At 36.9% G+C, this 144,179-nt stretch overlaps 6 protein-coding genes across 7 annotated transcripts; 5 read left to right on the forward strand and 1 right to left on the reverse strand.

The window, feature by feature from the left end:
- Positions 1-2,439: 2,439 nt before the first annotated feature.
- Positions 2,440-25,437, forward strand: LOC121413126 (calcium-activated chloride channel regulator family member 3-like). The gene is made up of 5 exons (XM_041605889.1): positions 2,440-2,553; positions 4,598-4,886; positions 6,887-7,212; positions 20,879-21,121; positions 25,141-25,437. Exons 1-5 carry the CDS (start codon positions 2,440-2,442, stop codon positions 25,435-25,437), a joined length of 1,269 nt encoding a protein of 422 aa, XP_041461823.1.
- A 6,208-nt stretch (positions 25,438-31,645) lies between these two features.
- On the forward strand, positions 31,646-63,776 carry LOC121413127 (calcium-activated chloride channel regulator 4A-like). The gene is made up of 6 exons (XM_041605890.1): positions 31,646-32,155; positions 36,404-36,529; positions 59,084-59,231; positions 60,513-60,653; positions 62,016-62,246; positions 62,749-63,776. The coding sequence occupies exons 1-6, from the start codon at positions 31,646-31,648 to the stop codon at positions 63,372-63,374; spliced, it is 1,782 nt and encodes a 593-aa protein (XP_041461824.1). The 3' UTR covers positions 63,375-63,776.
- A 12,453-nt stretch (positions 63,777-76,229) lies between these two features.
- On the forward strand, positions 76,230-92,207 carry LOC121413128 (calcium-activated chloride channel regulator family member 3-like). The gene is made up of 6 exons (XM_041605891.1): positions 76,230-76,382; positions 80,229-80,514; positions 83,673-83,968; positions 84,411-84,647; positions 90,156-90,380; positions 91,908-92,207. The coding sequence occupies exons 1-6, from the start codon at positions 76,230-76,232 to the stop codon at positions 92,205-92,207; spliced, it is 1,497 nt and encodes a 498-aa protein (XP_041461825.1).
- A 905-nt stretch (positions 92,208-93,112) lies between these two features.
- LOC121413129 (calcium-activated chloride channel regulator 1-like) lies at positions 93,113-99,096 on the forward strand. Its single transcript, XM_041605892.1, has 6 exons — positions 93,113-93,347; positions 94,272-94,397; positions 95,386-95,530; positions 96,555-96,686; positions 97,690-97,914; positions 98,594-99,096. Exons 1-6 carry the CDS (start codon positions 93,234-93,236, stop codon positions 99,085-99,087), a joined length of 1,236 nt encoding a protein of 411 aa, XP_041461826.1. The 5' UTR covers positions 93,113-93,233; the 3' UTR covers positions 99,088-99,096.
- A 6,937-nt stretch (positions 99,097-106,033) lies between these two features.
- Positions 106,034-124,908, forward strand: LOC121413131 (calcium-activated chloride channel regulator 1-like). Its single transcript, XM_041605894.1, has 12 exons — positions 106,034-106,103; positions 108,935-109,220; positions 109,867-110,153; positions 110,606-110,842; positions 111,421-111,645; positions 113,196-113,486; positions 114,126-114,359; positions 114,911-115,036; positions 121,227-121,371; positions 121,761-121,892; positions 123,063-123,287; positions 123,936-124,908. The coding sequence occupies exons 2-12, from the start codon at positions 108,938-108,940 to the stop codon at positions 124,418-124,420; spliced, it is 2,670 nt and encodes an 889-aa protein (XP_041461828.1). The 5' UTR covers positions 106,034-106,103; positions 108,935-108,937; the 3' UTR covers positions 124,421-124,908.
- Positions 124,909-137,041: 12,133 nt separating this feature from the next.
- LOC121412775 (uncharacterized S-adenosylmethionine-dependent methyltransferase Rv2258c-like) lies at positions 137,042-143,483 on the reverse strand. Of its 2 annotated transcripts, none has more exons than XM_041605545.1 (4): positions 143,188-143,483; positions 139,607-139,818; positions 138,745-138,867; positions 137,042-137,731 (listed from the first exon to the last, which is right to left on the reverse strand). In XM_041605545.1, exons 1-4 carry the CDS (start codon positions 143,376-143,378, stop codon positions 137,169-137,171), a joined length of 1,089 nt encoding a protein of 362 aa, XP_041461479.1. In that variant the 5' UTR covers positions 143,379-143,483; the 3' UTR covers positions 137,042-137,168. The 2 variants fall into 2 exon arrangements, with proteins under 2 accessions (XP_041461479.1, XP_041461480.1); XM_041605546.1 differs by lacking the exon at positions 143,188-143,483 and adding an exon at positions 142,190-142,439.
- Between the last annotated feature and the right edge of the window lie 696 nt (positions 143,484-144,179).

Consider the following 144,179-nt stretch of genomic DNA (forward strand, 5'->3'; position numbering starts at 1 on the left):
TTTAATATTGAAATATGAATATAAGTATTTCATATACGTAAGATAAAATGCTTACTTATATTTATAGATAATTCAGACGTCATTATGAAATAGCCCTTTACATTGTATCTTTTTAAAGGAACAGACGCCGTTCCATTACTCGATGCTGATCTTTATTAGGGAGTTTTTTTAAATTGCATTCTTACTGGTTCACTTCTACCTATTAAAGTTTTGATGGTTTCTTTGTTTTTTTGCTTATGACAAACAAAATCGATGGAGTATGGCATGGATTATCTCCTAACATTTTCATTTTTCTTTTTATTTATTTTTTCTTGATTTATTTGTTCTTAATTTCATTGTTTATTGTTCGTTTATTTATTCTTGATCTATTCATATGTGAGAAATTATACATATACAACAGCCTTGGCAACTGTTGTATTTAAACTTGTTAAATATATGAAAGAAATGAATGAAGAGGGTCGCGTGGTCCATTGGTTAGAGCATTGGACTCATAATCGCAAGGTTGTGAGTTCGAATCCCAACTCTGCCATTGTCTCCACTTCGATAAAAAAGGGTGGTATCTGTCATCTATAACGTCAGCCACTATGACTGATTAACTTAGACGTAAAATGTTTCATAGGTAATTGCTTATATACCAGCTTGGCGTTTACCCATCAAAATGCTGTCCTGCCGATTTCCTACGGGAGTTACCACAAACAGAAACAAACAGAAGAGAAGAATGGTAGGCGTAGCTTAAATCAAGGTTTCTCAGAGCTACCTGCCCTTTTGAAAAAAATTGGTGATGCCGAAAAATGTCTCTGCAGGGAATCGAACCCGGGCCCACAGCTTGGAACGCCGCGGCGCGCTGGTGCCTTAAACACTAGACAACAAAGACGGGTTAGTGGCTAGGGCGACCCCGAATCGACTGACCGTCAGATAAACAGATTTTCGACACTATTTCAATTCTTAATTTCCTTTGTCGGGTGGGGGCCCCAAGCTTGGGGCCCGGGTTCGATTCCCGGCAGAGACATTTTTTTCGGTATCACCAATTTTTCCAATAGGGAAGGTAGCTCTGGGGAACCTTGATTTAAGCTACGCCTACCATTGTCCTCTTCATTCCTTTCTTTCACATATTTAAATACAAAAGTTGCCAAGGCTGTTGTTCATGTATAATTTTTCACATTTGTATATGAATTGTACTTCATCTAAGCAATAACTTTGATCCAGCTGGGGGCATGGCGGTTTGCCATTGTTTAAAACCCACCTACACCCGTCAAAGGAAATTTAAAATTGGTATCTATTATCAGTCGAATAGGGGTCGCCCTTGCCACTAGCTAACCCGTCTTTGTGGTCTAGTGTTTAAGGCAGCACCGTTCCAAGCTTGGGCCCTGGTTGAAATCCCGGCAGAGACAATTTTCGTCATCACCAATTTTTCCAAGAGGGCAGGCAGCTCTGTGGAACCTTGATTTGTTCTCTTCACTCAATTATATACTTATATATATATCAAGTTAAATAGGGCAGAAAATAAATATTTGGTAAGAAGACAAAGACATTTAGAATAAAGATTATCTTTTTAATACGTTTGATAAAAGTGCAACTTAATCTCATGTATGATTTAGTTACATAATCAAGTACATAGGCGGCGGACGGGGAGGGGGGGGGGGCGTCCCCCTAGATTTCAGGTGGGGGACAGTACGCCCCCCCCCTAAAAAGAAAGAGGAAGAAAGAAAAAGGAAGGAAGAAAATAAGGAATAAAGAAAGAAAAGAACGGAAGGAAATGAAGTAAGAAAGGAAGGAAGAAAGAAATAAAGAAGAAAGAAAGGAATAAAGAAAGAAGAAAGAAAAAGAAAAGAGGAAAGTAAAAAGATAAACGATAAGTGTAGGCCTATACTGAAGAGCTGAAACAAGAAAAAAATGAAACCAATATAGTTGCTTCCTCCATTGTAACTTCTATAAATGTACTACTGTTTTTTACCTTTGGAAATAAATGTTGAATTGGATTGAATTAATTTCCTCATGAAATTGCATATTGTATGAGTTTCTATTGGCATGAGAAATTGAATTGAATAGGTTCCCGTTGCGAATGCTTGCGCATTGCGACACATACTGTGTGGATTGTTGACTTTGCATACAACATACTCAAGGACCCATCCGCATTATTTGCACAGCACCCTGAATTAAAAAACAACCCAAAATTTACTTTGCGTTATTGTTTAGACTTGTATGAATGTTTATGAGATGAATTTCAATAGGTTCATTAACAGCAAACATTATCACCGTTCGCCCCCGCTGGATGGACCAAAGAAACCGTAAAATGTAAATGAGGAAGCAACTGCATTTTAATAGAACTTACGAATCCAGTACTTAATCTGCATTGCGGGGTGAAAGCTGTAAAAGATCAGGATGGGGTTGATAAAGTTAGTTTTCTTGGTTTCGATGCTCCAGATATTTATTCTTGGAATGGCTTCCGGTCAGAAGAATGTTATCACCCTGAATGATGGAGGATATTCGAATGTGCTCATCGCAATCGACAGAAAAGTGCCAGAGAATCTGACCATCATCGAAAATCTTAAAGTGAGTAAGATTCGTAGATCACGTTTTTAATATGCATTTCACAATTTTCATGAGAATATAAACGAACCTGAAAAAGAACGAGATTTTTTTGCGACGTGGCAAAGTCATCTGAGAAAATTAATGTTGTCGGTATTGCTAATTATATGCTACATGCATCTTTTCTATGTATATATTGATATTTAATGTTTTGACAAATGTGTTTGTTCATTGTATTGAAGAAGTGCAATATATGATTACTATGATGATAAAATCATCATCAATGAAATGAAGATTTTTAGCACTATTATTGCCATTATAGTCACCATTATCTCAACATCTTAATCATCGACAACACCATGCACAATAATCTTCATTATCTCACTGTCATCATAATCATTACTATTGTGGTCATCATTACCATTATAACATTGTTATATTCATTATAACGTTGTTATAAGAATAATGATCATGTTCTACATCGTTATCATCATCGCCATCACCACCGCCATCGTAATAACCATTATGTCGTCATACATCGTCATCATCACTACTCATCTTTATCGTCATAATGATTATCATCACCATTATCATTATCATCATCACCAGCACCACCTTTATAATAACATTATCTCGTACTGCATCACCATTATTACCATCATCAGACATCATCAATATTGACATCATATACATCATCACCATCGTCATCATCACCACCACCACCACCAACAACAGCAACAAAACCAACATTATATCACCGTCACCACCATCATCACCAGCATTATCATCAGCACAATTATCTCTTCATCATCATCATAATCAAATCATTATCATCATAGATCAGCACCACCACCGCCATTATAACCGCCACCATAATGACCACTATCTCATCATCATCATCACCATTATCTCATCATCATAACCATCGTCATAACCATTATCATCATCACCATCATCATGATCCTTGCCATCATCGATTACCACCATCACAATTACCATAGGAGCGGACCCAGGATTTTCCAAGGGGGGGGGGGGCAAATTTTTAGGAGGAAAATTCTCAGAAGCCAAACCAAAAAAAAATTCAACCACAAATTAAACATATTTCGTACCCGAAAAAATGACATGCAAAAAAAAAGGTTTTCAACCAATAATTAAGGATTTTTCGTACCAGAAAATAATTGACAAGCACAAAGAAAAAAAAGAGGGGCACACCTCTGTTTTAATGGCATCTGTACAGTACAAATTTAATTTTACTTTTCAAAGGGGGTGGGGGGGGGGAGGCACAGGGGGCCTGATTACCATTACCTCTTCATCATTATAAGCATAATGACAGTTATCGTCATCATTATCATCACCATCATAATTATCACCCCACCAACACACTAACCATTATCTCGTCATTATAACCCTCATCATCGCAAAAAAAAACGTTTTCTCAACAACATCATGTTTGCCATTTCCATGTACCATGATCATCATATCAAGATCAATATCATTTCCAGAATTATCTCACCATCATAATCATTGCCATCACCACTATCACCATCTCCATCATCATGATCCTTATCATCATCGATCACTACCACCATTATCCCGGACATGCCCCTAAATTTTTGTGGAGGTGCCGCGGCCGGGGATCGAACCCCGGATTTTATATGAATAGCCAGGCGCCTTAGACCACTCGGCCACGGCACCTCCATGGCCGAATGGTCTAAGGCGCCTGGCTATACATATAAAATCCGGGGTTCGATCCCCGGCCGCGGCACCTATGCCCGTGAGCAAAGTATTTAATGCTCTTTTATCCTGCCTTCAAATAAATTGAAATGCTATATGCTTTACTGGTAACTTGGTGTCCACTTGTTTAAAAAAAAAAAAAAAAAAATTATCATAATCATCATTATTGCTACCTCATTATCTTTATCATTTTCATGATCGTCACCATTATCTCATCATCATCATCATTATGATCACCACCACCATCATTATTATGCACCATTATCATTATCAATATTATTACTTAAATGTTTTATTCAAATTTTAACTCTTACTAAACTTACCGCTTGTACAGAGTATGTTTACATCAGCATCCCTGCGCCTCTACGATGCCAGCAAGAAGCACGTCTACTGGAAACACATCAAGATCCTTGTTCCAAACACCTGGTCCATCCAGAACCAGTACAGTGTTGCTACTACCGAATCGTCAAGATCTGCTAATATCATCGTCCACGACTTCCCAGATGACGAACCGTACGTCGACAACCCAGAAGGTTGCGGAAAGGGAGCTCTGAACCTGATGCACCTGACGCCAAAGTATATTCTTAACGAGCAGTATAGACACGCCAAGTTTGGAAATACAAGTATGTACATTACATGAACATATTCATCGTCCTTTTTTGTGATGGTGGGAGATAGAGGGCCAGAGGGGTACACGAACTCGCCCAGGACCAAAATCCAATTGAAACCAGTTGGATTTCCAACTGGTTTCAGCTGGTTTCAATTGGTATTAACTGGAATATAACAATTTCCAGTTGAAACCAGTTGGGCAACTGGAAATCCTAACTGGAACCAGTTGGGTAACTGGAAATGATTTCTAACTGGAACCAGTTGGGTAACTAGAAATCCTAACTGGAACCAGTAGGGTAACTGGAGATGACTTCTAACTAGAAGGTGATTAACTGGAAATTAATTCTAATTGGAACCCGTTGGGTAACTGGAAGTCCTAATTGGATCCAGTTTGGTAACTGGAAATAATTTGCGTATTATCTGCCAGTGTGCACAGAATAATTTTTTATGTGATTCATCATCATTTAAATGTATCTATTTAATTCTTTTTTATTTCAAGTACCATACTTGTTTCAGATAAGTGTTTAGAATGCTTATCAGTGAAAACCATGTTCATAAATGTTATAGATTATAATTAAAACAGATTGTAAGATAATTAGTACACCACTAACTGTTACTAAATTACATCAAATACAAATACATATATTTGAAGATCTTTCATATAAATATATATATTATGAAAGTCTATTTTATCAATGCCTCTTACATTGGTATAACTAAACATATAGCACTGCTTCTTTGTTGGCATGAGCAATAGTTAGTGCAAATTCTAATTAATTTGTAACTAATTAAGACATTCCAACTGGAAGTTCCAATTGGATCCAGTTGGAAACCAATTAGTTTCATCTGGTTCCAGTTGAAACCAGTTGCCTCCAATTGGTTTCAACTGGAACCAATTGGTTTCAACTGGAACCAACTGAAACCAGTTGCCTCCAATTGGATTCAACTGGTTTTTAAAGGGAAATTGGAACAGCTCGAACCAATTGAAACCAGTTGCCAGCTGGTTGCTTAATTGGTTTCAACTGGAACCAATTGAAACCAGTTGCCAGCTGGTTGCTTAGTTGGTTTTAACTGGAACCAATTGAAAGCAATTGCCAACTGGTTCCAGTTGCCCGATTGGTTTTAACTGGAGACAGTTGGCAACTGGTTTCAATTGGTTCCAGTTGTTCCAATTTTCCTATTGAAACCAGTTTGCCAACTGGTTTCAATTGGTTTTGCTCCAATTGGTTTCGATTGGATTTTGGTCCTGGGCGTGTGCTCAAAGTAGTTTTTAATGTTACATCTTAGCATAAAATTAATTCCTTTCCAGCGCTTTTGGGAAAAGTGCAGTATACTACTACTACTACTACTACTACTACTACGACTACTACTACTGTACTACTACTACTACTACTCCTACGTAACTACTATTACTACTACGACGTCTACTACTACTTCTACTACTACTACTACTACTACGACGACTACTACTACTACTACTCTTACGTAATTACTACTCCTACTACTTCTACTACTACTTCTACTACTGCTACTACCACTACTACTACTACTACTACTGCTACTACTACTACTACTACTACTACCACTACTACTACTTCTACTACTACTTCTTCTACTTTTACTTCTAATACTAGGGGAGAAGAAGGGGGTTGGTTATTGTATGATGATTTGACATTGCTCATATATTTAGATCTTATTTAGGATATACATCCCTATTGAGAAACATTTGAATGGGTTCCGATAAAAAAGTATAACTATAGATATTTCCTTATGTGTGTGTGTGTGTGTGTATGTGTGTGAGGTGTGATGCGCAGAAAGAAGTCATTCACTCTATTATGTGTATTGTATACAGAAGTTAGAATTGGAAATAATAAAGACAAAATCATGATAAGATTTTTGGCTGCAAGCCACGTACCTCCAACTGAACGATATACCCTCCAATAGGCTCATCTCTTGATTTTTTGCGTTGGTATACATATTGAAAGAATATTTTTCTTCATCTCCTTGGTGATAGGTAACGTCCTAGTACGAAGCTGGGGGTACCTCCGCTGGGGATTGTTCCCGGAGAACTATGTGGGCAAAGGAGTCGATTATCCTTTGTACAACACGTCAAGTAATCATGGTAATAGCGTTATCCCAGATGAAAATAGGACCCAGGGGACCCGGTGCTCTCTCGAAGTCAAAGGAGAAATACTGTTTCCAAATAAAAGTAATTGCAGTAAAAATAACCTGGGTTTTTATCATGGAGATTGCCTCTTTTTCCCTTATGGTGATGAACGTCAGTCTGAGTCAGCGACAGCTTCCCTTTTGTTTGCGACCAGAGATGTCCATATAAATTCGGTAAAGTGTTCTTCAGTTCATTCGTATGATTATTATCTTAAATTCATGCACTATCCTATCGTGTCTAATACCGTCTTCACACTGGTTTTCATATTTATCCCGGTGCTGCCGCGGGACGGCGACACGGCTATAAATGCATTTCACAGTAGAAAAGTTATCCCGGCACAGTCCCGTGGTAAATTTCATGTATCCATTCACAAAGCAGCAGGTGGTTTTTATGACCTCCCTAACAAAACACGTTTAGGCTTAATACTTGAGGGCGGAGAATCGAACCCTCGTCCTTCAGATTGAAAGACGAAAGTCATAACCACAAGACCACGACGCCCCCACATACAGTACACATATCACAAATGGTTTATTCCGGCGGTTGTAGCGTGTGTCTTCCCACTGAAGGAACACCGCGACAGTCGCGGGGCTGTCCCGCTGCTATTACTATTAGTCCGGGGCTGGGAGAGTTTATTCAGCTCAGGTTTGATGGTCCCATCATGTTGGCATGATATCAGTGTAGTATCCCGTAATTAGTAACCATCTGGAACAAAATTACTGGAAATTGTTTTTTGACTGATTTGAGTAGGTATGTGTGTCAATATTTTCACACAAAAAATTAGGAGGAATACGCCGTTGGAGAAAGTGCCTTTTTTAAGGTCAAAGTTCAATGACCTTTTTTAATATACTGTATCACGGTATCTCCCAGATAAAATATTACAGGTTGGTGATCATGGTGTCAAAATGGACTGATTCTTACAGGAAGATCAAACAAATTGAAATTAAGTACCCAGAATGCATATCAAACAATAACATTTAAGGTAAAAGCCTTTGAAAGATCATTGACCTTTTATTTTTACAGTATCTCTGAGCTGAAACGGCACAGGTTGGTGATCGTTGTGTCAAAATGCACAGATTCTTACATTCTTCAAATAAGATAAAGTTAATCAACTAGAATGCATATTAATCCATAAAGTTCAAGGTCAGAGGTCAGTGACCTTTTTACATAGGCTATATTTCGTATAATGGTATCTTTGAGATAAAACGCTGCATGTTGGGGGTTTTGGTGTCAAAAAGCATTTTTCGCAAGAAGATAAAAAGGCACAAAATAATCATAAAGAATAATACTTCACCTTTGATATCCAAAGTCAAAGGTCAAAAGTTAATAAATATGTATATATCCATGCATGATTCCCCAAAAAGAAATTAATCCATTATATTCAAATTTTATTTGTGAATAATAGAAAGAAAGATAGCTATTTGTAAGGAAAACTTGGATCTTTAGTAAATTCAATCAGAAATAAGGATAGAAAATGGCCATGAAAAATATATTTAGAGGTTAGAGGTCAATCAACTTTGTCTATAACGTCAGGGAATTTTAGTTAATAGGTCAATATAATATGATTGTGGCATGTAGGTATAGTGATTCTGATGGAAAAACGACTGACCTGCGTGGAAAATGAACTCAAATTTAATAGTTTAATCCATGACCAATGGTGATGTCAAAATACAAGTTCGAGGTGAAATTGAGATCAAAAGCAATATACATGTATATTGTAGTAATACATTGCCAAGAGTGTAAAAAAAATCTTGTATGATACAATTTGAAATGGTGAAATTGTCTTAAATGAGTAGCAGCATCTAAATAGGCATTTTATAAATTTAAATCAAGGTACTAATTTCTCTTTAGCAATAGGTCACTAACCTCAAGTAATCAATAATCAATACTATAAAACTGTAATCTGTACATGGAAAGGATATGCCTAACTCTTATGGCAAGCATCATCCCAGAACATTTTTATGTGGCCAGGGACAGTGATGAAGAATTAAAATAAGGCAATCATTAGAGTTGCAGCTTTTTCCTAGTAAATGAAGTTAAGTGTCTCAACTTCAGCAAAGAGTAATAAACTCTTGAAAACCTTCTGACTTTTTTAGGGCTTTGATGTGGCCCATTCAATGAAAGCCTAACATTCTGTCAAGGGATATCAGACCAGGATCTATACTATTATTAATATGTTGGACAGCTTGACTCAAGAACTAGAAGTGGTGCTGTAGGAGTTTTGTTAGGTCGATGGATGTGTAATTCTGAGCCATTATCTTCTTTTGAATTTTATCATTATATGCCTAATTTGTGCATGATAACAATAAATTGTTCTGGACCAAGCACATGATCCTTGTACAAACTGATACCTAGTAGAAATAGCATCATTGGTGACGTACGGCAGAGAGCAGATATGAAGTTTTGTACTGCAGCATTAACATCTCAAGAGATTCCGGCAGCTCGCAATAAAAGGTAATTAATAATAATACGGGAATGTATATTTGTTGAAATTGATATACATGCCATTTACTACATGTATGACCAAAGCTGCAGCTATAATGATGACCTTCATTTCATCTTCGTCATCGTCCTTTGTTTTTCGGAAATGCTCTCAGATGATGCTAGCTGTGACATGAGAGATAGACCTATCCATTTTCAGAAGATTAAGCTTATAGTCTATAGTATTTACTATACATGTAGTAATGAGGTGAGTGGCCTATCGCTGGATTATGATGCATTAAATGCTGCTACTTAACATAAAAATCATTTCAAATTATATACTTGATTTCATTTTTTTATTGCTTTTGGCAATGCATCGCAGTATATGAAGAAGTGTTACTTGGTTATCAACTTTTTAAAACTTAATTTCTGATATTTTGGAAAGGGTTCATTGACCTCTGACCCCTAAATACATTCTCCATGACCTTCATTATTTCAGACTGAAATTATGGAACCTCCATATTTTCATTACAAATTAGCCATCTTTATTACATTATTCACAAATAAAATATGAACACGAAGGATGATTTTTTGGTTATTTTATGTCAAACAGATTATATATATATATATATATATATATATATATATATATATATATATATATTGTAAAGAAATGGATGAAGAGAACAATGGTAGGCGTAGCTTAAATCAAGGTTCCCCAGAGCTATCTACCCTTTGGAAAAATTGGTGATGCCGAAAAAATGTCTCTGATTCCCGGCAGAGACATTTTTTCGGCATCACCAATTTTTCCAAAGGGTAGATAGCTCTGGGGAACCTTGATTTAAGCTACGCCTACCATTGTTCTCTTCATCCATTTCTTTACAATATTTAAACAAAAAAAGAGTTGCCAACAGCTGTTGTACATGTTACATATATGATAATTGTATGAAAATTGTACACATAAAGGGAAAGAATAATGTAATTGCTGATGCTCTATCAAGAGTATAAAAAGTGAAATTATTCATGATTTTGACCAAGTGTGTCATTGGAAGAAAACATTTTTGATGTTCATTTATTTTAACATGTTCATTAAGTACTATATCTTTGTACATGATAACTGTAAACAATTTATCAAGATGAGTTTGAACAGTTAAAAGAAAAAGTAATCTTAAAGAAACCTTTACTACGGTAAAGCTTTCTTTTCCCTGGTGGGGGAGGTGTTACATATATGAATAATTGTAAAAGAATTTTAAAAGGCAATTACATTTATCTATTAGTTATTTCCCTTTAAGGATAGCCAAGAATTGTAAAGAACATTCCAGGATGTCTTTTTATTATGCAGGCCTTGCCTATTTAAAGGCCAAGGAGTTTTATTGTTGAATAAGGAAAAGCCAAACAATAGAATTGTATTGGTAGTGGAAATGAATAGGCTTAGGTATTTTGTTTACACTGTTGATTTCAATGAGGTCATTCAAGAGTGTTCTGGATTTTGACTGCTCCTGAAAGGAGAAAGTTCTTTTGGAAGACAATTCTAGAAGCTTGTAGATTAGTCGAAATTTGAGAATGATCTAGAACACTTGTAATTAGTATAAAAGCTGCAGATTTTTCAAGATGATCATCACATCATATTAGATCACACCATCACATCATATGAGAGCAGGAGATCACATCACATCATATGAGATCACTTCACCAGATCAGATCAGAGCAGTTTATGCATCAATGAACTGTTTGCAGTTATTTTGAGAAATTATCAGTTCTCATCGAGATCATCAACATCATCAACCTGTTCAATGAACACGCTTCAACCCATGGATTGCTGAAATTGACTGTTAATCATCATCAACATCGTCTTCACGGACATTTCAACTCGTTGCAGTGACTCTTATTATTCATCGGACTTCAACATCAGTTTCATCATCGCCATCATTGTGAATTTTCGCCAGTCAACTGGAATTTTATCATTTGGATTATTACTTGGATATAGTATCATCACTTCGGGATTTTACATTGGACTATAACAGTGAACTATAACCCTGGATTGTACATCAGACACTTCAAGAGATTTATGTAAGATCATTATTTGTTTTATTTATGTATAATTATTTCCTGTAATAAAAAAAGAGAAAATTAAAAATCAAATTTAATTGTTATTTGTTGCAGTATCGTAACAGACGAAAATGTAAAGCTTTACATGTTTGTATTTCTTCTCCCATACGTGTACTGTATCAAAGCAATAGCTTCGCTCCAGCTGAGGCATGGCGGCTTGTAATTGTTCAAAACTCACCTTCACCCGACAAAGGAAAATGTAATTGGTATAGTGTCGAAAATCTGTCTATCTGACGGTCAATCGGATCTGGCTCGCCCTAACCATTAACCCGTCTCTGTGGTCTAGTGGTTAAGGCACCGGCGTTCAAAGCTGGGGGCCCGGGTTCGATTCCCGGCAGAGACATTTTTTCGGCATCACCAATTTTTCCAAAGGGTAGATAGCTCTGGGGAACCTTGATTTAAGCTACGCCTACCATTGTTCTCTTCATCCATTTCTTTACAATATTTAAACAAAAAAAGAGTTGCCAAAAGCTGTTGTACATGTAAAGCTTTACACACACACACACATATATATATATATATATATATTATCCTATGATCTTGGATTTCAAGGGTGAAAGTTTATACTTTATACGCAGTTTGGCGTTGTTTAATCTTCTTGTACAAAATTCTTTGCATTTTTGGCACCAAGATCACCAATCTGCGGTGCTTTAACTCAGACACTCTTTGGTGTTATGATTAATCTCTAGGGTGTAGTTTCAACACCTTAGGGTGTGGTCCTCTATTAACACCAACTGGTGTCAGTTTTAACAACACGGTTTTTGCAGTGTGCCTTTTCATCTCGAAGATACCATTACACAATACGGTATATAATGTAAAGATGTCATTGACTTTTGAAAAGCTTTCACCTTGAAATTTATTGGTGAATGTCCATTCTAGGTACGTAAATTTATTTTATTTGATCTTGTAAGAATCTGTACGTTTTGACACCATTATCACCAGCTTGTACCTTATCATCTCAGATATACCATTATACGGTAAAAAAAGGTCACTGACCTTTGAAAGGCTTTGACCTTGAATTTTATCGGTGAATGTGCATTCTGGGTAATTAATCTTATTTCACCTGATATTCTTGTAAAAATTTCTAAATTTTTAAAACCATTATCACCAACCTGAGCCTTTCCATCTCAGAGATAACATTATACATTTTTATATATGAAAAGTTCATTGACCTGTGACCTTGAAAAGAGCACCCCCAACCCGTATTTCTCCTAACTTTTGTTTGGTAAATGTTGAAACCCATACCTACTCAAATCAGTTGACAAATCATTTCCAATAATTTTATTCCAGATTGGCTATTTTGGGGTCTAATTCAGGGATACTAGTCCTATTCCCTCAGGGGTCTGACGAAGTCACCAACCCCTTTTTGTATTTTGCCCTTTTTTGAAAATTCGCCATTTTAACCTTATTGAGGCAAAAGGCGTTTCCTCTTTGCAGTAAACCACTTTTATTGTTTTGTAAGCACTAGGGGATGAAAAAATAGATTTTCCTATAACAGCTAAATATAAAGAAATGCTGGCACAGCAAAGCCTATCCCCTCAGGGGTTTGCCAAAGTCACTCATCCCTTTTCCATATTTGCCAATTTATGGAAAAATCTTCCAATTCGGAGCCCTAATGGTTGCAGAAATGATTTCTGATATATATATAGTAAGCCACTTTCAATGTCTTAAAACCACTTGGAGACGAAAGTGTAGCCTTTCCTCTATCTGATTCATAATTATAAAGGAGTGCTGGCAAATTTAATCTTACCCCCTTAGAGGGCTGCTGAATTCACCCACTCCTTTTCCCTATTTTGCCAATTTATGGGAAAATCTGCCAATTTGGAGCATCCCCCGCCCCATTGAGCCAAAACGGTGTTTCTGCTCTTTAGCAAACCACTTCCATTGTTTCGTAACCACTTGGGGGTAGAAAAGCAGATTTTCCTCTATCAGCTACATAAAGAAGTGCTGGTTCAGCAAAGCCTATATCCCTTAGGTTGCCGAAATCTCCAAATCGTTTTGCCTATTTTCCCTCTCCCTATTCAGGCAAAAAGACATTCATGCTATATGGTAAAGTCACTTTTATTATTTGGAACCACTTAAAGATGAAACAATTTGTTTCGTCTTTCAGCTACATGTAAAAAATGCTGGCACATCGACGCTATTAATTCAGGGGCTGCCGTGTAGTCACCCAATGTTTTTGCCGATTTTGCCTAATTGATAGAAAATTAGTCAATTTTAGCCCACCATTGAGGCATAAGATGTTTCTGCTATAGAGTAAAGTCACTTTAATTTTTGAAACCACTTGGAGATGAAAGAGAAGACTTTTTTTTCTATCAGCTACATATAACAAATTGTTAGCACATCGACGCTTTCCCTCTTAATAGGGGCTCCAAATTGACAGATTTCCCCATAAATTGGCAAAACACGGAAAAGTGGTGGGTGACTTCGGTATTGTAATTTTAGTATAGTGCGATGTGGCAGGTCAAATGGCTTCATTTTATTTTCATCTTGAACTTTAAGATCGAGCAGGCAGAAAGTGTCATTATTTTGGGGTACAACAACACGTGACTAGCATGTGATAGTTTTCGTACCTAGACCCTTTCATTTTAAACGATGAATAAAGTCCAAACAGAATCGAATCTACGCATTTAATGTTAATAGTAACAATGTTCTTGTAGTATAAATCTTTGTTTACTGATATTTATGATATAGCTTTAGTTTTAGAAAGCCAATATGTATAGGAGTCCGTAATTGGTTTGATTTGCAATCGGGTCTGAGCACATAGTATACACTATCGTCGTCTGCTACGTAAACTAAATGAGCGAATAAGACCAAAACTAACCATTATGTTTATGCAAATTAGAACACTTTCTCCTCTTTTTAGATTTTTTTTGCCTTTAGTATGGTCTTCTATGGACCTCAAATAACGTTCTGAATTGGAATAAATTCTGTTGCAATTTGTTCCAAGTGAAAAGTTAAAATGACTGGACTGCATGTCGGAAGCAATTACGTTCGGGCACCTTAAAGCATAGCCCCGCAAAAGAATGTCGAAGGTACTCCACCCCTATCCGTAGCTTGACTATTAAAATACCATGCTTTTGGAGCCCTCAATGTGACAAAATGAGGCTTCGGTTAGGTATAAAAACAACTTATTTTCTTGATGCTACATGCTACACCTTCTATATACTACATGTAAAGAATCGCTGGCACATACACTGTAAAAACTGTGATGTTAAAACCGACACCAGTTGGTGTTAATAGAGGACCACACCCTGAGGTGTTGAAACCACATCCTAGAGATTGAACTTAACACCAAAGGGTGTAAATGTAACAACAAGAAGGTGTTGTAATAACACCTATAGGTGTTAAACTAACATTGTCAATTTAACACCGGTGTAAAATAACCAGAGTGGTCCTCTATGTACACCGAAACACACCACAGTTTTTGCTGTGTAGAAGCCTACCCCATCAGGGGGTTCCCGAAGTCACCCTTCCCTTTTCCGTATTTGCAAATCTGTTGAAAAAAATCTGCAAATTTGGAGCCCCCACTTTGGAGCCCCGCAAAAAAAAGTTTTTTTGCTACGTGATAAAGGCACTATAATTTCTTTAAAGCCACTTGGCTATCAGCAACATGTAAAGAAGTTCTGACACATTGAGGCCTACCAACCTCAGGGGGCTGCTGAAGTCACCGACCGCCTTTTCGTATTGTGCTAATTTATTGGAAATTCTGCTAATTTGGAGCCACTGAAGAGGGTATGCGTTGATGTGCCAGCACCTTTTTTATATGTAGCTGATAGAAAATAGCCTTCTTTTTCATTCCAGGTGGTTCAAAAATAAAAGTGACTATGTAATAGAACCATCCTTTGCCTCAATGGTGACTCTAATAATTAGGCAAAGTCGGCAAACAGGACTTAGTATTCTGCAGTCCCTGAAGAGGATAGGCGTCGATGTGCCAGCACTTCTTTATATAAAAAGCTTCCTCTTTCATCCCCATGCCAAGGAGAGTTCAAAAATAAAAATGTTTTTACTTCATAGCAGAAATATCTGTTTGCGTCAATGGGGGCTATAAAACACTGCGAATTTTCCAGGAAAGAGGGAAAATAGGCAAAAAGGTGGGGTGACTTTAGCAGCCCCTGAATTGAGTAGCGTCGATGTGCCAGCAGTTTTTTGCATGTAGCTGATAGAAGCGATAGTTTGGTTCGGAGTTATAGCGAGGCGAGGTTATCCGGGGAAATTTAATGCGGGTCCGAGAATTCACACTGAACATGCTGAAGGCAACACCGGTACGGCCTTGGACAGTCAAGTTGCTGTAGCGGTGTCTGTGGCCAGTGTGAAGACGGTATATATTGGAAAACAAAAGCAACGAAATTGTCTTTGCATTACAGTGAAGTTTTATCTGATCATTAAAAACTTTTATCTGATGATTCTGATAACTTTTATCTGATAATTTTACGGGTTATTCCCTTAATGAATTATACATTCCATCATCTTAAGCAAGGCGCATTTATTTATATGGAATTTCTTCGAAGAATATAATTTTAAATTTCTCATAATATTCCAATAATGAATTCAGAACTTTGCTTCACTGCAATCATTTTGTAAAGAGAAAGGTTCAAATCGACTTCAAGTTGCAGTCGATGATGACGTCAAAATGATTGAAATCGAATATGCTTTCATTACTACGGAGAGGCTGGAAAAAGTGTGGAATTTCATTTTTAGTAACCATTCGGAACTTTTATTGTTAAGATTTTTATATGTTGGAATGTTCATATAAGATATTTTTACTGTGCTATTCTTTAAGCATCGAATGGCAACGAATCGTGAAGAGTGTATTGGGCTTAAGTTTTCACGGGTCGTGTGGTTCAGTGGTTAGAGCATTGGACTCATAATCGCAAGGTTGTGAGTTCGAATCCCAACTCTGCCATTGTTTCCACTTTGATAAAAAGGCTCGAGAGTGATATCTGTCGTCTATATAACGTCAGCCACTATGACTGATCAATCTAGACGTAAAATGTTTCATAGGTAATTGGTTATATACCAGCTTGGCGTTTACCAGCAAAATGCTGCCTGTCGAGTTCCTACCGGAGTTACCACAAACAGAAACAGAAACAATATATACAACTCCAACTCCCCATGCTTTACTATCTGATAATAGCATAACATTGTTTATTTAAATACATGAACATTTCATATTGACTGGATATCGTAATTGCACATGAAAACAAACACTCTTGATTGTTATTAAGTTCTTTGTTTTAATAAGTAATGCATCTAAACATAATTATATTGCCATTTTATACCAATTTTTTTTTTGTATAGGCCTATTTGTAAACCCCGGCTAGTGAGGAGAGCTTCATAACAGAAACTATATTTTTTCTTTTAGTTATCCTCAGCCACGGGTCGGTGGTAGTTTCTTCCTCTTGTACATATTCTTGTTGTCTTTTGCAGGGAAATAAATTATATAAATAAATAAGTTAGATTTTAAACATGCTTTAACAATATTTTCTGATCAAGGTAGCATTCCTTTGTACTTGATAAATAGGTAAATTGCCAATCCGTGTATTGCCATTCCGTCCACTCACCACATCACCTACCTTCATTTTATCTGATGGCATTTCGTCCATCAACATTTCGTCTACCATCCATTTCGTCCAGTCACCATTTTGTCCAATAGCCATTTCGTCTAATCATCAGTTAGTCTATAACCATTTCGTCTACCACCCAGTTTAGTCTAATTCCATTTAGGCTAATGCCAACTCGTCCATTAATCAATTCCTGTAATGTTCATTTAATCCAATAGCCATGTCGGTTGTATCAGTTGGTCCAATCTCCAAATCGTCTACTTATCAACTCGTCCACTCAGTGGCGTAGCCCAGGGGGGGGGGGGGGGCCTGGGGGGGCACGTGCCCCCCCCTGAGATTTGGTGTGCCCCCCAGGTGCCCCCCCAGAAAAATTGGCAGAGCAAAAAAAAAGGGAGAAAGAAGAAAGAAAAAGGAAAAGAAGAAGAAAGACAGAAGAAAAAAGAAGAGGAAAATAAGAGGAGGAAGACGAGTGAATGACATAATAAGAGGACTTGCAATTAAAAAAAAAATCTTTTCATGTTACTATATAAAATTTTTGCTGGCGCTTCGCGCCATAATTTCCTGTTCGATGGTATTCATATCTTGCTCAATAGGCTGATGTGGAGCAAGTTTTGAAGTCAATATGCAAAACATATGTTAGCTCGGACATCGAGCTTTCATTATTTTTTTTTCATTTACAAATTTAAGTGCTCTGTAAAATGTTCGTTTTATGGTCTACATATCAGCATTTTAAGTTCACGCTGCGTGGTCACATTGTTTAATTTGCCAAGTTCATATTGTCTACGTGTATTCCATAATGTTCAATTAAACAAATGTATTCAGAATGCCCAGATTCTAAATCTAAAACATGCGCGATAGCCTGCATGTTCTTTATTCAAAATGTACTTAATCCAGTTTTACATCAGAATATCATGCTTCACGATCGCATTATTTATGATACCCAATTGACTATATCCTATTTATGACTTACAAAATATGAATAGAGTGTCCCACTTTTAGGTCTAAAATCTCAATTTTCTTCCTCTCGCACTTCGCGCTCGCATCAATTGTTTAGTTACATACCTATCCCATTAATTAATACAAAAAGTGCTTAGAATGACCATTTTTTAGGTCGGAATTTCAAAAAATTTGCTCGCGCTTCGCGCTCGCATTATTGAAATATATACCGTCTTCGTGGGTAACTGTAAGCAGTCCTTAACAGGTCCCTTTTCGATAATGCTAGAACAGTTGATAAAAATTTCTGTTCGCGCTTGGGGGTACATACGAATCTTGTTCAGGATCACACATAAGGCTTATGAGATTATTTTATGTTTATGTTGTTTTATAAGAATAAAACTAAGAAGTGACTGATATAGGTGAAGATAATTTCGGGCCCCGTCCCCTATTGGCGAAAGTCGGATCCGCCCTTGTGGACACATACACACACACCGGAAAAATGGCCGGTGCCCCCCCCCCTGAAAAAGCAAGGACCCCCCAGTGCCCCCGGGAAAAAAATCCTAGCTACGCCACTGCGTCCACTTGCCATTTCGTCTAATTATTTCGTCCACCACCCATTAGGTCCAATAATCACTTCGTCTACATGATCAAATCGTCTAATAACTTTTTCGTCCAATCTAATAACCATTTCGTCCAATTCCCAAATTGTCCGCTAGTCATTTTGTCTAATAGCCAATTGTTCCAATAGCCATTTTGTCTAAACACAAATACGTTGCGTTATCTGAGCGGGGTGGCGAAATGACTTCTTAATTATACCTTGAAATAATTTAAGATAAAATAAATGATGATAACTATGCCTACCGTCAGGAATGGAATGATGCGCTACGGTCCCTAACCCCGGTCTCTCTCTCTCTCTATCATGGACTGGTTAAACATGATAACATTCATACCGGATCCTTTGATTTGGAATTTAACTTCCTCATTTTTTTTTCTTTTTTTAAAGTGCACACCTAAATTGATAATCATTATTGATAATAATAGTAAAAATAGTAATCAAAAATGATAGTACTAATAGTAATAAATAAGAATGGTAATAATGATAACAATAACAGCTGCACAAAAAATGAAGGGGAAAAAGAGAGAAAAGTGGGAAAGGAGGGGGAGAAAATTGGATAGGTAAAATAAGAAGAGTAAGAAAAGGGAATAAAACGTGAGGGTAAGACCTGGAAAATATAAATTCTTCCATTAAACTTTTCGCTAGATCGTTCTCCGCGCTGGCATTGCATGTTCGATGGGATACATTATCTTGAGTGAGAATATTGTTATAATGGAGCTTAAATTACTGCATAATTATATAAAAGATTAACAAAACAAATTGTATAAATTAATAAAAAATTCACAAGAGCGACAGGAGTCGAGTCAGCAATACACAGGCGCCGAACAGGGCTGCTAGGAGTAGACTATTCATGATTGTAGACGAAATGATGATAGGCCGAGATTACATTTGGACCTATAGGTGATTAGACCAAAATGCAATTAAAACAAATGATTGTTAAAGAAATGGGTTTAGACTTAGTGAAAGTGGACCAACTGCAGTTAGAGCAAATGAACATAGACGAAACGAAAGTAGACTAAGTGGTCATTATACCATTTGTCTTTAGACCAGTTGGCTATTGGAATAAATTATATGAAAATGGACAAAGTGGCTATTGGACCAATTGATACACGATGCAGTTAGATAAAAATAGACGAAATGGCTATTAGACCAACTGGCTATTTGACAAAATGGTAATTGGACGATGTAGATAGTGGACCAACTGATGGTAGACGAAATGACATTAGACCATGTGGTGAGTGGACAAAATGGCAGTAGACGGAATGGCAATAAACCGGTGAATGAAGGAATAACTAACACATCAGATGACTTTTAATTCAAGATTTGGACCCTGTTATTTGATAGTCCACCCTAATCTCGAATCCATGACCGATCAATAGTACTAGTGATAAGCCAGTTCGTAGTTCCTTTCTGCGCATGATCAAAAGATTCTACGCATGATCAGAAGAAGGTCATTTGTACTAAAGTGACATGGTGCTTCAAAATCTAATGAGATAAGCACCAACTTTGATGTCTTGATGATTCATATATTCTTTTGAATTGTCGTTTTCATCTACATCCACAAAAAACAACAATGCTTCCACGAACGACTGGTATTCCACAGTTTGTCAAGTACATTGTGCAACATGCTAAGATATGCATTCAAAGTAGGAATGCAACAAATACCTTCATAAGTGTTCATTGGTTTGCTATTCTAGTCACCTGGTCTATTCAATTCTTCAATCTGCTATGTAAGGCAACCTTACGTAAGATCTTGCTTTGAAATCTGCCTATAATGATGAAAGAAATGAAAGGTAATTTGACCAAAATTGCCCATGAAGTAACTACGAACTGGTCTATTAAGAAATTTGCCTGTTATTAACTAAATAATACTTTGGTTCCCACTCTAACGATTTTCACCACGATTAAACCGGCGTACTAAATCATGAAGCAATCGTAGTGACCTTATAAGATCGTATCAGATCATATCAGATCAGTCGTGGCAATCGTACTAACCGTAGAGAAGTTTTGAATAGTTCAAAAATTTTCTCTATCATTACGAAGGGCCAATCGTGGCTTTCGCGTAAGGAATCGCACGACTAGTTGACACGAGGTATTAATCAAAGTAAATGACTAGTCACGTGAAGCATTTCAGCCAACAATAACTGATAAGAATAAGCATATATCACCATTCATATATCATGTGGCATGTTTTAGGTAGAAGGATTCTGCGAGGATGATGATAATCAGTCGGAGGGGAACCGACACAATACCGAGGCTAAAAACCTAATGAATCACATGTGTGAAGGCAATAGTTCATGGAAGGTCATGCGAGACAAAACAAACGACTTTCCAGATTATGTCCCAACAGTTTCTAACACCACACCGGATTTTGAGGTCCTCCAAGTCTCTCAGGTCAGAAGTGTCGTCCTTGTGCTTGACATCAGTGGTAGCATGGCAGTAAGTCTCTCTCTGTTACCTAACCCTGCTTAATTAACATGTGACTGAACTGGCATCTCTAATCCTCATCCCATTATATAAATCAACTTAAAATAAAGCCCGCTATAAACACAGACACTGACCACTATACCATTTTACATTGGGAACGCACTTATCTTTGGTAATACAGTGCTATCATTAAGAACGTTACATTTTGGAAAAGCTATCAAAAGTATTTTGTTATTGGGAGAAGCTTTATATCTTCTCAATTTTCTGGGATGCACGAGGAACGCATCCTACATTACTCTCATATACACGCACACCCATAAAAATTTACACACACACCCACCCAAGTACACGCACACACATAGCATTTAACCCAATTTCAAACAATAAAATGTTCAAATATCCTCAAAATATCTATGTACGTGTTCAACTCTAATGTACAGATCAGTGGATGTATGCGTGCGTGTACTGTCTGTGACTTATAGCAGTGTATTCTTTTATGCAGGGGAATCGATTTAACCGAATGATCCAGGCGTGTACCGATTACATCTTTAATGTAATTCCCGTAGACAGCAAACTCGGAATTGTAGTTTTCGGGGCCTCATCTCAAATAAACAAACACCTTATGGATATAACTTATAGAGCTTCACGCCAAAGTCTAGTAGAGGCATTACCAACACGTGCCCCAGGGGCATCGACGTGTATTGGATGTGGAATCTTATCAGGCATTGAGGTAAACCATGTAATATCTGGGGGTGCTATACAAGGATTTAAGTATTACTTAGAGCATGGACCCCCGGGGGCCACTTCCATTTACGAGTGGATACCATGCGCGACCATGGGGTCTCGAAAAGCACCCTAAACACGTACTTTCCATATTCTGAAAATCAGGCGCGTACGCAGGATTTTTGAAAGGGGGGGGGGGGGGGTTCGAGCTGATTTTTTTTTAATCTCCCGCCCAGTCTCTAAAAAGTGATGAGCGGGGGGGGGGGGGGGAGGTGATTTTTTTTTTCTTTTTTTTTCAGCGCTGCAAATAAGACAATAACATTTAAGTGGGGATGGGGTATGTAACAGTGCGGTCATGACCCGCGAGCGAGCAGAAATGTTCTCGTTTTTGCGTTGAAAACATAACCTTTTTGTCAATAGTTTGTTGGTATCATAGTCGATGCTACATGTCCTTCGGATCGTAGCACTCATGATATGGCCTTGATCAGAACACTAGAAACTTGAGAAATGTCATGAATAATTACGAGCGAGCGGAGCGAGCGAGCTGAAATGTTTGCGTTTTTCCGTCAAAACATACAATTCTTCTCAATAGCTTGTTGGTAATGATTACATATTAGTTGATGATACATGTCCTTCTGCTCGTAAGTCTCATGATATGGCCTTGATCAAGAGACTAGAAACTTAAGAAATTTCATAAATGATTACGAGCGAGCGGAGTGAGCGAGCCGAAATTTTCGCGTTTTCCCGTCAAAACATACATTTCTTGTCAATAGTTTGTTAGTAAATCAAGTATTAGTCGATGCTACATGTCCTTCTATTCGTAACACTCATAATACGGCCTTGAACAGGAGACTAGATACTTATGGAATTTCATAAATTATTACGAGCGAGCGGAGCGAGCTAACCGACATTTTAGCGTTTTCCGTCATTTTGGTTTTCATATTGGTAAAACATATTTTGTAAGAAAGCGTATGTCTTTGTCTTGGTTCACTTGTATTCATAAGTATACATCATGATAATCATGTATGGCCTTGTTAATGGCGATACCGTGATCATGTCGGCGACATGCGGAAATAAAAGATATAATAAAATGGAGCGAGCGAAGCGAGCGGAAATTTTTTCTGTGTTTTTTTGTCGGAAACATGAGATTCTGTTCATTATTGCTGTCATATACATTATTGGGTAGGGGAACTGTCCGTAACCAGACCAAGGAGTTATCAGGCGCTTGCCCGATAACTCCTTGACCAGACCGACCTCTGGGGAGACAAGCAAAAAAAAAAAAAAAAAAAGGGGGGGGGGTTTGAACCAACTTAACCCCCCTTGCGTACGCGCCTGCTGAAAATGCACCCCTTAAAGGTCAAGTCCACCTCAGAGAAATGTTGATTTGAATTAATAGAGAAAAATCAGACAAGCACAATGTTGAAAATTTCATCAAAATCGGATGTAAAATAAGAAAGTTATGACATTTCAAAGTTTCGCTTATTTTTATAAAATAGTTTTATGAACGAGCCAGTTATATCCAAATGACAGAGTCGATGATGTCACTCACTATTTCTTTTGTTTTTTATTGTTTGAATTATACAATATTTCAATTTTTATGAATTTGACGATTAGGACCTCCTTGCCTGAAGCACAAAATGTTAAAATAATGGAATTCCACGTGTTCAGGGAGGAATGAAACTTCATTTCACATGACAATGACGAGAAAATAAAAATATTTCATATTTCATATAATAAAATACAAAAGAAATAGTGAGTGAGTGATGTCATCAGTTCCCTCAATTGCATACCGACCGAGATGTGCATATAATTGTTTTGTGAAATGAAGCGAAACTTTAAAATGTCATAACTTATTTTTCATCCGATTTTGATGAAATTTTCAGTGTTATGCTTTTTGAATTTTTCTCTTTTTATTCAAATCAAGTTTTTGTTGTGCGGACTTGTCCTTTAACAAGTATTGGCGTGTGAAACCCTACTCTTAACAGGTATTGGAAACAAAACGATATGTATTGGCAAGTATTCCCTAAATTGTACCCCTAAACAAGTACAGCGACAAGTCAATGTTATTGAACGGACGTCGGTCGTCGGTTTTACCTTTACCTACATCATAGGGTTTAGTATATGTAATACAGCCCCAGCTCCCATACCTCGCGCAAATCGTACTCTAAACACGTAGTGTTGACTCTTGGGGCAAAAAGTACATCCTTTATAAAACAATTTAGTCTTAAATTTTTTTTACCCTCGCAAATTTAACCCTAAGCACGTAGCTGACCTAGCGAAAATAGATACCCCTTTTTCATTATTTTAGTGTTTTTGACACCCTTATTACGTTACGTACGTACGTACGTAACGTGCCCTATCTTGAAAAAGACATACATTTTACGTTTTTTTTTTTGGTCGCGCATGGTATCCACTCGTCAATGTAAGTGGCCCCTGGGCATGGACCTTACAGTCACACTTAAGTTTCCAGTTGCGCGCTGTATGAAAGTCATCACCGCTTTGGTTTAATCATGCTACGAGGAGGCGCGTTTCATAGTGAGTATTATCATGATTATAGTAAATAAAATCTATGTGAAATACCTCTCAGTTGTTTTTCACTTTTCTCAGTTTCAAATACGCTAGTACACGAAGAACAAGTCTTTACCGTTTACCAACTTTAGAGATTTCACAATGCGACCAATCAATTACATAAATTAAACTTGTTTGATCTGCTCCCTGAAACGCTCGTACTTTCAGTAGACTGCAACATAAAGGTGATCGTAAAGTTTCGAATGACTTTTAAGAAGGACTGGAACATGTTCTTGTGCAAGAAAATCAAAATTTTCCCAGTTATTTTGATAAATTGCGACTGAATTCTTTTATTTACTATTAGCGAATTTTGGCCAAGGAGCGACAATGAGAATTTCAAACAACAGAGCTCATATTTCATTTTAGCTGATATGAAACCGAAAGCTTGATTTTACAATGAAGTAAACACAGGACAAAACATTCACATTCAATGGCATTTCGAAGTAAAAAGTGATTTTCACTAAAGTCAAATATCTTATTATTGTTTTCATCGCACCCATGTTCATTCCCCATTTCTTTTGTGGGGAATCATCAAATCTAATTATAATGACAGTTTTCTAAAGAGTGCATAGATAAAACCTTGAAATAGAAGGTAAATAGTAACTGCATAATTTAAAATTATTAAGACAAAAATATTGTCAACAAAGAAAACTAATTCAATTTGGATCACCCATTCTTGTAGGAAATTTGTTATATCTATTGATAGGTCTCTGAAGTATATTCCTTTTATGGTGTTTCAGGTACTCGGCTCATATTCAAAAGGTGGATACATCTTACTTTTAAGTGATGGCGGTGAAAATGCATCTCCATACATCATAGAAACAATCGATGAAATTGAGAGCGCGGGTGTCATCATTGATACGGTAACCATAAGTAACTCGGCTGATCAGCAGATGGAGGACTTGTCCAGGAACACTGCTGGCAGGTCCAGTTTCTGTCTTGATACCGGGACCGGAAACTGTTTAATCCAACAGTTCCAGGATACAGTATCGACCAGACCGGATGTGGGCGTCGGAAAACATCTCATTCAGGTTTGACAAAGAAAATCCAATATAAAACAAATAATCCACAGCATCGACAGGATCGAGGGGATTAAATTACACGCATTTGTTAACTTTTAACTAATTTGGACTTTTTGAAAGGAAACTAGTGCGGATAATTATTCTAATGCCCAAGAAAGATGGCAGTCAGTCGGCAAGCCCTGAAAATTTAGCTTCTTTTATTCAAGTGATATTGATGACTAGAGGGTTTTTGCATTGTTAATGAGCTATGCGGACGAAATCACCTCTTTTTATTCGGCCATTGCTGCTCTAAATATCAATCACATGTCATGTTTTTGGTATCTTCATAAAGAAGAAAATTCGTTCTTTCAGGTCATGTGCCTGGATTTTTAAAAAGATTTTTGTAACATAGGTGAAACTTTTGATCTAAAACATGAAACAAATTCATTTTTTTCATGCAACAAAACTTGTTGTATTTACACTTAATTTCTGGTTGGACTCAAATAATTTTTTAACTATGATAAAGCTGAAGATCTAAGCGTTGATATGATATATTTTTTTAAAGAAGAGGTATCTTAGATGGGTCAGCAGCCAGCTTTTCATAGGCCAAGTACATTTAGCAGTTTAAAAATAAGAATACTGCGCTCTGATTGGTCATATAGACCACACACCCACGCAAATTCCAATGGTCCCAACCTGGGCCTCTGCAATGTCACACACACCATGTGGTAATCTCTTCAAATAACCCGCGCTTGTTGCTTTGAAAACACTATCCAACCAATCAGAACTCTGGATTTTATGCTACTCAGCAATTTCAGAAATCCCGTCTTGCATATTTGTGGAAAAAGCTGACTGCTGACCCATCGTCAAGAAGGACATTGTAAGAAGGTATAGAGTTTGCGCTTTCTGATGATGTTAATAATGTTTGTGCCTAAAATACACAAATTTGCACAATTTGCAAGAGAAAAAAGAGAAATAAAATTCCGTTTGAGACATCTTGTTATGCCTAGAATTCACTTATTTATCAAAACATTTTATTCAAAAGCAATAATCAGTATCAAAGAGTAACGTTTACTCTTTCATAAGGTACAAAAATAATCAATTTTACTCAAGGAGCAAGTGGCTAATTTCTTAGTGAAACAAAGTCTCACAATTCACAAAATTTTGCAGGGACATGGATTCAGCCACGAGAGGACTTGGACAAACCTTGCTCATTAACACAGGGGCTTGCAGACTGACTGATGGTGCATTCGTACAATATGTTTGATAAGATAGTGATATGGACCTTAAAAGATTGGTCACGTGGTAGATTTTAGCCAATCATGTAATCACCATTTTTTTATTCAGTCTATCACACATTTACTTTTGGTTGCGATATTGAAATCTCAATACCTTTTTCATATTTTATGCGTCATTGGTTTTCTTTGTACAATTTGCGAAATTAATGTTGACATTGCGTAAATATTTTGAATCTGGCTTCAGAAATTCCCGATCATTAAATTAAGGATTTCTCAGCTAAATTAAAAACCACAGTACCCAACAAGACTTTTAGCCATTCGTGATATGTTGATGTATTTCATGTCGTCATGTAGATACACTATTTGGAAAATATAATCACTTTTACGTGAAATAACTGAACTACAATAGAAATCGATCGCAATTATTCTTCATATACTCATGAATATTTATAGCCAGGATAAAGTGATTAATCATTAATCATTCGTTGTAGACAAAAATAGAACGTAAACAGGTAAATGAATTCTACAATGATAGCAAAGCACTGACAGTTTTGGTTAGTGTCCGTTTTAACAGAATGACGAAATGTTGAATAAAATATTTCCTTTTCGATTCAGATTTACAATTCCGAGGTCAAGATAGAGCCCGATCCTGGCTTTCATGTGATTTATCCGGTAGTCATCGACGACGCTCTGGGAGATGAAACGGTCATCACAGTGGCATGGACAGAGTATAATTCAATACAAGTCCTGCTCACTGGGCCAGACGACACCTATGTTGACCATACCGATCCTCGCTATCACATTGATACACTTACAAAAATTGTGTCAATCAATTTACCCAAGGCGCAGGTAAACTGTCATTTAATATAGCTACTTTTTAACAATTTGAGCTCGTCGTGATCTAGTGATTCTGACTCTTGCCTTTCAAACAAAGGGTCGTGGGTTCGAATCCTAGCCATGGCGTATTTTCCTTCAGCAAGAAATGTATTCACATTGTGCTGTACTCGACCCAGATGGGGTACCCGGAATGATTTATTCCTTGCATGCACTGAGCGCCGGTGATCCTGGTGATGGTAGGTCGAGCTATAAAGCCGGGCAGTAATAGCAAGCGCTTTGTATCCTCAGGCAAAAAGTGCAATTTAGCACTAATACCGCTTTAAGTAACTCATGATTTTTGGGTCCGTACCAGGCCGCGCTAAAATAGTCCGCACCAAGCGATAAAAAAATGCTTTCAGTAATTACAGCAGAGCCGCGCCACTTTTACGATCACCCATTCAAAAACTCGGGCACGTAAGGGCAAACTGTCATGGTAACTGAACACGCCATATACAGAGCGAAAGTGCTCCGTATTCGCTGAATATTCGCGCGGTGAATTTGATGTACACGCGATGCGGAGGCACGGGCAGAATTGTGTGACCTTTGACCGTGCGAGGAATTTTGGCCGGCGGGGCCTAGCTGGTGCTGCTCTCCGTTCATAAACTCTTTGGTCGGCGCCTGGTGCGGGCCTGGCGCTGGCCTGGCGCTGATAAAAGCAGCACCAAAATAGCCCGGGCATGGCGCGGGCAAAAATAGCCCACGCCATTCATAAACTCAAAATTTTACGACTTAGCCCGGGCCTGGCCCGGGCGCGCGTTTCCGTTTTACACCCTGGCGAAGGCATTTTCCGGAAAAGTAGCCAAAAAGCGACTAGTGAAGAGTCTACGTCTACGTTTGTTTACATTATCAGCTGGGCGCGCGATCCAAAGTCCGCACCGAAGTTACTTGCAAATGCTGCTGAGCTTTATACTTTCCAGGTACAATACGAATGTTTGCCTTGATCATTTGCCTTGCCGATTAGCTGATGTCTGTCTTTCTCTCTATCTGTCTATACATCTATCTCTCAAATTCTATCTCTAACTGCAGTATCTATCTATCTATCTATCTAATAATCTCCTCTGTCTCTCCCATTCTATATCTAACATCTATCTCAAATTGAAATTCTCTCTCTCTCTCTATCCATCCATCTGTCTGTCTTTCTCTATTTCTCTCTCTCTACCTACATATGTAACTACAGTATCTATCTGTTAATTTGTCGCTCTTTTCTCTCATTCTTGATCTGTCTGACATCTATCTATCTCTCAAATTCTCTATCTATCTCTCTATCCATCTGTCTGTCTTGATCTATTTCTCTCTATCTATTTATCTATTTTTTTAACTAGAGTATCTATCTATCTGTTAATTTGTTGTTAATCTTCTCTGTCTCTCTCATTCTTTAATTATCTATTTAATATCTCTATCTATCTATCTATCTATTCATCCACCAGTCTGTCTTTCTCTTATTCTCTCTATCTATTTTTTTTAACTTATCTATCTGTTAATTTGTTAATATTCTTTGTCTGTCTCCCTCTTTATCTATCTAACATCTATCTCTCATCTATCTATCTCTATCTATCTATCCATCTGTCTGTCTGTCTCTCTCTCTCTCATATCTATCTATCCTTCTCTCTCTCTTAATTTCTCTCTCTCCCCGGCCTCTCCCTCTATATATCGACCTCTCTGTCTCTCCCCCTCAGTAGTATGGTGGTACGTATAGCGTCATAACTAATCCCTATTGTTCTAAACAATAGAAATATGAATTATAATCCGATTATAAATATGAAATATGAAATATGAAAATATGGAAATATGAAAATATGAAATATGAAATATGGATTATAAATTATGGAAATATGAATTATGGATTATAAATTATGGAAATATGGATTAAAATTAGAACAATAGGATTATAAATTATGGATTATAAAATATGAAAATGTGGATTATAAATTAAAACAATAGGATTAAAAATAGATGGGCGGTCAAGTGACGTCACGAAGGTGTGACGTCATAGAGTGACGAAACCTGAAAAACAAATGACGTCATAGTGGATTGCACAACATCGATGACGTCATGCGCATACTCAAAAACAAGAAGAAAGTAAATGGTGACGTCATAGTGGATTGCACAACATCGATGACGTCATGTCCATACTCAAAAACAAGAAGAAAGTAAAGAAACAATAGACAAGTGTCGGACATGCCCAAGGGTGACGTCAAGCAATAAAATGACTTAACCTTGAATAAAAAAAAGGAAAGTAAAATATTGAAAAACATGTCTTGGACATGTCCAAGTGATGTAGCAAGGTTGGGTCAAACACACAGAGAGAGAGAGAGAGAGAGAGAGAGAGAGAGAGAGAGGCTGAGAAAGAAAGAGTATGGGTAAATGATGAGAGAGGATGGGCAAATGATGACCACATATACTAACGTTCACTAATTTTGTTATGGGTGTGAAACAATATAATTTTTAAATGGAGGGTAAATGTTTTTTACGATGCTGGGACCGTCAAGTCCACCCTCACATGTTGACCGTTCCTCTCAGCACGATCCCATTTGGATCTATTCATGGTAGGTTCTAGTTTACCGATAGAGTCGATGGAATCATTCTTTCTTTTGTCATCGGTATGAAACAATAGAATTTAAAATGGAGAGTAAACCATGGCGTCATGCATCTTGCGAAGAAACAGCACGCATATTACGTAATAGCTCTTTATTCCTATTTGAACTGTCATACATGTGAACGTGACTACCATCATATCACACTGATCAATCAACCAAGTCGGTGGTATATTTCAACTACTAGTAATCATCACCGTTTATTATCATGCTCGTTTAACGTCATTTTTTGTTGTATTACGTTGTTCAAAATTCTTAGAATTATCCCTATTTTTACTTTCCGCTCTTTGATGCCTATTTTGTCACCCCTAAATTTTATATTCTTCATATTTTTCATCTTAACTTTCTTTAATTACTTTCATTCGTTAAGTTTATTCCATTTCTTCCATTTTTCCCCATTTTCTTCAATTTTTGTACAATTTCTTTCTTTTCTCCATTTTGTTCATATCCTCCAATATCTTCCTATTCTCCATATTCTTCATATTCTCCCATTTCTTTATTTTCCTCTATCATTTTCTTCATTTCCTCCAGTTTGTTCATTTTCTTTATTTTGTTCATTCCGTCATATCACCACTCCCGTCATACCGCCATGTCACCAACCCGTCATCCCATAATTTATCCCATTTTTTCATTTTCCTCGATCATTTTGTTCATTTCCTCCAGTTTATTCATTTTCTTTATATTGTTTATTCCGTCATAACACCATTCCCGCCATACCGCCATTTCACCAACCCGTCATTATCCCGTTTCTTCATTTTCCTCGATCATTTTGTTAATTTTCTTTATTTTGTTCATACCGTCATACCGTCATATCACCACTCCAGTCATATCACCATTCATACCATCATTTCACCTACCCTCATTCCATAATTTCTTCCATTTTTCCCCATTTTCTTCAATTTTTGTACAATTTCTTTCTTTTCTCCATTTTGTTCATATCCTCCAATATCTTCCTATTCTCCATATTCTTCATATTCTCCCATTTCTTTATTTTCCTCTATCATTTTCTTCATTTCCTCCAGTTTGTTCATTTTCTTTATTTTGTTCATTCCGTCATATCACCACTCCCGTCATACCGCCATGTCACCAACCCGTCATCCCATAATTTATCCCATTTTTTCATTTTCCTCGATCATTTTGTTCATTTCCTCCAGTTTATTCATTTTCTTTATATTGTTTATTCCGTCATAACACCATTCCCGCCATACCGCCATTTGACAGTTTATAAAATGCATCGACTATTAATAGTAGTATTACCATAATCATTATTACACAACAATTTTATTGGTCTTATACTTACTAGTCATGATATAGCATTTCAATTTCGTTCTTAATGTTGACTCCTTTGATAAAATATGATTACGATTGTGTTTGGTTGATGATTATTTTGAGCAAATGAATGGGAAGAATAAAGTTTGACGTACGTCAACACGTGGCGTTCGATATAAAAATTGACATTTGCAAGTTGAAACGCAATAAAAGGCAAAAGTTCTGTTTCCAGCTCATCATTTGCAAGTCTGAATTCGCTGAGCCAACATGAATACTCGCGATACAGTAAAGCGATACGGTTGTTCAATGTGCGATAGGTCGTATAGTCGAAACTACGACTTGAAGAGGCATCAAAGAGATGTACACCCTGAAATGCAAGATCATGGAGATGTTACTGAAAATGATTGCAATGAAGATTCTAGCATTGTTGGAGAAAGCTATGATGAAAACACTGACACGAGTGATTCTGATACAGAGGAAGAAGAGGAATCTACAAATACAGAGATTCCTGACGAAGACGAACCAGCAGACAACCTGGCGTATCAAGAATGGTATGAGGAGGCGATGGCAGCTACCGAACAACTGAGGGACGAAAAGTACGATAAATATATATCCAAGGGAATGGGTGATGAAGAAGCTAAAGAAAAGGCTCACGTGAAAGTACTGTGGGCTATTAAACGCATCTTTTTTGACCGCTACTCCAGTTTCTTAAGGCACAACTTATTTCTTGAAGAAGACCAAACCAATCAGGAAATCATATCCGATGTCAACGAAAGAGTAGAGAAAGGTATGAATATCCGGAAAGCAATTTAAAGAGTCTTCGCCAGACATGGGACAAAATTCGATGGACTGTTCCAGTATCAACCTGAAGAGAATGATGATGGTGACGAAGATATGGGACTGAAGCAAGCGATAACTGAGACCATGACATAGAGACAGTCGAATAACGTGTTACTGTATACGATCTACTTATAAATCATATATCCTTGTGATAAATGCAATTTGTTTTAATTATATTTCAAAATACACAACAGTTTACAGTATTTCCGACACATGAGCTAAAGAATAATATAATGAAAAAGTAAAACCCTTTACATATGTATTTCGCAGACATAACATATTGGTTTGGACTATTAAAATATTTGATATATTGAAATCACAATGCATCAACCATGGTGCTCGTTTTATTGTATTCTACCAGTGTATATCATATTTCTAACTACAATCCCTGGAAGGGAGTTCGTTTATCATAATAATAAGAATAATCCACAATTATAAAGCGCTTAACAGATATGTTATTACCCCGGTCATCGGATTCAATCTGTCACTCCCTCTCACAAAGTGTGCACATTATCCACTCCCTGTGGAGTATTCCAGTAAGTTGTGGGTGAGATACACACAGTACTGTACAAGCTTCGATGACTTTCACATCCTACCAGTACCTATTTAGCACCTGGGTCGAGAGTGGTAAAGTGTGGATTAACGCCAGATCGTGGTACACGACTCTCTGTTTACAAGGCGAAAGTCAGAACCACTACACCACGGCCCCTCGATCCCCTGTGTAATGAAAAAAATCTCACCCAAAATACATTGATGGAATGTTGAAATGACGGTATGACGAGATGAAGGCATGATGAGATGACGGACGATGGAATGAGAAAATGGTGGTATGACGGTATGACGGGAATGGTGATGTGAATGGTTGACGATAATGAACAAAATGAAGAAAATGAACAAACCGAAGAAAATGAACAGAATGATCGAGGAAAATGAAGAAACGGAAGAAATTATGGGATGACGGAATGACGTTATGGTCGATGTGTTGGTATGACGAAATGGCGGTATGACGGGAATGGTGGTATGACGGGAATGGTGATATGAATGGTTGACGAAAATGAAGAAAATGAACAAACCGAAGGAAATGAACAGAATGATCGAGGAAAATGAAGAAACGGAAGAAATTATGGGATGACGGAATGATGGAATGACGTTATGGTCGATGTGTTGGTATGACGAAATGGCGGTATGACGGGAATGGTGGTATGACGGTATGAACAGAATAGAGAAAATGAACAAACTGGAGGAAATGAACAAAATGATCGAGGAAGATGAAAAAATGGGAGAAATTATGGAATGAGGGGTAGGTGAAATGATGGTATGAATGGTGATATGACTGGAGTGGTGATATGACGGTATGACGGAATGAACAAAATAAAGAAAATTAACAAAATGATCGAGGAAAATGAAGAAACGGGATAATGACGGGTTGGTGAAATGGCGGTATGGCGGGAATGGTGTTATGACGGAATAAACAATATAAAGAAAATGAATAAACTGGAGGAAATGAACAAAATGATCGAGGAAAATGAAAAAATGGGATAAATTATGGGATGACGGGTTGGTGACATGGCGGTATGACGGGAGTGGTGATATGACGGAATGAACAAAATAAAGAAAATGAACAAACTGGAGGAAATGAAGAAAATGATAGAGGAAAATAAAGAAATGGGAGAATATGAAGAATATGGAGAATAGGAAGATATTGGAGGATATGAACAAAATGGAGAAAAGAAAGAAATTGTACAAAAATTGAAGAAATGGGGAAAAATGGAAGAAATGGAATAAACTTAACGAATGAAAGTAATTAAAGAAAGTTAAGATGAAAAATATGAAGAATATAAAATTTAGGGGGTGACAAAATAGGCATCAAAGAGCGGAAAGTAAAAATAGGGATAATTCTAAGAATTTTGAACAACGTAATACAACAAAAAATGACGTTAAACGAGCATGATAATAAACGGTGATGATTACTAGTAGTTGAAATATACCACCGACTTGGTTGATTGATCAGTGTGATATGATGGTAGTCACGTTCACATGTATGACAGTTCAAATAGGAATAAAGAGCTATTACGTAATATGCGTGCTGTTTCTTCGCAAGATGCATGACGCCATGGTTTACTCTCCATTTTAAATTCTATTGTTTCATACCGATGACAAAAGAAAGAATGATTCCATCGACTCTATCGGTAAACTAGAACCTACCATGAATAGATCCAAATGGGATCGTGCTGAGAGGAACGGTCAACATGTGAGGGTGGACTTGACGGTCCCAGCATCGTAAAAAACATTTACCCTCCATTTAAAAATTATATTGTTTCACACCCATAACAAAATTAGTGAACGTTAGTATATGTGGTCATCATTTGCCCATCCTCTCTCATCATTTACCCATACTCTTTCTTTCTCAGCCTCTCTCTCTCTCTCTCTCTCTCTCTCTCTGTGTGTTTGACCCAACCTTGCTACATCACTTGGACATGTCCAAGACATGTTTTTCAATATTTTACTTTCCTTTTTTTTATTCAAGGTTAAGTCATTTGATTGCTTGACGTCACCCTTGGGCATGTCCGACACTTGTCTATTGTTTCTTTACTTTCTTCTTGTTTTTGAGTATGGACATGACGTCATCGATGTTGTGCAATCCACTATGACGTCACCATTTACTTTCTTCTTGTTTTTGAGTATGGACATGACGTCATCGATGTTGTGCAATCCACTATGACGTCATTTGTTTTTCAGGTTTCGCCACTCTATGACGTCACACCTTCGTGACGTCACTTGACAGCCCATCTTTTTTTAATCCTATTGTTTTAATTTATAATCCACATTTTCATATTTTATAATCCATAATTTATAATCCTATTGTTCTAATTTTAATCCATATTTCCATAATTTATAATCCATAATTCATATTTCCATAATTTATAATCCATATTTCATATTTCATATTTTCATATTTCCATATTTTCATATTTCATATTTCATATTTATAATCGGATTAATTTTTTATAATCGGATTATAATTCATATTTCTATTGTTTAGAACAATAGGGATTAGTTATGACGCTATACGTACCACCATACTACTCCCCTCTCTCTATTTATCTATCTATCCATCCATCTCTCCCTCTCTCTGTACATGAAGTGCCGGGAACTCTGTGCTCTGATCAGTAACTGTGCAAATTGCATGGCCGGTGGTGGACTCGCCTGTGTCGCACGCTGCATGCAACCAGTGACGTGTGTAGACTCTTCACTAGTCGCTTTTTGGCTACTTTTCCGGAAAATGCCTTCGCCAGGGTGTAAAACGGAAACGCGCGGCCCGCGCCAGCGAGTTACTGAAAGAGGTATAATTAGTCCTTCAGATATGAACTAGACTGTAAATCCAGCTTACATTAATATTATTATATCATATATGACGTTGATAATAATGGCGGTGATTTTATAAAGCTGTTCTTGCAATTACACATGTCTTTACGTATGACTGGAGCACATTCTTATAACACAAAGGAAGGTCACAAGTAAAGTCGTGCATACATATCACGGAGCTATACTGTAAGTAGCTCCACGTTCGTAGTTACGAACAGCTTGATGAGATGACCAGCTGGTCCGCCATGGTTCTCACGAAATAGGAAAAGTGGAGATTTTGGGATTTTTTTATCGGGGGTGCCACCTATATTATTTTCCATGGGCAGCACCCTCAGATATTCTGGAAAGCGTGAAACAATGAAGAATGGAGCACAAACGACTTACATTTTTCACAGAAATCCTTTTTTTTTGCTTGTAAAATAATACTAAACATATGAATTACCTTTATTTTGTAGTGAAACCTTTTAGTTTTCTTTATTGTTAAATTGACATCAGCACCCCCAGTAATAAATCGTTCCCAGGGCATTACATATAGTTATATTTTTACACGAACTAACTTGTTTCCAGGGTATCATTCTCTAATCTTCTTTGATGAGTTCCAGCCCTTAGTAGAGAAGCATTTTTTTTTTCTTTTTTATTATAATAATGCAATTTCATTCAATGTAGAAGGTAAAAATGAGGAGGTATACAGAAAATTCCTGCAACATCCCTGTGTCACAAACTGTATTGTCTAGTTGAAGTTCTGTTGAGCTTTTTGAGCTACTAGAACAATTTTAACCATTGTGATTCATCGTATTTTATCATTTCATTACTAAAAAGGCTGGGCAATGGCAGATCAATGTCAGCGGAGTAGAGATTGTGGACCATGTCAGTGTCTCAGTTACATCTAAACCTTCTAGTGATGACCTTACGCCAGTCACGGTGAATGTTCTGTTAAAATCATATGTAAGTATAATATGTATATTATCATATAGCAAAGAATTGGACGATTAGCTTCTTCAGTATTCGCTAGCTATATATAACATAAAACAAATAATACAAAATATAAATAGGGTATAGACGGTATATGGTGGCAGTGCCGTGGGGATGTGAGCTTGTGTGGAATGTGACGAGCAGTGGAGAAGCCGTGGTTGACGGGTCTGCATGAGGGCCCTTTCATACTTGAATCATTGTAATGATGATTGCTATTGTGATCGTGACTGTGATTAGCGTTCGTGATTCTAATTCTAGTTTGGTTTCACACGTGCTAAATATTCGTCATTAGCGTTATTTTTTCACTGGAATCATTCAAATTACGATTTTTGTAACGTGTGAAAGAGCGGTAAGGCGCTTGACTAGACTCACGAATAGACGGGCGATTTCATGCGGCTGGACATTACTCCTCAGCAAGACATATTATGTAAAAGATCCCAATGGCGAAGCAAGAAAAATATAAGGAGAAAGAAGAGAAGAGGGAGGGAAGGAAGAAGTTAAGAGAAAAGAAGAAGAGAAAAGGGAAGGATGACAAATGCAAAAAAATTTAAAAGGGTGGAAAGAACTACCAATAAACAGCAACAATGACAAATGAAAATTCCGCTCGCGCTTCGGCCTTTCATCAATATCTGCATCCTATTCATAAAGACACAGATTTTTTTTTGTTTCTATATCAATACGGAACTGAAAGTTATTACACCCCACCAGAAAATATATTTCAAGTGTTCACGTTCAACCATGTTTTAGATATGTAACTATGAACAGTTACGGATCTGGTGGGGAGGGGGGGGGGGGGGGTAGGGGTATAAACCTTAATTAATAGAGTGTTGGATCAAACTCCAAAAACCCATCCCTGTTTACGAAAGTCATGTAAGCAGAAGAGTAGCAGATCTATGGGGGATATACATGTAGGACGATTACGTCGCAGCTCATCGTTATGGTTATAGGGTCAAACCATAGCTCTATGGTCAACCCCCCATAGCAAAAATCTTACATTCAATAAAGTTTGTTTATCCGTGCACGCTGAATATTGTAGTGTGCATGTATTCCACACTCAGCATGAAATACAATATATTTTGCGGTGGAGTTCACGAACTTTGGAGCACATAAAATGACCTATTTATAGGTCTAACTTACCTTACACTAGTGTGATGAGGGGCCCCATGTCTGCGCACCTAACAATTTAACTTAAGAAGATTAATCATGATTTTTTTTATTTCACCAAAAACAACTTTATATATATATATATATAATGTGTGTATATGTATATATTGTGAAAGAAATCTATCTGCACTTTGGAAGTTCTGGGGACCCTTGATTTAAGGTACGCCTACCATTGCTCTCTTCATTCATTTCTTTCACAAAATATTTCCATAAAAGAGATGCCAAAGCTGTTGTACATGTGTGATTTCTCAAACACACACAGACACACCCCCACTTTTTTCAACATGTTTTTATTAAGGATTTCATTCAAATGAAATATAAAAACTGCAGATAAATACAAAAATACAAATCTTCATTTCATATCAAGAAGGATATGCAAAAAAGTACATATATATTTACCAAGATCTGAAGCAAATAAGGACAAAATGAAATTCCAAAAATTATACTTTTATATCTGAAAAAGAAAGTCCCTAACCCTCTATGTAATTTGATAATAATTAATATTAAATGGCTATGGCTATATAAATGATTTGCAGGAAAACAGAAATCAACCTAAATGTATTATCATTGCATCCCATTTTAAATCAAGCTTCAACATAACTTTACATAATTATACACACATACACACTCCCACACAAACACCCATACACCCTGAACGTTTAATATTTTGGCGCACTAGGATACAGAAAAAAACCCTGCAAATCATATTGATACAAGAGGGGGGAAATTGAAAAGAACTAGTAAAAAGAAAAAAAAAGAAAATCATCAACATTCACACCAGGATTCACACTCGCACCACACTAAACACATCCCACCTGTTCACATTCAAATCCCTTTTCACCTTCAGTTCATCCCATTTCTGTAAATGTAAACTAAGCTTGCCTGACTTCGTTGCCAGACGTCTTTCTTCTTCTATACAACCCGTAATATATTTGTGTATTTTAATAAATGACGGTACCCGGCCTTCAGTTCTGGAATTGAAAATTGCATATTTAATGAAAAGAATAACATAATTGACTTATTTGATCACAAGAATTTCCAGTTAATCCTAAGAATATTTCCCTCCAATTTTTAAGTTCTTAATTCAGCTAAACAAAAATGATCAATGCAAAATTGCCAAAGAGGTTTAACTTTTATGCAATTCATGAGTATATGAAAGTATGATTTAGTTTTTGTGCAACAAAACGAACAATAATTATCTCCCACGAAAACAAAGCTCATCAAATGTTGTTTTGTATATATTGCTCCATGTAAAAGCATAAAATGAAATTCCCTCTGTTTTCTTATAAGAGTTGTACTCCTGATATATTCTACATCAGTAAAATCAAAATCACTGTGACCATCATTGAGTGTTAATTTGTATACCTCTTGTAGCTTAGTAATAAACGAGTTATAAATTGTTTCTGATTTAGTTCAAAACCCGTTTCCTGTTTTCCTTTATTCATACTTAACCCAAAGTCTACGAAATCATTTTTTTTTACTTTATTGAACTATTAAAAATTTTCCAGCTTGCTGGTATAACGTGCACAATATCTATTATTTGGAGAAGTTGATTTGCGGTAATACCGAGATTTTGAAAAATAGTCACAGGAAGTGGCCATTATCAATGATTTGATCAACGTTAAATATCCCTTTATTGAAAAGATCATTGTCGAAAATAATAATAATATTCCGCATTTATGTAGCGCTTAATACATCGGAACGACGTCTCTAAGCGCTTTACAGACATATTATTACCCCGGTCATCGAATCCTTGCATGCCCGCATACAATGTATGCACCTTCTCCACTCCCTGGGGAGCATTCCAACAAGAGTTCCAAGACTCAATTGCTAGGCATACTACATATAGGCTTTTACATCCTACCGGGTACCCATTTAACACCTGGGTCGAGAGTGGCAAAGTGTGGATTAACGCCTTGCCAAAGGACGCTAGGCCATGGTGGGATTCGAACACATGACCCTCTGATTACAAGGCGAGAGTCAGAACCGCTACACCACGGCGCTTCCACTAAATTGTTTTACCTTTAATCAAATAATATTTGTACATATTATGTTGATTATTGAATTTAATAGGGTTAACCTCCTCTTCAGAATAACGAAATTTCCTTAATATTGCCAAGCCTTCATCATTTCTGAATAAAATGGGGGCATTTTTATATTTAATTTTGAAGTGTCAAAGTCACATAGAAACAGAAATCTCCCCCAACTTATCGAAAAGAAAAATCAAAATACAACTTCCATCCTGCATCCCGTTCTCCGTAAAGTAATCGTTTAAGCCCTATTAAACGTCATGAACGTTGAGACTTTACAAACAACCTAAAATTCATAACTTTAAACCCCCTTGTGAGTAATCCTGGTACATTATAATTCTTTTTATCCGATCTTTTCCTGACCATAGAAAATCAAATGTGATGTTTTCAACCTCAGCATACAACCACTGAGGAACCACTATTAGTGACGAAACAAAGTTTAGCCTTGACAATGCCTATGTTTATAACAAGTGAATTCTCCCCATAAGTGTGAGATCCCTTTGTTTCTACCATACCAACAGTCTTTTTATTATACTAAGTATTTCTTTGTAATTCATGCCTTCTAAAACATTAAGAATAAAGTAAACCCCTAACATTTTAATATGCTGAACAAAATTTCCAAACAACTGTGTCTGAGGTCTGTCATCCGACCCATCCACAAAATATTAGTTTTTCCTTTGTTTATTTTTAGACCACTAATTTTCTCGAATTCTTCAAAAAGGTATTGAAAACGATCTAAAGTGTGTGTATTTTTAACAAACAATGATATATCATCAGCATACAAAATTTGCTTTATTTCATGGTTCTGAAATTGAGTTCCTTCAACCTGTCTGCATTATTGCCAGAGCAAGTATTTCAATACAAATCGCCCACAAATGTAATAACGTCCACAAATGCAATAACACTTTACCCACAAATGTAATAACGCCCACAAATGTAATAACACTTTGCCCACAAATGTAATAATTTCACCCACAAATGTAATAATGCACTTTACCCACAAATGTAATAATTTTTGATCGCCCACAAATGTAATAATGACTTTACCCACTTTGGACGAAACCATTTGACAGTGGGGGGGGGGTTAGCAATTTTTTTTTCATGAGCATTTCTTTTACAAATTGCTGCCGATTGCTGCGCTGTAAATACCATGACGGTCTTTGTTATGGTTCATGCTTTACACTGATATCAAATTTAGCTGCATATACGCGCATTTTCTTATTATTTTTTTATTTTCTTCTTATTATTTATTCGGCAAATAATATTCAAAAATACATTTCAGTGTAAACAATACAAAATAAGAAATACCAACCATTGGAACGCCAGGGACAGACAAAGTTAACTTAATTACTGTGGCATAAAGCCTCCTGTCCCAATTCCAATGGTTGATTTACAATATATAATATATTAATAACTTAACAATAATAAAATACTCATAATTGTAAAGGGGTGCGGCATGCGATTAATGAAATATATAAATAAATTTAGTTACTGAAAATGAGTGGAAATGACGGGAAAGGGGAATTAAGCTGAGTGTAGGTGACCAAAAGAAAGGAAAGGAGAGAGTGGGAGAGAGAGAGAAGGGGGGGGGGGTTACATCAAGGATACGTAACCAATGGTTTGTGATATTTAGCACTTGGGTGACGCACGATTTACCTTTAACAAAGCCATGTTGGTTTGGGTTTAGTAAACAATTTTCTGATATGGGTTGTTGGATTTCATTCGTTATTACTTTCTCAATGACTTTACACACTGCGGATGTCAATGCAATCGGTCTATAAAGGTAAGGAGGTATTTCCAGATTTGTGTATTGGGGAAATTGCTTCAAAGAATTTGGTAATTGACCAAGAGACAAAGAATGGTTAAATAACTTGCACAGAACAGGGGATATCGAATTCGAGCACATTTCGGAGTAATATTATCCGGACGGGTGATTTATCATTATGAAGGGTTTGTATCACTTTGGAAACATCGCATGTAGAAATGTTGACATTCTGTAAATATGGTAAAAAAGCATCGACATCTGATCTTGGTTCAGGAATATCATTTCAAGTATATTACCTGGGGTGAACAATGTACTGAAATAATTAGCAAACACCTCAGTGTGCTATCTTGCTTGGTTCATGCTCAGGTATTCCATTGTTATCTATTGAAAATAGGGAGCACGATTTTTTCTCTCACTACGCACAAATGCAAAAAAATCTTTTCCTGCTGTCATCTTTGTCTGATAGCAATTCATTTAAATATGAGTAGTATGACTTGTTTATCAAAACTTTCACTTCATTACGTAAGTCCCTATACGCGTGCCAACTGTCGTTGGTACGCATCCCTTTGGCTTTCTTAAACAATATTTTTCTTACTGATCATTTTCTTAATGTTAGGCGTTATCCAAGGACTTAAATGGTTATTACGGCTTCTTTTTCGGGGGATGCAATCACGAATCGCCGCATCAAAAATATCCATAAAGCCGTCCAAAGAATCGTCAATATTATCAGCATCCATAAATAAGTCCCAAGGGGCATAATGTAAAATGTTATTTAAATGATCTGTATCAGCCTTCTTATACTGTAGATAGTCACGCAAAATCTGTTTGGGTGGAGGCAACTTTTTCAACTTGACCTTAAAACAGATTGCATGATGATCGCTGGTTACTGCATTGGTTTGCTTGAGTACACACATCCAATACTAAGTGTGGACGATTAGTAAATAGAAGATCTATTATTGTTCCTATGCGGGGGTTTTCGGGTGATCGCCGGGTGACGTCATCGATCATCTGATACAGGTCCATCGATGACGTAATGCGTTCCAGATGTTGAACGGTTGGAAGATGCGGATTGGCCCTATTGACGTTGAAGTCTCCGGTTAAGATGACGCCATGGTAGTCTGCTGAGTATGGAAGCTTAAAAGTGCCACCGAGTATTGAGATAATTATCTCGGGAAGTCGACATCTTGATAGCAAAAGATAAGATGACGAGATCCCGGATCTCATCATGTCGACATCTTTAAGAAGAGATGATGAGATGACAAGATCCCGAATCTCATCATGTCAACATCTTTTAGAAGAGATGATGAGATGACAAGATCCCGGATCTCATCATGTCAACATCTTTTAGAAGAGATGATGAGATGACAAGATCCCGGATCTCATTATGTTGACATCTTGTAGAAGAGATGATGAGATGACAAGATCCCGGATCTCATCATGTTGACATATTGTAGAAGAGATGATGAGATGACAAGATCTTGGATCTCGTCATGTCTACATCCAGTGGAAGAGATGATCAGATGTCATGATCTCGTAACTCGTCATGTCTACATCTTTAAGAAGAGATGATTAGATAACATGATCATGGATCGAAGATCTTGTCATCTGACAATTTCTTCTAAAAGATGTCGACATGACGAGATCCGGGATCTTGTCATCTGATCATCTCTTCTAAAAGATGTTAACATGAGATCCAGGGCCCGCATTCCATAAACGAGATAAGCATGCTTAAGTAAAAAATCTAAGCATTTTGTCTTATTTTTCTGTCTAAGATAAAACTCTTAGTCAAAACGCGTATTCCATAAAGAATTGGCTAAGAATTTTGTCTTAGAATTTGGCTAAGAGGTTTTGCGCAACTAAGACAGATATAGGATGAATGGCTCAGTAACTTTTCTTAAACTGCTGATTCTGTACTTCATAAATACAACATGGCTAAGAATTTAGCCCTAACTTTAAAACAGCTGTGAGTTGTCTTAATTGTATTAGTTTCAAGGTAATTCAGCCAACGAAATTTTACAAATTATACCTATATTGCATTTCGAGCTCCTACCTCATTTTTTAAACCGATTTTCATGAAATTTTGAACACACATTGGTCTTAAGGTAAGGAGGTGGAAGATGTTTTTCTTTTTCAGAAATTGTGTTGCCATGGTAACAATATATTATGGCCAAAATTTTTCCGTTTAAAATACTTCATTAATTTTCTACCAATTCTCAAAATTTTTCCGTTTAAAATACTTCATTAATTTTCTACCAATTCTCATCAAAGTTGGCTCACACATTGGATTTGAGGAAAGATGTGCAAGACACATTAATGCATGTGTCAGAAAATGTGTTGCCATGGTAACGGTATATAAAGGCAAAAATTATGTATAAATCTTGCTGTTCCAACTACTTCCTCAGTTTTTAACCAATTTTCCTGAAATGTGGCACAAACATTAGTCTTGATGTGAAAATGTGCAAAACATATTTTATGCCTATATATAAAATTGTGTTGCCATGGTAACAAAAAATACCAAAAATAAATGAAAAATCTTGTGATTGAATTACTTTATCAGTTTTCAACTGGTCTATTCTCCTAAATACTTGGCATACACATTAGTCTTGAGTTGAAGATGTCTAAGACATATTTTTGCCTGTATCAAAAATCGTGTTGCCATGGTAACAACATATTATTTAACGAAAATCTTGTAGTTCGAACTCCTTCATCTTTTTCAACCAATGCTCATGAAATTTGGCACACACATCAGTCTTGAGTTAAAAATGTGCAAGAATATTTTTGGTCTGTATCAGAAATTGTGTTGCCAAGGTAACAACATGTTATATAATGAAATTAGGTGAAAATCTTGTGGTTTGAAACCCTTTTTAGTTTTCAACCAATTCTTATAAAAGTTGGCTCACACATTGATTTTGAGGTATAGATCTGCAAGACATAATCTATATTGGAAAATTTGTTGCATGAACCAATTTTTCTGTGGCCGGTCGAGACAAGTATTTCCTAATAAAACCAATATTTTGCAATTGGTAGTGAACTGATCTACAAATAAAAGAAATGTGATTAGACATGTGAGAATCAAAATCTATACCGAGATTGCGACAAGAACTTGACAGATTTACAGTGAGGCCAGAAAATGAGATTGAGTCGATGTGGATTTTACTAAGATGTACCGGTACTTTGGAGCCAAAAAGAAGAAATTCACATTTGACTGGATACAACTTAATGCCAGATCCCTAGCCTGCTTTCCTTTTCAGGCCTACTGTTAGATGAATAGATCTAGACTAGCCTACATTTACTATTTTTTAGAACTAGAATCTATATTTTGATAGAGTCTACAAGTCTCTACTTTAGATCTCGACCTATAACTATTAACACCTAGATTGTTATAGTTCTACTTCTACTAGATCTAGATAGGGTCTAGCTTTTAGTCTTATTTTTCCTCTAGATCTAGGCCTACGTTAGAGATTCTAGATCAAACAGTAGACTAGTCTGACTAGATCAGCCAGTCCTAACGTTAGGGCTACTGGCTAGGCTAATAATAGAATCTAGAACGAATAGAAGAAATTATAGCCATAATAGGCTAGGCCGCCTAGACCTGAAGTAAATTTTTATGTAAATCTAGGTCCCAGTCTAGACTGAGCTGTTGGTCTACTTGTACTAGGCTTTACTTTAGGCATGTTTTCTAGAAACCTAGATCTAAACAAACTCCCCAAATGTATAAATCAAGAACTCCTCCAAACAAACATATGGACCTAAAACAGAAGTAGACCTAGGCCTAGATCTACTTAGAATCTACATACATGTAGATGTCTAGGTCAGGACTAGATCTAGGCCTAGATCTAAGTTTAGGCGTAGTTGGCAAGCAATGCATAACGAATGCGATAGGCCTAGCAGTAGCACTGTAGACAGGAATAACCGTCGTTTCTGGGAATTTATTCAAAAGTTTCTGACATTTACTGTCATATCACATTGGTGAGATTAGGATCTAGGCCAATGTAACGTTGTTAGACTGTCGAGTGTCGTACTCGTAGTTTAGCAGAAAAACCAAAATCCAGTCGGAGACAGAAGCTTTTGGTCTAGGGCTAGGCCTAACTCTAAGTCAGATCTATTCTAGTCCTACATGTGAATCTATCCATGTCCTAAGTAGGCCTAAGGCTAAGCCAGGCTAAGTCCTGAATGTTGTTCTAGGCCTAGACCAATACTAATATATATATGTCCCGGTGGGGTCACTCAATATGACTTGGGGACCGCATGACCGTTACCAAAATCGCGGGAAAAGGGGTCAATTTCACGGAACGTCCGCGGACAGAACTCTCCTCGAAGTAGTGAAAATAGGGGTGCTCACCATCCTCGATCTGATGGAAATAGGGGTCAGGAAAAAGGGGAGAACGATTACGGGAAGTAAAATCCGTCGCCGAGTCACCAGCCGCAGAGGGTGCGCGCATCATGCTCTATCTTTATATGGACAACTCTCCATTTATTTTTACAAAGAATTCTACTTTTCTTATTTTTCAAGAAAAATAAAGTTCTTTTGGATTATTGTATCAGTATGACTTGGCTCTTGGTCATCTTTAAGGACTGAGCACTCTGACGCCTGTGTTGCAATTTCCTCTAGTGAGGAAAGGGTGTTAAATGCCCTGTCCTTGAAATACGGTAAATAGGGGTAAATTTGCGAAATGGGCAAAAGTGTCCTTACAATCTTATAATTAGGGGTGTTTCAAGGTACCATTTTACCGCAATTTTGTCCTTGTTTTGCGTGAAAATAGGGGGTAAATTTCACAAAATGTCCTTGAAATTGACTGCAATAGGGGGTCACTTGCATTTGTGGTAACGGTCATACGTGTCCCCCTCTGCGGCTGAGTGACCCCACCGGGATATATGTGTACGTGATGTATTATCATACTATTATATAATACAGTCTCGGTTGCTCCACTATGGCATGCAACTACTAGACTGACAAAGTTACGTTTGCAGCCTTCATGAAACTAGTAAAAAAAAGTAAAAAACAAACAGACGGATATTATAGATCTAGGGCCTAGGCTAGATCTAGGCCTAATGTTAGACCCAAGACTAGTCTCAAAAGTTACAAAAGTTTTCCCTTAGGGGGCCTAGGTCTACTTAAACTGAAGTTAGAGTAAAGATGTCGAGAGGAATATATTCAATTTATGTTTTGACAAACAATACAAGAAAAGTAATATATGGGACTGATACACAAAAAAACTGTGCAAGTCACTCGGTTTGGGATTGAAATGTTTTGGTAATTAACAAAAATATAGATAAGTTGAATTAGAAATTCTTACCATATATGTGTGATGAATGCTCTTCTCTTACTACAATAGTTGTAATTAGTTTTAATAAAATCCAAATTTTTAAGAAAAAACAACTTTAGTCGCATTTTTGCAAGTTTGTTGCAGTGACCTCTGCAGCAATTTATCATTAAGAAGGTCACTGAAGGTCATAGCATTTGAGACTTTGGCTTAGCCATATCGCCTGACTTGAGACAAATGTCTTAAATTTTATAGAATATCGTTACGGAACATTTCTTAGGCAAGCAAAATGCTAAGACAAATTGCTAATACTTAAGCAAAAAGCTCATCTTGTTTATGGAATACGGGCCCTGGATCTTGTCATCTGATCATCTATTCTACAAGATGTTGACATGATGAGATCCGGGATCTTGTCATCTCATCATCTCTTCTAAAAGATGACGACATGACGAGATCCGGGATCTTGTCATCTCATCATCTCTTCTAAAAGATGTTGACATGATGAGATCCGGGATCTTGTCATCTCATCATCTCTTCTAAAAGATGTTGACATGATGAGATCCGGGATCTTGTCATCTCATCATCTCTTCTAAAAGATGTTGACATGATGAGATCCAGGATCTCGTCATCTGATCTTTTGCTATGAAGATGTCGACTTCCCAAGATAATTATTTCAACATCTCGGTGGCACTCTTAAGCTTCCATAGCTGAGGCAACTTGTAAATCATCAACGGCTGTCTGGAGATGATCCCAAAACTATGATGGGGCATTAGGAGGGTGATAAACAACACATAAGAGCCATTTAACATGAAAACGTGATGTAATATCAGCACACGACATCTCGATGTTATCCTTTTCTAGATCCGATTTTCTCCTCGGATAGAGATCTGGTATAATGGCAGCCAAAACTCCCCCACCCCTTCCACTGGGTCGATCGCGTCGAAAGATTTGGTATGCATCAAATCCTGTCATTACGGTGTCGTGTTCTGTTAGCCGTGTTTCGGTGATGTTTATTATATCATATGATCTTGATTGGAGGAAGGGTTCTATTTCGCCCATCTTATTTCGAAGACTTCTTGCATATGTGATACCAGAAACTTGTTTCAATGTTTGTGTATTGTGTGTTTCATGATTTGGGGGACCTGGGTTGGGTTGAATGTCGCCATGAGATAAAATATGAATGTTAAAGTTTGCGGTAGATTTGCTATAGTAACGGATGGGACAATGTACGTAACGTTTCTGGTGACGATTATGACATACTGAATGTCGTGAGACCGAGTTAGATAGTAAAGTTCCTGCAACAGAGACGAGTAGTTAACAGTATAGCGGCGCCATGGTGACCAACATATTACGTAGCTGTGCCGTTTATTATTATGCAAATGTAAAAAATGTGAAGAATGTAAGGTAACGTTCGTTGGTACATGGAGATCTATACACTGTAATAGGCTATGTAGACGAAAATCAACAGTGATTGCACATTAAAACGTTTTAAAAGTTTATTAAAAACTCACATGTATTTCAAAAATGAAACCAATCCAGGTACCACATAAAATCATGAAAATAGTAGGAGCTCTCTCTCTCTCTCCAACTGCTACCACACGACCCCCCCCCCACCAAAAAAGAAATAAAAATAAAAAAAAAATGAAATAATTTTCCAACCACATGTTCGCCGTATTTATCACAAAAATCGTTCCAAGTTAGTGTCTCATGCTCGTGCCGAACGTTGCGGGTGACTCCCTATCCCCTGCTGGGAGAGAGAGAGAGAGAGGGGGGGGGGGGTGTCTGGCTCAAGACAGTGTAAGGCTCTTGTGACTAGTATCTGCCTAAAATACTTTTGTTAAAAGACAAGCTTTCATTTCCACTTCCACTAACTATATGATAATACGTGTAACACAACTTCATTTTGATGTCAAACTGTTTCATCCCGTGTTCCATGTCTGATATGCTGTCATCCTAAGAAGATTAATTCTTAAGGTAAGATTCCCGGATAAGATTATTAATTTGTTTTGTTGTTAATAGGCCAAGTAGGGGCTATTGTATATCGCTATAACACACATGACTAGGGATGTGGTAGGTCTCACGCAGTTTTCTGACAAAATATGAAAATGTGTATAGGACAGAGATGGGATATACGTGGGCTCTATACATGTATAAGTTGCATTATCATCATAAGTATTTATCCCCCCAAGGGTTTGTAACTTCACATACACGTATGAATTCGTTTATCTCTTGGCTCATTCTAAATTTAGTATAAGTTGTTGTTAGTGTCGATCAAGAAGGAAGTGTGTATTATCATTGCAAGGATTGTTTGGTTTGTGACTCTCATTGACTTTATATGTATTCCAAAGACTAATAGTAACAGGTGACATTGTGATTAGTAGCAAGTTTTTAAGAGTACAAAAATCACAGCCTCCTCCCCTGATGTTCAAAGTATGCTAAACGATCCTCTCACCAAAGACATACTAGTTGGTGAGATAGCAGAGAGAGAGAGACTCTGATTCAGAATAAATTTGTATACGGCGTTCTTGGTGAAATAGGTAAGCCTTGCAGGTCCTTGTACTGATTAACCTGCAGAGGACCCGGCTTCTATTATTTATCATTGGAATAATTGTTTTCAAGATTTCACTGGCCACTTCTGGTATCAATTCATTTTAATTCATGGAGGTGTGGTTAATCCTTGTACCCAGGTATGAAAATACTCCTTTGCATTTTTTTTTACAATTTCACTTTGAATTTCACAATTCCGGATTTATGGTAAGGCGCCCTCTTCAAGCGATACTCAAGTCACCAATTGAATTGTTTGTATATCCCGAGCACAGACTTTTCTTGTTTGTTTGCCTGTTTGTGTGTTTGATGTTTGCTAATGTGCCTAATTCTTTCTGAAATTTCTCTAAAACTAGTTTCTAAACATTTGAAACTTATTGTAGAATTAGAAACACGTCATTTCTTCTCAAATGATAACAGCCAATCCGAAAACAGTATTTTAACGACGTCATCAATATTTGAAAATACTTTTATTGAATTCTACAGGTGAAATTACCGAATTTAATCGTGCAAATGTGTGAATAATGGGTTTTGGCGCACTTTGGGTTCATTCTGGCCCACTGTGCGACGGTGCAAACCCATTTCAGAGAAAATCGACTTCAAAGTTTACTCATTCAGTGCTAGAAAAATACATGGTTGGAAAGACCAAAACAATTGCTTGACAATGGTATCCTCATTTTCACACAAAAGCAAGGATCAGAGAAAATATCGCAAAAAGAGCTACATGCTTTTAATTTCGGTTTGAGCGGTTTACATTTGCCCCGTTCAAAAACGCCATAGGGAATTCAACAACCCTGACCGCGATTTCAATGCGCGCGGTCAGACAAAACGTCGTATCGCTTTTCACGTGCAAAGTCAGTGCAGTGCAGATGGCCGATACGACAGTTTGGCTGACCGCGCGCATTGAAATCGCGGTCAGTCAAAACGTCGTATCGCTCTGTTACGGTTAATGTTTCCAACGGGATTTTCGCATTTTATAAAAAAAAATGTATGGCATCGCCGTGCAAATCCCTTCATATCTCAGAAAATTAAATAAATTGCTGCCTGGAAATTTAGTTATGAATAGAGTACGACTTGTACTTTAATTTTCTGCAAAAATCTCAAAATTGATTTTTTTTTTGCTAAAATTGACTGATACGACGGTTCGGATGACCGCCGACGATATGTTTCATCTAAAACATCTACCGAAAGTCCCCTAATAAATTCCAAAAAGTATAATAAAACTCTTCCGTAAAACCATCGTTACCAGGGACTTATTATATTTCATTTCTTTTAAAACATTTAAACATTCATGAATACTTATTCTACCTTCACATATATTACAACTTTCTTAACTTAATTGAGGAATATCCTTAAAGGACAAGTCCACCCCAACAAAAACTTGATTTGAATAAAAAGAGAAAAGATCAACAAGCATAACACTGACAATTTCATCAAAATCGGATGTAAGATAAGAAAGTTATGGCATTTTAAAGTTTCGCTCATTTTCAACAAAATTGTTATATGAACGAGTCAGTTACATTTAAATGAGAGAGTTGATGACATCAATCACTCACTATTTCTTTTGTAATTTATTATATGAAATATGAAATATTTTCTCGTCATTGTCATGTAAAATGAAGTTTCATTCCTCACTGAACACATGGAATTCCATTATTTTAACATTTTGTGCTTCAGGCAAGGAGGTCCTAATCGTCAAATTCGTAAAAATTGAAATATTGTATAATTCAAACAATAAAAAACAAAAGAAATAGTGAGTGAGTGACATCATCGACTCTCTCATTTAGATGTAACTGGCTCTTTCATATAACTATTTTGTTGAAAATAAGCGAAACTTTAAAATGCCACAACTTTCTTGTTTTACATCCGATTTTGATGAAATTTTCAGCATTGTGCTTGTCTGATTTTTCTCTATTGATTCAAATCAACATTTTTCTGAGGTGGACTTGACCTTTAAGGAACAAAGAATTTTCATTAACAATAGCTTCACTCAATGAGTATAAGTTGTCATAATACGTTCCAATCTTCTTCAATATTTCCTTTCTATCCTTAATGATGTGATTATCGTCATTATATAATTCTTTTATCACACTTTTTCGTTTATTAGACTTCAATAACTGTTCATATTATTGTGATTTTTGTTCTCCTTCCTCAAACCAGACTGCCCTTGAACGAATTTTTAAACCTTGTCGACTATAATCATATAATTTGTTCAAATTAGATTTTTTCTCATCAATGTCATCAATTATATTTCTTAATGGCTGAGACAAAAGTTTATTTTCTAATTCTTCTATTTCTTTCTCTATTTTTTTAATTTCATTTTTTCTGACTTTTGCCTTTTCTTTTGTATAAGTATTAATAAACTGTCTCATTTTCATTCTAAAAAAATGATTATATATATATATATATATAATATATATATATATATATATATATATATATATATATACATACATATACATACATATATAGTGAGTTTTGTATTCTTGATGAAGACGCGAGGTGCAAATATTTTTTTTTCTTCTTTTAAGTCATATTAATCATAAAATATAGAAAAATTAAGTGAAATTCTGAATGTTATATATACATCTGTATCAGTAAAATATTTATGTGTACATACGCCATAATGACTTATTACAATACAATATTATACAATATTAAATAATTAACACTTGTGTCCCCTCCTTCGCCTGCCACCCCCTCTCCCGCTAACTAGGATTTTAATTCCTCTGTTTTCCCCTTTCTTGAATTATGTTTTTTTTTTCCTGTTGTCCGGTAATCAGGGGATAGACCTCGATAGGCCATATTGGCTTTCTGTCTTTCCCCCACATCCGCCGTACAGCGGAAATCATTGTTTTTATTTACTGTGTTTTACTATCTGTTTATGACTTTATACTTGTCAATATCTGTTCTGTTGTATAGGAATTTTATTTGTATTTACGTATTTATGTATTTTTGTATTTTAAAGAGGTGTGAAATAAATGAATCTGAATCTGAGGTTTGCGTCGAAAAATTGGAGAATACTTGGTTGGAACTGCAATGCATTACCTCTTTCTCTCTTTTGTCTCATCCGTATCCAACATGCGGAATGTAATATCGTTATATATACCGTGTGAGTAAAAAAAATCAACAAGTTAGGGTATAAATATTATATAAGGCTGGAAATAGCATTTTCTCCAAAATATGATGATAACCATATTTTATGTTATATGTCTTCAAGCTTGGATAATCATTAGATATTAATTGCAGTGATGTAAATTTTGATTTACGCCAAGGTAAGGCATGATTGTAAAAAATCATTCCAGTTGCAAATAATATCATAATCCTCATGACTTAGTGAACATTTTTGCAAATCCCTTTTCAACAAAATTAACTTTAGAATTGATACTAAAATGTGTCTATTAAACAATTATAATGTAAATTATTGAAAAGGTGTTTAAAATGGATTTTAATGTCACCCTTGTAATATTATGACATAATTGGCATCTGGATCATTCATTGCTGTCATACCTTACTTTGGCGCAAAACAAAGTTTACATCACTGCAAAGAATACCTCATCCAATCGTTAACACATGCTACATGAATATGGTATCAAACTGGGAGAGCGTACCCTTTGCCATATATAATAATTATGTGTTAATGATACACTTTAGCCTTATATTGGAGAATTATGAGGTGTCATTTTTTTTACTCACACTTTATATATATTCATATATATATATATATATATATATATATATATATATATATATATATATATATATATTATTTTATATTATATATATATTATATATATATATATATATATATATATATATATATATATATACATATACATATATATATACACAACAAAAAAAGTAAGTCCCCTTGAACAAACATCAATAATTTCCGAACCAATGCGAGTTTTTGATATATATTTACATGAGCGTGTTTAGGTAATTTTATAAGCTACCTTCTGAGTAAATGTTATTGACGTATTTTACGTCATGCTTCAGTGAGCACGGTCAGAAGGCAAAAATGTCACTTTTCTTAAGTCACAATCAAAATATCATTACTTTGATTCCATTTTATTGGAATTGATTCCATATTCCCATCATGTAAAATAGTCAGAAGGCTTGTAAAAGGTACTTTCTAAAAGACGATGCAACTTTTTTGGCTAAATTTCACGGTTGAATAAACACAAGTCCACATTTGTTATGAGTGGATTTTTACACATTTTTATCAATACAAATGATAGAATATGGTGGCAGTTATTTTTGAGAAGAGTATTTTCAACAATATTCATCGTTTCACGGTTCAATGAACACTTATTAAAAAACAAAAAATACGATTTTCAAATATCATAGGCAAGTATTGTTTCATTTTGGTAACTGAAACTGATCTTTTATCAGCTTTTTCGTTATGTTCATGACCAATTAACATGTTTCAATGATTCAAATGCGTATGCGCGCCGATATTGCAATTTTGCACATTTGTAAAATTTAATTCAACAATCCTAATAATTAGATTTCTCCCCTACCTTCAAATTGGATAAGCTAATGAAAGGCAATAGTTCTTGCATTACATCATCATAATGATAATAATGAGTATCAATGGTGCAATATTGAAATCTTGAATTAAAGAAGATTACATGTCAACAATTGTCATTATTAATTGTCAAAATTAATTCAGCATGCAAAGAGTTAAACATTCACGCTTGGATGAACATGTGGAATGTGATTAGTTCTTTTTTACGTTATTGGAAAAGATGCAATTTGTAACTATGAATATCTGTTACAAATCTCCTTGCATGGTTCATTTGATTTGATTTTTATGAAAATCCCGAAGTTTAATGCATCAGTGAGCACACAATTTTTGAAAATTATGCAAATGAGAAGAAAGTTCAAAGCTTTGGCCCCACTCTGTGCCGTATAGAATTGTTATTTTGGTGTGCGCGCCTTTCGGATAGTGTTACTCTGAAGCCATGTGCGAAGTTTCATGAAATAACTGTCGGTAGAAGCAACAGATACCGTCCAATGAACAAACCCTCGTGTCATATTTGTTAAATGTTGATCCTCTCTCATAGGCTTGCGTACATTATGGGTGCATATGTTTAAGAATAAGTAATCCCTTATTCAATATGGTGGAACTTTTTTTCGAGGCTGTCTTTAGCAATGTCATTTGGCAGTAATGTTTATCAACCTATGGGCAGAATTCTGTGCAAAAATGAAATCGATTTGTTTATTTATGGATGAGTGAGCACGCATCAAAGAGGAAAATGAGTATTTTCAATGTCACAGACTCATTTTAAAGGGTAATAAGGTGAATATTTGGGGCAATTTCGGTTTCAAATGTGACTTTAATTGCTGTTGTTTTTATCATCCATCATTTCTATCACCACACACTTTCCGAACTTTTAACATTTTCATGGTTGAGCGAGCACATTCGAAAACTTAGAATGAATACTCTTTATACTGCATAAATGTATTCTTTTCCTAACTCTTATGATCAGTTTTACTTATTGACAAATCAGTGAAGGATCCAAAATTTAAATAACCTTTTAATATGACCTAACAAGCTGTAGATGATACTACCAAAAATCCCCATGATGAGACGTCACAATACAGGGGCCGCGGAACGGTTTTCAAAATGTGGGGGAGGGACTGAGCCAAAAGTGGGGGGGGGGGAGGGGATGACCATACAAATAATCACAATCGTATGGTCATTTTAATTTTTTGTACATGCTTTTGGAAAAAAGTGGGCGCCTCCCGACCCCCGCTTCTGTGGCCCCTTCAATATTGTGCTCACTCAACCATGAACAAACGATATCAAAATTGTGTGTAAAGTGGCTAATCGATGGCGCATACATTCGTAATTCCGAAGCTTCGTAATTCCGAAGGTTCGGTTATTCCGAAGGTTCGTATTTCCGAAGGTTCGTAAATCCGAAGGTTCGTAATTCCGAAGGTTCGTCAATCCGAAAACGAAATAAGGTTCGTAATTCCGAAGGTTCGTTAATCCGAAAACGAAATAAGGTTCGTAATTCCGAAGGTTCGTTAATCCGAAAACGAAATAAGGTTCGTAATTCCGAAGGTTCGTTAATCCGAAAACGAAATAAGGTTCGTAATTCCGAAGGTTCGTTAATCCGAAAACGAAATAAGGTTCGTATTTCCGAAAATGAAAATTATTCATTTTGGTAACAAAAATGATGTTGTCATTACAAGATTACACGATATTATGCAATGATAGTAATAACGATCGATGATACATGTGTGTGTTGTGGCCAAAAGCATGTATTTCATTAAGAATATAGGCGCCCTGATCAAGCATAGGCTAATTTCGATTTTATCTGAGCAATTGCTGCCTAAGCAAATGGTTTAAAGATGCAGGGGGTCAAGTGTGTTGGTCGCGTGCGAGTAACCTCTAGATGATAGGATTTGTATTGGAGGGGATGTCATTTTTAATAACAGCTTCTGCTGGTAATAAAATAAAAAATAATACTAATAATGATCCTTGTGAGATGTTGAAAGCGCGAATTGCAAGCTCAAACTAGTAGACATTTCATGTAACAAGACGTAAAGTGAGTATTCGGAGCATTTTTTGTAATCGTGAGAAAGATGTGTATCTTCCTAAAGAACTAATGCGAGGGCAAGCTGTAATATGTTTATATACTGACCTGGGGCCCGTTGCATAAAACTTTTTACCTGAGAAAACTCAGGTTGTTTTTACAGGAGTTTTTGCCCTGTGCTAAAGTCATGCAGTGGCGGAAATCAGACTAACCTTAGTTTTCAGTTTTTACCAGAGTTTTCTCAGGTAAAAAGTTTTATGCAACAGGCTTCAGAAAGTAATTTTTTAAGGACTGCATTTAGTGACTCATGAATAGAATATATATCTCACGAACTAAATAATGAGAGCGCGAACCGCAAGCTTAAAATTTGTGATATTCCAACCTGAAAACTGGACATTTTAAGCATTCTTGTAAAAATGATAATAATAATGGCTGGGAGAACAGTTTTCAGAACTGAAGTGGCTTCCCTGGGTAAATGATATCTATATCAATATTATCATTCTAGGAATACATGAAATTTCCAAAAGTTTGAGCACGTGATTCGCTCGCAACATCTCACAAGGATGCCCTTTTAACAGTAATTACTCAAAAAGGCGAATTTTACATCTTCAGATTTGATTTTTTCCCCAAACCGCTTGCTCGCTACGCTCGCAGAAATGAAACGTAAATATATAACTTTAGTGATCACTTAAAAAATTTTGCTCAATTTAATTACTACAAAACACATAACCTGTTTACACAGGTGATAATCTCATGGTGAAAATATCCGTTTGCACCAAATTGCCCCTATTGGCCCCTTTTTTTTGCTTTGCCCCCCCCAAAGAAAAAAAATAGGAAAATACGTTCCGCCGCCATTGGTTGAAACACGCATCGTCTTCATAGCTAACTGCAAAAAGTTCTTAAAATGTCCCCTTTAGATCAGGTCTGTGGTTATATATTTTAAATTCTGTTCGCACTTCTTGCTCGCAGTTAGTATCTAAATTTAGTTACATAGGCATCTCGTTTTAAAGATCACTAACATATCGCCCATCATATTAAAAAACTATATAGCTCGCATTATTTAAAAAGGGTTTATCATGTTATTACATATTTACTTTACTTTATAAGTATAAAGCTAATTATTGACTGTTAGGACTACCCTTTCAAAGAAACAAACAAAAATCAACTTTAAGCTGCCGATCGAGGAAAATATGGCTGAAAAAAAATTGCCCCCCCCTCCTATTTGACGAAAGCTGGATCCGCCGGGAGGGAGGCAGGGGGCACTTGCACCCCAAAAATGAAATAAAAAACAGGGAAATTAATATTTTCCAAAATGGGAAAGTTCCTTTTTCAAAAATAAATATGCCGTTTTTCATGTTTTTTTCGAAATGAAATACTCTTTTTAAAGTATACAAGTTAAGTTTTCAGGCTGGAATATTGCAAATTTTCAGCTTGCGCTTCGCACTCTCATTCGATTGGTGAAATATGCACCCTAAAGAGGTCACTAAATGCTTTCTTTAACAGGTTCCTTTTCTGGTCAGTATGTTTAAGCTCGCGTTTTGCGCTCGTGTTCATTCTTTAGTTAGATGCACATCTTTTTAATGACAGCAGAAATCTGCTCGGATTTTTAAAAACTTATTTTCATTTTTATTGAAATACCCTAAAGTTTTAGCTTGTGATTCACGCTCGCAACACCTCGCAATATTGCCATTTTAAGAATAATTGACCCCCAAAACGTTTTACAACTTCACCTTTGAATTTGTTTTACCAAGCCGCTCGCTCATTATACTCTCTCCCGAAAAATAAAGCCTAAACATATATTTTGCCATAATAAGAAGTCACTTCAACATAGTTTTTCTCTACTTAATCACTATCAAACACACGACTTCAAGCAGATGATAATCTTAAGGTAAAAATATCACCAAAGTGCCCATTTTGACGTATGAGTTTCATTTTTTGGCTTTACCTCCCAACGAAAATTCTTTCGGCCGCCCTTGCCTTTCCATCCTCATAATAATTGAACGGCAACAGTGTCCCCCGCCCCCCTCCCCTTGCCTCTGCTTTCCCGCTTTTCATTTTTCGTATTAACGAACCTTATTTCTAATTGCTGATGTGGTTTACGGTACACCATGTGGAGTGTTATAGAAGCAGTGGATAGAAGAGAAGGAAGTGGATAGGCGAGAAAGTGGAGATTTGAGAATAGAGTATTCTTTCTTGAGAATAGTCCTGAAAAGGACTGTAAACCAGAAGGAATGTTGAGTGAGAACAGCTTGAGTAGTAGAGCTGATGAGGAGATGCTGGCTTGCGTCATCTCTACTCGCCGACGCAAGCCAGCATCTCCTCATCAGCTCTACTACTCAAGCTGTTCTCACTCAACATTCCTTCTGGTTTACAGTCCTTTTCAGGACTATTCTCAAGAAAGAATACTCTATTCTCAAATCTCCACTTTCTCGCCTATCCACTTCCTTCTCTTCTTCTATCCACTGCTTCTATAACACTCCACATGGTGTACCGTAAACCACATCAGCAATTGTACATGCCACCATGCAAACCTTCAAACAACATCGAACCTTATTTCGTTTTCGGATCAACGAACCTTATTTCGCTTTCGGATCAACGAACCTTCGGAAAAACGAACCTTATTTCGTTTTCGGATCAACGAACCTTATTTCGTTTTCGGATTTTCGAACCTTCGGAATAACGAACCGTCGGAATTACGCCACAAATGTTCGGATTAACGAACCCTTTTCCGTTTTCGGATTAACGAACATCGAGGTATAGGCAATTTCCGTGTTTCGGAATTACGAACCTTCGGAATTACGAAGTGTAACCAATGATGGATAGTAAAACAGCATTAACACCATAAAATTCACCTAAAAAACTTTTGCCCAACTTTGTATTTGCACAATCTGAAAACGACTCTCAAAAATGGTCATTTTTAATTCAATCTTTAATCACTCATGCGTGACTCAACCGATCAATTCCATTTTCCCCAGCAGTTGCTTAATGAGTGTAGAAAACCACCTATCAAATATCATATCTCAAAATGATTCCGTTCAAAAGTTACAGAAATTTGATTTAGCGGGGACTTACTTTTTTGTTGTGTATATTTGTGTGTGTACATGTTGTGAACAATGTATTTGCGTACAGTTTTCGCAGATTTACTCATCGTTTTCATTTGATGTTTTCCACATTTACACTTACGATTTTTTTTCTTCTGCAATTTAATCAAGGAGGTGAACTTTTTGGGGGGGCAACGAGTCGAAGGTATATATGCTCAGGTTCAACAGAATTATCTTCCTGTACTCAATGCCGAGGTCACCGCTAGCATTTCGGATAGCGCTCAAACGCACTCTGTGGAATTATTGGACAACGGGAAAGGTGAGCCGATTCCTCAACAGCCATTGATGTAATCCTCTAAAATACGACCTTGTGCACTGTGACGTCATCATTCCGCCATCTTTATAACGGCTGATCCCATTGGTTTCACAGGCCTAATTCATTCCCCATAGACTCATGTGTTAAATTGGCACTTTAAAAAATTCATAAAAAATAAGGATGAAATTCGGGGGTCGAATGTTTACTACCAGTGGATAGGATATATATCTGGCAATCCATATCTGACCAGAAAAGGGTCCCTCGACCGGCTCATTTTAAAAATAAATTGGCGTGTTTGAAGACACCTTCGGGGGGAGCAGATTCATCACCTCAAATAGCAAAATAGCCCTAATCCTTCCGCCAGTCAAAATATAGTCCAAAATTTGTGATATTTCTTCCCAATTTGGGAAAAGGAAGTTCAGTAATTACCAAAAATAGAATCAGTGTTAGATGGACAATCATATGCATACACTTTGTCAATCAGCCATATCAAAATAAAAAAAATAGCAATGGGTTGGCTCGAATGAATATCTCTTGCTTTCCCGACGTTAATAGGCCCGTGAAACCCATTGTCTTGCCTGCGCTGGCGATCGGCAGCTGATGGCGCATCTCTGACATCTCCGTTAAATGGGTAATCCCATTTCATCTCAGTGAGGGCGTTGTAAGAATTTGCCGTTATATGCATACTGTCTATTCTGTTCAGCAACAATTAGAATAGAATATGCTGTTTTTAAAATATATGAACCCAGTTCATGAAATTTGGACATATTATGTACTTAAGTGTTACTGAACATCCTGCGTATGTTTCAGGTCACATGAACAAGATTAACTTCGTGTCATTTAAGGTATATGAACTTTGGCCATGTTGGGGGTATTTTCTAGATGCTGTAATAACTAAAAGTTTATGAATCTAGTTCTTGAAATCTGGATATTAAAGGGTAATCTAGTATCACTGATCGTCTTGTAGGTTACATGATCAAGGTCAAATGTCATTGAGGGGGTAATTAACATTGTATTTCATCTTGTCTCATTTATTACATGAACGATATTTGTTCTGAATAATTATTCAGTAGTCTTTTTAAAAGTCAGCACTGCTGCAGTAATGAATCGTATACTGGTTGGGCCTTTTCTTTGTTTTGGTGGAGGGGGGCCGGGGTGGAGGCAGGTGCTACATTCAATTTTTTATGAAAAAATATTTTCTTGTTGGATTTGCCTTCGTGGCTTCGTATTTCTTTCATAAGAAGCTAAAACCTCTTAATTGTTGTTTTAATTTCTACTCATCAGATCCGGACATACTCAAAGACGATGGGACCTATTCAACGTCATTTCAAGAAATCACAACTAACGGCAGATATAGCGTTAAAGTCGATGCAATAGGATTCGAAAAATTTAATCATTCAGTTGAAACCAACGGAACGATAAAAGGTTTGATATAGTATATAATTTTTAAATCCTTTCAATGATGACATAATCCCATAATGGTTGCATTAACCCTATCTAGGCCGGGGGGGGGGGGCCTCCGAGCCCCCCTCAATGAGTCGCGCGATATTTTCGCAGCGCAAAATTTTTTGATCGCGCTGCTCGCTGACTTTTGACTTTCAATTGTCTTGAGCAATTTTTGAGACCAATTTTGCGTCACCCGGGTACGTGGTTCCGAAATTACGCAACGAATTTCATTTAAAAAATAATGAAAAACAAAGGGTCCAAATAACAAAGAAATGCAAAAGAAATTGCAAATAACAATATACATTAAAAAAATTATCTAATATCACAATTTTTTCATGTACACTTGCTAAGAACATCTCAAAGAGTGTCTATGCCAAAAATTGGAACATTTGGAGCTTTATTTATGGAGTTAGAGGAAAGAGTATGATTTCGCATACTAATTACGCATAAATTAACATAACTACTTAATAATATTTCGCATGAAATAAATTACGATACAATCTTGTAAATTATATCCCAGACAACCTGCGTGCCAATTTTCGGCGCGATCGCGCGGTCGACGTCCGAGATCTCAAGGCCATCTGAACTCCCAAAATACCCCGGCCTAGATAGGGTTAACATCAATTTCAAAACACATTTTCAATAGTTTACATTATAACTGTTTAATGAATACTTTTTGTATCAATTCTCAAGTAAATTTCATACCGGTGTGTTGGCTCAGTTGGTAGAGCGTCCGTCTCACAACCGGGAGGTCGGGGGTTCAAACCCCGGCCGCGTCAGACCAAAAGACGTTAAAAGATGGGAGTTGCTGCTACCCTGTTTGGCGTTCAATGATTAAAGGGATAGAACCTCGTCGATCTGGCGCTGCACAGTGGCTGCCGGGCCAACGATCAATTGGGCAAAGTAAATTTTCGGAGTATATAATTTCATGTCTATTTCGAACAATAAATTATGGATTTTCATTTTCAAAAATGGATTTGTAAATATGTTTACTAACTCATGTAGTATTATGACATAATGAACATCTGCATTCATTTATTGTAGTCATGCCTTACCCTGGCGCAAGTCAAAATCCGCATTACTGCAAAGAATACTGATCATCCAAGCGTTAACACATACCGCATAACTGTGGTATCAATTTAATTGGGAAAAGATACTCTTTCCATCCATATATAATGATCATGCGTTCATGATATCTTTTTCTTTAAGATGGGGATTTGAGAGATGTCAATTTATTTTTTTTACTCACGCGATATATGGGGTAATGTGTAAATATTAAAAATCTAGGATCTGTCAAAACATATATGTCAAGCCAAGATACCCATATTTTTTTGGTTTTAGACACAGTAAAAAGATCAGCTGAATCTGACACCATCGATACCGCAGCAGTGCCATCATTCATGCGTACAGTATCAGGAGGGGTCTTCAAAGTTATAGGCTACACGCCGAACGCTCCGGACATCCTGCCACCTTCCCGCATCCAGGACCTGGTGTATACCTCATTCTCCTATCATAACGGCTCTGTGACACTCAGCTGGACTGCTGTAGGAGATAACCTACACCAAGGAATGGGTAAAGATTATAATTGTTTTTTTTTGTCGACAGGGGGGGGGGGTGAGTGTTCAGAGGGTATAGGTTGAGAAAGGGACATAGGGACATTGTATTTTTGCATTTTAAGATTAGTTATTGAAATTACCCTTTTGCAAAGGGAATATGTTTTCTCTTCTTCGGAGAATCATGTGGTTTTTTTAAGATGCACTTTGCAGTTTCATTGTACACTCTAATAAATGAAGTGCTAATTTAGCGCTTAATGTCATTGTAGTTATTGCACTTTGAGTGCTGATTTAGTCATTGAATTTGAATTTGAACTAGAAAGTCAGCACTCAAAGTGCATTCACTATACAAGGAGTAAGTGCTAAATTGTAAGCACTTCATTACTTCATGTTTAGAGTGCAAGGATCATACCTATATATGTTCATACTTAGCATAAATGAAACCAGCTACGTTTGAGATCGTTGAGCTTTACCCCGGGGCTTTACAAAATCAAGTAATGTATCTTTTCTTCTAATCAAAGCACACAGTTACGAACTCCGCTATTCAACGAACTTCACGTCTATTCGAACGAATTTCAGCAATTGCGATGAGATCACGCAAGATGAACTGGTCCACGGGAACATCTCCAACATCAACCCGCCAGGGGTTACCGAAACCATCACTGTTACTCTTCCCGAAAGTGGGCAGGATCGTCTGTACTATTTCGCAATAAGGGCTTGGGACGAGGCCGGGAATGTAGGGGATTTGTCCAACATCGTATCCTTGTTCTTCATCCGTCCTTTACCGGTGTCCACAGAAGCAACCACAGAAGGTACTCTGTCCACTGAACAAACCACCAATCAAACTGAACCAGGTGATCTGTCAACTGAAACAATTTCGTCGGAGGAGTTGACCACGCGTCAAACTACGCCAGATCAAGAGAGGAACCCAGAAGAACCAAACAAAACGGCCATGATTATCGGCCTGTCATGTGCGGGGGGTGTGGTCGTACTTGTTCTGGGTGTCATCCTATGCATCTACTACCGGAAGACGCATGTGGCGGATATGAAATCCCAATCTACGGATTTAGTACAGGACAACTTCCAAGGGGTCCAGGTGGTACGATACACCGCAACCTACGACAATCCTGCTTACTCTACTAATTGATTTACGCTCCAACTTACCTTAATGGAAAGAATGAATCAACTGATGCAACTAAGAACACGTGATATTAATAAATAGCATGAATTAATAACTCCAGATATGATAGTAACAAGCCAATCCAACTTAAAACAGAATAATTTCATTCCAGTCAAAAAATGAATTCCCTTTTGATTTAGATCATTCACTAACTATTCTCCATACCCCATCCCGACAACATCATGACTATAGCAGTATAGCTACAAGAGTAGGCCTATGTTAAATGACGTTCCTTTTGTCGATTAGATAAATTCACTCTTGTTGAGCATTATTATTGAAAACCCAACCAAAGTGCTAATCTGACTTCAAATAACGGAAACATAAAAGTACTTGAAGTAACAATAAGATGTACTGTGAAACTTCACGCTAGTATACATGCGCATATGTATACACCCATGACGTATATGGTGGATTTCTTTTGCGGATAAAACAGAATGCTAACAAAAACTAATGTTTATTGTTTAATTTAATGTTTTGTCGATTACTATTAATATATTAATAGTAATCGACAAAACATTAAATTAAACAATAAACATTAGTTTTTGTTAGCGTATATTAATAGTAATCGACAAAACATTAAATTAAACAATAAACATTAGTTTTTGTTAGCATTCTGTTTTATCCGCAAAAGAAATCCACCATATACGTCATGGGTGTATACATATGATCACGATAAAAAAGTCCCAGAGGTGACCTTGTAATTCGATGAATTAAAAAATATGGTGCGCCATCTTTCTGTTGCAGCGAGCAGGCCAAATTTCTACCTTCTAACCATATAGACGACTATAGGCCTATTACAGGGGGAATTCCCTAGTGGATGAAACACCAGCCCAAACTCTTCGATAGCAAATTATTTTCACTAGTATGCATGTTTCAGTCATCAAGAGATCAAAAAAACTGAACTTAAAGAACAAGTCCACCCCAACAAAAACTTGATTTGAATAAAAAGAGAAAAATTCAACAAGCATAACACTGAAAATTTCATCAAAATCGGTTGTAAAATAAGAAAGTTATGGCATTTTAAAGTTTTGCTTATTTTCAACAAAATAGTTATATGAACGAGCCAGTTACATCCAAATGAGAGAGTTGATGACATCACTAACTCACTATTTCTTTTGTATTTTATAATATGAAATATGAAATATTTTGATTTTCTCGTCATTGTCATGTAAAATGAAGTTTCATTCCTTCCTAAACACGTGGAATTCCATTGTTTTAACATTTTATGCTTCAGGCAAGGAGGTCCTAATTGTCAAATTCGTAAAAATTGAAATATTGTATAATTCAAACAGTAAAAAACAAAAGAAATAGTGAGTGAGTGACATCATCGAGTCTCTCATTTGGATGAAACTTGCTCATTCATATACCTATTTTGCTGAAAATACGTGAAACTTTGAAATGTCATAACTTTCTTATTTTACATCCGATTTTGATGAAATTTTCAGCATTGTGCTTGTGTGATTTTTTTCTATTGATTCAAATCAACATTTTTCTGAGGTGGACTTGACCTTTAATGGTTATGTGCAAGACTACAGAGGGGGTTTAAATTGTGATTAGTACATCATCTGTGTTTGTATACCGAGGCTAGGCTGTGTTGTCTAAAGTTTGCCTCTGCGTTTCATGTGTTCGTGTGTTTTTGTATATAACCATTACCAACGAGCACTGCTGTATTCGTGTATAGCACCCACTACATGATACTAAACATTAGATAGGCCTTGATTTATTGCAATTGTGAAATTGGTTCATGGGTAAGGGATGGAGAACAGAGAACTTCAGAGTTTGACTGAATAGTGGTGGATTCAAGAGGGAGGGGGGGGGGGGTAGAGAAAAGCATGGTAAGTATGTCGGGGGGGGGGGGGGGTGGCTGAGAATGAGTGCTACTACTATCTTGTTTTAACTTTTACTCATTTCTAGCCAGATCAGCCCCCATTCCTTTAGAATACAAGCCATCTACCCCCTCTCTCTCTTACACCCCTTGTCATAGGAAGATGTGAATGTATAGTATGCTTGTATGTTAATTCTCATTTCTTTTTATCTCATTTAACTCATATGAATCTGGTATGTATAATTGTGGGCAGTAATTGCATCCAGTGTGCACACTATGCATATCTATAATTTTGCATTATAGGATGTTGAGCCAGGGCTACATTGCATCCATTGTTGAGCTATATACAGGCAGGTAGGATGTGTGTAAAATATAGGGCACTAGACATATAGGAGTAACATTAAAATTGGTCATTACATAACACATATGTATATTTCATGCATTTCTTTATGATAAAGTGAGTGAACAGATTTTAAAGAAAAGCCAGAAAGGTAAATTAAAAAGAAACCTTCATGTGCCAAATTAAAAAGGTCGCACGGGCACAATCACAACTGGCAGGCAAAAGATATTAATTCGAGCCAACCCATTGCTCAATTTTTAAATTTGATATTGCTGATTGGCCAAAATGAATGAGTATGACTGACAATCTAACACTGATTCAAGGGAGGGTACCTACTGAACATACTTTTTTCCAAATTGGAAAGGTATTTTACCACTATGGAACTTTAATTTTACTGGCGGAAGAATAAGGGTCATTTTACTCTCTCAAGTGATGAATAGTAATAGGCCTATAGTCTTGCTATAGGGCTCACAGGCCTAATTCATTTCCCATAGACTCGTGTGTTAAAGTGGCACTTAAAAATAATTCATAAAAAATTAGGAGGAAATTCGAGGGTTGAATGTTTACTACCATTGGATAGGATAAATGTCTGACATTCCACATCTGACCAGAAATGGGTACCTCGACCGGCCGTTCATTTTAAAAATAAATCAGCATTTATGAAGACTACACCTGACGGGACAAAATTCATCACTTGAAAGAGTAAAATGACCCTAATTCTTCCGCCAGTAAAAATATAGTTCCTTTGTGTTGATATATCTTTCCACTTTGGAAAAAGTAAGTTCAGTAGGTACCCTCCCTAGAATCAGTGTTAGATTGTCAGCCATATTCATTCATTTTTGTCAATCAGCAATATCAAATTTAAAAATTGAGCAATGGGTTGGCTAGAATGAACATGGCCTGCCAGTTGTGATTAGGCCCGTGCAACTTTTAACCAGACTGTGTCCTTCACAATACACCGGGCAGCTTGCCTACCGGTCTTGCCAACCAACCGCGCATAAAAACGCCCTTCCCAGCCCAACTACAGTACTCTGTATTACCTCTCAAACTTTACTTATTGCGTAAGATGACTCTTCGACCTCACCAAGCGGGTCTGGTGACTAGTTCATGGACAAAGTACGCCGCCTGATCTGTCAGACTACATTACGCTACTTGTCTTTGAAACCATAGGAACTACACTGAGCCATATTACTTATCCATCTACACCAACCGAATAGACCAGTTCGTAGTTATTTCATGGACAATTTTGGTCAAATGTCCTTTCATTTATTTCATTAAAATAGGCAGATTTCAAAGCAAGATATTACGTAAGCTTGCCTTACATAGCAGGATGAAGAAATTGAATAGACCAGGTGACTAGAATAGCACACCAATGAACACTTAGTGAAGGTATTTGTTGCATTCCTACTTTGAATGCATATCTTAGCATGTACAAACAATGTACTTGACAAACTGTGAAATACCAGTCGTCCGTGGAAGCATTGTTGTTTTTTGTGGATGTAAATGAAAACGACAATTCAAAAGAATATATGAATAATCATGACATCAAAGTTGGTGCTTATCTCATTAGATTTTAAAGCACCATGTCACTTTAGTACAAATGGCCTTCTTCTGATCATGCGTAGAATCTTTTGATCATGCGCAGAAAGGAACTACGAACTGGCTTATCAGGTGACTTGAACCAGATTCTCGTTGGTCCTAACAATATTAAGTTATGTATTATCCTCTGTACTTTATTGATATTTCATGTACGTTTCAATTAATAAACTTCAATATATATGGACGGAAAATTTAATAATATATTCATTTTGGAGCGGCATAAGCCTCTTTCCATTAATGAACACTTTCTTAGATCAATATTGGCACCTTTTGTTGATCACATCGCTTTTACATGCAAGGCCAAACGAACAAAACGATCATTTTGAAATCCTACTTTCCTGGTACATGCATAAGATTTGCTATATGAGCCTATAACTGTGACAAATGCGCAAACAGTTGCGTGTTACGAATGATCAATGAGAAAATAATATCCGAATTATCAAACGAAAATTTGCATTTTGTTGTTGCTTTTTTATTTAGCAATATGGGGTTGACAGAAACGTAATACATTGGTTGAATGATTTTATTTTATTATGGCAAATCAATGAATGTTTTACGGGCCAAAATAAGAATTGTAGGTAATTTGTCGCTATCATTAATTGTAGGACTATTATTTCGGAATGAACCTTGTATTACTTTTCAAGCTGGAATATACGATCTGAAAAGGGGTCCCTAGGAAATTTTCAACCTTTATATTCAACTTGGTTCCTTTACACACTCTCTCATAATCATGATTTTGTTCTTCGACATTTTACTTTTCTCTCCCCGAAAAAATAATCCTGGAAAGATGTCATGATTGACATGATTGATCACACCACATAAAGACCTTAACGCAAACGTCTTTAACGAGTTAAGGGTCGCTTTCAGTGTCACTTTTAATATTGATTTGTGTCAAATGAGATCAGTTCAACTTAGATTATTAGTCTAAATCATGCTGTGCATGATCTTCATTGTAAAATACATTGTAGGGACGATGTTTACCCTTAATCGGTGTTGGTTTTACTAATTCTCTTCATAATGGTTTTAGTAACTTTAAATCATTTTTGCTTGACGAGATCTTGAATTTTATATCAATTTACATGTAACTCTATTTTTTGTTCCTTCATGCTGAGCATGAGTACATATCTTTTACTTACCTATTTTTTTTCTTGATTCTGGTCTAGTCAAACGACTTCATTATTTTTTGCTTGATGATAAGTTGTTCCCCACTTTTCCCATGGCTCTACAACAATTGGTTAAAACTTTCTCCATTTTGGGGAAGTTTTAAACAAATCGTGTGTTTTGGGTAAAACATATTGGTTAAAAGCTACCCAGATTTGGGTGAAATTTTAAACCGAACTGCTTCGTGGGCCGTACGTTGCACAACATTTTAAGAGTGTAAAACTTGATTCGGAATTAGTTCGTTTGACTTTATGACTTTTCTTACATATATAATCGTGTAGTTTTGCTCTTTAATTGGAAATAAGTATTCATTTTTTAGTAATCACGCTGTGCATGATTACCTTTGTACATACACATGTCTTTAAAGTTCAAACGTCTATAGTGATGATTTTCTCATCCATAGTGATCTGCAATACCTGACCTTTGTATATATTTCGCTTGATGGGGAACTAAACCTATACAAATCTCGCACACATTCGTAATTCCGGAGCTTCGTTATTTAGAATAACGCCACAAATGTTGGGATTAACGAACCCTTTTACTTTTTCGGATTAACGAACATCGAGGTATAGGCAATTAACGTGTTTCGGAATAACGAATCTTCGGAATAAAGAACCTTTGGAATTACGAACCTTCGGAATTACGAAGTGTAACCGAAAATCTGATACCTGTCTAACGTGAATCCAAACTTAGTTCATTTTAATCTTTTTTTACACTAGAATTCTCAAATTTTAGTGGCTTCGCTTTGTGTTGCATTCTCTGTGATTATATACGGAAAATTCGGCGCAACATAAATGTTAGTATTTCACATTTACTTCAGCCAGCCGTAAATATTCGGGGAAAAGGTTTTGTCAAAGCCATGCAAGATTTGGCGATCTTTGCATTGTTTTATAACATCATCTGATGATGTTATCAACGTGGATAGGCCTATATTCAGTTGGGTTTTATTTAACTTGTTTGCCTGCTGTTTACTCAGTTTCAAATAGATTAATCCATTTTATAATTTGCAATGTTGAATGGTATGGTTGTTAATGTTGTATTAAACAAAACACTTGTTTACTCAGAAATTTATCGCATCATAAATTATACACCGTCAACTCATCGATAATTTTCATCGTTTTCTTTTGATTTTATACTAAGAAAGTGTTTTGCCGTAATTCAATTTTTGTAATTCTGGTGAAGTTCTTACGCTTTTGAGGATTGCAAAATAATAAACGATGCAAATCGTATTTATATTGTGTGATTTACTTAAATTTGTATTTGTATTTTCCAAGTGACCGAGTTGCTTAATAGTGCTATGTACGTGCAAAATAATTTCTGGTGACTGGCTGAGATGGTATAACATTCGAGCATGTCGTGATTTCATCGTATGATTTGTAACAATTTTTTTTTTCAAAATATGACAAATGATAATTTTCCCAGACCCAATAGAATACACAAAGAAGACTCATAAATCAAATTTGATTTTCGACCTTTATTAGGGACATTTCGATTTAACGTATTTAGCTAACACTGGCGTACAAATGAGTGGGGGGGGGGGGAAGCTTGGGATGCACATTTTTACTAGCTCGCAACTTTTATAGATTTTACGCCACACGCGTAATCATAATATGGATTTATTGAGAAAGTAATTCCTGATCCGTTTGTATGATTTATTCCCAAAATGGCGGAAAGATAAAAGCCCTGAGTCGAACCTCTAATGATTATTATAATGGGCCTATTGGCATACTGAATGAATTCGTGCGTAGCGTCATGTGAGGTATTGATAGGGTGTGTGTTTATGCGTGGATGTGGTGGGGTGTGTGTTTATGCGTGTGTATGTTAAAAGTAAGTGTGTATGTGTGAAGGTGTGTATGCACGCTAAAGTGAGAGTGAGGGTGAAGGGGTGTATGTGGATGCGATGTGGAAATGGATTCAATTTGCTGTATATAGTAAAACTCTATATTAAGATCAAATTATGTCTATTCTCCATAACATGATCATGCACACACCCTCACCCACACACTCAAACATTTTTTTCTGAGAACCCAGGATTCCCTAACTCCATGTATGAGGAAGGAGGCATACGCCCGTAGGGTGTTTTAATCTTTCATAAATACTAAATTGAGGGACAAAAGTAAGACAAGAGTTTGAAAAAAATGACAAGAGAGCAAAATGGGGGTAGTAAGAAGACAAAGAAAGGTATTGATGAAGAAGATAATAAATTGCAAGATCAAGTTTGTTTTCGAGAGAGAAACAAATGACTCACTCCGAATCAATTCCGATTGGGAAAACCTGCGCTACCCCCCCAAGCATTACCCCCTTATATTCCTGTAACCTGTATGCTAGTGACAATGTATAAGACATATATATGAACCAAAATAATATTAAGGTATAAACGTTCATATAAACTTAATAACAAAATGTAATGTTACATGTATATTTACTATTGTTTTTACGCGAAGTACTGAGTAACCAGGTATTTGAGTGATATATGCACCATTTAAGCACTTGGTTCAATCGTTGACCTTTCCGTCTCACTTATTAACTCTTAGGGCTATCATTCCTATTTCAGCCAATGATAGAACGTTTAATGTGTCGGCTTCCTTCAAACTATACTGGAATGATGTGTCACTTCAAATTGAACCGTCGTTATCACCAACTATAGTCACCAAAACCCAACCTGTTTTAGCAGTTTTTGTTTATAATTATTTGAGAATGCAAAAGTGTACACACTTTATTTCATTTTAATTTCATTTCATTATTCCGTATTATCTTTAAGGTGGGCCGACGTCATAATCCTGGCCCTAAATCTCTTCGTTGGCTCCCTGTAAAGAAGAGAGTTGTCTTTAAATTACTTCTTTTTGCCTTCAAATCCGTTAGTAACCAGATGCCAAAATGTATCAAAGATAGCCTTGCTTCCCATAGACCAGCTCGCCCTAATCTCCGTTCATCTAAAGACCCATGTTTACTTGCCATACCCAAAACTCGTACAAAAACAATGATCGCACATTTAGTGTTACTGCTTCTAAAGAATGGAACAACATCCCCACTTTCATTATTTCATCAAACTCTTCAGATCAATTTAAGAAACTTCTAAAAACATTCCTCTTTTCCCATTAATTTCCTTTGCGTGTATTTTTATTGTAATTATTATGTACTCTTGTTTTAAACTCGTTGTAAACGCTGTGATATAGTTAACTATGGAGAGCGTACTAAATGCTCGTTATTATTATTATTTTTTAAAGCACTTTGGGCCTTGTGGGAAATGCGCACTATAATGATATCAATTACCGTATCAATATCAATATCGATAATAAATGACAATGCAGATACATAAAATTCACAAGTGCCCAGTGAATTGTGTTCTCCAAAAGCACTCGATCGGTTTACATTGGAGATCCCAGAATTCAATTAAAGGAATTTTTGAATTAAGCGATTAAAAATTTATTTCATTTTAGTTATTTTCTTTTTTGTTTGTTAATTATTTAATCTTGTTCTCCAGCACGGTAGCAGAGGGACAGGAATTCGATTTTATTTCAAAATGATTGGTTACCATTGATGACTATAGGTTATTGAAATAGTTAATCTACATTCTTGTCCAGGACAGTGATTTACTGGAAAAGAGTCCTTTTGTTCCCCTGTTGTCCAAGGCAGGGTCCAATCCTTTTGACCAGATGCCTGGGATTTTTCAGGGCAAGGGTATATTTGTGTACAGTACTTTTCCATTCCATTTTGAGACACACCACTTTCAGACTGTGGTGAGCAAACATGTCTTACTTGCAGTTTGTGAGCCAGAAGAGAAATTATGTCTTGCTCGTCTCCTTGAAAACATACTCCATTTTCCCGAATAGAACTTCAATCATCCTGATTTTGTGCCAATAATCATCAATACCTGTTTGAGGTCATAAAGCCGTTTTTAAACCAATTTTGAACATTTTATACTGAAATTCATCGGTGAGTGAAAATTCCCTTTTCGTTATTCTGACTTTGACTTTATGTATAAAAAAATATCCTGCAAAAGATATATTGTAATAGGTTTGTGAAAGTTTTCCTGGATTTAAAGAAACTTTAACAATTTTGAAAAAGTTACATTTGTTTGAACACTGAAATTAGAAAGTCAGACAAGTTTGAATTTTTATATGTATCGTTGAATATCGGTATTTACAAGGGAAAAGGAATATTGTTTTAGAATACACTGTAGAAAGGATATCAGTTTATATCAATTTATAGGGTGCCAGGTAAAAATGGCAGAGGTAAAAATGGCAGAGGTAATAATGGCAGAGGTAAAAATGGCAGAGGTGATAATGGCAGAGGTAAAAATGGCAGAGGTAATAATGGCAGAGGTAATAATGGCAGAGGTAAAAATGGCAGAGGTAATAATGGCAGAGGTAATAATGGCAGAGGTAAAAATGGCAGAGGTAATAATGGCAGAGGTAATAATGGCGGAGGTAATAATGGCAAAGGTAAAAATGGCAAAGGTAAAAATGGCAGAGGTAAAAATGGCAGAGGTAAAAATGGCAGAGGTAAAAATGGCAAAGGTAAAAATGGCAGAGGTAAAAATGGCAGAGGTAAAAATGGCAGAGGTAAAAATGGCAGAGGTAAAAATGGCAAAGGTAAAAATGGCAGAGGTAAAATGATAAAGATAGGCTACATTATGATTATCATCCATGACCGGATTCTTGTCGACGAAATGGGCTATAAAAACTGATTAAATATTATGTTGTTTATTCATCATTTAAGATCTAAACTCAATCATTTTCTTGCCAAAATGATTTCATTAGTGACTGCATGATGAAAGGATCTTAAGCTCGTAAGCAGAACAACGCTTTACATACAAACCCAACGATTTTTAAAATGTAAACACCAATGTGTGCAGCCACTAACCCTCTGAAACGAACAAGTTCGGGTCTACGTCGAACTACTTTCATAATTTAAACTGGATTTAAAAAAATAACTGAACATTCTGTAATAAAAGTATTTTTTTAATTTCCATATCATGATGGATCATGATGAATAGATCCGCCAGTGAGTGATGTCACTGGCTGATCCATGGGGCACAGCTGGCCCGTGCCCCCCCCCCCTTGAGAAGTAATTATTAAAATCTTAGCAAATATGCTAACTCAAGTGTGCCCCCTTTTTAAAGCGAGACCCTTTTCTGCTTGCTATTTATTTTGTTTACGAGTTAGTAGGCGGAAAACTTTTTTGCATGTCATTTTTCAGGAAAATGTGCCCCCCTTGGAAAATCCTGGATCTGCCCCTGATTAATGTGATACGTTAAATGTAAATGATACAATTATTGTTCAGTCTTTATAGAGCAATACCTCAATGCAGCTAGTCCAAGTGGATGCCAGGTTCCCAAAGGGTTTGACGTCATATATGGGAAGCTGCCCCATGACATTTTATGCACTAAAAAATGGTTCATAATTGCTTTAAAAATATTTCAGGAGCGTCAGTGAAATGATTTGTCGCTTGATATAAACTGAAGATAATTTTTTTTTTTATTTTTCTAGAAAATTACATTTCATTAATATTTTCTATACACCAAATATGGGAAAGCTGCTCGCAAATGACGTCACCATTGAAATATAAAAGTATAGCTTTTTAAATCTTTGATTGATTTCCTAAAACCCTCACCATTATCTTTTTATTTTTTTCTGCTATTCTACAATGACTTTTAAACTTCCCCTGTAATGAATGAAGTTCAATTGCGATCAAGAGTGTGCTTCAAATTGAATACTAATACAGCGATTTGACATGAGAAGGCCATGAGAGTCCAGAAAAAATAGGATATTCTAGCCAAAAGATAATAAATTTGGTGCAGACGATCTATCTATGATTTTAAGAATGTCACCCTTTCCATTATTTTTATTTTCTTAAAACCTTTCTTAGTTAATCTATGTAGGGCTTACATGCGGGGGCTTTTTGATTTTTTTTCAATGGGGGTTGAAGACTCTTTTTACCTCTGCCATTTTTACCTCTGCCATTTTTACCTCTGCCATTATTACCTCTGCCATTTTTACCTCTGCCATTTTTACACCGAGCCAATTTATAGATGGTACCGAGGTGGGACGTAGATCACTGACGAGTTATGGTCATTGTGGCCGAGAGTAGTAGAAGGTCGCCGAGATTTGTCAATCGTTACCCAATCCAAGTTCGCAAAATATACGTCAACTATGATGACGTATACACATGTGATTGTTTTATGTCGAACTGCAGTAGTGATGTTTGATATAACAATGAACGCTGATGCTATATTTATGCATGTATGTATGGGTGTGTGTTTGTGTGTATGTATGTATGTGTGTATGTATAATGTGTATATAATATGGACAGATGGTTCAGCGAACTAAATACTTTTTGTTGTGATAATATCTGATATATATACACACACACACACATACACACATATATATATATATAGCTATATATATTTTTCCGTCCTCGACAGATGTTGGATATTTACTATTGATTGTTTTAGTTTAAAAAGGATGATGGATCAATACAGATTCCTCACAGTTGATAGATTTTGAGAGGTAATAAATGATGGCAACGAACGAATGAAAATATTATTAAGGACGATTTAATGATAAAGGCAAAGTTGAGTTACATTTCAAATTAAGATTCACTTGTGAAAAGGTAAACTGGAGATTGCAGAGTTGATTAAAAATCAAATCGTTTATACTGATATGTGGTTACCAAAATAGCGTGTATTGATATCTGGTAAGAACAAAATGTCATGAGGTAACGACTCTCGTCTTTCAATCTGAGGGACGTGGATTCGATTCGTAGCCATGACTTGATTTCCTTCAGCAAGAAATTTACCCGCATTGTGCTGCTCTCAACCCAGGTGGGGGTAAATGGGTAACGGCAGGAAGTAATTCCTCAAAAAGCTGTGAGCACCGGAATCGGTAGACTAACTTTGCCGTGGTAATACTGTATAGCAGCGCCTTGTACGTGCGCTATACAAATCCTGTATCATTATTACTATTATTATCATTAATATCCTTATTGTTATTATCATTATTATTATAATTATTAAATTTTGGGTGTCTCGAGACAAGCTCAATCTAATTGATTGAATGATTGATAGATTTTATTTCTCACGATAAAAAGAATACAAAGTCTATGCATTCAAACAATAAAGCATAATAATGGAATCAATAATAGAGTGAACAGGTATATGAGTTTGAAAAACCATAAAGCAACAAGGAGCTCGGAAGGGGTTATCCCATTTGCAGAATACGATAGCAGAATGAAAACATACAAAGAAAGCACAAATAAACTTATAATGTAACTTGCCCAAGAGAAAGGAAGCCCCCCCCCCCCAATCATGTCATATTTTGTTTCTCCCATGATAGCTACGTGAGGACAACAACAGGGTTATGGGTTATCGATTGTCCCAATATTTGAAGTGGAGACAATTGATATTATATTAGTGAGACCTTAAAGTGTATTTTATAGATTTTCCTAATATTTACAGTGCGCACCCTTGAAATAAGGACAAAGAAAACCGCATCTGTAATTGGACTTGTGATGGGAACAAACGACTTTCTGTCGCCTCTTCTCAAGCAATAAGAACTGGGATTTTCCCCTGTAACTCATTTCAAAAATAATTTACGTCATAGTATACTTCGCTACTGCGTCATCACTGTTATCAGAATGTTTCACAAATTAAATGCTTTAAGATGTGCATGCAATAAACTTTGCTCACAGTAGGTTACTGTTTGACTGTCAATGATATGACAATCCTTTGCAGAGCTCTTTTAAGCAGATTTCATTTCGGCAGCATATAATAATTACGTGCACAACCAACTAAGCGTTATACCAAAGCAATCGACAGCTCTAATAGGCTTTTCAGGTAATAAAGTGTATCATCAAAAAAAAAAAAGAGAGAAAGATGGAGTATAAATACGGGATGTCATTGCTTCTATTGTTGGAGGTAATTCTGGCAGGCGTCGCTTCAGGACAGAAGAATATCATCACCCTGAAAGATGGGGGCTATTCAAATCTTCTCATCGCAATCGATCCTCAAGTGGAAGAGAATCCGACCATCATCGATAATCTCAAAGTAAGAACCTCATATTATTAGCTTATTTTTGTATAAATACTAAAAATGTAATGGCGAAAATCTGCTTCTAAATTGAAAGTTGATGCTACCACACCAAATTATTACACCATCACCATCAACAACCGCAGCAGCAATAACCGAGATATTACTGCTACTTTTACCACTTTTCTACTTCCATACCTCTACTGATTCGTCTATACCTGAAACAGTACTACTGTTTCTGGTCTATAGTATAGACATGGCAGAGGCAGATAAATTGTTTTTGTTTATAAAAAAAGTCGGAGGAGATTTTTTAAATAATGGATCCGCTACTGCTCCAACCTTACGACACCATAATCACTACCCTGATAGCAGACACAGTCGTAATGACGTCATAAACTGGTTGTAAACTGGTAATACTCGTCATACGTCGTAAGTACGACGTCCTTACGATATCATTTTAACGACTTAGAATGGCAACTTTATTTTCCATTTTGTTTGACCAGATTATGACAGTAGTAAGCTTTCGATTGTCTGCGACTGCAACGTAGTACTTGTTCACCGGAAGTGGTGACAACGCTCGTTCAGTATCGTGTTAGTACATTGATAAAAATAGTTTCGATTTAAGTCGAAGTACGACTGTGGGTGCAACATTTGCACTCTTGCGCAAAAAGCCGAAAAACACAGTTGTTTGAAATAGAACATCAATTACCCATCGGATATGTAGTGTCTGAAAACAGGACACACTAAATGTAATGGAAAAGCTGGTAACAAGCAGTAATTAGCAGTTTAACAGCCCTGCTGAATCAACGAAACTCGAATGTTGATGCGGCTTCATTCATTTTTGCTAAGCTTGGATGACGTCATCATGTACGAACTAGCGCTCGTTCGAGCACTTTGACACCGAAAGTCAAAACCCTCAAATACGAGTCACAGATTGGACAGTGAACGAGAAGGCTCATCACAGATTACTTCGCGCATGCGCAGCGCTCCAAAATTCCTAATCTCGTACGTCCACATGGCTCAACACGGAAAACGAAAGGTCTCTATTATGACGTGATTACAACATTTACTGACCAATCTACGACAAATAAATTTGTTTTCTTATATCACCAGATTATGACGTGTTTACGACGTCACTTATTGTCCAATGTACAGCAAATAATTTTGCATTTTTATATGAACACAATAAGATGTGATTATGACGTTTATTTACCAATCAACGACGAGGAAACTTACAGTTTTATATGACCAGATTGCTATGTAATTATGACGTCATTTATTGACAAATCATACGATAAGTAAATTTGAAATTCTATAGATATGCCTATGCATGGTCGGTCAGTTTATGACGTGATTTTTTCCTTGATTACTGATTAATGAACATAGAGTAAAGAGTGCAATTCTATAATAGGCTAGGCCTATATATTGCCCATGTAAAGAAACAACAACAGTTGAAACCAGTCGGATTTTTAATTGGTTTCAACTGGATTCAACTGGTATTAAAAAATTATTGCATTATTTCAGTTTTAATTGTATACATATGTATATTTTATTGTGATTAAAAGAGCTCGATTGAGGATAAAAGAAAAATAGCTCTAATATAATTAACTTATTAATGTTTGTTCAATATTTCCACATGAAAAGTTTTAGAAAAGTATGTGGTTCGATATTAACATATAACTTGAATCGAAACATGCTATTCTAGGTGAAATTTTGTAATTAGAACATTTTGGTACCATGATAGTTTATTTTGCGAGAAGAATATTTCTTCCTATTTTCTATCTCTTTTTTTTTCTTTTGATTTATTCCGTTAAATGGGACTATTTATATACTATATTTTTACAAATGTAATAAAAAAAAATAATATATTTTTTTCTTTTTTTTAACTTACATTTTTTGCAGATAAAATAAAATAAGAATAAGCTATTTTTTTATTATTTTCAAAGCACATGTTATATTTGCTTTTTTGAACCTTGCCATGTAAGCAAGGCTATTTTCTAACTTGAAAAGGAAAAAAATAAAACATTACCACCACCACCACCACGGATAGCGCCAAAAGCACAAAATCAGTGTCTGACCACTCGTTGTATTTCTATTACCTACTCCCACCATCCCTACTACCAATAATTCTACCACTATACTGCCATGATTGAAGCTACAACCACCTATTCTACTGCATTATCAGCAACTAGGACTTACTACCGGACGACAACTCTACAACTTCTTCTGCTATTACAACAATTACTGAAGTCTGTTGCATGAAATTTGCATGAAATGCATTCAAACAACAATGGTTGTCACGCAGTCAGAGGTCAGAGTAAGCTCATAGTGGCAACACCTGCACGCTTCTTTAATCGATATATCGTACAAAATACAAATTTGTTTATTGCTTTGCGCGTAATTTGAGACTGTTTTCCCTCAAATATATCTTTCATAGAAATCAAACATTTGTTTTACATACCCTGTTTATTGTATCTTCATCTTTGTAAATTCGTTTATAGAAAGTTGCTGAAGTCAATATAAATGTAATAGAATTATAGAAAAAATCGTCCTCTATTTGATAAAAGTTAATCTTCGCCGGACACTTTTTGTTTTTTGTTTAACCTTCGCTCTTGTAGAACTGGAAACTGGTGCTCGACAACACTGCAGAAAATATGTTTTTTTGTAATTTGACAATCATGAACATACATATCATACATGAGTAATGAGATAATGATACAAAAGCTAACACTTGATCAGAGATCTAGAGGATCTAAGATTCAAAGTCAATTAAAAAAGAGAAACACGCCAAGCTGAGCATAAGGATTCATGTTTCTGATAACAAAGATAAGGGAGAAATTATCATATTAGATCTAATCACATTTAATAACTAACTAGTTATATTGTAGGCAGACAATAAAATAGTTTATGTGGAAATGACAAGATTTCGTTAAAACAGTTTGAAAATATTACAGGGTTTTCGATCACCAACGTTATTTTGGCTCGGTTCTTGATAGAAAAAAGTAGTGATTATACTCAACGTTATAAATAGGTCGTCGACTTTTACATTTTTCTTTTTATTCACATTTTTGAGGTAATATCGCTCCGACGTTTATCGATAGGTTATTTTTCGTCTTGGAAAAATAAAATTCCTCAAACGTTATCAAGTTGTATTTCACAATGTTTCTAGAATGGTAATTTCGTGAGTTATATTCAGTGTCTTTTAGTTTTAATCCGGGTTCCTGCTTATTCAATGATATTTAGTTGGCGAGGGCGAAGGTCAAAGTAAGAAATTCTCATTATGAGTAATGTAAATATTTGTTTCTTTATGACATTTTCACTCTTGTCGATTTCTTGAGTGAATTATACGAAGGAATAATGCCAATGCCAAATTTGCCTTTATAGATATAGTTATATAATACATGTATGTACGTTCAAACACCTTTATAATAATGATTTTTGAAATAGCGAATTTCATAGAAGTTAGATCATGAAATGAGCTTTCTATTCATGAGCATTTATTTGAGAATACTACCATATTTTAGAATTAATTTAGCCCTATGTCAGAGGAACGTTTTTTTTTTTTTTTTTGGTTTGGGGGGGGCGCACTCTATACATGTATATAATATAAATTATAGGTGAATCGATTAACTCATTTATTTAACATCTTCATGGACGACATCATAATTCATCATATTCGTTATCATTATCGTCATTAATTACCACCACAATCATCACCATCAATTTATTATCAACAGCATCCTCCTCATCATCATCGTCACCAATTATCACCATCACCGCAATCACCATTATCACTATATCTTAAACTGTTCTTTTGAAATGTTCACTCTTTATTCACGACACCAAACTTCTCCCATATCCCAGACTATGTTTACATCAGCATCCCAGCGTCTTTACCAGGCCAGTAAGAAGCACGTCTACTGGGAACACATCAAGATTCTAGTTCCAAACACCTGGTCCATCCAGTCCCAGTACCAGTCAGCAAGAACCGAGACCCTACAGTCCGCCAACATCATCGTCCACGAGTTTGAGGACGACGAGCCATTCGTGGATAACGTAGCAGGTTGCGGGAAGGAAGGGAGTCTGATGCATATGACACCGAAGTACATCATTGATGAAGAGTATAGAGAAGACAAGTTTGGCAACACAGGTAGGGAAAACAGAAAAAAGGTGCTTTCAACGTCCAAAGCAGTATTATATAGAGTACCAAAAGCGTGACGTCATTTTTGGGGGGTATTTTACCAATTTCTTTTAACCATTTTTCGTTTGAGCATAATTGGCCTGGTTCTGAGTGTTAGGACCCGGGAAATAATACATTGGCTTATTGGGGTTTAATATGTATTCATGAGGTCATTATGCAAGCCCCCATGGACCAATTCCCACCAATTTTTGGTATTGTGTGTTTGCCATCACGCCCTGCCGAGGTTTGGTATAAAAACGCTCGAATGCAAAATAATTGTCATTACTTCGGTACTGTATTCAGGTATTGGTTCCTTCATGCTATTTTTCATTTGGTTTCATTTTATTCTTATTGATTTATTTATATATTTACTACTATTTTAAGAAGTATTGTTGTTGATATGATTATTTCTATTTCTGATAATTATATTTTCATATAATAATTGTTACTACTATTTGAGATATCATTATTTTTTCTATCATCATCGTTTTTATTTATATTATTGTAATTATTATCACAATTATCATTATCATAATTATTATTATTATTGTTCCCATTACTATTATATTGAGAGGGGCAGCGTCGTCATACTTGTATTCCTTCCTCATGTCCTGTGATCATATTATCCACTCGGAGTCAATCGACTTCCTTACCTTTCTCCTTGTTGTAATCCAGTCATCCCTATACCCTGGTCTTTCCGGTGATTCTTCACTGAACTACAGAGATGAATAGAGAAAGGGAATGGCTTGAAGGCACAAGGAGTAATCGCAGAAACTCATCCAGTATAAGAAGATGGGGGAAATCGATATTGTAACACCTGTTCCATAATCTAACGCCTACCTTATTCCTTGCATAGTTCGAACATACAATGAACTTATTTGTATACATGAGATTTTAATTTATTGCACCCCTATAAAAGGGGGACCGGAAGCCCCCCCCCACCTGTGTTCCATTGAGAGTGCTTATATTATATATTATTATTATTATTATAATTATCTATTTTTTTTATTTCCCAACCTTCCCTTCCCAACCACTCTTTAATTCTCTTCACTGGCTTCCTTTTAAACAGAGAATTACTTTCAAATTACTCTTGATTGTCTACAAAACACTGAATAAACAGGCTCCACAGTATTTGACTAACTGCTTGAAAGTGTATACACCAACTAGAGCTCTTAGATCGGCCAGTGATCATCTTCGCCTCACATATTCATTAACTCGTACATTAGCTGGTGACAGAACTTTTACGGTGTCGGGTTCAAAATCCTTGAACAACCTGCCACTAATAATCTCCATCATTAGCAATCTTCAAAAAGTCATTAAAAACTCATCTTTTTCATTTTTTGTAGTTTTTAAAATATTACATCTTCTTCATTGTAAGCGCTTTGGGCCTAATAGGAAAAGCGCAGTACAAATAATAAGTAATAATAATAAAGTAATAATAATAATAATTTCATTTTATTTATTTATTATTATTATTATTATTATTACTTTTTTTTTTTGGGGGGGGGAGGTTTCTTCCCTGCCCCCCTTAGATACGCTGATGACTAACACCATCGCAACCTTACACACTCGCACAACGAATCGTACGTTCATCCACTGACATCTGCCTCATCTTTACACGCTCGCACAGCTTACCACACACATGCACCAACAAGATATTCATTCCAACTATATACACTCGCAAACCTTACTACACACACACACACACACAGACAGACACATAATCCATTCCACCTATACATATTTGCACACCTAAGCACTCACACACACCAACTTTAACACACCATGCACCTATATACATTCGGACACCTAAGCACTAACACACACCAACTTATTAACACCCCATGCACCTGTATACATTCGTCCAGCTAAGCACACACACACACCAACTAATTAACACCCCGTGCACCTATACTTGCACACCTAACCACACACACCAACAAACACCATGCCGCCTAAATACACATCTAACACTAGTGCACACCAACTGACACTCATCTCACCTTTAACACTGTGAAAACTTTGGTGTTAAAACTGACACCAAATGGTGTTAATAGAGGACCACACCCTGAGGTGTTAAATGACACCCTAGAGATTGAACATAACACCAAAGAGTGTAAATGTAACAACCATAGGTGTTGCAATAATACCTATAGGTATAAAACTAACACCACCAATTTAACACTGGTGTAAAATAACTGGTGTGGTCCTCAATGTACACCGGTTAACACCACAGTTTTTGCTGTGTACACACTCATTACACCTTTCTGGTCTTGGTGGAACCCATATTGAAGTGAATTTATAACCCCATCTCACTTTCTGGTATATTTAGACAAAACAGAACATCGCATGTCAAAAACGTAATGGGAGCTAATGTAACAGTGAAATGCTAATCCTGGAGAGCATTTCATCCGTCAAGTCCCATTTTATCTGACAGTTAACATAGTAACAGCGCTTTTAAGCCAACCAAAATAAAGGAAAATTGTCAGCTCTGATAATCTATTGGACAGAAAATGTTGATGAACGTCCCCAAGATGTCATGTGGGCGCGTCGTGGTCTAGTGGTTCTGACTCTCACCTTTCAAACAGAGGGTCATGGGTTCGAATCCTAGCCATGGCGTATTTTCCTTCAGCAAGAATTTATCCAAACTGTGCTGCACTTGACCCAGGTGAGTATATGGGTACCGGCAGGAAGTAATCGTCAAAAAGCTGTGCGCACCAGAATCGGTAGACTAGCTTAGCCGGGGTAAAAACGGAGCGCCTTGAGCACCTATAGCAAGGTCGATGCGTGCGCTATAGAAAACCTATATTATTATTATCAACTTATTTACGATGCTTGAGTCAGATATTTGCAGTCGTCTTTAACGAAAGCAATTACATCATTTTCAAAATAAATTCCTTCTTTATTTACACACATTGGAGAGGATGATAGAGCAGTTTTCGAACTGAAGTGGCTGCCTTGGTAAATAATAAATTATCAAATATATCAATCATGTTAATATCCAATTTAAAGGTGCTTCCATATTTTGACATTTTGGAAACTATTAAATGGTTTAGGTCGAACAACATTAAAGAAAATTAGATTGTAAAGTCAACATCTTTTATCTCGGGTTAAACTTGTGGCAACAGATCGCGTCCTCGTCCGTAGCTGGGGATACTACCGGTGGGGGTTGTTCAAGGAACACTATGACGGCAAAGGAGGAGGTGCTCCTGCCTACGATTCGCCATACAGTGGCACAGAAGGAACCCGTTGCTCGCTTAAGATCAAAGGAAACCTTGAGATGCCAGGAGGCAGTCCTTGTCAGAGAAGCCCTAACAATGCTAACTCTGGTTATCATCCCGACTGCCGCTTCGTTCCCGAGACTCAAGGACAGACAGCTACAGCATCGTTGTTGTTTGCACCGAGAGGTGCTCACATACATTCGGTAGGTTTTGTCCTATGAAGCATAGATATACAATCCGAAGTCGGGAATTCTTTTTCTTTTCCATTTCGTTGTTCAACTATGGAAATTTCAATTTGAAAACAGTAAAAAATCCAAAGATTTTAGCTTACTTTTCATGTTAGTTATGTCACTGGTGAAGGATGAGGATAAAAAGAATTCATCGTCTTTACTGCCATTGAAAAATAATGAAAGAAGCGGTTCTCAACTTCTCACCGCAAGGAAGTATATATTATTTTTACCGGTTGTGTTCACCTCAAAATGCCATCTTACTTACAAAAAAATAATCACTGCAATAGCATCCTCTAAGTATAAACCATACCAATTCACTTTCTAATAAATTACATGACTTGTTTCTTGCCCGAAGTGTTGAGCACCATCCATATCATTATTCCCTATTTCCCTCCCGTTGTTCCCCCTCATCCAGGTCGAGGATTTCTGTGAGGAGGATTCGCACCCGGATAGCGTACACAATCCGCTAGCTGCAAACCTCATGAACATCAATTGCGGTGGCGACAGTGCATGGAAGGTCATGCTAGACAGAACAACAGACTTCCGGAATGGTACATCACTGATATCTAACACCACACCCAATTTTGAAGTCCTTCAGGTCTCTTTGGTCCGAAGTGTCGTCCTTGTGCTTGACATCAGTGGTAGTATGGCAGTAAGTTGCTCTTCTGTGTCTGTCCCTTTGATTTTTCTTCCCCTTGAACGTGTTATATCATTAAAACGGGATCAGGACAACTACCCCCCGGACAATAACCCCCCGGACAACTACCCCCGGACAATTACCCCCCGAGGACAACTACCCTTCGAGGACATTTACCCCCCGGACAACTACCCCCCGGACAACTACCCCCGGACAACTACCCCCGGACAACTATCCCCGGACAATTACCCCCCGGACAACTACCCCCCGGACAATTACCCCCTGGACAATTACCCCCCGGACAACTACCCCCAGGACAACTACCCCGGACAATAACCCCCCCCCCCGAACAATTACCCCCAGAAAATCCCCCCCTTCTCTCCAGCATCAAGGTTAGAATTAAGCGGGACCTATTGTAACTTTTGGTCGGTGTCACAGGTTTTCGAAATATTTCATATTTTATCTTACGTTAATAACTTTTTACTTTTTTCTTTCTCTTTTATATTGGTCTTTCTCCTGTTCTCTCACTTTCTTCTTTTTTCCTTTTTTTGTTTAGCGGCGCCTTCTGCATCATAAGAAATGGGGGGGGGGCTTCTACCTGAAACCTCCCGTTTGGCTATCAGAAAATGTGTAAAGTGGCCCTCATACTAAGTTTTCATAGAAAGATTCAACACGATTAGTCATAATAATCATAAATGCTGAATATCTCTGATTCCAACTGATCTGATTTTTAAAAATATTTATTTTGGGTTTAATTTCAGGAAAGAAATCAGGCAAATAGATAAAACGTAAAAAAGACACCTTCATAGGTAGAAATATCGATAACGCAACTATCAACACTAATACTGTCAAGTAGGACCTGTAAACCTGTTATTTTAAAACAATTCAACTAACAAGTAGCTAAGAATTATGAAACAATTGGTGCACATTCCAGATTAATAATAATTATACTTGCTCATATAGCACTTAACACTTACTTTGTCAGAAGTCTCTAAGCGCTGTACAGTATATGCAGCAAAATTACCCTCGCTTTAACAGTGCAGCTGTTACGCGCGCTGCGTTTCAAGGAATAAATTCCTGCCAGGTACCCATTTACCTCACCTGGGTTTAGTGCAGCACATGTGGCTTTATGACTGAATACAGTAAGTATTTTACCATTTAGGCCCTAAATGATAAAATTACAAGGTGTTTTTGTGTGTATTATTCTTGGTTGAAAGCAATTAAACATTAAAGAAAGAAATTAAGTACTAAAATTAATAAATTGTAAACATTATGACATAATCAAATACAGTGTTTTTTCTATACAAATTGACAATCATGGTAGTATACATATAAAGACGGTTTGTTAGAATTTATAAAGAAGTAGGCCTATGCAAATCAAATACTGCGACCGAGCAGCGTGAGCTGAAAATATTAACAGACCATAAAACGGACATTTTACAGAGCACTTGAAAAATCAATTTGTAAATTAAAAAATAATAAAAGCTCGATATCCGAGATGAAATATGTTTTCTTTATTGACTTCAAAACTTAAGCTCCATATCAGCTTATATTGAGCAAGATATGAATCTCATCGAAAGGCAATGCGAGCGGGAAGCGTGAGCGAAAATTTTATAAAGTGACATAAAAAGAAAATCTTCCCTTCACCTTATGTTATTCAATCCTCTTCCTCCTTTCATTTTCCTCTTCTTTTTCTTTTATCTTTCCCCTTCTTTTTTTTCTTTCTCCCCCTTTTTTTGCTCCGTCAATTATTTTTCAGGGGAGCAAACCAAGTCTCAGGGAGGGGCACGTATCCCTCTGGTCCCCGTATACTACGCCACTGCGAAGATTGCCAAAACGAATGGTCTATTGCTATGGTGACATACAAATTATGATCGAATTCTGGGTTTCGTAAAGATTTGTAGATGGCCGGGGCGAATCAAGCTCTTGCCAATAGGGGGAGGGGGGGGCGAATTTTTTTGTCACCCATATTTACCCAGATCGGCCGCTCAAAGTTGATTTTAATTTGTTTTTTGAAGGGGTTGTCCCAGTGGAGTAATGGGCCAAAAAAATTTAGGGGGCTCAGTACAGCGTATCGCGTAAAAATTAATAACAAGTTGCGAGCGAAGCGAGCGAGCAAAAATTTTTATCACAAAAATCAAAGTTTTTGATAAATTTTGACATAACATTTTTCGAAAAATGATAGGCCTATATTTCACCTTCATCGCTTTGCTTTTCTCTTTTTCTTGGTCGTGAAAATTAGGGCGGTGGGGGGGGGGGGGCAAAACGCCGATGTCGTATTAGTAATTTCTACGCTTTATTCTTATAAAACAACATAAAAAGTGTAATTATCTTATAAGCCCTATTTAAATAGTGCGAGCGCGAAATACTCATCTCTTTCGTACTTTGTAGTTGTTAAAATATTACATTTAATTAATTCATTGTAAGCGGTTTGGGACTAATGGGAAAAGCGCAGTACAAATAATAAGTAATAATATATAATAATAATATATATTTTCACCTGAAAATTGACGATTCTGGGCAATGTTTGTGAAGCTGAACAAGATGCGTATGTAACTATATAGATAATTACTGCGAGCGCTAAGCGCGAGCAGAAACTTTTAATATGGTTTCTGGCTTGATCGAAAAGGGACCTGTTAAGAAGGTTTTGCAGTTAGCCATTAAAACGATACATATTTCAACTATTAACTAATGTGAGCGCGAAGTGCGAGCTGAATTTCTGGTGAAATTCTGACCAAAAAAAAGACATTTTTAGCACTTTTTATAATCATTAACAGTATAGGTATAAAACCAAACAATTGATGCGATTGCGAAGCGCGAGCAGAAAAAAAAATGAGATTTCAGACCTAAAAATGGGACACTCTAATCATGTTTTGTAAATCATGAAAAAGGATGGGTAGTTTTTTGTTCTTCCTACATTAATTATGCGAGCGCAAAGCGCGATCTGATCTAAAACTATTTTAGCACGTTTTGAATAAAGATGAAGCTGCATATCTCAATATTGTGCGCGTGTTTTAGAATCTGGCCATTCTGATATTTTTATCACGAAAATCAATAATGCGAGCGCGAAGCGCGAGCGGAAAATACTTGATATTCTGGTATGAAAATGGTTAAGTGGATGTGGAAAGCACGCAATAAATGATGCGAGTGTGAAGCACAAGCTGATATCTTCATTAGTATTTTGACCAAGGACCTGGACATTCTAGGTCTAAGGATATTTTGTCATCATAACAGTATGAAACTGGTGACAACTTTCTTATTCCTCTTCCTAAGCGCGATATGAAACATATGAAACTGTGATATTGTCGATATTCTTTTCTGAAAAGGAGCAATTTAGTTATTAAGAATTTATGAAAATTTTACTATCATATTTATTAATGTAATAAGCCTAATGAGTGAGTGAAATGTGTTGACATTGAGGTCTGAAAACTGGATATTTTAAGCACTTTTGTAATCATCTATATGATTTGTGAGTTGATATATTTTTAACAAAAATGCAAGCGCAAATCGTGAGACGAAATTTTTGGTAAACTGTCATATAAGGGGGTTTTAAGTAGTTTGTTATATAATTTGGCAAATTAAATTATGCGAACGCATAGCGCAAGCTGCAAGTTATATTCACACCATAAAACGGACATTAAACAGAGCACTTAAAAAATCAAATTGTAAATCAAACAAAATAATGAATAATGTCCGAGCTGTATGCTTTGTATATCGACTTCAAAACTTAATTTTTTAAGCTACATATTAGCCTATTTAACAAGATATGTACCTCATCCAACAGGTTATGTAAGCGCGAAGCGCGTGCGAAATATATTTTTTAATCATTTTCCAAGTCTTCCCCTGACCTTTTTTTTCACTCGTCTCCCTCATCTTATTTTACTTCTTCTTTTCCCTCCTTTCTTTCCCCTTCTTTTTCTTTTTTTTTCCCCTTTTTTCTTCATTTTTTTGCTCCGCCAATAGGGGGGCGGGCCCCTCGGCCCCCCTGGATCTGCCTATAGATGGAGCTCACTTTTAATGCTTTCTTACGGCGTTCGTTTGATTCCAAGATACTCGAGAATGCCTTGAGTACTTCTTACGTCAAGCGTATACCGCCGACGTATGACTCTGTGCACTCCCTTTGTCTAGGGGGTATTGTCCTGGGGGTAATTGTCCGGGGGTAATTGTCCAGGGGGTAGTTGTCCGGGGGGTAATTGTCCGGGGGGTAGTTGTCTGGGGGGTAGTTGTCCGGGGGGTAATTGTCCGGGGGTAGTTGTCCGGGGGTAGTTGTCCGGGGGGTAGTTGTCCGGGGGGTTATTGTCCGGGGGGTAATTGTCCTCGGGGGTAATTGTCCTCGGGGGGTAATTGTCCGGGGGTGTTGTCCGGGGGTAATTGTCCGGGGGGGGGTAATTGTCCTAGAACCCATTAAAACTACTTTTCTGTAGCACAAAGATAATGAACTGATGATGTTACTGGCACCATCTTTCAGGTAATACTACGCTTCAGGTTCCCATTGTTTTCACCCTCAATTCCTCAAAGTGATCTTATCATGTCAGTAGTTGTGTATCTGTTTGTGTCTATGGCTCTAATTCTGAACTCTAATTTGAACTCTGATTCAAAATTGTGGATTAATTATGGAAAGCCATATGTGGCAACAAATTTTAGAATTAAAGGACAAGTTCACCCCAACAAAAATTTGATTGGAATAAAAAGAGAAAAATTCAACAAGCATAAAACTGAAAATTTCATCAAAATCGGATGTAAAATAAAAAAGTTATGACATTTTAAAGTTTCGCTTCATTTCACAAAACAGTCATATGCACATCTCGATCGGTATGCAAATGAGGGAACTAATGACATCACTCACTCACTATTTCTTTTGTATTTTATTATATGAAATATGAAATATTTTGATTTTCTCGTCATTGTCATGTGAAATGAAGTTTCATTCCTCCCTGAACACGTGGAATTCCATTATTTTAACATTTTGTACTTCAGGCAAGGAGGTCCTAGTCATCAAATTCATAAAAAATTGAAATATTGTATAATTAAAAAAAAAAGGAAATAGAGTGAGTGACGTCATCAACTCTCTCATTCGGATGTAACATGCTCGTTCATATAACCATTTTTTTAAAAAATAAGCGAAACTTTGAAATGTCATTACTTTCGTATTTTACATCCGATTTTGATGAAATTTTCAGCATTGTGTTTGTCTGATTTTTCTCTATTGATTCAAATCAACATTTTTCTGAGGTGGACTTGACCTTTAAGTGATCATTTTATCATCACATTTGGTATTGTATGAGAAGGATCCAAGTAAACACAAGAAGCATTATGGTGTAAACAAATTCTGGACACACATAGCTTGCCATAATTTTAGCCCAGACTTAGACCATGGCATAAGTGAAACTGGACTTCAGAATACGAGCCTGTATTTTTTTTTAACTAAAAACAACTTTATTTTCAATTTATCTGCATCCGCTGTCCCATCCATTTACAATAAACACTTTGTTACACTCTTCTCCAATCTCATTTTTGGTTTAGGGTAATCGATTTGATCGAATGATTCAATCATCTATTCATTACATTATGAATATAATTCCGGAAAACAGCAAACTCGGAATCGTTAGTTTCTCAACTGGCTCGTCAGTAAGAGCCTCTCTTACGGATATCACCGATACGTCTTCGCGAGAAGGACTCGTCAACGACTTACCTTCAGGAACAACTGGTACCACCTGCATTGGATGCGGGATATTAAAAGGCATTGAGGTACGGTCCTTATTATTCACCTATTACTATGAAACGAGCAGTGGCGTTTATCTGGTCCGCGCAGGGGTGGGGGGGGGGGGTGATGTGGTGATAGCAATATATTGAGCTGACATTCAAAATTCTTTGGACACCCCACATCGAAGGATATGAGTGTATATAAAGCCCGACTCACACTTTGCAATTCATTGCGATCCGAATCTCAAAGAAACTGTGATAACATTTGATATGGACATTCAAACTAATAAAATCTTACGGATTAGAGTTTAGAATAGTACTGAAATCGAAATTAAGTCCAGATTGACTGAATGAATAAACACAAATTCAATACCAAATCGTAATGACGTCATCATCTGCAGCGACTTAAAGCCGATTTGGATGCGGGATTTTACAAGGCATTAGCATTACTTTGAAAATCCGGTCCGAGCAAGGGGGGGGGGGGGGGAGCTGATTGCAATATATTCAGCTGAAGATTCAAAACTCTTGGGACACCCCCACATCAAGGGATATGTGTACTGGTTTATATCACGGTGAACATAATCTGTTACTTTTGGTGATGCCAGTTAAAGGGCAAAATTTTTACTTAAAATATCTATTAGATTGTGTTAATCAATGCGCTTTTATAAATCTCCTATAACAATAGATAAAATTGTAAAAATAAATGATGTTGGACATATATTGCTGTCCTGACATGCCTCATAAGTGTTGAGGGAATTGATGATCTATGTCATCGGTAACTCATCGTATTCATACAAAAATATCCCCTGGATTTGGCAACCCCTCCAAAATCATGCCAGTGTATTTAAATGATGGTTTGATTGGTTTATGATCAAAGTTATAACCATGTTTAAAAATCATGGGATTCACACATGGACGAATCACAAACCATACTCTCATGATGCAGTGGATATGACGTTTGCAGTAAAGCCAAACGTAGGGATTCGTAATTGCAACATTCATGTAAGATTGAGCGCGAGAAATTTGGCACCTTTTAATGCAACATTGGACCCATTTAGTAAATACACATTTAAAGATTAATCCACTCATTAAGGATAGACTAATCATGTAATGATTAAAAAGAATCGTCTTTAAAATTGGAAGGGGGACGGGGGTGATTGTACATGCCATCCCCACTCTCCGAAAAGTGTGTATTTATGTGTGAGGGTGTAGGTGTGCGTCTGTGGGTGTGTGTGTGTGCGTGTGAGGGGGATATCCCCTCACCTCCAGGATCTACGCAAATGGAAAAGTGTTACTTACAATTTAGATTGAAAACATCATTACCTAGTCATATTAGACAACTAGTTTTTTTTGTATGACACCTTTTCACATTTATGCTTATAAAAGTTATCAAGAGATCATTGTGATGGGAATACAGGAAGGTGGCAATTCGTTGTTTAATCAGTTTTTTGTGAAAGTATCTTGAATTTAGTGTTGTGCAGTTTGTGTTTGAGGGCTATTTTTGCGATGTCCCTTTTTTGCACGTTATCATTGCATAATCGTTAATACTCGAATTCTAATTTCTTTTGCCAGGTACTTGGATCTTATGCAGAGGGTGGATACCTCTTACTCCTCAGTGATGGTGGTGAGAATGTATATCCGTACATCGAAGACACGTACGATGAAATTGAAGAAGCAGGTGTCATCATTGACACCATCACCATAAGCAACGCAGCCGATCCGAAAATGGAGGATCTGTCTACAAGGACATCAGGCTTATCAAGCTTCTGCTCGGACACTGGGACTGGAACGTGTCTGCAGCAAGCATTCCAGAGAACTGTCACAGAGAGGCCCGACATTAGCATGGAAACAGTTCCAGCACAGGTTGGTTAATATTTAATTGTGATTTTCATGTACTGAAGTAATGATTATATTGATAGCTGGATTTATAAAACGCTTTTTGCCAGAGGATACAAAGCGCTGCTATCATTACCCCGCCTTTACCTCGAGTTACCATCACCGGCGCTCAGTGCATGCAAGGAATTAATCCTGCCGGGTCCCCATTTAGTTACCTCACCTGGGTTGAGTGCAGCACAGTGTGGATAAATTTCTTGCTGAAGGAAAACACGCCATGGCTAGGATTCGAACCCACGACCCTCTGTTTGAAAGGCGAGAGTCATAACCACTAGTCCACGACGCGCCCATAAATAAGATAAACATAATTTGATTAATTATATTTATATTCTATTCGCTTTCTCCCTCGTAACTCTCTTTTTTTAAATCCCCGAGAACAAGAGTATAGTACTAGGTAATGTGCTTATTATTATGGATTATTGGTCGCAAGAAATTCCATATAATAGGCTGAAGACACCTTACAATAAACACAACTGGAGAAAGTCAGAAAAATGATTTTCCACTCAATTTCTTTATCCATTGATCCCACAAACATTAGTGTTGAACTTATTCCTTGATTTTCTGATTTCATGATATAAAAACCAAGTGGTCTTAATTGACAGAAAATACTACGATTTTCTGGTAGAGCGAAGAGATCGATCTGTTTCATTTTTTTGTTCGAATTGATCATGGAATTTGTTATAAGTTAAAAGAAAAAGTTGAATAGTTTGTCTCCTTTCACTTTCTCTCTAAAATTTCTTTGCGCCAATTTTCTTTTTAGCCTTTAAAAAGGCATTCCTTTAAAAAATCTTAAAAACACTAGCAACATGGTACGTCTATAATTATTGTCATTTTAAGGTTATATGATGGCGAAAAATTCATCCTTTCTATCCAAAATTAACCCAGATATACGTTGATGATCTCCTCATCAAGCCCATTCCCGGTATCTACAGTATACCCGTGGTCATCGATGAGGGCCTCGGCAATGATACGGTCGTCACAGTGGCATGGACGCAGAGTGTTAATATGTTACAGGTCATACTCACTGGCCCAAACGGTACTACCATCGACAGTAATTATCCTGGTTATCATCACGATAACGCCAATGATCTGATCTCCATAAACATTCCTTTTGCCCAGGTAACGTTTCTACTAACGAACGTAGAGGACTAGTAAAATCTGTCACTGAGTTGATAAGCTGACCCCTCCTTTTGAATTCTTTCTCTATTTTGTTCTAAGTGCTACAATATTTCATATATTGTAAATAGGGCCTATATCATTACGAAACTTGTGCAGCACGAAGACAAAATACGGGCTTTTGAGGTTCCCCCGAAAAAAAGAACAAAAGCTAGTAAAATTAAATTTGTCACTGAGTTGATAACCTGACCCGCTCCATCCGTTTGTTTGTTTGCTTTCGTGTCAGATCATCAGAAAAAATGAGAAAAATATCAACCGATTTTGGGGGTGATATAGTGTTTTTAACCTTGTTTTTGCAGAGTAGATTTTTTTTCTAGGTTCTTTTAAAACATTTTGTAGACCAACATTTCATTATAATTATTATCACCGCGGTTTGGTATTACATTCGATTTTTCTGTTTCGAGCAATTGTGTGAATGTGACTGTGACATATTGTGGGGGTTGGAGTCTTTAAATACTTTTCACAGATACACGACGCTACAAAATACATCATCATGATGAACAAACTTATCATTATTAGCATTTTTATTCTTTTACATTCCACTATCAATACTCCATTAACGGGTCGTGTGGTCCAGTGGTTTGAGCATTGGACTCATAATCGCAAGATTGTGAGTTCGAATCCCAACTCTGCCATTGTCTCCACTTTGATAAAAAGGCCCAAGAGTGATATCTGTCGTCTATTATGTCAGCCACTATGGCTGATTAACCTAGACGTAAAATGTTTCCAAGGTAATTGGTTATATACCAGCTTGGCGTTTACGAGCAAAAAATGCTGTCCTGCCGAGTTCCCACGGGAGTTACCACAACAGAAACAGAAATATGCAAAAGTACTCTTCTCCTTTTTTCCCGTTCTTGTTTGTTTAAGGCTGGTTTGTGGAATTTAACCATAAAATCCATACAAGTTGATGATCATGCTAGCATTTCTGTTACTTCTAAACCGAAGACTCTGGAATATTCACCAATCACAGTAAGAGCATTGTTAGGATCACCTGTAAGTAAATATTTCATTTTTGCACATATCTAAAATTATTTAATCGTCGTAGAAGCTACTTTTTAAGTAGCATTTTAATATGGGTACATTTTATTTTACACATAGTTCCAAAATGTAATTCGTTTAATTTCAGATGAATTTATAAGTGGAAATTTTGTTCTTATACAGATGAGATTGATAATGTCGTATTTTGTATAAACGGAATTAATGATAATTATGATAATGATAATCCGCTTTTATACATCGGAACGACGTCTCTATAAAGCGCGTTAGAGATTAAAATTGCCCCGGTCATCGGATCCTTGTATGGCCGCACACAATGTATGCATCCTTTCCACTCCATACGGAGCATTCCAACAAGAGTTCTAAATTATAGACAAATATGTTTTGATATTGGAATTGATTGATACTCAATCAAACAAATGCACGTAAAGCAAAGTTGAACGTGGGAGGGGAGGAAAATAGATCACTATAAATTTGATTTAAAATATTGTCCTCAGGGCATTATTTTAAAAACTTACCTCGCTCGTTTGGTGTTCCTGCTCATAAAATCTTTATTACATATTACGATAATTAAGTGTAGTTTTGTACTGTCCCAAATATTCACAACTATTACAGATGATTAGATACAGTCTAGTCTGCTTCCACGTCAATACGTAATTCAAATTTTCACCTCTCCCCATATGAGACAAGTAGTAGTAGAAGTCCTATATCTATATACTATTATTTCGATTGGTACAGTTTAACCTATACCAACCACGAAGCCTTGGACGAAATGTCTCGATCCTGTCATTGTCTTAAAAATACTCTCCAAAATAAATGCATAAAGGACACTGACCTATTTCTGTGGCATTCATGATTTAAGTATTTCATATAGCTCTCATTAATCCTATTGGTCTACGTCATAACCTCGTGAATTTCAAGGGTATCAAAATCAAATGTGCTCTTGCATTTTTCTCTTTTGATCTGTGCCGTTTATATGCATCAGGAGGTAAATTTCACCCAGAATCCGGCCGTGGCTATATATGCACTGGTACAAAAGGACTATCTACCCGTTCTCAATGCTGACGTCACGGCTATCATTTCGGACTCATCCTTATCGACCACAATGAAGTTACTTGATAACGGAGCAGGTGAGTAGATCGGAAGATTTGGATTTTATTTTTCCCCTGTATAGACGGGGGGGTGGGGCTCGGAGTCCCCCCTTCACGGATTTTTAAGTCTGGCGCATCTTTGGAGACCAAATTTGAGACGACCGGGTACGCAACATTTTGTTAGTGCAAGTCAGGCCAAAAATTGCTCAAAAACGTGATTTCGTGTTTTCAAGCCATAATCATAATTGTATTATTAGTTTAAGTTTTGCTGGTCTAAATTGATTTTTTAATGCTCGTTATGATCTCGAAAGAGTCCCCGACAAAGTTCCTTGAAAAGAAATTACAAACAAAAGGTCCAAGAAACAAAGAAATAAACAAGAAATTACAAAAATACCCGATATAATACATAAGAAATTGTTCTTTTTGTTCATATTTTTGCTTACAACGCCACAAACAGTTTCTACACCAAAAATTAGAACAATTGGAGCTTTATTGATGGAATTAAAGGAAAAGGTATGATTTTGCATACTGATACGCATAAACTAGCATAATTACTTTATAGCAATTAGCATAAAATGAATTAATACAGAATTATGTAGATTATGTTCTAGGCAAGCTGCGTGCAAATTTTCGGCGCGATCGACGGCCGAGATCTTCGGGGGGGGGGGGGGGGGTGGCCTGGGAGGCCCCCGGCCATGATCCAAGGGAACAACAATCGACCCGATGTCGGATCGGGACGAGAACATCTTAGACATCTCGCATACAATAACTTCAGAAAGGGGACGGTCTTTCAAGTCTTGGGCATTTGAAAGCAGGGGCTAATTAAAGGCCCAATCATATCAGTATAGAGTTACCCATATGTCCCCGTTTTGATGTTGTTCTCTTACATTTCGGCTTCTTTTTCGTCGTTATTTTTCTCTCTTTTACCTACTAAATGAAATACCATGGTGGTGGTTACCCCTCTGCCCCCACCGTAGAGCCGCACTTGGCTGTTCTTCATATTTCGTCGATGACACAGAAAAAAATGTTCATATTTGTGTTTTATTCACTTTGCATTCATCAGGATCTGATTTATCCAAGGATGACGGTACATATTCAAGATATTTTATAGACTTCACCTCTAATGGCAGATACAACGTCAAGATCGATGCCCTTGGATATAGTTCCATGGTGGAATCTCCAGACATTTCAAGAGGTTAGTAAAATCCAGTGTTATCCTTTTCGAATGCAATTTGTGTCCCAGACTACGTTGCACGATCGTCACTTGTAACTTTGCCATCCAATTGTAACAATACTCAACAGCCAATCAAAATCAAGGATTCCATAGAAGATGCTAAGGATGGCAGAGATACTCAACAGTAAACAGTTTTCTATTCGCGATATACGAAGGATTCAAGACAGAGAAAATCTGCTGTCAAATGCCCTTCAATGAACAACGAAAGGTCTTTGAAAACTGAAAAAATGTAAGCAAGTGGACACCTTTGAAGATACTAAGAAACATCTTCATATCGATCGCTACAGAGCGCTTTCAAGAACATAGAAAATGTACTGTCAAACGCTCGTCATGACAAAGAGCAACCAAATGTCTTTGTCGAAAATTGATGAATGAAAACAGCAGTTTTGTGCTTGTCTCTGGACAAACTACATATTTGATTTTATCGTCAGCTCCGAACTTTAAGACGAAACTGTTGTTCTATTTCACCAATTTCCGACAAAAACCCTTTGTCATTTTGATGGCATTTTAAATATATATGATGTATTCTTGAAGCCCTTCGTAAACCATCCGTGAAACTACGGATATAAACAAGGGAGTTGTATTTCACTGGAAGTATGGAAACCCATTTTGCCCATCGAATCATTTAATTTGCTGTCATATAAATTTCAAGATATCTAATTACATATTCCTTTAAACGATGAACTGTATACACAATCGCCACTGAAGATTCGTTGGATGATCCACACATAATGATGCATTGCATACTGGGGCCCATTGCATAAAACTTTTTACCTGAGAAAACTCAGGTTGATTTTACCGGAGTTTTTGCCCTGTATTAACATGATTAACATGATTAAAGTCAATGGCAGAAATCAGACTAACCTTACTTTTCAGTTTTTACCAGAGTTTTCTCAGGTAAAAAGTTTTATGCAACAGGCCCCTGGTCTTAGAGGAAAACAGTATTATATTTGCCTCCATTCAGGTAAAAGGGCGGCTGAGTTCGAAGAATTGGAGGTATCAACTGCCCCTTCCTTCATGCGTACAGCCTCGGGAGGAGTCTTCAAAGTCGAAGGCTACACACCAAACGCTACGGACATCCTGCCCCCTTCCCGTATCCAGGACCTGGTCTATACCTCATTCTCATACGATAACAGCTCAGTGACACTCAGCTGGACTGCTGTAGGAGATGACCTAGACCAAGGAACAGGTAAAGAAGCTTTCACGTCTTTAAAAGGGGTATACATCTGCAGTACATTAAAATGCCATTATGTCATGTATGTGATCGATGTGGAACGTTTCCATGAGACTACCCCATTCAACTGTAATTTTTTTCTAATTGATTAGATAGGAATTTCGTATGTCCTGGTGATAAATGACGTTACACTCTTCTATCAATTTGGAAAGTGCTAATTTAAATGACACCCCTCCTTTTTTTACTCCAGCTAAATGCAGCTAATTAGGATTTCAGCGCTCTGATATTCCTGATATTCAACTGAGAGAAAATGTGACACTGCATGAATCGCTTTAATCTGCCCCCTCATCGAATCATCCTGTTTCCACACCTGAAGCACGAGATGTGACATTTCAAAGTTCTGGAAACATTTCTTGTCGTTTCCCTTATCATGTTTTATTCTGAACAAAATAAAAGCCATCAATTTTGTTAAGTATTTGATCTTGCCTTTAACTGGGCTTCGCGAAAATGAATCTTTTATTCATCATTATAGCGTATTCACAATTAAGGCATTATTCTGCTCAAACTAAACTCGAAATAGCTTTCGTGAAATGATTTCATGTTAAATTCAGAATGTAAACCCCCAATAATTTGGTGCTTAGCGTTGATACAAGCCCTTATAGCCTTTTTTGTCGTTTTGTCATATATCAAACAGCATTCAATTACGAATTCCGCTATTCAACGAACTACTCCAATGTCAGAACGAACTTCAGCAACTGCGTTGAGATCACACAGGATGAGCTCATCTACGGGAACCTCTCTAACATCAACCCATCAGGGGTTACTGAAACCATCACCGTTACCCTTCCTGAAAGAGGACAAGATATTGTCTACTACTTCGCAATTAGGGCTGGGGACGAGACCGGGAATGTAGGGGAGTTGTCCAACATAGCCTCCTTGTCGATTCGGTATATACCGGTTACCAAGGATCCAACCAAACCTGATAACCTCGGTATCATAATTGGGGTCTCCTGTGGAGTCGGTGCTTTGATCATCGTAGGAGCTGTATTGATAATTGTTCATCGCCGGAAGACAAGCAAGGCACAGGATGGACAAGTGAAATCAGAAGAAGGGCTACCAAATAAAAGTACAACTGACCACGATCCAAGCATTAATAATCCCACTTATTCTAATTACCCGACTTCATAAACTTCAGAATTCAGCAGCTCGCATTGTTTCTCTGTCAAATAAACGCGATCACATCACTCCTGTTCTTAAAGACCTCCATTTTGGTTGCCCATAAAGGATCGCATAGTTTTCAAAATTCTACTTTTGGTTCATCATATCATCAATGGATCCGCACCCGATTACAACAAATCTCTTATACACCACTATCAACCTGCACGCACACTGCGATCATCCCAATTTAGTCTCTTGCATATCCCACTATCTAAAAAATCCTGGGGCGATCGAGCCTTTGCTCATGCCGGACCAGCCCTGTGGAATTTACTACCACATGAGCTGAAGAACTCAAACTCTGCAACATCCTTTAAGGGCAACCTAAAATCGCTTTTGTTCACCAGCAGGTACTAGGTTTGAAGACAGTAATTTTTCCTCATTTTGAAATTTGCCCTTTTTGTACTTCTCTTAGTACTCTTTACTTTTATGTCTTACTCTCTTAAGCGCCTTGAGCATTTAATCAAAATGGAAAAGACGCTATATAAATAATATGTATTACTATTATTATAAATTAATTTGCGATCAGTACTTTGTTCTTCCTCTTCTGTCAGATCCTCATATTCCAATAATTTAATTCATTGCCCTCGCACTAAGACCCGATGATCGTGCATTTTCTGTAATTGCTCCCACCCTCTGGAATAAACGCCAAAGTCATATCCAAAATGCTCCCTCTGTAGAAATCTTAAAATCGTCACTTAAAGGGGAAGTTCACCCTGAAGAAAACTTTGTTGTAAAAATAGCAGAAAAAATAGTAAAAAATATTGATGAAGATTTGAGGAAAATCCGTTAAAGAGTAAGAAAGTTATTAGAGTTCAAAATTTTGGATTTGTGACGTCATAAACGAGCAGCCGCCCCATGTGTTATGTAATATAAAATGTGTGAATTTCAAATTTTGTATGGTGCCTGATGACTTAATTTTGTTTTCTTTTCATGATCGGGTGCGAAATGATTAGTCTATTGATATACAAAAGCTACAGTGAAAACCATTTTCAATTTTCTGAGAAAATGGCATTTCATTGATTTTTTACCATTCGCTATGTAGGAATGCTGCTCGCATATGACGTCACAAATCAAATAATTGAAATTCTAATAGCTTTTTAATTATTGGATGAATTTTTCTCAATCCTTCGGCAATATTCATTATTTTTTTCTGCTATTTTTACAATAAACTTTTTGTCAAGGTGAACTTCCCCTTTAAAACTCACCTTTTCTCATAACTTTTTTTCTTCTTTATCTGCCAACCTGTGCGCTTTGAAGCATCGTAAACTTTGAAACATATAAAGCGCCCTACAAATGTTATTATTATTATTATTGTTATTATTAAATGGGTTATCAAGAAATGACTTTCGTAAACACCGTTTTGGAGCATTTAGTTTTAATATCTCTCGGTGGCTAATGCAGGAATGTTACGACATATGTTTCTGTCGTAATATCTCAGAGGGCACAGGATTAAAGTTAGAATTGTTAAAGATATTTTGCTTTAAAAAATGTAAAAATAAGGATAAGGGTTTATTCATAAGGGTTTTTTATTGATAGTTTTTGAATGAATCTGGGTGGGGTTGACTGATTGTGATTGATTGTAGGTGAATGTGTGTTGGGTGATAGGGTGGATGGATGGATGCGTAGTGTGTACTCTGCAAATGGGTCACGAGGTTTGCAAATGGTTCCTGGTTCCTCTTCTCTTTCTCATTTTAACTTGTAAATACTGATTCTCAATAAATTCCGTAATACGAACTGCCACTGTCATTCTTATTTTTTTAGGTTAATATATGCAGCTGGTCGTATTCTTATATCAGCTTTGAATTTTGATTTACCTTTTTAACCTTTTCAGGACCTTGATTTAAAACAGTGTTTTTATACCGATCTTGTGTTTTTCTTGAATAAATATATTTCAATAAAACAATTTATTTAGTTTTGGAGGTTATTTTTAGGTTCGGCTAAATGTGCAGATTTTCGATTGGAGAAAATGTCGCCGGAGAAAGTGTCGTAGGACTGATACAGTGGCGGTTCCATGAAATTTGCTCCGGCGAAAATTGCTCTGCTCTAAATTTCACACACTAATTGAATGACCAACTTCAACCTTGGGTTTATCACTATACCCTAGCTACCCTAAACCTGACATAAAACCATATTGCGGCGGTTCCATGACATTTGCTCTGGCGACAATTGCTCCGCTCTAAATTCCACACACTAAATCTAATGACCAACTTTAACCTTGGGTTCACCACTATACCCAACCATAAAGCTGACATAAAACCACATTGCAACTCTTGCCCTATTAACACATACTTAAAGGGACGGTCCAGGCTGAAAGTATGTATAACTTGAAAGAGTAGAATTCACCGAGCAAAATGCCGAAAATTTCATCAAAATCGGATTACAATTAAAAAAGTTATTGAATTTAAAGTTAAGAAATATGTTGTGAAAACAGCCGTCATGAATATTCATGAGGTGGGCTGATGACGTCACATCCCCACTTGTTCTTTTGTATTTTATTATATGAAATTTTGTTTATTCAATTTTTGTCCTCCAAGAACTAGAAAAATTGGATTGACAACTGATTTAGTGCATTAGATGTTTATTGCTGCAACTTATTTCATTATAAAGGAGACATATTATTCACACAAGTATGAAATAATGAAATAAATGTGATTTTATGTAATAACATGAGAAAACAGCAAGTGGGGATGTGACATCATCAGCCCACCTAATGAATATTTATGACGACTGTTTACACAAAATATTGCTACAATTCAACAACTCGATTATTTGTTATCCGATTTTGATGAAATGTTCAGCAATTTGTTCAGTGAATTCTACTCTATGTATTAAGATATAAACATTTTCAGCCGGGACCTTCCCTTTAACCGCCCATGAGCTAGGCTATGTTCTCTCGTGGTAGTTCGCCTAGCAATCTTGTTAGCATCGCCTTGCTCACTCTCCAAAATGTCTGAGATATTACAATCCTAAAAACTAATTGAAACGTTAAAATTTAGTCATGATATGAATATTTATAATTTACATTGACTTTCGGTGTACCAACATTTTTCAAATTACCAGCAAGTGTGGGTAGGTTTCCGAATTACCAGTCATTTCGATGAGTGATACAATATCGTAAATTTTATATAGCATTTCAAAATCCTTATTTTCAATACCTTCACAATTCTTTTTTGTTTTAAAAGCATCTCATTACATTTACTACAATTTTTCCCGATTTGTCAAGGTTGGTCGATTATTTTTTCTCTCTTTCATAAGGAAATAGCAGACCTTTATTTTTCTAAAAGAAAATCGTTAGATTCGAACTGCTCTACCAACTGTTCGCCCGAAGAATGGTTATCTCATATTATTGTGTAAATGATACATAACATAGTTGGGAGTGTAGCAATGCACGTTGGATAAAAATTTTCACGATGAGTTTCGTAATGAAGAGAAAAATCAAGTTCATTCTTAGCACGCGAGTCGCAGAATGATACATTTTAGCGTGCGCAGACGGGACTAATCCATTATTGTCTCGGACGGGATTGTCTAGTCCTATATACTGGTGCCGGGTGGTATATTCCACGTACCTTTCCCCTTGCGATGACCATTGTTCAATTTTAGTGCTTAACTCTGATACTCAATCAGTGAAATTAATAGTTTAGCGATATACATAAATGCTCGGAACATACCCGATACATAAATGATTATTATTATGATTATTGTTATTATTTCTCCTTTCTTTCCATGAACTTTACAAAAATTTCAAACTTTAGTACGTCACGAAAAACATTGTATATAGTTGAAAATGATTTCATCAGCATCTCACTGCATGTATGTTAAACAGAAAATATATAATTAAAATTAGGAAATATGATTAAAACAATAAAGGAAAAGGGTGCATACGCATAAGGCGCGCAGTGAATAGATGCACCAAAACGCACATATACACCAGTTTCGCAATGAAACAAACGCCCGGGAACGTACAGTGTCTCCATCCACTCGCAGGGAGTCAATGCACATACCAAGCAGTTCGCTCACAAATGCTGTCCTTGACTGAAGTTGATGTTGGATATTTACGGCTTATGCCGAAAGGGTGGGTGCTGTCGCGTTAGGGGGTGTTGACACTAACGCGAAGATTCGTCCAAAGCCCCCCCCCCGGTTTGGCCGAAATGGTATGTTGGGAGCGTTAGGGCGCGTCAGTGTCGACAACGCCCCCAAATGGCACAACCGGGGGGGGGGGGGGGGGCTTTTCCCGAACCTTCGCGTTCAGTACACTCAGCGGCTAATTGTGAAGGTGTACGGCCTAGTACAGCACGATCCGCTCATCGCTGCAGAAGCATATCTGAACAGTGGCGGCAGAAATGATCCGAGTTTAAAGAAGCTTAACTTACCTAGAATCAAAATGAATCGTTGAAATGTCTTAAGAATATTTTCAAGCAAGTACTTGCATCACTCTTTCTTGAAAAATGCATGATTCTGCGGAAAAGGAACTCAATTTCGTCGTATCACCGTTTCGACATTATCGTCACCAGAGACAATGTAGCGCGGCGTGCGTTCGGGCATTGCGCAATACCAGGGGATACTTAGAGAAGAAAAGACCACGACATGGCTGCAATGCACGAATAGCTCAATTGGTTGAGAGCGGCGCCTCGAAATCGGTGGTTGCATGTTCAAACCCTCTCACTTCGATCGATGATTTTGTTTTTTATTTTTATTTATTATTATAATTCATTATTATTATCATCATTGTCATTTTTTTATATTATGTTGATGATGAAGATTATGATGATGATAATCATCTGTGATATTTTATTATTATAATGATCATTATTATCATCGTTCTTATCTTTATTATTATTATTATTATTATCACTATCATTATTATTACTATTATCATTATTATTATTAATATTATTATCATTATCATTATTATTCTTATCATTAATGTTATTATTATTATCATCATCATCATTAAGTATTATTTTTATCATTACTATTATAATTATCATTGTCATTATTTTTATTATCATTATGATCCATAGGACTAGTAACAAGTTAGTATTTGGATTAATTATTATAATTATTGTAATTAAAATGATTCATTCGTTTTTTTTCTTTTCTTCTTCTTCTTCCTCTTCTTCTTCCTCCTCTTCTTCTTATTATCATTATTATTATTATTATTATCATTGTCATTAAAAACAAAATAAAACGCACCCTTTCGGCACTTCGTTCGGCTTTGGACGAATGGATGCGTTCCAGTTAACGCGACGTGACGTAACGCTCCAAGCGCACCCTTTCGGCCAAGCCCGGGGGGGGGGGGGCATTGGACGAATCTTCGCGTTAATGTCAACACACCCTAAGGCGACATCACCCACCCTTTCGGCATAAACCGATATTTACAGTTGATTGTTTTTAGTATAAAGTGGATGATGGATCAATATAGGATCCTCACAGTCGATAGGTTTTGAGAGGTACTGAAAGATGGCAACGAACAAAAGAAGATATTATTAAGGACGATTTAATGATAAAGGTAAAGTTGAGGTTACATTTCAATTCACTTGTGAAAAGGTTAACTGGAGATGGCGGAGGTAATTGAAAATCAAATCGTTTCTATTGATATGTGGTTAGAACAAAATAGCTTGTATTGATATGTGGTAAGAACAAAATGTCATGAGGTTACGACTCTCGTCTTTCAATCTGAGGCACGTAGGTTCGATTGCAAGCCAAGACTTGTTTTCTTTCGACAAGAAATTTACCCGCATTGTGCTGCACTCAACCCAGGTGAGGTAAATGGGTACCGGCAGGAAGTACTTCCTCAAAAAGCTGTGAGCGCTGGAATCGGTAGACTAGCCCAACCGGGGTATTATAGGAGGTATTGTACGTGCGCTACAAATCATATATTATTATTATTACTATTATAACAATAATTATTATTATTGTGTATTGTAATTTAGTAATTTTGGGTGTCTCGAGACAAGGTAAATTTGATTTATTGAGTGATTGATAGATTTTATTTCCCAGGATAAAAAGAATACAAAAGATATATTCAAACAATAAAGCATAATAGTTGAGTAAATGATACAATGAACAGGTATATGACTTTGAAAAACCAAAAAGCAACAAGGAGCCCGAAAGGGGTTATCCCAGTTGCAGAACACGTTGGCATAATAGTACATGTACAAATAGCATACAAAGAAATCACAAATAAAGTGATAATGTAACTGGGCCAAGAGAAAGGGTGGGTAAACCCCCAAATTATGTCATATTCTGTTTGTCCCACGATTGGAAAACAACTAAAGGGCCATTGTCCCAATATGTGAAGTGGACACAATCATGACAATTGATATTATATCAATGAGACCTTACATCGTTTCTGATAGGTTTTCCTAGTATTTACTCTAGCACAGTGCATATCCTTGAAATTGGGACAAAGAAATCCGCATCTGTAATTGGACTTGGGAACAAACAATCGGAACTTAGTCTTTTCGACCTTTTGTCGCCTCTTTTTACGCAATAAGAATTGGGATTTCTCCCTTTAACTCGTATCAAAAATAATTTACGTCAAATTATATTTCGCTATTGCGTCATCACTCTTATCAGAATGTTCCACAAATCAAAAGGTTTAAGATGGAGCATGAAATAAACTTTGCTCACAGTAGGTTATTGTTTGATTGTGCATGATATGACGATCCTTTGCGGAGCTCTTTAAAGCACGTTTTATTTCGGCAGCATATTATAATTACTTGCACAGCAACTAAGCGATAAACCAAAGCAATCGACAGGTCAAATAGGCTCTTCAGTAATAAAGTGTATCATAAAAAAAGAAGAAGAGAACGATGGAGTATAAATACGGGATGTCACTGCTTCTACTGTTGGAGGTATTTCTGGCAGGCGTCGCTTCAGGACAGAAGAATATCATCACCCTGAAAGATGGTGGCTATTCAAATCTTCTCATCGCAATCGATCCTCAAGTGGAAGAGAATCCGACCATCATCGATAATCTCAAAGTAAGAACTTTACATTCTTAGCTTATTTTGATATAACTACTCAAAATGTAAAGGCGAAAATCTGCTTCTGAATTGAAGGTTGATGCTACCACACCAAAATATTTCACCATCAACACCAGCAGCAGCAGCAATAACCGAGATATTACTGCTACTTTTACCACTTTTCTACTTCCATACCTCTACTGATTCGTCTATACCTCAAGCAGTACTACTATTTCTGGTCTATAGGCATGATAGTGGCAGAAAAACTGTTTTTGTTTATAAAAAAAGAAAAGTCGGAGGAGATTTTTTTAATAATGGATCCGCTACTGCTCCAACCTTACGATACCATAATCGCTACCCTGATAGCAGACACGGTCGTAATGACGTCATAACCTGGTTGTAAACTGGTAATAGACCAGTTCGTAGTTACTTAATGGACAATTTTGGTCAAATGACCTTTCATTTATTTCATTAAGATAGGCAGATTTCAAATCAAGATATTACGTGCCTTACATAGCAGGATGAAGAAATTGAATACACCAGGTGACTAGAATAGCACATCAATTAATAATCTATGAAGGTATTTGTTGCATTTCTACTTTGAATGCATACATGTATAGCATGTTGTACAATGTACTTGGCAAACTGTGAAATACCAGTCGTTCGTGTACGCATTGTTGTGTTTTTAGGGATGTAAATGAAAACACAATTAAAAAGAATATATGAATAATCGAGACATCCAAGTTGGTGATTATCTCATTAAATTTTAAACCACCATCTCATTTTAGTGCAAATTACCTTCCTCTGATCATGCGCAGAATCTTCAGATCATGCGCAGAGTGGAACTACGAACTGGCTTATACCCCTCATACGTCGTATGTACGACGTCCTTACGATGTCATTTTGACGACTTAAAATGACAACTTTATTTTGCATTTTGTTTGACCAGATTATGACAATAGTAAGCTTTCGATTGTCTGCGACTTATGACGTACTAGTACTAGTTCACCGGAAGTGGTGACACCGCTCGTTCAGTATCGCGTTCGTACATTGATGAAAACAGTTTCGATTTAAGTTGACGTACGACTGTGGGTGCAACATTTGCACTCTTGCGCAAAAAGCCGTAGAAAATACAAATTTCTTCATTGTTTTGCGTGTAATTTGAGACCTTTTCCCCCCTCAAATTTATCTTTGATACAAATCAAACAAATTTTTACATACTCTGTTGATTGTATCTTCATCTTTGTGAATTTGTTTATGGAAGGTTACTGAAATGAATATAAAAATGTAATAAAATCATAAAACAAATCCTCCTCTATTTGATAAAAGTTTCATCTTCGCCGGATATTTTTGGTTTTGTGTTTAACCTTCGCTCTTGTAGAAATGGATACTGGTGCTCGACAACACTACATAAAATATGCTTTCTGTAATTTGACAATCATGAACGTACATATCACACATAAATAATGAGATAATGATACAAGAGCTAACACTTGATGTGAGATCTAGAGGATCTAAGATTCAAAGTCAACTTGTAAAGAGAAACACGCCAGGCTAAGCATAGACGTGTGACAATTCATGTTTCTGATAACGAAGATAAGAGAGGAATGATCATATTAAATCTAATTACATTTCATAACTAACTAGTAATAATGTAGTCAGAGATTGACATAGTTTATGTGGATATTAAAGATTCAGTTAAAACAGTTTTTTTTTCAATTTCAATTCGTTTATTTCATTTCCATTCAAAACGTAATACAAAGTAATATAAAGCAATACAAATCAACTACAATTTTATGGGTCATTCTTACTTCGTAAATCAGAAAAAAACAGTATAATATAGAGCATAAATGGAAATGAGGGGGATCCACTAAAAAGCAAAGCTTGTAAAGTGTGGATCGACTAGACAGTTCGACTAGATTACAGGGTCCTTTGATCACTAACGACATTTTGGCTCAGTTCTTGGTAGATAAAAAGTTACATGCTCAATGTTATAACTAGGTCGTCAACTTTACCATTTTTTAAAATCACATTCCTGTGCTCATATTGCTCCCACATTTATTGATTAGTTATTTGGTCTTCTTAAAAAAAATGAAATTCCTCAATTGTTATCAAGTTGATTCCACGATGTTTCTAGAATGGTAATTTCGTGAGTTAAATTCAGCGTCTTTCATTTCAAATCCGGTTTCCTGTTTATTCACTGATATTTAATTGGCGAGAGCGAAGGTCATAGTAATAAATCCTCAATATGATTAATATAAATATTTGTTTTTCTATGACATGTTCACTAATGAGTTCAGTTATCTGATGTAGATTTCTTGAGTGAATTAGTAATGCCGATGAAATATTGGCCAATATGAATATATAAATAGAGTTTATATACTACATGTAGGTGCATTCATACACCTTTATAATGATAATTTCTGAAATAGCGAATTTCATAGAAATTAGATCGTAAAATTGGCTTTCTACTCATGAAAACTTATTTGAGAATATTACCACATTTTAGAGTTAATTCAGCCCTATATCAGAGGGACATTTTTGATTTAATTCAATTTATTCATTATCTTTTTTTTTGGGGGACGCACTGTATTTATGTATAAAATATAAGTGAATCGATTTACCCATTTATTTAACATCTTCTTTGACGACATCATAATCCATTATCGTATTCGTTATCATTATCATCATCAATCACCACCATAAACCATCAATTTATCATCAACAACATCCTCCTCCTCATCACCAATTATCACCATCACCGCAATCACCATTATCACTATATCTTAAACTGTTCTTTTCAAATGTTCACTCTTTATTTACGTCAAAAAACTTCCCCCTTATCCCAGACTATGTTTACATCAGCATCCCAGCGTCTCTACCAGGCCAGTAAGCAGCACGTCTACTGGGAACACATCAAGATCCTCGTTCCAAACACCTGGTCCATCCAGTCCCAGTACCAGTCCGCGAGAACCGAGACCCTAAGGTCTGCCAACATCATCGTCCACGAGTTTGAGGATGACGAGCCATTGGTGGACAACCTAGCAGGTTGCGGGAAGGAAGGGAGTCTGATGCATATGACACCCAAGTACATCATTGATGAAGAGTATAGAGAAGACAAGTTTGGCAACACAGGTAGGGAAAACAGAAAAAAGTGCTTTCAACGTCAAAAGCAGTATCATATAGAGTGCCAAAAGCGTGACGTCATTTTGGGGGGTATTTTACCAATTTTGTACCATTTTTCGCTTGAGCATGATTGGCCTGGTTCTGAGTGTTAGGACCCGGGCAAATAATACATTGACTCATTGGGGCTGAATTTGTATTCATGAGGTCATTATGCAAGGCCCTAAAAGATCAATTCCCACCAATATTTGGTATTGTGTCTTTGCTATCACGCCCTGCCGAGGTATGGTATAAAAACGCACTGTATAACCAATTACCTAGGAAACATTTTACTTCTAGGTTAATTAGTCATAGAGGCTGACCTTATAGACGACTGATATTACTCTCGGGCCTTTTTATCAAAGTGGAAACAATTGCAGAGTAGGGATTAGAACTCACATAAATTGGAGAGGGTAATATAGCAGATTTCTAACTGAAGTGACTGCCTACTTTAGCTGGTAAATGTAAAGTTATTGATAATATTAATATCCAATTTAAAGGTGCTTCCATATTTGATATTTTTTTACATTATTGAATGCGCTATAGGTCTAACCACATTTAAAACAAAATTAGATTGTACAGTCAACATCTTTATTTCGGGTTAAACTTGTGGCAACAGATCGCGTCCTCGTCCGTAGCTGGGGATACTACCGGTGGGGGTTGTTCAAGGAGCACTATGACGGCAAAGGAGGGGGTGCTCCTGCCTACGATTCGCCATACGGTGGCACAGAAGGGACCCGTTGCTCGCTCAAGATCAAAGGAAGCCTTGAGATGCCAGGAGGCAGTCCTTGTCAGAGAAACCCTAACTCTGGTTATCATCCCGACTGCCGCTTCGTTCCCGAGACTCAAGGACAGACAGCTACAGCATCGTTGTTGTTTGCACCGAGAGGTGCTCACATACATTCGGTAGGTTTTGTCCTATGAAGCATAGATATACAATCCGAAGTCGGGAATTCTTTATTTTCATTTCGTTGTTCAACCAAGGAAGTTTCAATTAGAAAACCGTCAAAAATAAAAAGATTTTATCTTCCTTTTCATGTTAGTTTTGTCAGTTATGTCACTGGTGAAGGATGAGTATAAAAATAATAAATCGTCTTTACTGCCACTGAAAAATAATGAAAGAAGTGGTTTTCAACTTCTCAACGTACGGAAGTATATATTTTTAGCTTCGGTTGCGTTCTCCTCAGAATGCCATCTTACTTACAAAAAATAATCACTTAACTAGCATCTTGTATGTATTAACCGAATGAAATCGCTTTCAAATAAATTACCTGACATGTTTCTTGCCCGAATGGTTGGGCACCATGCATCCATACCATTATTCCCTATTTCCCTCCCGTTGTTTCCCACTCATCCAGGTCGAGGATTTCTGTGAGGAGGATTCTGACCCGGATAGCGTACACAATCCGTTGGCTGTAAACCTCATGAACATCAATTGTGGGGGCGACAGTGCATGGAAAGTCATGCTAGACAGAACAACGGACTTCCAGGATGGTGTATCATTAATATCTAACACCACACCCAGGTTTGAAGTCCTTCAGGTCTCTTTGGTCAGAAGTGTCGTCCTTGTGCTTGACATCAGTGGTAGTATGGCAGTAAGTTGCACTTCTGTGTCTCTCCCTTTGATTTTTCTTCCCCTTAAGCGTTTGATATCATTAAAACTACTTTTCTGTAGCACAACGATAATGAACTAATGATGTTACTGCCATCATCTTTTCAGGTAATACTACGCTTCAAGTTGCCATTGTTTTCACCCTCAATTCCTCAAAGTGATCTTATCATGCCAGTAGCTGTCTATCTGTATGTGTCTGTAGCTCTACATTCTGAACTCATGTTTAATTCAAACTGATTTAAATTTGTGGTTTAACTATTGAAAGCCATATGTGACATCGAATTTTGCAATTAATCTATTATCAAATTTGGCATTGCATGAGAAGGATCAAAGTAAACACAAGAAGCATTATGGTGTAAACAAATTCTTGACACACATAGCTTCCCATAATTTCAGCCCAGACTTAGACCATGGCATAAGTGAGACTGGACTTCAGAATACGAGCCTGTATTTTTCTTAAAACTAAAAACAACTTTATTTTCAATTGATCTGCATCTGCTGTCCCGTCCATTTACAATAAACACTTTGTTACACTCTTCTCCAATCTCATTTTTGGTTTAGGGGAATCGATTTGATCGAATGATTCAATCATCTATTCATTACATTATGAATATAATTCCGGAAAACAGCAAACTCGGAATCGTTACTTTCTCAACTGACGCCGCAGTAAGAGCCTCTCTTACGGATATCACCGATACGTCTTCGCGAGAAGGACTCGTCAACAACTTACCTTCAGGAACAACTGGTACCACCTGCATTGGATGCGGGATATTAAAAGGCATCGAGGTACGGTCCTTATTATTCACCTATTACTATGAAACGAGCAGTGGCGTTTATCCGGTCCGAGCAGGGGGGGGGGGGGTGGTGATAGCAATATATTGAGCTGAAATTCAAAATTCTTTGGACACCCCCACATCGAAGGATATGAGTGTATATAAAGACCGACTCACACTTTGTGATTCGTTGCGATCCGAATCTCAAAGAAATTGTGATAACTTTTGATATGGACATTCAAACTAATAATATCTAACGGATTAGAGTTTAGAATAGTAGTCGGAGAACTTAAATCGAAATTAAGTCGAGCCTTCCTGAATGAATAAAACAAATTCAATTCCAAATCGTAATGACGTCATCATCGGCAGCGACTTAAAGCCGATTTGGATGCGGGATTTTACAAGGCATTGGAGTGCAGTCCTTACTATTCACCTATTACTTTGAAAATCCGGTCTGAGCAGGGGGAGGGGGCTGATTGCAATATATTCAGCTGAAGATTCAAAATTCTTGGGACACCCCCACTTCAAGGTATATGTGTACTGGTTTATATCACGGTGAACATAATCTGTTACTTTTGGTGATGCCAGTTAAAGGGTAAATTTTGTACTTGAAATATGTATTAGATTGTGTTAATTAATGCGCTTTTATAAATCTCCTATAACAATAGATAAAATTTAAAAAATAAATGATGTGGGACATGTATTGCTGTCCTGACATCCGGTCTGACATGCCTTATAAGTGTTGACGGCCTTGATTATCTATGTCATCGTAACTCATCGTAACTCATCGTATTCATACAAAAATATCCCCTGGATTTGGCACCCCCTCCAAAATCATGCCAGTGTATTTAAATGATGATTTTATTGGTTTATGATCAAAGTTATAACCATGTTTAAAAATCATTGGATTCATACATGGACGAATCATAACCATACTCTCATGATGCAGTGGATATGACATTTGCAGTAAAGCCGAACGTATAGGGATTCGTCATTGCAACATTCATGTAAGATTGAGCGCGAGAAATTTGGCACTTTTTAATGCAATATTGGACCCATTTAGTATTTACACATTTAAAGATGAATCCACTCATTAAGAATAAACTAATAATTTGATGATTAAAAAAAATTGTTTTTGTCTTCAAAATTGGAAGGGGACGGGGGTGATTGTACATGCCATCCCCACTCTCCGAAAAGTGTGTGTTTATGTGTGAGGGTGTAAGGGTGCGTCTGTGGGTGTGCGTGTGAGGGGGGATATCCCCTCACCCCCAGGATCTACGCAAATGGAAAAGTGCTACCTACAATTTAGATTGAAAACATCATTACCTAGTGATATTAGACAACTAGTCAGTGGTTTTTTTGTATAACACCTTTCAGATTTATGCTTATAAAAGTTATCAAGAGATCATTGTGATGGGAATACAGGAAGGTGGCAATTCGTTGTTTAATCAGTTTTTGTGAAAGTATCTTGCAGTTTGTGTTTGAGGGCTATTTTTTCGATGTCCTTTTTGCACGTTATCATTGCATAATCGTTAATACTCGAATTCTAATTTCTTTTGCCAGGTACTTGGATCTTTTGCAGAGGGTGGATACCTCTTACTCCTCAGTGACGGTGGTGAGAATGTATATCCGTACATTGAAGACACGTACGATGACATTGAAGAAGCAGGTGTCATCATTGACACCATCACCATAAGCAACGCAGCCGATCCGAAAATGGAGGATCTATCAGCAAGAACATCAGGCTTATCAAGCTTTTGCTCGGACACTGGGACTGGACCGTGTCTGCAGCAAGCATTCCAGAGAACAATTACAGAGAGGCCCGATATTGGCACGGAAACAGTCCCAACACAGGTTCGTTAATATGTTAACTAGTTACCATTGGTTGTGATTTTCATGTACTGAAGTACATAAGATAAACATAATCTGATTAATTATATTTATATTCTATTCGCTTTCTCCCTCGTAACACTTTTTGTTAAGTCTTACCCCGAGGTGTAGTCCTATAGGTAAAATACTCTTTATTATGGATTATTGGTCGCAAGAAATTCCAGATAATAAGGTGAAGACACCTTACAATAAATACAATTGGAGAAATTCAGAAAATGATTTTCCACTCGATTTCTTTATCCCACAAACATTGGTGATGAACTTATTCCTTGATATTCTGATTTCCTCACATAAAAATAAGCGGTCTTCGACAGAAAGTATTACGACTTTCTGGTAGAGTGAAGAGATCGATCTGTTTCATTTTTGTTCGAACTTAGCAGGGATTTTGTTATAAATTGAAAAAAAAAACAACAACTGAATAGTCTGTCTTCTTTCACTTTCTCTATGAAATTCTCTGCGCCACCTTTTCTTTCAGCCTTTAGAAAGACATTCTTTTCAGAAATCTTTAAAACACTAGCAACATCGTACGTCTATAATTATTGTCATTCTAAACTCATATGATGGCGAAAAAAAAATCATCCTTTCTATCCAAAATTAACCCAGATATACGTTGACGATCTCCTCATCAAGCCCATTCCCGGTATCTACAGTATACCCGTGGTCATCGACGAGGGCCTCGGCAACGATACGGTCGTCACTGTGGCATGGACGCAGGGCGGTAATCTGTTACATGTCATACTCACTGGCCCAAACGGTACTACGATCGACCGTAATTATCCTGGTTATCATCACGATAACGCCAATGATCTCATCTCCATAAACATTCCTTTTACCCAGGTAACGTTTCTAATAACGACGTATGCAATCTGCCACTGAGTTAATAACCTATCCCCCTCCATTTAAATTGTTTCTTTCTCTAATTTTCCTATGTGCTACAAATACGGGATCTTCAGGCTCGCCCGAAAAAAAATATATAAAAACTAGTAAAATCTGTCACTGAGTTGACCCCTCCATTCGTTTATTTGTTTGTTTAGCTTTCGTGTCAGATCATCCGAAAATGCATGCCAACTAATTTTTGGGGTGATGTAGTGTGTTTACATTGTTTTTGCTTCTTAGTTTCTTTTAAAACATTTTGTAGACCAACACTTCATTATTATGATCACCGCGGTTCGATACTCTATTCGATCTTTCCTTTTCTAGCACTTGTGTGAATGTGACTGTGACATATTGTTGGTGTCGAAGTCTTTATATGTTTTTCACACATAAATGACGTTACCCAAATACCGTTCATTATCATGATGAACAACCTTTTCATTTTTAGCATTTTTATTCTTTTACATTCCATTATCAATATTTCTCAATTTTTTCCCTGTTCTTGTTTCTTTAAGGCTGGTTTGTGGAATTTAACCATAAAGTTCATACAAGTTGAGGATCATGCTAGCATTTCTGTAACTTCTAAACCAACGACTCTAGACTATTCACCAATCACAGTAACGGCATTGTTAGGATCACCTGTAAGTGAATATTTCATTTTTTCACATATAAGAAATTATTTAATCGTCTTATGCCAGGTTGACACTTGCACGCACTGTGGTGCCCGCATTGCCCCGCATTGATGCGTGCCAGTGCGGGTTACTAATGGCACGACTTGGCTAGATCAGTTAACGCAATGTCCCGACACGTTCACGACATGTTTTGCGCATAATTCACACATAGTTCGCGCATAGTTCACGCATTGTTCCCGCACTGTCCCGATGGCGTATTTTTTTTTTACACCACTGCTCCGCCAAAATATTGAAAAACCCCACAGAAACGGCTCGCGCTAGAGTCTAACACGTTGACCACACACGTTTCGTCGTACACATCTTGATTTCGTTCAATATGGTCATACAAAACAAACCTTATGATTTCAATATAGATATATAGCTTTTTAAAAGCGTTTAGTTTGTAGGGACCTAATCGCACTTATGGCACCTCCAGACATTCAGATACATGAAACAAAGAACTAGCGAGGGTTAGCTGCAGATAGACAAGATTTCTTTTCTTCGTCGATTAGAATTTTCACCTCTCTGATCTTCAGCACTCACCCTCTCTCTCTGAGTCTCTCCAGCATTCTCCGTTCTGATTTAGGCGACAGTGGTCTCTGCATTGTCCTCTTGCTTTTTGCCCAATACAAAAAATACTTTATTTTGTTGTCATTAAATCCCATTAAATTAGGCACAATCACTTTGTCGATAAATTTGGTCTGTAATTATTGATAAGTACACCTTGATACCTTTGCTTTTCTCTAGTTAATTACACAGCACATAGGGACTGCTTCTGCAGTGATATGCGCTCTAGAAATATGATTTTATATTAGTCATATTTTGATCATTATTATTATCATTTTTATTTGGCAGATACGATCTTCTCTCTACCTCTCTATTAATTCTTTCTTTCTCAGTTTTTTAAAGGAAAGTCTACGCCAAAATAACTTTTTTTTCAACGGGACAAGAAAAATCAGATTGACAGAAAGGGCATAAAAAGTTTGAGGGAAATCGGACAACTAATAAGAATGTTATGAATTTTCAATGAAGTGAATATCACCAAGCGATTACCAACTTGCTGACATCATAGGTGCACGACTAACCATAGTTCATTAATCATTACTACAAAATTTATTTTTTTTCGAAATTTTGATTTCCTCAAAACTTTTTCCAGGATATCTAGATGATAGATATGCTTTTCATGTTTCCATTATTACAGACTTTATAGTTCTATTTAACAACCTTGAAAATATGAATTTATGATTCAATATTTATAATAATTGAGTGATTAAAGGTGTAAAAATATAGTCAAGCTCAATATTTTGAGTTCATTATATTTTAAGAAGGCCTACATAACAATTTATGTAAGGCTTGATTCGAGTTCTGAAAAAATCATGTGATGGGTCAAATAATGATTTTTTTTTGCAGTATAAATACATTTGTAAACAAAATAAATGGTTAGTGGTGCATCCATGACTTCATGAAATCGGCAATTTGTCATGTGATTTCCCCATATTTTCATGTGATTAAAATTTCATAAATATTTAGATGTCCAATGAACGTTTTCGTTTTGTTCATCTGATTTTTCTGCTTGGGTAGACTCTTGTTTTGTTCCCCCACCCCTCTTGCTTAAGGTCCATTTCTTTTGATTTTTTTTTCACAATATATTTTTTTTCCAAATCAATCTCCTTGTATCTCCTAGCTCTCCCCCTTTATCTCTATTCCTTCGCACTCCCCACCCTTATAGCTTCTCTTCTCTTTTCGGGCTCTTTTCATCTTTCTCAGATCACAGCTACTACTGAACTTTATCCAACAGGTGCACTACGTACAAATTGCTGCAAATGTATACTCTGTACGTGATTCTGAAAAGTATTTAAGGTTGGGAAAACCTCAGAACAAGTCAATACTAGAAGTCCTATATCAGTGGCGTACCTAGGATTTTTCACGGGGGGGGCAAATTCGTCCGCCCAAAAATTTGACAAGCAAAAAAAAAAATAAAATAACTAGGTCTTCAACCACAAATATAGGATTTCGTACCAGAAAAAAAAATTGACAAGCAAAAAAAAGGGCTTCAAGCTCGTCAGGGGGGGGCAGGGATACGTCCCTTGCATGGTTTGTGACTCGTCAGGGGGGCAGACTGCCCCCCTGCCCCCCCCCCCCCCGTAGGGACGTTAGTGAGGCCTATACAGTGCGTATCAAAAAAAGTTTACACTTTGAAAAAGCCCTGGGAATTTAAAAATATACAACATGTGGGTAATTTTTTCACATACAATCCTGAGTTTGGGTCTAATCTATCCAATGAAAGTAAAAGTTTTGACAGAATGTTACACTTGAGTGAGCACTGTCCATTTTTGTAAAGCTCGCAGAAATCTGTTTGCGCAGAAATGCCCGTTTGTACGCTGTGTCAAGGGGAAAGACTGAAATCAAACTTACCCTGTGAAACATTTCTCATACATTTCCCTTGCACTTTTAGTCAATTGAAATAAAACGGATACATTCAAGCATTTTCTAACAATTTTGCCACCCAAATTGAAATTTTATCACTTAGTATACACAACTTTTACCATGTTTGTGCCTGCTGGATCTGAGGACATAGCTGAATCTGAACCAAAGTTTATATCAGACATCTCTAGCACTTTTTCACTACGTTTTTATCATTTAAAGTGGGTTTACATTTCATTTTTTATTTAATACTTGTTTCTCCACACCTTTTCCAAGCTTGACAACGATTAAAAAAATGAAAATCAAGCCTAAGACATTTCATGTAATTCACAGCTCAGTGTAAAGCAAATATCGTCCCGATGGCCTCGCTGTGTGGGGGAGTGGGGTGTGGCGCAATGCACTCCTCGAAGTGGTTTGGGCAAAGAAACAAGTTAAATAGGTAAAAGATATCTTCAAATCAATTTTACTAGCTAAATTCCACGTGTTATTCATGATTAAGGTCTACTTTTAATGGCATAACTAATTCAAAGTTCTGCGCAAATCATTTTTCACTAACTTTTCAAAAGTAAGTGGTGCTCACTCAAGCGGAAATATTTTTCAACAGTTTTTATCGTCATTTGCTTAAATGGACCTGTATCAATGTTAAAATGTGAAAAAATCTTCAGGATATTACAAATGTATAATTTTACAGGATTTTTTCTAAGTGTAAACTTTTTTTTTGATACGCACTGTATAGGGGAAGGCGGGTAAGTTGTGACAGTTTTTGCTTTTTGCATGTTAGAATTGATATGATTAATAATCTTGTCGAAATAAGTACCTTGCCTTGAAATTTAATTCTTCTGAAATATTTTCCACCTATATATAACTTTCTATCCCCACACTGAAAGTCATCGTGACCTTTGAAAAAAAATGATGTCAAATGGCTCAACTTGCCCCATATATGGGGTAAGTTTGAGCCACTTCTGGGGTAAGTTGAGCCACAAAAACTATGTACAAAATGTATGAGGGGAGAACCAGCATGTCAATTTATTTGTTTAAAGTCTTTTTACTTGCTAATTCTCTATAAATACTAAAATCCTTTAAAAGGAAAAGAGTAGTCATGTAAATTTGCTCCTTTCAGCCAGCATTTCAATCGATTTTTATGGTTTGTTTGTTTTTTAAGATATATTACCATAGGAATTACCATGGCTCAACTTGCCCCATGCTGTTCGGCTCAACTTACTCCAGTCCGAACTTAGTGCGATAATTTTGTATCCACACATTTATTATGCATATAAAAGACTATGAAAAGAATGAAGATCCATACATGGACTAATAATGTTGTTATCATGTCTTTATCATATTTAAAGACGTGTGTGTTTATAAAGCACTTATCTATTTCACACTCTTTTTTACTTTTTTGGCTGAAATTCATATTTTACCCTCTAAAAAACTACTTTTTGTTTCAAAGTTGAAAACAATGTGGTGGGGTAAGGGGTTATGCTATGGGTCATCAATACATAACACCACCACAATGTCTGACTCATTCATTACTGGCCTGGGGCTGGTGGCTCAACTTGCCCCTTTGCTCAACTTACCCCGCCTTCCCCTACTGTAGGAAAAATACTAAAAGTGCCCTCACCACACTTTCTTTCAGCAAATTCAATTCGCCACAAGACTTTGAATAGACAATATCCTTTACATCTTCATTGTCAATACAAAATCAGCTCAGTTACAAATTAAAATGGTTTTTAGAACCTTTTTCCATAATATCAACAATAACCTTAAGAAAATAATGTGGTAACGGGATGATTTCAGGTGGTTTTGGATAATTCATTCAACTTAATACACCGGGTTCATACATGCACATCTCACGCGGGAATTCCGAGAGCTTTGCTTTCAAGAGCGCACAGATTAGACTTGCCCGCGAGTCGTTTCTTTCGTATTTCTGGGGATTTTGGCGGAGCAGTGGTGTAAAAAAAAAATACGCGTCCCGATGTGCTTTCAGCAAATTTTCACGGCACCCTATTGTGTGACGTATCTAGCGCAAATTTAAATATTCAACGTTCTGATGTTGACACCCTTTACGTTCGTTGATTAGGACGACTCACACTGATCACGTGGTCTGCACTCACAATTATGCGCATATCATTCGCGAACTATGCGTGAAGTATGCTTGGCTTATGCGCAAAGTCTGCGCGACCCTGTCGTGAACTAGTAGTGAACTGCGTGCCACTACCCCGGGGGTGTGCCTTCTATTCTTTGCGCCACGAAATTTCTATTTTAATGCCACGCAGTCGCAAGACTAGGTTGCGCATAGTTTACGAACAGTTCACGAATTTGTGATGTGTGCCAAAATTTCCAACATGTTGAAAATTTTGGCACGCATTTCACGCACTGCCACGCACCTATCCGCAAGCTGGCACGCATAGTTCGCGCATTGGCCCGCATGAGTGCGTGCCCATGCGCAAACTATGCGGGAACCACAGTGCGTGCAAGTGTCAACCGAGCTGTAGAAGCTGTTTTTTAGTAGCATTTTAATATGGGTTCATTTTGTTTTACGCACAATTATAGAATGAAATGTTTTTTTAATTTCAAATAGCTGATTTTTTTTCTTATACATTGCATGCCCGATCACACCTGCTCCACTCCATAAAGCCAGGCTGACACTTCCACGATTTTTGTCGTGGCAAGTCATGCCATTTTGGGGCACGAACTGGGAGACTCCCGCACTGTTTACGACTTGTTCACGAATGCGTGCCCGTCAGTGTCCACATTGACACGAACTGGCACGACGAGTTCACGCATAGTTTACGCACTTCCCGCATTGGCACGACGAGATTGTGCAATTCGGACGGTGTCGTGCTGAACTATTCGTGAACTCGACGTGAGCTGTTCGTGAACTATTTGTGACAGTCGTGGCATGGTGCGCATTGCCACACACTGGCACGCATCCTCCCGCATCGTCCCGACGAGTTCACGAACAGTTTGCGCATAGTTCACGACCCGGTCGCTAAATTTTGTCGTGACCAAAATTTTGAAATTTTTTAAAATTCTCGTCCCGACATGGCACGCAGTCATGACGTGTCACGACGTGTTTACGCACACTTCACGCCAGTTCAAGACTAGTTTGCGCACTGGCACGACTTGAGTCGTGCCAATGCGTGACACTTGCACGATTCAGGAGCATTCCAACAAGAGTTTTAAATTTAGACAAATATATTTTGATATTGGAATTGATCGATACTCAATTAATCAAACAAATGCACGTAAAGCAAGGTTGAACGTGGGAGGGGAGAAAAATGGATCATTATAAATTTGATTTAAAATATTGTTCTCAGGGCGTTATATTAAAAACTTACCGCGCTCGCTGGATGTACATGCGCCTGCGCGTAAAATCTTTCATGAACATATTACGATAATTAAGTGCAGCTTTATAAAACATTCACAACTACTACAGATGAATAAATACAGTCTAGTCGGCTTCCACGTCAATACGTAATTCAAAGTTTCGATTTCGACGAAATGTCTCGATCTTGTCATTGCCTTAAAACACGCTCTTTAAAATCAATGTATTAACGACAATGACCTATTTCTGTAACATTCATAATTGAAGTGTCCTCCATGTATTTCACCTATAGGACATGGCTATAATTCATCCTATTTATCTACGTCATAACTCGTGAATTTTCAAGGGTTTCAAAATAAATTTTGCCCTCGCATTTTTCTCTTGATCTGTTCCGTTTATATGTTTCAGGAGGTAAATTTCACCCAGAATCCGGCCTTAGCTATATATGCATTGGTACAAAAGGACTATCTACCCGTTCTAAATGCTGACGTCACGGCTATTATTTCGGACTCGTCCTCAACGACCACAAAGGAGCTACTTGATAACGGAGCAGGTGAGTAGATCGTGAGAATTGGATTTTATTTCAGGGCGCCGTGTGTGACGAAACAACTGACATTTGGGAATGTCTGCAAGTGATGATCCGATGACATTAACAAGGTCCTTCAAATCTTGGGTATTTGAAAGCAGGGGCTACTTAATTTTTTGCCCAATTGTATTTCGTAGTCAGTATAGAGTTACCAACATATCGTTCTTCTCTCTTCTCTTTTACATTTTTGGTTTCTTTTTTGTCGTTATTTTGTCTTTTCCCCACTAATTGAAATACCATGGGGGCGGTTACCCCTCTGCCCCCACCGTAGAGCCGCACGTGGTCATTCCTCACATTTCTTCGATGATGCAGAAAAAATATTGATATTTGTGTTCTATTCACTCTGCATTCATTAGGATCTGACTTATCCAAGGATGACGGTACATATTCAGGATATTTTCTAGACTTCACCTCTAATGGCAGATACAACGTCAAGATCGATGCCCTTGGATATAGTACCATGGTGGAATCTCCAGATATTTTAAGAGGTTAGTAAAATCCAGTGTATTCTTTTCGAATGCAATTTGTGTTCCAGACTACGTTGCATGAACGTCACAAGTAACTTTGCCATCCAATTGTAACATATTACTCAACGGCCAATCAAAATCAAGAATTTCATCGAAGATGCCTAGGATGGCAGAGATACCTCAATAGTAAACAGTTTCCTATTCGCGATATCCGAATGGTTCAAGACAGAGAAAATGTATTTTCAAACGCACAAATGCCCTTCAAAGAATAACGGAAGGTCTTTGAAAACTGAAAAAAATTGTAAGCAACTGGACACCTTTGAACATACTAAGGAATTTTTGCATAGCGATCGATACAGAGCGCTTTCAAGAACATAGAAAATGTTTTGTCAACCACTCTTCATGACAAAGAGCAACCCAATGTCTTTGTTGTTATTGATGAATGAAATCAGCAGTTTAGTCCTTGACTCTGGACAATCTTCACATTCGAATTTTTTGTCAGCTCCGAAACTTAAGACGAAACATTCGTTCTGGTACACAAATTTTGGCCAAGACCTTTCTCCCCCTACTGTCCTGTGCCGCGTCATTTCGATGGGCATTTACAATAAAGTTACTGTATTCTTGAACCCTTCATACGTCGCGGCACGGAAACTCTGCAACGGGGCCCAGGGCCCGGTTGAAATATGAGTATAAACAAGGGATTCGTATTTCATTGGAAAAATGATGGAAATTAATTCTGCTCGTCGATTCATTTAATTTGCAGTGTGAAAGCGAAGTGGTGTAGCGGTTCTGGCTCTTGCCTTGTAATCAGAGGGTAATGTGTTTGAATCCCACCACGGCCTACATGCCTAGCATCCTTTGGCAAGGCGTCAATCCACAGTTTGCCACTCAGGCTCACCCTGGCGCTAATTGGGTACCGGTTGGAAACAACCGTCATTGTGGTTGGTTTAGCAACTGTGTGCGCCTAACAGGCTGCTAAAATGATATGAATCCAGTGACCGGCTAATAATGATTGTCAAGCGCTTTGAGCGATCGTAGATTGTTAAAGCGTTCTATAAAAGCCAATTTTTATCGTCATATTCCTTTAAACGATGGACGGTATACACATTCGTCATTGATGATTCGTTAGATGATCCACACATAATAATGTGTTGCATAAAGGAAAACAGTGATATATTTGCTTCCATTCAGTTAAAAGGGACGCCCAGTTCGAAGGATTGGAGGAAGCAACTGCTCCTTCCTTCATGCGTACAGCCTCGGGAGGAGTCTTCAAAGTCGAAGGCTACTCACCAAACGCTACGGACATCCTGCCACCTTCTCGTATCCAGGACCTGGTGTATACCTCATTTTCATACGATAACAGCACAGTGACACTCAGCTGGACTGCTGTAGGAGATGACCTAGACCAAGGAACGGGTAAATAATCTGTCATGTATTTTAAAGGGTGTACATCTGCAGTACATTAAAATGCCCGTATGTGATTGATGTGGAACGTTTCCATGAGAATCGCCGAATCAACTGTAAACATTTTTCCAATTGATTAGATAGGAATTTGGTCTGTCCTAGTGAAATATGACGTTACACTCTTCTATCACAAATGACACCCCCCTTTTTTTACTCCTGTTAATTAAATGCAGCTAATTAGGATTTCAGCTCTCGGATATCCCTGATATTCAATTGAGAAAAAAAAAGTGACGCTGTATGATTTGCTTTAATCATCGAATCATTCTGCTGTCACCCTAACACATGAGTTGTGGCATTTCAACCTTCTGGAAACTTTTCTTGTCGTTTCCTTATCATGTCCCATTCTGAAAAAAATATCCCGCTACTTTTTAAAAAATATTTTCTGTTGCCTTTAAATAGGCTTATTGAAAACGAATCTGTCAATTAGGCCCGTAGCGCATTCACGGTTAAGGCATAACTCTGCTCACACTAATTTCGAAATAGTTTTCATGAAATAATCATTTTTTTTAATTCAGAATGTTAACCCTCAATAATTTTGTGCGAAGCGTTGATGCGAACCCTAATAGCCTATTTTTTGTCGTTTTTAAATCCATTAAACAGCGTTCAAATACGAATTTCGCTATTCAACGAACTACTCCTCTGTCAGAACGAACTTCAGCAACTGCGTTGAGATCACACAGGATGAGCTCGTCTACGGGAACCTCTCTAACATCAACCCATCAGGGGTTACTGAAACCATCACCGTTACTCTTCCTGAAAGAGGACAAGATATTGTCTACTACTTCGCAATTAGGGCTGGGGACGAGACCGGGAATGTAGGGGAGTTGTCCAACATAGCCTCCTTGTCGATCCGGTATATACCGGTTACCAAGGATCCAACCAAACCGGATAACCTCGGTATCATCATTGGGGTATGCTGTGGAGTCGGTGCTTTGATCATCCTAGGAGCTATATTGCTTTACATTCATCACCGGAAGTCAAGCAAGGTACAGGTTGGACCAGAGAAACCAGAAGAAGGGCTACCAACTACAACTGTAGAGCACGACGATCCAAGCATTGATAATCCTATTTATTCTACAAAGTAATTTGCGATTAGTACCATAGAAAGAATTGGTTATCGAAAAATAACTTTCGTGAACACCGTTTTGGAGCATTTAGTGTTCATATCTCCCTTAGTGGCTAATGCAGTGTTACGGCATATGCTCCTGTGACATAAATAGTTCCGGTCATAAAATCTCAGTTGAAAAAGGTTTTGCTTACAAGGAATTTAAAGATAAGGGTTTACTGTGTATAGTTTTGGAGGTTGAGTTTCGGCTTAACTACTGTGCAGATTTTCCATTGGAGAGATTGTCGCAAGAGCAAAATAATAGAACTGATCCAGCGGCGGTTCCATGATATTTGCTCCGGCGCCAGTTGCTCCGCGGCGCCCTAAATTTCAAAAACTAATCGAATGACCAACTTCACTATACTCTATCCTAAACCTAACATAAAATCATATTTCAACACTTACCCTAAAACTACATCGAAGACGACATGAAGCCCGGAGCAATTGTCAAAGGGGAAAATAACTTGTGACCCAGAGGCCCCGTGTCCCACTCTTTTGGAGATCCGTAACAAAATATTTAAAGTGAAAATGTTACGCAAGCGGAGACTTATTCCGTTTTCTTTTAGGAGACCCGCCTCTGATCTCCCTGACAGGAAAGTCTAGAAATAGTTAAGTGTTTTTAGTTTCAAAAGGGAATCTGAGAACATATATACTCAAATGATGTGCATCGGGAATTACGCGGAAGATTCCTATTAAATTGTGCTTCTTGGTAGTATGTAATATAATCCTTCACAATGTGTAATTTTTTTTTCATTTTACTCTTGAATAATCAGAAGGATGTTGTCATTCACTTTTAACCCGAAATCTCTATTCAGATGATATTTATTTGCAACGTTAATAAGGTATAGGGAATGCAGGAAACGTGGAGAATAATTGTAAAATGTCAATATCTGTTGATGTTCTCAGAACTTGACAGTATGTTGACTCATTTCTTGAAAAGAGAGGGTACTTTTCAAATTGATTTGGAAGCGTGTGTGTGTGGGGGGGGGATGTGTAAGTGTGTTTGTGTGTATTATGAAGTATAATGAATCGCTTATGAATATACGATCTTTTCTTTCTCTTCTTAATTTAAATATATGAATATACATTCCTTACATGTTTTTAAACATTTCTATGCAATTTATTTAGACAGAAGAAAAGAAATACATATTGAAACTTTTTTTTATTTATGACCACAATATATTCTTGCTTTCATGGAGGCTTTGGGAATCATATCATTCATAAGATTGCTTATTCAGTTATTTTTAGTCACAGTCGTGACAGCGAAAGCGACTTCAGGGCCCCGTCTTCCAGAAGAGTTACGACATATTTCAAACAAACATGCAGTTCAGATGTTGGCGTTGCCGGCTTTCCATAGTTGTGGTTGATCGGATCGATCATTGTCGATCGCAAGTGATGTAAGGCAAGGACCACTCTTCCTTCTACCTCATTGTATAAAATTGCTAAATTTTCATTATTTTCAAAATCTTAATTCAAATTATATTTCTCTTTCATGAGGGAATAAACAATATACAGTGTACTGGCTGGGTTAGATTTAGATTACTGCCCAAGGGAATGCATACTGATCGGAGAAAGCCATAATTCCCTGATAATTGAGTACATGACCTATGGGAAAGTAGTCTTTGCCCCTTGACATAATACTTACCAAGTTGCCAATTTGAAATCTACATATAGTCTTAGTGAAAACTGCTATAAATTCCTTATTGCTTGTCCGATATCTTTCAAACTTCACCATTCTGTTTCATTGATTTCTCTCCTTTCCAACATCATTTGAATGATGATTCCAGTTTGAAATAAGGCTATTGACGAATATTCAGAGCACGTATGAGACAAACATGAATATGATTATAATCACGAACGCTAATCACAGTCACGATTACAATAGCAATCATCATTACAATGATGATTCAAGATTCACGTGTGAAAAGGCCCTGGGTCTCCGGCTATATAGGCCCGTTTATATATCGGGTAAATGGCCTTTTGACATGTGAATCTTAAATTATCATTACAATGATGATTGCTATTGTTATCGTGACTGTGATTGGCGTTCGTGATTCTAATGATATTCTAGTTTGGTTTCACACGTGCTAAATATTCGTCATTAGCCTTATTTTTTAACTGGAATCATCATTCAGATTACGATTTTTTCCGTGTGGAAGGGCGGTTTCTCTAGCATTCCAGAATATTAGGACCTTTTCACACGTGAATCTTGAATCATCCCTGCAATGATTGCTATTGTTATCGTGACTGTGATTAGCGTTCGTGATTCTCATCATGCTCTAGTTTAGTTTCACACGTGCTAAATATTCGTATTTAGCAATATTTTCACTGGAATCATTCAAATTACGATTTTTTACGGTGTAAAAGGGTTCTTATTTCCCTTTACAGAAGGAAAATATTAGTTTTTATAGAATTTATGAATACTGTTTATAGGGTAAACGATTCATACGTTTAAAAAAGATGACATCTATATCACTGTGTATAAGAACAAATGGAGGATTGGTCACTTCATCTTCATTTGAAAAGACAGTGGCCCGTATTCTGAAGTCGGGTTCAAATTAAATTCAGATATCACACCTCTGTTTAAAGTTGTGGTTTAAGTATGGATAGCCAATTGTGACATAAATCACTAACAGTAGAGATGTAATATTTCAGCTCATTTGGCTCTCAAATCATTCATAATTGTGTAGGAAGGATAAATAGATGATTGCCTCCAACGTCGATGAATCAGGGAAAAGCTCAGTAAACGTAAGAAACATATAAAGACATGATAGAGATCTGATCTACAACGTAATAAAACTTTTGACACTTTTTGGCTTCCCATAATTTTAGCACAGAGTTAGACCATGGTCTAAGTTAAACCTGACTGCAGCATTTCAGAATACGGGCCAGTAAACAATGTTATTATGTGACGTATACCTCAATACAATTATAGATTTATATTGCGCTTTCAAATATCGTATAGCTTATTGTCAGATTTTTTTCATATTTCTCATGACAATGACAATTTTCCATTTGAGTTGGATAACATGTTGGATAGTAAACGCGGGCACATCGTATTTAGCCAAATGCTGATTAATTAAGTAAATATTTGTATTAATTGTTGGGTAATTGGTGTATTACAATATTTGTAGATAAGTTTTGATTAAAATGCATGTACACGGATGTGTACAGTTATATTTTTAAACATACAAGGACAATGGCTTAGAAAACATGACTTATTGCAGACCATGATATTTATTTAATTCCGATTACTTTGTTAACATGATTAATACCAAATTCTTAAATGAGCAATTTTACAAAAACTTTTGTTACATTAAATGGAATTGAATTTCTTAACATGTTTGTCTAATAGTAACATGAAATATTATGTATGGATGCATGATATACATACTTCAGCATGTTTTTGTATGATTACTTGCACGAATAATGAAAAAGAAACAATATACAGTTTGAATTATGTATTATTATAGTTATTATAAAATAATTATATATCAAAACTGCACTCCAACCCATACCTACGGTGATGTTATTTTATGAAGTTATTACATTGAACAAAGTGTTTTCCGAATTCAGTGTAAGAACTATAAACTTCGTTTTAATAATGAAAATAAAAAATAAACTGGAACCATTTGTCGTTTCACTTTGGTAGTCTAAACACGGAAGTCTCTTTGCATCTATTTCTGCATGCATGATTCATTGTTTTGTTAAAACACGTAACTGTTTCTTTTTGAAATATTATACAAAAGCTGACACTGCAAGTTTATGCATTAAAAAAAACATATAATACTCTTTGGCTGGTGAAAAGGAACCCAAAACTTGTTCTAAGTGCAATATGTAACTAGTCTCAAGTTTTTTTTTTCTGCCGAAAATATACAATTTAGGATGCTTTTTGTACGCCAGGAAGGAGCGCGCGCTGAATCATTTGGCTCATTGACTTGAACAAGGTTACTTTTAAAGAATAAATCACTCAACAGATAATACATGGCCACATTGAATACGGGCCATGTTTCATAACGACGATTAAATTATGATAAATTTTCTCTTTAACCATAACGTTTCTTGAAATACAGGGGCCGCGGAAGGAGCGGGGGGGGGGGATTCAGCCCCCACACTTTTTTTTCCAAAACCATGTACGTAAAAGTTACCAAACGATTTTGATTTTTTTGCATGGTCAGCCCCCCCCCCCTTGTAAACTGTTCCGCGGCCCCTGAAATGTATATCTCTCTCTTAAAAAGTACTTTAGAGCTGAGAGAGAAAGTGTGTGTGTTTGAGAGAGAGCTAGGGAGGGGGCGTTGGGGATAGTTAAGGTCTTTTGGCCATTTTGATCCCAGAGTTGATTAACATTTCAAAGGCACATTAAGTGTATACTCAAAGCAAATGTATATATTCCAAAAAATTAGAAAATGGAATATACTTGCCTTATGTATGCATGTATATATGTATGTTTGTGTGCATGTATGTGTGTGTGTATGTGTATGTATGTATGATGTATGTATGGATGAATAAAATAATGAATGAATTAATCAATGAATGAGCGAATAGAAAAGGGATACTTTTTAGCGTCAGTGCACATGAGTTTTCGCATATTGACAGTTTGGGAGCTGGAGAGGGTTTGGGTGGGTAAATACTGTAAAACTTATGTAGGACCTACATTTCAATGCATTCTGTTCACAAAATCCCCTTGAACATTTTATTTACTGGCCTTTTAAACAATAATAAGACAATATATCAACTGCGCTGACCTTTTACTTGCATGTCTTGTGCAACTTTTGATACCAAACTTGTAACCCCTGTGTACGCGGTTCCAAAATTACGCAAAATTTCGTAAGTGCATTCAGAACCAAAATTGATCAAAAACGTGTATGTGTATTTAGCAAATATTTATAAATGTGTTATCATTTCTCCTTTTACTTATTAAACTAAATTAACATCTTGTTTATGGTCAGAATAAGGTCCCCAACGATTTCTATCGAAAAAAAACAAAACACAGACATAAATGAGAAATTTCGAAAACAATAAAATGGGCCCCACATAAGAAAATAATTGTGATATTAATTTTTTTTAATCTTATAATAAGAATGCTGTAGTGTCTGTGAATACAGTCGATCGACGGCTGAGATCATAATGGGGCTGAATCAGCCCCCCCCGTCTTGTATGCGCATAGGGGGCGGAAGCGAGGGGGGGATTATGCCTAACCTTCTAAAATATCTAAATAATACAATATGGTAAAGGGGATATATGATACCAAATGGTTTGTAGACGAACAATTCGGATGTTAATGGTCCCTACTATCTAAAATCTTACCCTATGCTGGAGCAAGTGTTGCAGGGGCAAATGTCGTGTCACCCATTCTACGTTTCTCCCGGATTCGCTACATTACAACAAAGGGAGGGCTTGTAGCTAGGGATTGATCTGATTGGCTGAAAACAATACAGGTTGTGACCAATGAGCGGCCCTTTGTTAATAGAGTAGCGTAGAATGGTCAATTCGTGATTGAAGGTGATCGATCACTGAGCTTGCAAAGAATGGGTATAGTTTTTTTTTTTTTTTTTTTTTTTTTTTTTTAAACAAGTGCACACCTAGTTACCAATAATGCATACAGCATTTCCATTTATTTGAAAGCAGGTTAAAAGAGCATTGTAGATTAAACGCCTTGCTCACGGGCATAGGTGCCGCGGCCGGGGATCGAACTCCGGACTTTCCATGTATAGCCAGGCGCCTTAGACCACTCGGCCACGGCACCTCCACATATAGTCATGTATATGACCGATAGGCTACCGGAGACTAATTTACAGACCTATTCAGGCCTTTTTTTCCGAATTGGCATGTATGGTCTATATCTTTTGTCCTTGATGAACCTGACATGACAGAGGAATGCTGTCACGTTACCGTCTAGCCAGACAAAAGGTGCTTTTGAGACATTGTACGTGTACACCCAGTGCGTTTCTCAACCGTGTGCCATGTTAACAGGACATCTTGATTTCTTAGAAGACGTCTTTCGTCGTAGAAATTCTGTTTCGTCGCGAAAAACAGGCTAGATATGATTGAGGGTAAAGCATTCACTGATTATGACATCCTCCTTCAGCGATTAGCAATACGATTTCAATAAAGTAAGTCAAAAGATAATAGTTAGCGACTAAGTTCTGTAAATTAATGCATAAGGACTGGTTTATTATAAGAAAATGTTTAGGATCAAGGACTTTTCTTTCAGCTTTACCTGTCAGTCATTTAAAGCATACGTTGATCCATTTTAAATGTCTTATACCAACTGGTATTTTACCAGTATCACTCTGCTGCTTTGTTTTTATTTTTATTTTGGTTGTGGCTTCGATTCGTATGCTCCGCATTTGTGTCGGGGCTAACTCAATTTTAGTGTCTTAATTGGGAGTTATGAGATTTATTTAGTCAGAGTACGCCTCATGAATATTCATGATATTTGACAAGTAAGGATATAATGACATTTTCTACAATCGGATAGACTAGGATGGCGCAACCGGTAAAACGGTGCGCTGTAATCATAAATTCGCCACTATCAAGTCAACTTTTCTTAAGGGGGGGGGGGGAGGAGCTTGTCCTTTTAAAGGAACATTGTGCTTGGGTCTTGCTGTATTTATATAAAATTTATTCTTCTGACAGCTTCTGACAAGAGCTGATCAGTTCGCTATGAGCAATGCTTCCCCACCCCCTATAGCATGTGGGAATGAAACGTAACTTTTACTGCTAAGTTATCTTTCTTATTTTGTTCAGAGTGGAAGGGGAACTAGGAAAATACAGCTACAACCTCGTCGCTGAGTGACTGAATTCAAACAATGTTTTTGCTAACTGTTAATTCATTTCCTCGTCTCGTTTATCTTTATTTTCATGTCCCACACACATCAGAAACCCGATATAGTGATGAACTCCGCAACAGTAATCAATTAATGACTTGTTTTGTTCAACCAGACTGGTCTCCAAGTTCATCGCAACAAAGTTCTTCAGTCAGCTACCGATCCAGCCTAGATCATTTTCTGTACACCTGTATCTTCATTTCCCTTAACACGGAAATACTGAAATGACTATTATTTTCCAACTGCGATAATACGCCAGTGGCGGACTGTACCAGACTGGAAGAAGAAGAACTGTGCTAGACTATAGTCGAGAGTACAGTCGATGTTACTGCAATATATAGACACTATCCTGTATCGTCAGGAGCATGATAAACATGAGGCAAGAGGATCTTCTGACAGCATTCAGCCTTTCAAATATTGATAGATCCTTCAAAATCGCGTTATGACATTTTTTCTGCCCAATCATCTTTCAGACTGTGCCTACATCAATTAGAACTCAAGACATTTCCAATGTTACTTTGTTTCACCTCCAAGTAAGAATTCCAGGACAGTTCTCTCTGTCCAAATAAAATTTAAAGAAAGTAAACAGATGATATTGAAAACAGAACTCTGGTGTTCGAGCTAACTGTCGGCCTGGCTAATCTGAACCCTGCGTCAAAGGAGGTTTGTTGATTGGTCTGTGACGGACAGAAAAGCTTTGAAGAACATCTTAAGGACATAAAGAACCTGTAGATTTGAGAACCAGCAAAGTTTACTTCCACGTACAGAACATCGAGTGAAGAGAACTGGATCGACCCTTGAAGATCATCATTGGTATGTGTTTTTACCGAATCATCTTTTCGACTTCAGGCACATATATTTAAAGTGTTCACTTAGCGTTTACCTCAAAACAGGAATTTCAACTTGGTACTCTTGGAAGCAAATATAAAAGAAATAAAGGGACAATGTTGAAAACAGAACTCTGTCGTCCAATCTAACTGCTGGTCTTGCTAATTCGAACCCTATACGTCAATGAAGGTTTGTTGATTGGTCTATGATTGACAGAAAGACTTTCAAGACAATATTTGAGAATCAGCTATGTTTACTCCCAAGAGCAAAACATCGAGCGAAGAGAAATGGGTAGATCCCATGGCATAAGGTTATGAACTTTTTACCGAATCATCTTTACATGTACATCGATCAGAGCTTGCACGTGTTCCACTGTCACGTTACTTTTACCCGAAAATATGAATTTCAACTTTGTTCTCTCGGAAGCAAATATAAAGAAAACAAATGGATAATATTGGAAATAGAATCCTATACTTTCTAAGCTTACTGTCGGCCTAGCTAATCCAAACCCCTGCCTCAACGAAGGTTTGTTGATTGGTCTGTGACGGACAGAAGGGCTTTCAAAACAATCTAAAGGACATGGTCATGATGGTAGAACATACAGATTTTGAGAACCATTCATGCTGGACTACCAATATCATCACATCGAGCGGAATCGTCGATCACTATGGAAATATACTGAAGACCAGTCAACGCTTTCATGACTATTTGGATCATTGCTATCAGGAAATGTTGGAAGGATTCAAACGTTTGGAGGACATCGTTCCTAGAGTGTGTGCTGTGACTGAACCATAGTTGGGGTAAGTGAGGTTGTCTGGTGAAAACTCAACAGTTTTACTTGTGATCTTAGTGGAACTATAGAATTCACTATGATTGGTCAGGGTGGGTTGGAGCTTGACCAAACCTAAACGTTAGGACAACATTGATACACATAGGATTTAATTGATATAAAATGTAGTGTAAGGGTCTGGTTTTAGTGTACCCTGACTTATCGTAGTACATTCGTTCGTTCCATATCACGAAGATTGTTGGGTTGGATGTAGATAACCTATACATTCCTATAACTTTTCGAACACGGCAATTCGCATTTCAGTTTAAACAGTTTCATCGAAGTACGACATCAAATCATTGGAAAGCTCATCAAAAGCTGAGAGGAATTGTCTGTAGCAATTTATTGTCGGCAAAATTAAGACTAAAATTTATCTCCTTCCCAAGGTAACGTATTATTAATCCTCTGTATCGGTATTTACGAATATATTATCTTCTGTGATGGATAACTGAACTAACGTTATGTTTTATATCTGTACTTTGGTAGGCCTATTGGTGAAGACATTTTAGAGTTGGCCTAAGCAATGGATTCTAGTGTTACCTGATTTCTAGAACTAAAGCAAAGCAATGATTTGCTCAGTCATTGTGATTAATGATTAATCATGAGTTCAGGAGAGAGAGCGAAAAAATATAGAAATAACTGACTATAAATTGAAATCATGGTTAGTCACAGTCCCACACACTTCGTATACATGTATTAGCTATTAGAATTGGTAGATGGAAATATTTAGTCTCATTTAAAATCAGCCTTATAGATCACATATAATTTTTTTCTAGTATAGGCCTATTTGTTTCCATCAAGACAGTGTGCGATCATATCAGTGACGACAGAAAGGGAAAAATGTTGGTGTACCTCAGAGATTTAATGGGTCTAGATCTAGTTCAATGCTAATCAACCCTGAAGTTAATGGATTTTTTTTAAACAAGTGCACACCTATAGTTACCAAGAATGCAGTATAGCATTTTCATTTATTTGAATGCAGGATAAAAGAGCATTGCCAATTATATGCCTTGCTCACTGGCCCTAGTCAGGCGCCTTAGATCAATCTGCCATGGCACCTCTGTGGACCAACAATTGGACCAATTGTTTGATACTAATGATATGAGCCTATAGCTGTAATAACTATGATGGTAATAGACCTCCTGCATAATGGCGTCATTGGGTTGAAGGAAACGACGCAGAAGAAAAGCTGAGAAGAATAAGTTCAATTATTAACAATTATTCAAAATATATTATGAAGTATACATTTTCAGAGTAATGATAATGATAGTAGCAGGGGTAGCAGCAGTATACTACTATAGTAGTAGTAATAATGGCTACAGAAGTAGCGGTACTTTTACAAAAAGTAGTAGTTATAATACTAGTTACATGAATTTTACAATTGGGATTTACTATTCTTTAGTAGGGGTATATTTTGTTATCATCAAATTATGGCTCATCATAGTATTGACAATGGAAATGAAGAATGAATTCGTACCAAAGAGATATCATGATGTTAGAACTAGTTTGCTTAATAATAAGCTTACGTATGATACTGGTGCAGTATATCATGTAATTATTGGACAAAGTTATTTAATACTACATGAATCAAAAAATATGTAAGCCTAGAATTAAATAAGAATACTTCCTGAGGTGTTCACAGTAATTAGGTCTACAAAAAAATAAGCGGTGGCGTATTTCGTAGTCGGTCAATTGGAAAAAAAGAAGGACCAAAGGGAAAAAATATATCGTGAATTGAAAAAATGCCGGTTTCTAAGAGGGAATGGTGTTAATGATGGTGGCGATGGCGATAAAGCTACGAAATAGTCGGAGATAATAATGAGGGAGATAAGCTAAAATTGATGTTTGGAAAAAGAAAAGGAAGCAGACGAAGAGAAAGAAGAAAGGAAGAAAAAGAAGAAGAGGAATGATGATGATAATAATAATGATAAGAAGAAGTAGTAAAAGTAGTATCAGTAGTATCAATAGAAGCAACAGCAGTTGTAGTACGTAGGTTAATGCTTTTAATGTAAATGTATTTGTTTTCTTCTTTTGAATGATGAAAAAATTTCAACACAATAGGAAGGCAAACGATAGAAGACGAACACAATGAGTACGAGTGATGAAGAAGAAAAGGAAGAAGAAATAAGGCAAGTTAAGCTGCCCTTTTCCTTCAAGTTTTTCTTCCCCTCCTTTATTCAGTCTCTTTCTCCCTTCCCTTTCCCTTCTGTTACTTCTCCTTTTTTCACCTTACTTTCTGGTTTCTCTTCCTTTTCTCCTGATTATTCTTTCCCGACTTTCTTGCCTTCTCTCAGTTTGGGGGAGTGGGGTAGTAGGGGAGGGGTGTGACAAGGCTCTTCGGTCCTCATGAATCCTTGTCTTCATATATCATCTGATTTGGTATCAGGTAAACCTTCCTGTTTTGTTTTCTCTTTCAATTTTCTCTTTCAATTCAATTTATTGACCATTAAAATGACATCAAAATATTTACAAAAATAGCATGATACAACAACTTTCCCTTCTTTCTTTTTCCATTTTGGGCACCGTCTGGAGTCAGTGTCAGAACGGGTGCTCTTTAAACCCGAACATACTCAAGCACATCCACCCCCCGATCCACCCCCATCTCGATAACCCCAACCGGAAGTGCTTGTGGTTTAGTAAGAAAGATGCCATCTCTGATCCCGAGCAGGGGTTGCCATAAAGGCTGTTCGAGAATTAGAAAGGGAAAACAGTTGCAAAACAAGAAAGTAAAAAGTTTCCATCTGTGTTTATAATTTTAATTGATTTCCACATTTCAAATGCTAAATTCCTCCCCAAAGTAGTAGTAATAATGTCGTAATTTAACATATATAAATTGATATGTATGGTAAATCTTTAATTATCTGAAGATGATTTTATAATGATCTTATCAAGAAAATGGGGGTATTATACACAATCGATCACGCGATTTGATGCTCTCCTTTTGTAAAATCATGGGGTGGTGGTGCGCCTACTTTTACTCTCTGATGCGGCGTGGCTCCATCGATCGATCTCTAAGATACAATAAAATTATAAAAAAAAACAATATCCGATACCTCATCGACGTGAAGAATAGCTATATAACATATAAATCTGAAAGGTACAAGTAATAAAACCCCATTTTAAAATCTGTTCTTCCAATGAAAATATCACTTTGAAAATACTTAAAGCAGAAAATATGCCTCTTACAAAAGATATAAGATGTGGCTCAAGTTGCAGAAAGAGTTGAGATCAAATTCTCCTAGAAAAAAAAAATGCAACGCAACTTGAGCTTAAACCAATTGAGTTCTATATTTTAGTGGACTATGTTTGACAAGTTTTTAAAACTTTCATTTTAGTCACAAATTTCCTCATCACATTACATCTTGATTGTTTCATGTTACTTTGTACATACACTTTATGACAAAAATAAACTGAATTAAACTTGAGTGCGGGTATTAAGGACTTGCACTTGATTAATTTTTTGAGTAGCGTACATGTATACTCTTTCGGCTAGTTAGCGTATGGGACTGGGTTTTTTTTACACAATAGTGTACATGACATATGCACAATTCTAAATTCAAAAAATAAATCAACATAATTGTTTCAAATTAACATATTAACAAGATTAACAAGTGCAACGCCTCTGGTCAGTTTCACCTTTCATTAGCGAGTTTTCGCTTAACGACGAGGAATGAATCCTACAACGCAGCAAATGAATTAAAAATGCAAAGACAAGTAAATCATATGAAGTATTTGTCGATGGTCCGTGAATTGGACCAACAGTTTCGTCCTACGTTTCGGAACTGATGAAAATCGTAAATATGTCGTTCGCCCAGTCACCGACGAAACTAATGTTTTATTGATTACTCTAACTGCAAAGTGTTGACGCCCTCTACATTCTTGGGTGTCACTTAAAAAGAAAATGTCCCCTTTCTCCCATTGTAATACATGTATTTAGCACATAATCATCCATTGGTCTCCTTGAATGGAACAAAGTCTAACTCCTCGGGCCCGGAGCAGAAAGAGTTGCGATCAAACGCAGCTACGATCAAACGCAGCTAAAAATGTGTACATATAAGCAATTTGGTTTTCAGCCAATGAAACACGCACTTTAATTGTAGCTACTTTATGTACATCCATTCGCCTTGAAAAAAATGAAAGTTTCCGCATGTAGCTTTCAACAAAAGTAATTATTTGCTTTTATGACTGTCAACCATTTTGTAAACCAGTTCACTGTAGGGCCTATATTCCAGTTGTGTGATTTACATCAATTCTGACAGGAAGTGAACCTGCGGCATCATAGGAAGAATGCTTTCATCTTTGATTTTGAGACCTTTCCGTTCCAGAAACTCTCGTATGCGGTCCTTGCCCCACATAGCACCAAGGGCCACGGAATCAGGGTTGTTGTAGGACATGGGTAGACAGTAGAATAAGCTGTCGGTGTAGTTGAACGAAGCACTAGGGTTATCAAGGTTTTCGCATTGCTTCGATTTGCCATCCATCTCAATCACAGATATGATTCCTGACTTCTTCATCACTCTCTTGGCCTCGTCAATGATCAGGTCTGGTCGTGGTGTATCATGAAGGAGATTAAAGAAGAAAACGTAATCGAACGACGAGGTCCAGTCCTTAGGCATCGCAGTGGCGTCGCTGCAGACGTACTCCAGGTTCTTTAGTGCTGATGATTCAGCTTCTTTGTTTGACCAATCAACTGTATTTTGATCAACATCAAGACCTACAAAATGACTGTTTGGGAAACTTTCGGCGAGCTTTTTGATCGCAGCACCGTGACCGCAGCCGACGTCAAGCATCCGAATTCCACTCTCTGAAAGATAAAATCAAAATCTGAAAAATAAAACCTCTTTCTCATCTTCCTAATGACATTTGTTTAAAGCTTAATCATTTTACAAACTTTCTAAGCGACAAGACTTCGGATGCAGTTTCGGGTCCTATTCTAGAGGCTTCTTCAGCTTGAGTGAATCGAAAAGTAGGACATCTATTGTAGATGATGGTTATCTGGACATTTTATTTCGGAACAGCTAAGTGTCTCCTGCTTATTCATTGAATACCAGAACCTGGGAGGAAACGTTTTAGTTTTTTTCTCTCTTCAATCTAATTAGTGACTTCTTGAAAATCCCATTTGGTACTATACCACCGCCCACTGGGACCCAATCTGAAATCACATTTGCTTTCATAAATAATATTGTCTCCCCAAATACCAATTATGCCGATAAAAGTGTCAGTAAATCATGGAGTGTTCGCACTGATACAACGAAGAGGGGTATGTGGAAATTGTGAACTAAATTTTATATTCAACGTTGCGATGACAAAAGCTATAACAAGGAGGGAGCTTTTGGAAGATCCGGGTTGCTTTCATGAAAATATGTTCCAAGTCAACATGAAATTAGTGGGAAATATAACTTTTAAAACTGCCTCGGGAAGGCGACCGGTATAATATAGCCTTTAATATGATCGAGGTTTCAGCCTTCGCCTAGATTTGTCGGAAGTGGGAGCATGGAAAGCGATGATCAGGAGTGATCGGATTAGAAAAACCTTTCCTTGGAATTGTTATCGGAAGAGTTTCATTATCCTTTTTTTCTGCCGACAAGTTGTTCGATATGAAGACTTTATTTGAATTTGATTGGCTCAGAATCAATATTACTAAGGTACTTTCGATTAAAACATGCTTGCCGGAATAAATCGTCTGACAGCTTTAGACCTTTCATGAAGCGCTCCCCATGAGACAAGGGTTCAGTTTAGTTTGAATTGTGAAAGTTGATCGGTTGCTTTACGGCAACTTAGATTCTTACAAGTCTTTACAATGGTTAAGATTCTTACCTAATTTTGACTTGATCTCCGGTTGGGATGGAATAAAGTCCTGGACGAAACAGTGATTGAACCACGGTAAGCCGTAACTATCGTTGAATTCATGGTAGTTTGGCGCCATCGAAAATTCCATTCCTGAGATTGAAAAGAAACCGCACACATAAATAACAGAACTACCCATATCAATCATGTCAATTAACTTACGTCAAACTAAATTTACGGGCAATGATAAAATGAAGTCATATTCCACTTGCCTCTTGCGTATATAGACATTAAATATATTGCGGACCACGTAGAATTGGCGTTGGCTCGCTGAGTTCCACGACCAAGAAAAACAAATATGAGAAAATATTGCGAAATATAATGCACTTAAAAATGATATAATCAATGCTGTTTACTATGTGAATCGCAACGTAGTTATTTAAACATTTCAAACAAGTGATTAAAGTCTTAAACAACAACAAAGTTTAAACTAGTATTCAATTATCAACAAATTAAGCATCAAATGGTTGTTTAAGATTTTAAACATTTGTTTAAACTGTTTAAACAACTACTGTGCGATTCACATAGTAAACGGCATTGTTTAAAACATTTTAAAAGTGTATCATTTGATCGCTACCTATTGGTCAAATATTTCATGAAATGAAATGTTCATTTTGACTAAAAAGGGAAAATTTTCCGCTCCCTCACGACAATTTATAAATTAATATGAAAGTTTTAAAGTGTGAGGGGGAGGGGAGGGGGGTTCATCATGGAAACGTCACATTCTGATGGTAATATTTACGTTTTAACACGATTTGGAAAAAAGTGAGGGCTCATCCCCGGACCCATCGGTTACGCTGTCCCTGATGGGCAAGTAGTATTTTACACGTACCTCGTGGTCCGTCCTTTTTAATGACTTTAAGCATCGTGCGGAAGACGTCACTGACGACAGGTATCCCAATGCAGCAATCAGCGGCCTGGCCTTCCATAGTTCCTGACCGAAAGCTGTCTACACGATGAGGTGGTAGATGATATTTCTCTGTCACAGGGTCGAGATCGACGATGAAGGCCGTGGTCATCACGCCCAACCACTCCCGAACATACCTGTTATTGGCGATATCGATAGAAATGCCGTCAAGAGTCGGATGGTCTTTGGAGGTTTACGTGGTGCCGGGGGGGGGGGGGGGGGAGTCAAATATATTGCTGTACACATGCGTGACAAAAAAACGTAATGAACAAGCTTTCAAAAAGGGATAGTTTTGAAAGACTGGTCAATGGTCAATCGCAGGGTCAAACGTATGTAGGGTATGTTTTTTTCCAAAGCTTTTTTTAAGACTAGCCAAACGTGTTTAGGGTATGTTTTTTCTCCAGCTTTTTCCCCGGGTTCATATTCTGGCGACAACTTGTTTAGGGGCCAAAATGTGTAAATAAAGCCGGTGAAAAACTTGTTTAGAGGTTATTTTGCACACAGAGAATATCTTGTTTGGGGTGTTCGGAATAATTTGTCCACGCGTGTGCACGGATAATAGGACGTTTTCGCTTGATGACGCAAGACGAATTTAATAAGAAAGAAAATATATTTTCACATTCCATTTATGATAAAGTACAGCAAAGAAATATTTGTCGAAAATTGGTGAATTAAAACAACAGTTTCGTTCCTGACTCTTGACAAACGATATACATGTATTTGCAATTTCTTTCGTAAACTCCAAAAATTAGAACGAAACTGCTATTCCTCCAGTTCACCAATTTTCGACAAAGATCTACCTGGCTGATCTTTGTCATTTGACGGACATTTTCAATAGATTTGCTATGTTCTTGTCTTGAATCCGTCCCCGTTGTAATTGCGAGTACTCTCTAATAAAGTTTGCGAATCACTATGCTCTTATGATGAGAATGCCGGAGGGGTTGGTTGAATTAATCCAAAATTGGCGGAGCAAAGTTGTAAGGGGGCACATGGAAAAGGAGCGCCTTTTTTCGAAAAGGGCACTATCTTAAAATAAAGGGCAAAATGTGACTAATCTACTCCACTCACATGACTCATGAAAATTAAGTCACGTCGGATTATTCTTACAAATTTTTCCTTCGGGGCACTCGTTAACACATAAAACGGGTCCTTCTCAGGTGAAAGGGCGGCACCGAACACATTCGTGAGGGGCACTTTTCTTTGGTAAAAAGGGGCACAGATACGAGAAAGGGCACCTATAACAAGGCTAAGTGGCACTTGCTAACGGCATGAAACGGGTCCTGATTAGGGGCACAGAACACGTTCGTGAGGGGCACTTTTCTTGGGTAAAATGGGGCATTGATTCGAGAAAGGGCCATTACATGAAGGCATGGTGGCAGTCGCTCACACATACAACTTCAAAAAGTGGGGCGGGGCACTGTGCCCCCGGTCCCCAGGATCGCCGCACCTGGAGTTATACGAGTTATAGGGTGAAATACAGGGAAAGTGAATGAAATTATTCCAAGTCATAGGCTAGGATTAAAAGTACCTAAAATACCTATAATGTCAGCCTATGAAAACATATCCAATACTTAAATTGCAGTTAAGGATCTACTTTTATGTCATAATCATAGTAAGACAAAATATATAGTAAATCACTGGATGACATACTCTAATCACTATAATGTCCTGTAAACAAAACAAGCCAAATAAAATAAATGTCATAATTTTTTTTCTTACATTTATGACATCTAACTTCGATGCTTGTTTTAGTTCGCTCTACCTATTCAAAATATTTTCATGGGGGTGGACCTGCCACTTAAACAATTAAAGGTCAAGTCCAACTCAGAAAAATGTTGATTTGAATGAATCTTAGAGAAAAATCAGACAAGCACAATGCTGAAAATTTCATCAAAATCGGATCATAAAATAAGAAAGTTATGACATTTCAAAGTTTCGCTTATTTTCAACAAAATAGATATATGAACGAGCCAGTTACATCCAAATGAGAGAGTCGATGATGTCACTCACTCACTATTTCTTTTGTTTTTTATTGTTTGAATTATACAATATTTCAATTTTTACGAATTTGACGATTAGGACCTCCTTGCCTGAAGCACAAAATGTTAAAATAATGGAATTCCATGTGTTCAGGGAGGAATGAAACTTCATTTCACATGACAATGACGAGAAAATAACAATATTTCATATTTCATATAATAAAATACAAAAGAAATAGTGAGTGAGTGATGTCATCAACTCTCTCATTTGGATGTAACTGGCTCGTTCATATAACTATTTTGTTGAAAATATGCGAAACTTTAAAATGCCATAACTTTCTTATTTTACATCCGATTTTGATGAAATTTCCAGTGTTATGCTTGTTGAATTTTTCTCTTTTTATTCAAATCAAGTTTTTGTTGGGGTTGACTTGTCCTTTAAGTTAGTTTAGCTATAGGGTCTACAGTCTACTCTGTATCTACATACTTAACATAAATTGTACCTGTAGCCTCAACAAAATGAACTCACCAACACTCCTCCTCCTCCTCTCCTTTGTTTTCTCAAGCGCATAGAGACTTAGCATGGAATAAATGAAAATACAATATGACTTATTGGCACTTCGAAAAAAAAAATCCTCAGCATTCCCCTTTTTAATGAAAATCGAATGGCCAACACGTAATCTTTCAAATGATAAATTTCACAATATTTATAATCTTTAATATCAAAAGGTTAGTTTACCAAGACTACCTCCGCCTATATTAGGTTATCGCAGGATATTCATTGTGTACTCGATCTGTATTTCAACACACTATTCATTTCACTGTGCTATTGCGCATGACTAACTTTGATATTTATAGGTTAACTGTGTGTTTTACTGAATTGATATTAATAATATGCCTATATAACACAAATATTCTAAACGTTAAGGTGAGACCGAGCCGATCTATCTCTGGTTTCACATTAAACAAGAGATAAATATTGATTGTTGCTTAAACTGTCTGAATTTACTTACAAATATATAGCTAACGTTACCTCATTTTTCGTATGTCTGTTACTGCCACGAGTCATATTCAACTTTGTTGTTTCGGGATAGGCCTACCTCACTCTACTACCGTCCATGTCATGTCATATTTCTTCATATATCACACTGTTCACAATTTGCACCTATTAAGGCTTAAGCAATAAACAAAATAATAATTGGCTTTGATTTCTTCGGTGCTTTAATGCCATGACTGAGATGTCAAATTGATTTTGCTTTTATTTCGTAACACTGATCCTTTTATCCTGAATAATGTGTTTTGGTTTGATTTATGAGTGGGCAGTACGGTCCATTATTATGGATTAATTAAAGAAAAATCATATGTCTTCCGCCATAATCCAATATTGCCGTATAAAAAGGGGTATGATTCTTATTCTCAAGTCTAATTCCACCAATTCTATACGAGCCAACAATCTTCCAGCGGGTACATGATGTTTAACAAGTACGTTATTACATACGTGTTTGTAAAAACATGATTATGACCTACCTCTCCTTTAGGCCAGCTACATCAGCTATTTCCTGTGAAGTCATTGGTGTGTCGTGGTGATCGACCAAGACTTTAAAAAGACCGCTCTTGACCCCAAATGCAATCGAAATCCCAGTGAATGCTCCGCTCAGCATGTCAAAAATTCGGGAGGAAAACTCCTCCGCCGTCTCTTTGGCATATTTGTCCGCCATTTTCAGGAGAATCGACCTGCGCACCTTGCTAAACCAAAAACGAAATTGAATAGAGCTTGAATTGAACTTGAGCCTGGGTAGACTTCGATCTGAACGTACAGCAGATCGAGGGTAGTTGGTATAATCATAGACCATGGTATAATGGACACAACAGCGCCTGCTGCTGTGCGGTGTAGATGATGTCGAGCAAATAGTCTATATTTACAAGGCTGTATTTAGTAAAAACAGATCATGCAGACATATCTAACCATTGTAAAGTGCGTCTCAGAAAAAATGAAACTGGGATTCCCGCATCCCTTTCCTCAAAAGGCAAATTAATCATAATATTTCATGTAGCTCATCATGCGATTCAATTATTCTTCTACATGTTCATATGTGACGAACACTTCACGCATTTAATGAGCGAGACGACTTTGAATTTTTTATGTCAAAATCAGGTTGCATGCGCAAAAAAATTTGATGAGGTTGGTTAATTTGGTATGTGATACGACAACCGTGCTTATTGTTGGACGATTGGCTCATTAGCATTTCATTTATTCTTTGATAAGTTTCCCTCACTGATACCTGAAATGTGAGTGGATTCAGATTAACACGTGAGTTTCTGTGCAAATCGTTTCTGTAGCTAGGCCTCAATTACTTTTCAATCTGCCATCCCTAAATGATTTGCGAAGGTTTTGGTCTCAAATTAAAGATGAGATCCCACTCATACCATCGAATTCAAAGTAAAAAAAAAAAAAATGTTAAATAATCGTGAAATCTGTCTCTAAAAACGGGTTTCCTTTTTTGTGGGACGCACGTACT

This window comes from Lytechinus variegatus, chromosome 4 (genome assembly GCF_018143015.1).
Source record: "Lytechinus variegatus isolate NC3 chromosome 4, Lvar_3.0, whole genome shotgun sequence".
Lineage (NCBI taxonomy): Eukaryota > Metazoa > Echinodermata > Echinoidea > Temnopleuroida > Toxopneustidae > Lytechinus > Lytechinus variegatus.

Bases quoted from the DNA above. Each gene is read 5' to 3' on its own strand.
- LOC121413128 (XM_041605891.1), top strand. From the start codon at position 76,230: ATGTCATTGCTTCTATTGTTGGAGGTAATTCTGGCAGGCGTCGCTTCA. The intron at 80,515-83,672 runs GTAGGGAAAACA...TTGTGGCAACAG, and splicing joins AGACAAGTTTGGCAACACAG to ATCGCGTCCTCGTCCGTAGC. The intron at 83,969-84,410 runs GTAGGTTTTGTC...CCCCTCATCCAG, and splicing joins GAGGTGCTCACATACATTCG to GTCGAGGATTTCTGTGAGGA.
- LOC121413129 (XM_041605892.1), top strand. From the start codon at position 93,234: ATGTTACAGGTCATACTCACTGGCCCAAACGGTACTACCATCGACAGT. The intron at 93,348-94,271 runs GTAACGTTTCTA...TGTTTGTTTAAG, and splicing joins TAAACATTCCTTTTGCCCAG to GCTGGTTTGTGGAATTTAAC. The intron at 94,398-95,385 runs GTAAGTAAATAT...TATATGCATCAG, and splicing joins GAGCATTGTTAGGATCACCT to GAGGTAAATTTCACCCAGAA.
- LOC121413126 (XM_041605889.1), top strand. From the start codon at position 2,440: ATGGCTTCCGGTCAGAAGAATGTTATCACCCTGAATGATGGAGGATAT. The intron at 2,554-4,597 runs GTGAGTAAGATT...CCGCTTGTACAG, and splicing joins CCATCATCGAAAATCTTAAA to AGTATGTTTACATCAGCATC. The intron at 4,887-6,886 runs GTATGTACATTA...CCTTGGTGATAG, and splicing joins CGCCAAGTTTGGAAATACAA to GTAACGTCCTAGTACGAAGC.
- LOC121413127 (XM_041605890.1), top strand. From the start codon at position 31,646: ATGAATACTCGCGATACAGTAAAGCGATACGGTTGTTCAATGTGCGAT. The intron at 32,156-36,403 runs GTAGAGAAAGGT...ATTACTAAAAAG, and splicing joins TATCCGATGTCAACGAAAGA to GCTGGGCAATGGCAGATCAA. The intron at 60,654-62,015 runs GTTTGATATAGT...TTTTGGTTTTAG, and splicing joins AACCAACGGAACGATAAAAG to ACACAGTAAAAAGATCAGCT.
- LOC121413131 (XM_041605894.1), top strand. From the start codon at position 108,938: ATGTTTACATCAGCATCCCAGCGTCTCTACCAGGCCAGTAAGCAGCAC. The intron at 111,646-113,195 runs GTACGGTCCTTA...TTCTTTTGCCAG, and splicing joins GGATATTAAAAGGCATCGAG to GTACTTGGATCTTTTGCAGA. The intron at 121,893-123,062 runs GTTAGTAAAATC...GCTTCCATTCAG, and splicing joins ATCTCCAGATATTTTAAGAG to TTAAAAGGGACGCCCAGTTC.
- LOC121412775 (XM_041605545.1), bottom strand. From the start codon at position 143,378: ATGGCGGACAAATATGCCAAAGAGACGGCGGAGGAGTTTTCCTCCCGA. The intron at 139,819-143,187 runs GTAGGTCATAAT...CGCCAATAACAG, and splicing joins GTAGCTGGCCTAAAGGAGAG to GTATGTTCGGGAGTGGTTGG. The intron at 138,868-139,606 runs GTACGTGTAAAA...TTTCAATCTCAG, and splicing joins TAAAAAGGACGGACCACGAG to GAATGGAATTTTCGATGGCG.